The sequence below is a fragment of the Arachis hypogaea genome, chromosome 19 (assembly GCF_003086295.3).
Source record: "Arachis hypogaea cultivar Tifrunner chromosome 19, arahy.Tifrunner.gnm2.J5K5, whole genome shotgun sequence".
NCBI classification, from domain to species: domain Eukaryota; kingdom Viridiplantae; phylum Streptophyta; class Magnoliopsida; order Fabales; family Fabaceae; genus Arachis; species Arachis hypogaea.
Genome location: NC_092054.1, coordinates 4,522,037 through 4,666,215, shown reverse-complemented (window position 1 = coordinate 4,666,215; position 144,179 = coordinate 4,522,037). Strand labels below are relative to the sequence as shown.

At 30.7% G+C, this 144,179-nt stretch overlaps 14 protein-coding genes and 2 non-coding genes across 23 annotated transcripts; 8 read left to right on the top strand and 8 right to left on the bottom strand.

Moving 5' to 3' along the window:
- Positions 1 to 18,043: 18,043 nt before the first annotated feature.
- On the bottom strand, positions 18,044 to 19,136 carry LOC112777714 (dehydration-responsive element-binding protein 3). Its single transcript, XM_029295667.2, has one exon. It carries the CDS (start codon positions 19,063 to 19,065, stop codon positions 18,271 to 18,273), a length of 795 nt encoding a protein of 264 aa, XP_029151500.2. The 5' UTR covers positions 19,066 to 19,136; the 3' UTR covers positions 18,044 to 18,270.
- A 20,048-nt stretch (positions 19,137 to 39,184) lies between these two features.
- On the top strand, positions 39,185 to 42,807 carry LOC112775510 (uncharacterized). Its single transcript, XM_025819164.3, has 9 exons — positions 39,185 to 39,482; positions 40,081 to 40,157; positions 40,482 to 40,710; positions 40,821 to 40,975; positions 41,112 to 41,157; positions 41,276 to 41,367; positions 41,528 to 41,624; positions 41,862 to 41,918; positions 42,406 to 42,807. The coding sequence occupies exons 1-9, from the start codon at positions 39,336 to 39,338 to the stop codon at positions 42,574 to 42,576; spliced, it is 1,071 nt and encodes a 356-aa protein (XP_025674949.1). The 5' UTR covers positions 39,185 to 39,335; the 3' UTR covers positions 42,577 to 42,807.
- Positions 42,738 to 44,486, bottom strand: LOC112775509 (pentatricopeptide repeat-containing protein At2g13420, mitochondrial-like). The gene has a single exon (XM_025819163.3). It carries the CDS (start codon positions 44,413 to 44,415, stop codon positions 42,862 to 42,864), a length of 1,554 nt encoding a protein of 517 aa, XP_025674948.1. The 5' UTR covers positions 44,416 to 44,486; the 3' UTR covers positions 42,738 to 42,861.
- A 2,509-nt stretch (positions 44,487 to 46,995) lies between these two features.
- Positions 46,996 to 49,325, top strand: LOC112775511 (uncharacterized). The gene is made up of 4 exons (XM_025819165.3): positions 46,996 to 47,223; positions 47,444 to 47,532; positions 47,841 to 47,938; positions 48,764 to 49,325. The coding sequence occupies exons 1-4, from the start codon at positions 47,214 to 47,216 to the stop codon at positions 48,858 to 48,860; spliced, it is 294 nt and encodes a 97-aa protein (XP_025674950.1). The 5' UTR covers positions 46,996 to 47,213; the 3' UTR covers positions 48,861 to 49,325.
- A 119-nt stretch (positions 49,326 to 49,444) lies between these two features.
- On the top strand, positions 49,445 to 54,511 carry LOC112775508 (uncharacterized). Of its 4 annotated transcripts, XM_072227251.1 has the most exons (15): positions 50,018 to 50,162; positions 50,400 to 50,556; positions 50,691 to 50,802; positions 50,883 to 50,974; positions 51,053 to 51,211; positions 51,311 to 51,644; positions 52,032 to 52,150; positions 52,238 to 52,310; positions 52,385 to 52,605; positions 52,753 to 52,809; positions 52,902 to 53,076; positions 53,328 to 53,450; positions 53,527 to 53,697; positions 53,857 to 53,916; positions 54,004 to 54,511. In XM_072227251.1, the coding sequence occupies exons 3-15, from the start codon at positions 50,749 to 50,751 to the stop codon at positions 54,127 to 54,129; spliced, it is 1,764 nt and encodes a 587-aa protein (XP_072083352.1). In that variant the 5' UTR covers positions 50,018 to 50,162; positions 50,400 to 50,556; positions 50,691 to 50,748; the 3' UTR covers positions 54,130 to 54,511. The 4 variants fall into 4 exon arrangements, 3 of the variants coding, with proteins under 3 accessions (XP_072083350.1, XP_072083351.1, XP_072083352.1); XM_072227249.1 differs by having other exon boundaries at positions 49,445 to 50,162; positions 50,400 to 50,802; XR_011877322.1 differs by having other exon boundaries at positions 49,982 to 50,162; positions 50,400 to 50,802; positions 53,547 to 53,697; positions 54,004 to 54,084.
- Positions 54,512 to 56,477: 1,966 nt separating this feature from the next.
- Positions 56,478 to 61,607, bottom strand: LOC112778593 (protein MODIFIED TRANSPORT TO THE VACUOLE 1). Its single transcript, XM_025822898.3, has 5 exons — positions 60,663 to 61,607; positions 59,252 to 59,998; positions 58,860 to 59,015; positions 57,412 to 58,365; positions 56,478 to 56,914 (listed from the first exon to the last, which is right to left on the bottom strand). Exons 1-5 carry the CDS (start codon positions 60,867 to 60,869, stop codon positions 56,873 to 56,875), a joined length of 2,106 nt encoding a protein of 701 aa, XP_025678683.1. The 5' UTR covers positions 60,870 to 61,607; the 3' UTR covers positions 56,478 to 56,872.
- Positions 61,608 to 66,016: 4,409 nt separating this feature from the next.
- On the bottom strand, positions 66,017 to 68,168 carry LOC140182083 (protein MAIN-LIKE 1-like). The gene is made up of 2 exons (XM_072228186.1): positions 68,154 to 68,168; positions 66,017 to 66,565 (listed from the first exon to the last, which is right to left on the bottom strand). Exons 1-2 carry the CDS (start codon positions 68,166 to 68,168, stop codon positions 66,017 to 66,019), a joined length of 564 nt encoding a protein of 187 aa, XP_072084287.1.
- A 14,222-nt stretch (positions 68,169 to 82,390) lies between these two features.
- LOC112777713 (F-box/kelch-repeat protein At3g23880-like) lies at positions 82,391 to 83,573 on the bottom strand. The gene has a single exon (XM_025822106.3). It carries the CDS (start codon positions 83,561 to 83,563, stop codon positions 82,391 to 82,393), a length of 1,173 nt encoding a protein of 390 aa, XP_025677891.1. The 5' UTR covers positions 83,564 to 83,573.
- A 4,695-nt stretch (positions 83,574 to 88,268) lies between these two features.
- Positions 88,269 to 89,387, bottom strand: LOC112777712 (uncharacterized). The gene is made up of 3 exons (XM_025822105.1): positions 89,370 to 89,387; positions 88,678 to 89,272; positions 88,269 to 88,582 (listed from the first exon to the last, which is right to left on the bottom strand). The coding sequence occupies exons 1-3, from the start codon at positions 89,385 to 89,387 to the stop codon at positions 88,269 to 88,271; spliced, it is 927 nt and encodes a 308-aa protein (XP_025677890.1).
- Positions 89,388 to 99,037: 9,650 nt separating this feature from the next.
- LOC112777298 (aquaporin TIP2-1) lies at positions 99,038 to 101,491 on the top strand. The gene is made up of 3 exons (XM_025821637.3): positions 99,038 to 99,426; positions 99,506 to 99,756; positions 100,869 to 101,491. The coding sequence occupies exons 1-3, from the start codon at positions 99,300 to 99,302 to the stop codon at positions 101,235 to 101,237; spliced, it is 747 nt and encodes a 248-aa protein (XP_025677422.1). The 5' UTR covers positions 99,038 to 99,299; the 3' UTR covers positions 101,238 to 101,491.
- Positions 101,492 to 103,498: 2,007 nt separating this feature from the next.
- Positions 103,499 to 103,572, bottom strand: TRNAN-GUU (transfer RNA asparagine (anticodon GUU)). Its single transcript has one exon. It is a non-coding gene; the product is annotated as a tRNA-Asn (tRNA).
- Positions 103,573 to 104,038: 466 nt separating this feature from the next.
- Positions 104,039 to 105,388, top strand: LOC112777639 (protein THYLAKOID ASSEMBLY 8, chloroplastic). Its single transcript, XM_025822014.3, has one exon. The coding sequence runs from the start codon at positions 104,468 to 104,470 to the stop codon at positions 105,188 to 105,190; it is 723 nt and encodes a 240-aa protein (XP_025677799.1). The 5' UTR covers positions 104,039 to 104,467; the 3' UTR covers positions 105,191 to 105,388.
- A 717-nt stretch (positions 105,389 to 106,105) lies between these two features.
- On the bottom strand, positions 106,106 to 106,179 carry TRNAN-GUU (transfer RNA asparagine (anticodon GUU)). Its single transcript has one exon. It is a non-coding gene; the product is annotated as a tRNA-Asn (tRNA).
- Positions 106,180 to 114,669: 8,490 nt separating this feature from the next.
- Positions 114,670 to 121,232, top strand: LOC112779427 (transcription factor bHLH68). 2 transcript variants are annotated; one of them, XM_025823694.3, is made up of 10 exons: positions 114,722 to 114,852; positions 114,979 to 115,186; positions 115,627 to 116,020; positions 116,391 to 116,465; positions 116,720 to 116,785; positions 117,506 to 117,571; positions 118,447 to 118,503; positions 118,934 to 118,978; positions 119,645 to 119,689; positions 120,669 to 121,232. In XM_025823694.3, the coding sequence occupies exons 2-10, from the start codon at positions 115,020 to 115,022 to the stop codon at positions 120,798 to 120,800; spliced, it is 1,047 nt and encodes a 348-aa protein (XP_025679479.1). In that variant the 5' UTR covers positions 114,722 to 114,852; positions 114,979 to 115,019; the 3' UTR covers positions 120,801 to 121,232. The 2 variants fall into 2 exon arrangements, with proteins under 2 accessions (XP_025679478.1, XP_025679479.1); XM_025823693.3 differs by having other exon boundaries at positions 114,670 to 115,186.
- A 9,675-nt stretch (positions 121,233 to 130,907) lies between these two features.
- Positions 130,908 to 134,886, top strand: LOC112776631 (probable inactive nicotinamidase At3g16190). 4 transcript variants are annotated; one of them, XM_072228770.1, is made up of 7 exons: positions 130,908 to 131,072; positions 132,343 to 132,483; positions 132,563 to 132,722; positions 132,814 to 132,927; positions 133,422 to 133,656; positions 133,737 to 133,853; positions 134,486 to 134,886. In XM_072228770.1, exons 2-7 carry the CDS (start codon positions 132,362 to 132,364, stop codon positions 134,557 to 134,559), a joined length of 822 nt encoding a protein of 273 aa, XP_072084871.1. In that variant the 5' UTR covers positions 130,908 to 131,072; positions 132,343 to 132,361; the 3' UTR covers positions 134,560 to 134,886. The 4 variants fall into 4 exon arrangements, with proteins under 4 accessions (XP_072084871.1, XP_072084872.1, XP_025676628.1 ...); XM_072228771.1 differs by having other exon boundaries at positions 130,909 to 131,072; positions 132,343 to 132,470; positions 132,552 to 132,722; XM_025820843.2 differs by lacking the exon at positions 130,908 to 131,072 and having other exon boundaries at positions 132,323 to 132,483.
- A 478-nt stretch (positions 134,887 to 135,364) lies between these two features.
- On the top strand, positions 135,365 to 137,621 carry LOC112776630 (probable inactive nicotinamidase At3g16190). The gene is made up of 5 exons (XM_025820842.3): positions 135,365 to 135,623; positions 135,722 to 135,829; positions 136,553 to 136,787; positions 137,089 to 137,205; positions 137,317 to 137,621. Exons 1-5 carry the CDS (start codon positions 135,573 to 135,575, stop codon positions 137,388 to 137,390), a joined length of 585 nt encoding a protein of 194 aa, XP_025676627.1. The 5' UTR covers positions 135,365 to 135,572; the 3' UTR covers positions 137,391 to 137,621.
- The last annotated feature ends 6,558 nt before the right edge of the window (positions 137,622 to 144,179 follow it).

The window sequence follows — 144,179 nt, the reverse complement described above, 5'->3', positions numbered from 1 at the left end:
CATTACAGTTGGAACTTGCTGTTTTTCAGCTTTACAGAAAAGAAGCAAATCATCGGCAAACATCAAATGAGAAATTCTTGGACCCCCTCTAGAAACCGCAACTGGCTTCCACAAGCCCTTATCAACTTGCTGATTAATAGAATAGGACAATCTCTCCATACACAACACAAACAGATACGGTGATATAGGATCTCCTTGCCTAAGACCCCTGCTCGGAGTAAAACTATTTAATCTATCCCCATTCTAGAGGATAGACAGTGAGGAAGCAGTGACACAACGCATAATCAGATTGACTGTCGGAGGAGGAAAGCCAAAACTCACCAGGGTTTGTTTCAGAAATCCCCAATCCACTCTATCGTACGCTTTCTCCAAATCAATCTTAAAGGCCAGGGTGCCTTTCTTTGACTTTGTCTTCTTCATAAAATGGAGAACCTCTTGTGCTACAATGATGTTGTCAGGGGTTCCTCTCCCCGGGATAAACCCTCCTTGAAGGGGCCCAATAATCTCTTTGAGATGGGGACGAAGTCTATTGACCAGGACCTTCGTTATAACTTTGTAAACCACATTACAGAGACTAATTGGTCGGAAATCCTTCATGGAAACCGGGTTTTCTACCTTCGGAATAAGAACCACAAGAGTTTCCATCATCCTTGGATCCATATCCAAACCAGAGAACGCATGACGAACCATAGTCCAAACATCAAAACCAACAATCTTCCAGTATTCTTTAAAGAAGAAAGCCTGAAACCCATCAGGGCCCGGCGCCTTAAAAGAATGCATACTGAAAACAGCCGACTTAACTTTTTCCAGAGTAATTGGCGCTGTGAGGCTACAACAGGCTTCATCATTCAGGGAAGGCAGTGGCACATCACCAAGACAACCTAAGTCTACATCCTCCGACTGGCAGAATAGGTGTTTATAGCACTATGATTGAATTGATTTAATTAAATATACAATAAAATTATAAAAAAATTAATATATAACTAAAAATTGAATATAGCATTCAAAAATTGAACAAACAAAATTTTAACTAAATAAAGACACTAAGTGTTTTATTGTCTCCATCATAAATAGATAATTCAAATTACAAAATTGAATATAGCAATCAAAAATCCAGAATTACAGAATCATAATCAAAAATATTTTATATAAAATTCAAAATAAAAAAATTGAAAAGCAGATTTTGAGTGGTCATCGAATTGTAAAAGAGTCTTTTGTATTTTCGACAACAAACAAACCACACAAGCGGTCAGCACCTATTGAAAATAAGATCATTCATTCATAACAAAGTTCTGTTATAGGGTTTGAACCAACGATGGGTTTAAATACACTTATCTTGAATTAAAAACAAGATCATTCATTCATAACAAGATTATCCATTGAAAACTCTTCTTCCAATATCAAATCAGAGCTAGATCCAGTTGAAGAGCACAAGTATCTCAATTGCATATTGACATATTCATTCCCAGTAAAGTACCATCAACAACTCAGAATTAGAAGTGTTACCTAGATTATTTCTTTATCAATAATAGACTTACCATTGTAATTATTTTTTAGTTAGAGTACATAAAGAGTACATAGTATATAAGGTGTCATTCTCTTCAACAATGATACTCTCCCTCTCTCCCTCTCTTGAAGGCAGAAGTTGGTAGATTCTTGACTTGAATCTTGCATTCCTCACACTGAATCCATATTAAGTGGGATCCAGTGTCCAATGCTAACAGATAAGATTTGTAAGAGATATCACCCTCGATGGTACCAATACCAATCTTTACTACCAAAGGATTTACAAGGTTAAAATGATAAAATGGAGAATTTGGGGGAATGGGGTGGTGGAGGAAGGGGTGATGACATTAATGATAAAACCATGAGGAAGAGGAAGAAGGCTAAAATCATCATTTTCATTAACAGTGGCAATGCCATATATAAATTAGATATTGTTCTGCACACACATATATATATAGGCAAGCAACATCATGGTATCATATCAATTACAAGTGCTTTAATTAATGGTAAGGACTAAGGACACAAATTCAGAAACTGGTGTCACATTTAACAATTCTTTTGCTAATTATTACAAATATTTGATAACAAAAAAAATTAGCCAAAAATAGTTAGAAATTACTTTATTTGGCATTTATAAATATTAAATAAAATTAAAGTTTAGCTATTTTTTTTTACCTTTCTAACATTATGGTAATTTGTTCACCATTCACATATTCTTTTACTAGTATATAATAAAAGAAGCTACCAAATCATTAAATACTCTAATAGTGAAAGAGAGAATAATTTGTTACCATCAACAACTCAGAATTAGAAGTGTTACCTAGATTATTTCTTTATCAATAATAAGTTTACCATTATAATTATTTTTTAGTTAGAGTACATAAAGAGTACATAGTATATAAGGTGTACTCTAATGGGATTTTTCATTCTCTTCAACAATGAGACTCTCCCTCTCTTAAACAAAATTTGTTGAGTTATTACACCTTATATACTATGTACTTTTTATGTACTCTAACTAAAAAAAATTACAATGGTAAGCCTATTATTGATAAAGAAATAATCTAGGTAACAAGAAGAATTAAAAAAAATCAGGAACCAAAATCAGAATCAATATAATAAAACTCAGAAATAAAAATTAATATAACAAACCAAATTTTTAAGTTTAACTAATTTTACTCGGCAACAAGCCAACAACTAGTAAATTAACCCAGAATTAGAAAAAATAACACAAATAACTCAGAAAATTACCAATAATCAACCATAATTAACCCAGAAGTCAGAATAAAATAACAACAATGCAGCAGCTCTGTTAACAACAATGAACAACAAAAAAATTTAACTCAGAAAATAACTAATTAACCCAGAAAAAAATAATCAACAATCACAGAGAGACGGACAAAGCAAAAAAACGCTGACAAGAAACGAACGGCGTGAGCGATGGCGATGAGAGAAGTCCACGACTGAGTTGAGGCGCGCCGGTGGGAGCCATAAGAGAGCTAAACTTAACAAAAACAGAAAAATTCAGCAACTCATGTTCTGGAGCTTGAAGGTGGCTTGACCTTCGATAAGGTTTGGTTCGTTTGAGAGCGAAACTGAAGATATGGTGCTTTTTTTTTTTTTTAATATGTAGTGTAGCGATTAACCACCGATTAACCACCGATTTATCTATTTTTTTGTCAATTTTTTGCAGTTCAGTTTTCAACATCTACTAGACCGATCAGATAATTAATTCTCGATTAATCCGGTCGAATCGATTAATCTGATCTAATTTTCAGAACCTTGTTCTTAACTAAAAAAAATCATTCAATCATCATATATTTATATGTAAATATGCATTACTTAATATACTCATAATATGTATTTGGATTATAATATATATTTCATATAAATAATTAATTTTTAATATATATATATATATATATATATATATATATATATATATATATATAAAATATAGTTGTCCATATAATATAATAATTATCTAATAAAAATGAGTACATTTGAATAGTAAGTCGTCTAATATATTAAAATTTTTTAAATTAACTAATTCATTTAAAATTATAATATAAAAAATTTTAAAAATTAATATAGATATATAAAGTAGTAAAAAGAGATTTATGTGCAAACAATCTTAATATAAATATGATATATCATAGAATATAATGATGTTGTTTAATTCATTTAGCCTATCCTACTTGGTGAAATAACGTTTTATTGTTGTTGTTGTAATGTTGGGTATATGAAGATGGTAAGATGACAAAATCTTATATTTATGTAGTGGTTTCAAGGCACAATTAGATCGCTTTCTTTAGAGAGATATTTGTCCCCACACTTAGTTGCTATAGGGTTAATGACAATACTCTCCCAGGATACAATGAAACCTAAGAATTTCTTAATTAGCAATAATAAGAAATTCTCAACTCTCTTGAACAAAGAAAATCTCTTAATGGTTGAGTAATTTGTACACTTAGTACGTCATATCTGAAATAGTGAACAAGGACTTATTTATACATATTGCACATAGCAATTATGATTGGTTACGTATACAAATGGTTGTGTCTTTTCTATTGCCAATAGATACAATGTTTTGAATATACACAACTCTTAAAGAGTTGTGTCCCTTTAGCCAATAGACACAATGTTTTGAACATACACAATCCTTAAAAGGTTGTGTCCCTTCAACCAAATGGTACTAAACGGTTAGTAACCGTTTATTAATAATATTAATATTAATATCAATAATATTAATTAATCAAATTTGTAAAAGGTTGGTTTTTGATGCTTCCTTTTTCAGAAGTCTACATTCTTTGATATAGTGTCCTTTCTTGTGACAATGATAACACTCTCTTTGTCTCTTCTTATCTTGCTTTGAATCTTTAGAGAACTTTCTTTTCTTCTTATTGATGTTATTTTCATCAATATGATTCACTTTAGAACTTTGAGAAAGATACACAGCATCACGTTTTCGAGTTTCCTCCTCTATACGTATATGCCTTAGTAATTTCTCAATAGTGAAGTCCTCACCAAGATGTAAAAGTTTCTTCCTATAACCATTCCAAGATGAAGGCAATTTTGAAATAATTGCTCCAACTTGTAATGATTCAGGGATCACCACTTGTAGATCACGAAGTCTACTTACAAGGATTTGTAATTCATGAATTTGATCCATGACAGGCATAGTATCATTCATAATAAATTCAAAATATTTCATCATGATAAACTTATCTGTTCCTTGTCGTTCGGTATTGTACTTTTCTTCCAAAGACTTCCAAATCTCTAATGGTGATTGAATTGACATGAAGAGATCATAGAGTCGGTCGGATAAAGTGTTGAGGATATGACCTCGACATGCGAAAGTATCTTCATCACGTTTCTTCTTCAATTGAACGATCTTTTCTTTCTCTTCCGGTATGACGTTTTCAGCGGCATCGGCAATTGGTGTAGTCTTTGGGTCAATCACATATGCAAGATTGAGAACCGAAAGAAGAAACATCATCTTGTCTTTCCAACGGTTGAAGTTCGTTCTATCAAAGCGATCTAACTTGACAAACTCTTGATTCATGACCTTGAACGTGGTGTTTTGATCTTGTGCCATCTTCAACAAATATCTCTCTAAAATTGTTTGGTATATGAAGATGGTAAGATGACAAAATCTTATATTTATGTAATGGTTTCAAGGCACGATTAGATCGCTTTCTTTAGAGAGATATTTGTCCCCACACTTAGTTGCTATAGGGTTAATGACAATACTCTCCCAGGATACAATGAAACCTAAGAATTTCTTAATTAGCAATAGTAAGAAATTCTCAACTCTCTTGAACAAAGAAAATCTCTTAATGGTTGAGTAATTTGTACACTTAGTACGTCATATCTGAAATAGTGAACAAGGACTTATTTATACATATTGCACATAGCAATTATGATTGGTTACGTATACAAATGGTTGTGTCTTTTCTATTGCCAATAGATACAATGTTTTGAATATACACAACTCTTAAAGAGTTGTGTCCCTTTAGCCAATAGACACAATGTTTTGAACATACACAATCCTTAAAAGGTTGTGTCCCTTCAACCAAATGGTACTAAACGGTTAGTAACCGTTTATTAATAATATTAATATTAATATCAATAATATTAATAATATTAATTAATCAAATTTGTAAATACCCTTCATGTAATGTAGAGGGTAAAATACTCAAATAAACTAAAGCTATCCAAATATTACATAGATCACCCAAAGTAAAAAATCTTATGTAAATGTTTCAATTTACATAGGAATGTTGTCTTTACTGTAAATCGAATGAAGCAAACTCAAATTAGAGAAAGTCACAGTAAATCGAATCAAACATACTCGATTTATATGGTGCAAGAATAAAACAAACTATACAAATTCGATTTACATGATAAATCAAAATAGACAAATTTGATTTATAAATATTTGGTGGCAATGGTAAATTGAATCGACCATTGTTGATTTATTATGCATTGAGCTATATCTATAAATCGAATTTGACGAATTCAATTTAGTATGAGACCAACGTATATAAATAGGACCTGAACGTGAAATACTGATGATAGTGTAAGTCACAATGGCTAGTGATGATAGTTTTTAGTTTTGGTGCACTATAGAGGATCGATTAAGAAAAAAAAATGCGTTCCAGAATTAAATTTACTAATAAAGATCAACTTAGTGTTTTCCTAAAAACTTCAACGAGTTTCACCGAGTTTTAGAATACTATAATCAAAAAACTGGGGATGCAAGGCGTGAAACAGGTGGAGAAGTTATTCTACAAAATTTTAATTTCTGTGTTACAGGATGATGTGAAGTACGATTCCTTCATCATAGGCAGCAACGAAGATTTGCAAGTTCTGTTCCATTATCGTCGGCAATTTCCCAAGGTGAGGACCCCTGAGCTATTGGCCAAGCTTGTAGATGTGATCTTTAGTTTAGGAGGTTCGAACCGAAATCTTCAGCCTTCAATCACGATAGCCTGCTCTAGATCGATGCCTGTTGGTGCCTCTACATCTGTGTCCGTGATTGAGCCCGAGGCAGTTTTGGTTGCCTCCCCGTCCATCGTGATTGATCTAAACCACACTCGTGACGGAAAAGTAGGTGATACTGGACCCTTTAGTGATGTTACGATTGCGATGGCCGGTACTCCTAATGTGGTACCGGATTTCCGACAGGGTGGAGCACTAGATGGTGTGAAAGATGTACTGCAGGATGATGATGTGGAGTCCACCACGATTGCCGATGATAGCAATGAAGACATAGCGAGTAGTACTCTAGTTGGGGGTGGTAGAGCGGCTAGTTCAGGAACTCAGCAGTATTTCCCGCACTTTTCAACTATGGACTTGGATGTCATGAGACAGCAGAGGGTACCTGGCGTGCCTGTCGAATTTGGGACCAGAGACACACATGATACAAGAGGACTAGCTAAGTTCCAAGTCAGTCAGCAGTTTCAGGATAAAGAGGAGGTCGTGCTAAGCGTGAATACTTATAGCATCCGACGTGGGATTGAGTATAAAGTGTTGGAATCCAATTATCGTAAGTACCATGGGAAGTGTAAGGAATTCGACAACGGGTGCACATAGTTGATTCGTATCAGTCTCTGCTAGTGCAGAGATATTTGGGAGGTAAAACGGTACAATGGACTGCATACTTGTCTGGCCACTTCGATATCCAGTGATCACAGGAGGCTTGATTACTATGTGATCTCAGCCTTCATACTGATTAGAGCTGATATTGCCGTGTCGATCAAGGTACTGCTGAATACGACAGAGACCTATTTTGGTTTTGGACCTACTTACGGGAGGGTTTAGTTGGCTAAGCAGAAGGCCATTGTTCAGATTTACAGAGACTGGGAAGAGTCATATAATAAGTTTCCGCGATGGGTACTAGGAGTGCAGATGGCGATGTCGGGTAGTATTGCAGTGTTGAGGACGAGTTCTGTGCGAGTGGGCGGGCAAGTTGATGAGTTGCATGCTTATTTCCACCTTCTTTTTTGGACATTCCCACCGTGTATCGAGACCTGCCGACATTGCAAGCCATTGGTTAGTGTTAACGAGACCCACTTGTACAGTAAATACGGTGGTACACTGCTCATGGCGATTGCGATTGCTCAGGATGGGAATTCTAATATCATTCCCGTTGTATTCATACTTGTGGAGGGTGAGAATGCAGAGTCGTGGTCATTCTTCTTATCCCACCTTCGGCAGTATGTAAAGCCTCAATCGGGTATTCTAGTCATATCGGATAGGCACAACGGGATCAAGGCTGCACTAGAGACTCCTGATGGGTGTTGGCTTCCACCTAATGCATACCGGACATTTTATATCTGACACGTGACGACAAATTTTGCCCTGAGTTTTAAGGGCAAGGATGCCAGGAGGTTTCTAGTGAATGCTGTTTATGCGAAGACTGAGGTCGAGTTTGACTACTGGTTTGACATTCTCTTCTCTAAAAATCCTGCAATGTGTGACTGGGCTAATCGGATTGACTATGCCCAGTGGACTCAGCATCGAGATAAAGGTCGGAGGTTCGGGCATATGACTATGATAGTTGTCCGGAACATCAGGCACATGATCCATAGGTGGACCCTGTCCTGGACCTCCCTGCAACGCCTCGGCCGGGATTGCATCTGTTCTAGGGTTTTCGAAGAATAGCTCAGTCGACAAGAATCGCCTACATGCTGATGCCACCACTCTAAGTATGCATGAGAGGGACTTGGATCAGGAATAACATCAAACCGTAAGACATGCAGCGCCCTATTGGTCCAATGAGTGTGCCAACTCTATAAGGTAGTAAGAAACCACCGGTCGCCGCCTCTGCGATGTTCAGTGTGGGTTGCGGCCATTACTACACTTCTCCAAACTGTGCTAGAACTAGATCTACCTAATGCCGCTCTATGACAGCAAAGTAGATTAATGCCGTCATAGACCTCCATAACGCTGTATATCGTAGCTCTAGTATCTTGGGATGCACTACCTGTACTACATCAGGCGAGCTGTACGGCATCCAATCGAACTAAAAAGGAAAATTGGGTCTAAAATAAGGCTTCATGACTAGTAACAAAAAAAAAACTAAAGAAGAAAATGCTAAAGTGTCTGAATCTCACATCGCCAGGAAGAAGTAAATCTATTCTCAGGCTGCAGTGGGTGACTCGAGGTCCCTTCTTGCTCGACATTGGCTGATAACCTGACTACCTGCCACCCAAGATATGTTATCAACAAGTAAAAAAAAAATGGATAAATAGGAACACAGAGAACAACTAGTAATCAATTGAGTACTTCATCGCCAAGGGCCAGTGAAAGGCGTAAAACCTATCCGGCCTAAACCCGAAAACTACCAAAAGATCCATGACTAGAAGAGCTGCAGTGGACCTGCCAACTTAACCACGTGCTTGTTGGCCACACGGCATAGGCAGGAGTATAACCACGATAGAGCGACAGATCCCCAGCTATATCTGTTCATGTCCTCTAACCTCGCTACGTACGACAATCACCTGATATGCATGCAGGTACCAGACTTGTCACTGAAGAGCTAAGTCGATAATAGCATTTTGATGTACGCTTTCGCGTACCTCCTGACTGTCTCTTCGTCTACGCCCTCGGGAAGGTCACTGAATGTCTCCTGCATCCAAGCGCACTTCACAATAAACTTGTCGATGCAGTCCGGTGGTGGCAACACACCCAACAACTCCTCGAACCAAACCCATGCCGGACGACCACCATCGATGTACCGCTCGAATTTCGTCAGACATCCGCTGACATACTGTCCGTTGATCGGGAGCCCTAGTTGGTAGGCTACATCCTGTAGCTTAATCTTGCACTCACCGAATGGCAGGTAAAATGTATGCATCTTCGGACGCTATCTCTCCACAAATGCACTCACTAATGGCTCATCCAACCTAAACCAGTAGTCGTTGAGCCTCGCAAGATCAGCCAAGCCAGTCATCTGCAGGTACGACGTAATCGTATCGTTTAACGGCATGCCATGCTGCCTCCTTATGCTCGTGATATAGTGGTGGGGCTGCATGACATTGAAAAAATTCTCTTAGAATCATAACACTTTAGAAAACAACAATCACTTAAAACATATAATTTTAATCGAAAAATACTTTAACCAGAATTAAATTAAATTCTAACGGAATATAGTTAACCTACAATTTACAGCACACAGTCAAACCCTTTAGTATATAACTAATATTGTAGTGCCTCGTTAATCTACCATTTGATAATTCAAATTTTTGAATAAATTAAATCATTCTAGATCTTGATAATCTTCTGCTGCCTACATAATCCAAAGCTTGAAATCCAGATTAACTTAAATTAAGTTAAATTAAATTAAACTCCACAAAATTTCTAACCTCGTTAAACTTGTAATAATAAAAAATCACAAATCCTAACCAAACCTATTAAATCTACTCGTCAACATACTTAGTTACCCCTTATCCAATATGCATTTGTGATTTCAGTTTTCTAACACACTACTATTCCTATATCAATACTCTAACTACTACTATTTGAGGTTTAAAGATTCTAATCATTATAATATTCAAGTCCTAAACGGTTTAATATCACTACCAATCTTCTAACACACTACTGCCCCTAAATGAATAATACTTTAACTACTACTTGAAGTTTAGATATTCTAATTGTAATGTTTTGAATTTTTTTAGAACATTTTACATTTGATTTCTTTTATTACTAACCAACCATCTAATTTTATTAAAATTTCTATATTACCCTTATTCTGTCTTCCCAACCCTAACCCTAATTTTATCTATACTAACCCTATTCTAACACACACACACTTGAGAAAGAAAGAAAGAAAAAAAAAGAGGTAGAAGAGAACCAAGATGCGAGAGAGAGAAAGAGAAGGAGGCGTCTTCCAGCGTTGTCGTGCCTTGTCGCTGTCGAAGGGAGCTGTTGCTAAGCTTGAGAGAGCGAATGAGTGAGCTTCTTAGAGAGAGAAGGGGGTTCGCAGAGGAGGAAGAACCGCGACGAGGGAAAAAGAGGGGGGTTGCCTCCGTCGCGGACAAGCCATCACCGTTGAGGCCGCCACTGTCTCTGTTGGAGGCCGTCGTCATTGCTGGATGAAGAGGGAGAATTTGAGCTAGCCAGAGAAGGGGAGAAGAGAGTTGCGATGGAGGAGCCGTTCACCATCGTCGTGTCTGCTGTTGCCCTCAACGGAGCTTGTCGTCAAGGGAGCATCATCGACGTAACTGCTAATGAACCGTCTCAGTCCCTGTTTTGGTCTTGCTCAGCCCTATATCCCCTTCATTCTTCTCTCTGAATCAGCACCATTTTCTCTTGTTCTGACTCCATTTGTGAAACTGTAATGCTTCCACCTTTACTCTGCTACATTTTGTTCTTTTCTTACATGCTCTTGTTTTAATTGCGATAATATATGTCTCTGTTTTAGTACTATTACTCTACTTTTGTTGTGTTTCTGCTAGAAATTATCTTGAGTACTGGTAATGGTGCTGTCATAGAACGGTTGGAGCTGTTGATGTTATGATTACATCTGCGATGTAGCTGTGGAAGTTACTGTCACTGTTTCGGTCCAAATTCTCTGCTCTTTCATTCTATTCTTTTCCAACCTTTCTCACCTTTTAATTTGGCACTCTGGACTCGGTCTCTTCGGTCCCTTAGGACCAAGTTGTGAGTAGGCTTTATATTTATAATTATTTAGCTTTACATCTATATTTTTTTTATATATACGGCTTGAATTTATGACTATACTCACAAGTTACCAACAAAGGATTGGAATTTGATTTTAATAATGGATTTATTATAACTAAATATTTATTTCTGTGAAATTCATATTTTCAATCTGCACATGAGACTGTATACATATTTGATGAAGTTTTGTATTATTTTAGAATATTCGATTTTATTTGAATATGTATTTTTGGAACATTGAAGTATTGTTGATACTCACTTTTATACTCTGAATTTGTAAAGTATATTCGACATTTCATATAATTGAAAAGAATTTTTGATGAAAAAGTATTCTTTGATTTGATTTGATACTGTATATATTTGAAAGACCAATTGGTTATATTTGAAATTATATGTTTTGAATTGGTTTGGGAGGCTCGTATTAGAAAATCATAGTTAACGGCGGTTATGACATTAACCTAGATGCATCTGACTCAGACCTTAGCTAGCCTAATGTGTAGGCCACACGTTGGATCTGTTATTTCGTACGGAGACACGAGAAGAAAGGGCTACCCTTAGAGGTGGAGTCGCCTAAGTGCGGACTTTTAATTTAATTTTTGTATGAGAACTCCCTTATTGATTCACTTATTATTATCAACTACTATTTTTTAATTAAAATTACTTTGATAATAATGTTTATATGGTTTCATGTGGATTATAGATGTAATATTTTCCAAGAACAAATACTTGACTACGTGAGACTTTCTATTCAAGAGTCACGATTGCAATGAGTACCTATTCTTTGTTGAGTTCCTAAATGTATATGCTCTATATGTCACAGTCAGGATCCAACCATTCTTAATTATTTTAATTTTGTTAAAAATGTATAATTATTTATTTTAAAACTTGTAAAATATTTGTAACTTTCTTATTCAACTTATATAGACTTGCTAGGGAACTATTTTCTTGAGCGCCGGTCATGGTTCATTGGGTTGTGACACTAATATTTCTAATAATCAACTTCTAAGTGATTTAATATCACTAATAATTATTAATTTCTTAAAGAAAAAAAATTTAAATTTCGTTTACTAATTTCTTTATACACACTACTAGCAATATGAACAATTCTATCCAACCGATAGATTTGATTTAGGTCATCTTCTATTTCCACAATATCAACCTTGTAGTATACCTTACCTTACCTTCTCTGGATTTTCGACTTTTGTGGAGTATGGTGTGGTGAAAAGTAATTCGAATTCTATATATAGAGATTTGTGTGTAAATTGAATGAGGGTGAGTCAATTTACATTGAAGTACGTATATATATAAATAGAATTAGGACTCATAAAATTACATGGAAAGCACGTATAATGAGGGTGAGTCAATTTACATTGAAGTACGTATATATATAAATAGAATTAGGACTCATAAAATTACATGGAAAGCACGTGTGTCTATCTATCTATCTATATATATATATATATATACACCGAATTATCATGTGTCGAGTTACTATGAGTAATTCGAATTCACTCAATTTAATTTACCATGTGCAAAAATTTGTGGGCTAAATCGATATAGCGTATATCAATTTACTATAGGTGATCTCAAAATAATGTACTTCCTTAATAAATCAAAGCTACTTGCATCGATTTACCCTAAATTCTATTAAACTGATATAGATAATTCGATTTACTGTTATAATTCGTAATTTAACAATGCCTAATTCAATTTATATAATTACATAAATAGAGACATCTATATAATATTTTTTATTTTGAATAATTTATGTAATATTTATATGGCTTTGGTTTATTTGAGTATTTTATACTAATGTAAATTTTAACTATCTTTTTAGTAATACAACCTACATATAATTTAACCTATAATTTAATTTCATTAATTTGAAATACAAAAGTAGCTAGGAAAATATGTAATTGAAGGATACTAGCTAGCAATGATTGCAACAACAATTTGAAACCAATTAAAAAACCTACTTACACGAGGATGTGGACTATTTTGGCCCTCATATGAATGAGGAAAAGTTTCGATTATTTAGTACCTATATGGAGTAGGATGGGGAATGAGATCCCCACTAAATAGCCATGAAGATTAATTTACTTAATACTTAAATAATTAATTTATAATATAAGCTCGGCCACATACACACATTCTGATTTTGGCCTTTTTTTTTTTTTTCTTTTCTCATATTTATATATTTGTACGTACCATTGTGATTTATACATTTCTCAAAAATGTATTATTAAATAATATTATAATATACTATGTTATTTTTCCTTTCCTTGCACTGTTGTGTTTTTTAATAAAATCCTGTGGGCGTCCTTGTAGATTTGAAACCCTGCGGGAAATAAGGAATGTGGACCCATGATGAGAATGAAAATGTGTTTTGTGGGAAAAATTACATTTATAAATGATTTGTGAAAAACAATTTTACTGATATGTATATACTTATTTAATTAAATGTTATAATTTGTAAGATTTTTACAAATATACAATCTAATTTCTGAATTCAACCACATTATCTTTTATTTGAGATATATTTGTTAGTACTATAAATTATAGAGGGTATAAAGGAAAATCACATATAAAGTCTTATATTAAAATGAATCAAAATTATTTATATTCATGTAATTAAAAATAAGTTTAATTATTTTATCAGTCTCTATAATTTTATCGAATTTTCAGTTAAATTTTTATATTTTTTTAAATTAAATCTCTATACTATATTATATTTTGTAATTAAGTTCCTACTACTATAACAAAAATATTAAAATTAACATAATATTCTGTTAAATAAATTGAATATATTTAATTATTGATTGAATATTCTATTTTGTTTAAAAAAATATTATATTAATTTTAATTTTTTATTATGATAAAAATTTAATTATAAAATTTAATATAATATAAAAATTCAATTAAAAAATATATATAAAATTTAATTAAAAATTTAGTAAAACTATATAGATAGACAAAAATAATTAAACCTTATAAATATATGTACATATAATATGACGGCGTTACAATTAGTGTATGTGAGGACTACTTGAAGTGGTCTAGTAGGTTACTTTACCAAGCCAAAGATTGGAAAAGTATCTAAAAATTTAATATATTGAAAAGTTAATATTTTAGTGTTTTTTGTTAAGAAATATTATCTGGCGAATATATATTTTTTCGCTTGTATTTAAATTTTTTATTTGAATTAACATTAGGCAACTCTGTATTTTTTTTAACTAAAAATATTAGCTATCTAGTATTCTCTGAATTTTTTTATCAGAATATGTGACATATGTTTACTAAATTTTATAGATAAATATTTGGCAATAGAAAGAAACAATAAATAATTCTGATATTATAATTTATTCAACAAGTTATATTTTATTAAAAGCTTAGTTTTTGGTATAATTGATTAGAAAATGTATTATTTAATTTAGATATACCATTATTTGATCCCAAATGTTCGTTAAATAAAAAAGAGGTTTTGGTGACACAACTTAACTATAAATTAAAATTAATTAATCAATACAGTTGTGATATCAATTTTATGCAAAAATAGTATATTACTATGTTAAGATTACCGGCCAGGATTTATATTAATTAAGCTTCTTCAATAAAAACAAATTAAACAAAATATATAAAAGTGAAGTTAATTAGACATATAATAGGCACCAACTCTAGTGCTAATTAATGTTATAGAAAGGAGTATGTTACTGTTTTAAGATTATATGGACATATCAAATCATGCTCAACTGTAAAGACAAATGAAGAAAATATAAAGAGGGGGAACTTGTAGACAACCAACAACTATCGTACATTATTTAGAATGTCACATGAATCATGTCACGACAAACTTTATCATATTGTATGGAATGGAAAAATGTTTATATTATTAGGAATCTTCCTCAATGTACCATATACTACCCTTACCCGTTGAATGGGGTAACTCTTTCTCTTTTTTTCCTACCAAATGAAAGAAATTAATTAAAGATGTGTATACCGTGAGAAGGGGTCAATGATCCTTTGCTTTCTACGTTCTAGGACTTATTATTATTATTAAAGTAAAACTTTTGTTTATTAGTGACAATTCTTTGTTTAATTAATACTTGAATAAAAGGATTAGTTACCAATTCTCAGTACTTTAATTTATTCATTTCTTATAAATAGTCTCTTCATCAATAACACACAAAATATATCATATATGGTGAAAACTCAGGTGGAGTCGACTTTACGTGAAATTGATAGTTGTGAGTCGTTAGATGAAAATTTAGTCAAATTATCTAACAGCTCTTAGTTATCAAATTACGTAAAATTGATTGCACCTGAGTTTCTACCATATAATATTATGTGATATTTAATTTATTTTTTGTATAATCTATGATAGAAACTCAAGTGTAGTCGACTTCATGTGAAGTTGATAACTAAGAGCTATTAGATGATTTGACTGATTTGACTAAATTTTTATCTAATAATTTTTAACTATCAACTTCACGTAAAATTGAATGCATCTGAATTTTTATCAATAATTTTGTTAAAATAATAAGAGAAGGCGTACTCATAATTATTTAGTTAATTTGAGTCTTGTCTTGAGTGTAAATATTTTGAAAACGTTGTGAAAAATGAGAACTGAGTTTCTAAAAGGTATTTTTATAAGGATTTAACTAACAAAAGGATACTTGTTATAAGGTGTTAAATATAAAAAGTTTTTAATAAAAAATTGAAAATTTTAAAGTTTTCAATGTTTTTGTACATAGTGCATTTATTGAAGATAAAATTAAAAAATATGTACTCTAAGTAACTTCATCAATAAAAGCCCCTTTTATAAATACAAGGAAAAAAGTATATGGAACCAATTCTAAATCAGTCAAGAATAGAACAATTTAATTAATTATAAATATAGTAGTTAGTTTTATTTATTTATGATTTAAAATATTGGTTATTAAATGTTTCACCATATTCAAATTAGGAGGAGATACGTTCAGTATCATTGCAACGTGAATCACAGAAATTGATTCAATTAGCTTTCGTCTCTTCACCCTCCTTCCCTCTCCAAATGCCTAAACATAATAAATCAGAAAACAGATTCAAAACCATCCAATTTACAAAGAAAATGAACATTCTAATGCCTAGCATAAGTACCATCCATGTAAAAGTTTTAAATTCACCCAAAAATATTTAGCTGATTTTTTGCCGAAAGCATCTTGATTCCCTAGCATTATTGTAAATACAATAATAGATGAAATTAAAATTGTGTGTCTTGCCGTTAACTTTTTGTATACTGATCAATTTGAATTAGTTAAATACGGAAATATTTAGTAATAAAAAATAATTAAAATTTATTTTATTTAATATTTATTAATTTTAATAATAATAATTAAAAATATTAAATAAAATAAATTTTGATTATTTTTTTCTAATATTACCAAATTGAATATATATATGTCTAAAAAGACAAGTTTAAAATGATGGTGAATAAGCATTTACATCAAATTAAATTTTATACACTTAGTATGTTAGATATGTGCCATAGATATAATTATTTAATATTTTTTTATTAATTTAAATTTTTTAAAAAATAATTTTATAATATGATGTTAAAATTTTTACGATTCAAAATATCTAGAGTTTAATTTTTTTAGAAATAAAAATATTTAAATTAAGACAAATAAAAAATGTCTATTATGCAAAAATAACTCATGATGTATCTTCTTTTATTATTAGTTTAAGTTTTTAAGAAAAATAATTTCATGAGAATATGAAAGGATGGAATTCAAGTTGATTTTTTTTTTCTTTCTTAAAATTGATTTACAGATTTTAAATGCAAATCAACTTCCGATCCAAAACTGCAAAACAACTTGTTCTTAATGTCAGTTGCTAGTTTGATACACCAAAAAACTGAATCACTGGCCACCTATCCAGAATAAATATTTAATTATTTATTTTCTATTGGTGTATGTATTTCATAACTTGACATAGTCATTGTTGAATGATATTAATATTATTTTCACATTCAAGCCATGTCTACTTAAAATTAATTAGCCCAATTAATTATTTCACTAACCTTCACTTTCACAGGTAGCCATTTTTTTTTTCTTCTAACACAATAAATCTCATTAATTAATTTTGACCTAATCCCCCCTCAGGCAATTAAAACTGCAAAATCTTTAACTAAGCAAAAAAGAAGGAAGCATCAACCTCAAAATAAAATCTGTACAAATCAGTACTACCAATTGTAGTTAAAGAATAAAAAATAATAAAAAAATTAGTCAAAAATAATCAAAAATTATTTCATTTAACATTTATAAATGTTAAATAAAATAAATTTTAACTATTTTTTTTACTTTTCTAACATTATCGTAATTTGTTCACCATTCGCATCTTCTTTTACTAGTATACAATAAAAGAAGCTACCAAATAATTAAATACTCTAATAGTGAAAGAGAGAATAATAAATAATTGAATTCTTCAACATAAGTTGCTAGAGTAGTAGCTGGTAAGTTATGTGATATGAATGATAGATATATTGTAATATAGGAAACATTTCAAGTGCATCGCGAGTACCGGTGCTCCAGTTGTTTTAACCGTTGATCTAAATTATAAAAAATATATATAATATATATTAATTGAAATCAACAGTTAAAACAACTGGTGTACCGGTACTCTCTGGTGCACTTGAAATGTTTCCTGTAGTATATATATAATCACAGCCATGGAAGTGACCCTCCCATCAAATGTAGCCAAACACACCATTGAAGATACCTATCTGTTAATAATGGAACCTTTCTAATAATTTAGAAAAGAAAAGGATAAAAAAAAACCAAATATCCTAACATTAGAATAGAAGAATTAGAAATAGGCACAAAATAGTCAATTTTATTAAAAGTTTATATATAATCCAATTTACTAATATATATATATTTGTATCTATTATTTTTTTCTTCTTATCCACATGACATTATGACATGATCATGTATATCATATGGTTAAGAAAAGAAAAAACAAGAGAGGACTTACTCTATAGTACAATGACAGTGCCAAAAGTGGTGAAGCAAAGTGAATATGAAAAAAAGATCCAAATTTTCAATCATCCCAAATGGGTATCAAAGAGTTACTATCAGCAATGAAATTTGCACAGAATTCAGCACCCTCTAACCCCATTGGAGGATCATACACCCAACCATTGCAGTTATCGACCATGTCGAACCAAATGAACTCGCTCCTTGATGACTCAACCGAGTCAAACCCTTCATCATCTTCAATGTTCGGAAGCTCAACTATCTCGCTCAGTTCAGACGAATCCGTCTCTCTAGACATTGACAATGATGACGATTCCGACGACGGCGATTGTTCTGCCTCTTGCTGCTGCGAGCAAGTCTCAGCATCATCAGACGTGTCTGGGTGGAGCTGAGGCTGTTCGGCAGCAGCAATAGAGTCAAATTTGACCATGGAGGCTGCGGCTGTGGCCGCAGCTTGAATGTCACGTGGGGAACACGTGACTGGACGAGGGAGTGTCCCGGCGAGTTCGGGGAAATTGAGGATGGCGGACTGGCCTTTGATGCACAAGGCGGCGACGTCGTGTGCTCTGGCAGCCATCTCGGGCGTGGCGAAAGTTCCAAGCCAAATCCTGGATTTCTTGCGAGGCTCGCGGATTTCGGAGACCCATTTGCCCCAATTGCGCTTGCGGACGCCATGGTAGAGGGGGTGCTTGCTGCAGTCTCTTGGTCTCTTGGGGTCCTTGTTGGCATGCTCTGTTTTTTGCTTCTTGGAAGAAGAAGAAGATGAGGAGGGTGAGGGTGAGGGTGGTGGTGAAATGGTGCTGGTAGTAGATGTTTCTGAAGAAGAAGAAGAAGAAGATGATGAAGTTGTTAGTGTCATTGTGGAAGTAGAAGAAGAGAAGAGAAAGAATGTTGTGTTGAGGAGAAAACTGAAAAGAGAGAAGAAGAGAAGAAGGGTATAAGTAGTAGAAGTGAATAAAGGAAGGATACGGTATACGCTCTCTCTCTACAGTGACACTTAACCTACCAAGTACCAATAATATGTTTTTCAATTTTTACTCTTTCAAAGATAATTGTTACGGTGAAAATTCAGGTGCAGTCCACTTCACCTGAAATTGATAAATAAGAGCCGTTAGATGAAAATTTAGTCAAATCAGTCAAATTATCTAACGATTATCAGTTATCAACTTCACGTGAAGTCGATTGTACTTAAGTTTCCACTATTCGTTATACTTTTTATATTCACGAGTTTGAGTCTCACTTCTATATTTACAAAAAATAAATCAATAATTAGCTATTTTTTAATAAATACTTAATCTAACTGATGTTTATGTATACTTAAAAATTAATTATTAAATTAATTATTTATATAAAATATATATAAAAATATAAAATATATACTAAAAATTAATTAAATCATATGAATATATATAAATTTTCTTCTCTTAAAATCACTATTGTTAATAAAAAAAATTATGAATTATCCAATGCCTTAAAATTATTTTGTTAAGAAGCTTTGTTATTTATTTTTTTATAAAAAATTATGAGAATTTTTTATTTTTTACTGTATCTTTCTTTCCAATAGATTAAATATTAATTCGTTCCAAATTTAAGTTCTATTTAAAAATGTATCATTAGCCAATAAATTAAATTATAAAGACTTTAATTCAGTAAAAATAAACATGAATAATATTTTTAAGGTTAAATTTTTTTGTTAGATTTTGTGATTTGATGAAATTTATAACAAAAGTATTATTGTGTATATAAGAAATTAATTATAAAATTAATTATTATATATTTATATATAAATATATATTATTTAATTTATTTTTAATATACATTTTATACTCAATTATTTTAATAACTGATTTTTCATATAACCCTAACGTTTTTGAATTTATAAAGTGAGATTGAAATTGTGTATCTGAGTGACAAAGTCTGCAGTGGAAGTTTGTGTGCATGGACTTATGTGCAGAGTGGAAAGCGATTTTGATTGTCTCCCTCTTTTCTTTCTTTTTCTTAATTCAAATAATCATTCTTGTTTGTTACTATTTTCGTACATTTAATATATAACTTAAGTTAATTTAACAGTTGTTACTTTGCATGACGTAATTAAAAATGCTTAATTTTAACATGTTATGTTAACTATTTTTGAATGAGTGATATAAGAAAATGTGAATGATAAAAAAACAAAGCAATAAAAAAAGTGGGTGAAAGATGATATTAAATTTTGACAAGTAGTGTTTATATGAAAGGGTGTGATGAAGGAATGAGTCACTAAGAAGAAGAGGGCCCCACAAGAGAGAAAATAGCACTGACAACGTTCATTAAATGCCACCTCATCAGTTATTTGCCTAAGTCCACATCTCACCTTTCTTGTGTCCGTTGCCGTTGGCCTCAAGCCTCAAATTGTCTTTTTCTTTTGGTGAAATTCATGTGCAGTTGGCTTCACGCAAAATTAATCATTGATAGTTGTTAAATGATTCATGTAAAATTAATCATCAAGAGTCGCCAATGAGTTATAGCTCAAATGGCATAAACTCCCCATACTCAATTAAGAAGTTGCAGGTTCGAGTTACATATCTTTTTAAATTTTTTGCCAATGAGTTATAGCTCAAATAGCATAGTCTCCCCATATGATTTGACTAAATTTTTATCTAATAATTCTCTAATGTTCGACTTCATATAAAGTTATTAGTTAAATATTATTAAATAATAATTTAATCAAATATATTAAATTATTTAATAATTATTAACTAACAATTTTACATAAAAAAGTTATGTGTGAGTTTTTACTCTCATTAAATTAGTTGATATTATTTTGATATTTATATTTTTTAAAATATATTTTATGTATAAATAATGTTATTTTAGAAAATATGCCAACTAATCAGTGATTAATGAGAAATTAGTGTAGTAAGGGTCTTAATTTATGAATTAGCTAGTGGTCTTAATATTATCCATCTTCAATTTACTAATTTTTAATTGTTGAATTTAATTGATTTAAATGTAGATAATTCTATTTAAAAAATAAAAAACAACACCGGGTTAAAACTCAACATAATTATTGTAAATAATCAGACCCTTTCAAATATTTGATCAATTTTGCGATATGAAATAAAAGTAGTAGAAATAAGACTTTAGCCCCCAAAAAAATTAATTTTGGATGAAAGTTTTTTAAAAGAAATAAGTGAATTTGATTAATTTTTTTTAAATAATATGTAACTTATCTAAATGATATATTTTAGTTTTTTATTAATTAATATTTTAAAAAATATTAACAAACAAAATTTTCCCCCAAATCTTGTCCGTTCAAAAAAAAAAAAAAAAAAATCATAATATTCTTCTTTCTCTCAACATGACGGTTATCACTCTCTGTATGGATTGAATTTTTCATTTTTACTAGTATAGACCATTGTTCACCTCAACATACATATATGTCTTTTACATTTTAAACTTTCTAATGTTTTTTAGCTTCGGTATTTTCAACGGCAATCTATTTCATTCTTAAAAGAGAAAAGCCCACACAAAAAATATTATAATGTAAGTTATGGAAGAGTTAGTTGTTTTTTTTTTCATCTTTTTTTTACTACTGAAATTTATGTTTAAATCCTGATTTTGGATTCAATCTTGTTTACCACTGTAATTAATTGAATATCTATCATGCCTACGCTTTTTGTTTTGTTCGACAGAAAAAAGATTTGAAAGAGAAAATTTATTAATACTTTTGAAAATCATATAATGATATATTATAATAAATAAGGGATAAGTACTTTTTTCGTCTCTAAGATTTGAAGTTAAAATTAAAATTGTCTTCGACCTTTTTTTTTATTAAAATCACCTTCAACGTTACAAAATGTTATAAAATTATCATTTTTTATTTTATTTTACCAAATTACTCTTATTAAATAATAAAAATAATTAAAAAATTATAAAATAAAATAAAAAAAGAAAGAAAACAAAAGAGAAGGGGAAGGGGGAATCACGCAGAGGGTGGGGGCAGGGAAAAAGTAGGGGGAAGGGAAAGGGGGAGGACATGCCACCGGCCGTCGCAAACTTGCATGGAGGCACCGCCGCTACCGTCCAACTCCTGACCCTCCGCTGTTCGCTGTTCGCTGTTCGAGTTCTCCCTGCCTCTTCCCGAAGCCGCCACTTGTCCCTGCAAACCCTCGCCGCTTTGTCCTCCGTCTCGATTCCAAGGGAAGACCGCCACCAGGAGTGAGGTCCCGTTGCCATCGCTGGAGTAAGGAAATGAGGGCAGAAAATTAAGGAAAAGGAGGTTTTGGAATTGGCAGCTAGTTCTACTGTTGTTGCAGTTGCTACTGTGTCTTCTATGTTCTCCGGTGCCGGTCGCTGCTACCACTCCATCAACCCAGGGCGTCGCGAGCATCTACTCCCCCTTCACGGAGGTGCCGTCCTCGGTGCCGCTACCTGTTGTCAGATCTGCTGCTGCTTCGTCCTCGACCGGATTTGTTCCCTGCCACGGACGACCACCGGCATTCAAAGGTTGCGTTCCGGCATACAGGTAAGCTGGTCCCTGAATCAGGAAATCTGATTGCAGAATTGAAATTTGGGTTGTTTGTATGTTCAAATTGGTTGAATTTGTTCCTGCAAGAAGATATCTCTGATGCGGTTTTGTTTGGATGTGGAATTAAAAATCTGGATCTAAAATTGTTGATACATTCTGCAAATTTGTTGTGGAATTGTTTGTTGAATATGAGTTTGCATCGAGTTCTTCTTCTGCATCCATGATTTTTGAAGTTTGGCATGAATTTTGTTGTTGTTGCTGAAATTATGGCACCGCATATTTGTAACTATAACTTGACAATGAGGATTGATGAATTGTTGCTTGAACTGCCATTTCTGTTGATTTTGCTTGTTGCTGCTATGGTTGGACTAGGAAACAGAAATCTGATTCTTCTTCTGCGTCTTCTTCATCTTCTTCTTCTGTGTGAACTGAAATTTCTGTTTGTATTGCATAATCTGAGTTTGTTGTGAGATTTTCTGCTTGGATGGAGAGAGAAGAAAGGGAAGAGATAAGGGAGTGGGGGTGCAGGTGGAGGGGGGCAGAAGATAAGATGGCGGTGGCGGTGAGGGGTCCATGAGAGCAGAAATGGTTGAAAGAAGGGGATGGGGAGGGAAGACACTGAAGAGACATGGGGTGGGGTTTTATTTTTATTTTTTAATATTATTTTTATTAATTGATAAGAGTAATTTGGTAAAATAAAATAAAAAAGGACGATTTTATAACATTTTGTAACGTTGAGGATAATTTTAATAACAAAAAAAGGTCGGAGACGATTTTAATTTTGACCTCAAATCTTAGGGACGAAAAAAGTACTTATCCCATAAATTAATTACAATTAATTCTATTATAGTTAAAATATTAATTTTAGTTAAATTTAAACAACTCAAGTTATTAATATAGTTAATAATTAAATTAAAATATTAACTAATAAAAAATTGGCATATTATAAAAAATAAACTACATATTCTTTTAGAAAAGGTTGAATAGACTTTATTAAAAAATATGGTAATTCCTAAATTTTTTTTTACCAAAATGCATATTTTAGGAATCATTTTGATATATTTTATTTGAAAGTTTTTTTTTTATGATCAGACTTGATCATGTCCTAAATAACCGGATTTCGACTAAAATAAGTGAAGTTGTCTAATACGAATTTCGTTTTATTAATTTTAGTTAACTTAATAGTATTAAAATGCATTTATTTTTTATGCATTGATTTGATTTATGATATTTTTGGAGTGAAATAAATAAATCTAAAAAAAAATAGGAGTTAAATTTTATTAGTATAATAAATAAATTCTTTAGTAAATGTATGTTAAAAAGTTCAGATATTTTTTTTAGGGGGCAAAAGCATTTAATTTTCGGATGAAGCAAATTTTTGGAGATCACGATGTTATTTTATATTTTTAGACAATTATACTTTGTAAGAGTAGAAATCTAACGTTGGTTTATTTGTAAAAAAAAAAAAAAATCAAGAAAACCATATGTACTTTGATGTTCAAAAAAGTAATTACTCACTTTTGTTATTAGTTATAATAAAACATCCACAGCCAATTGGTGTTCCACAAGCATGGGCAAAGACTAATACACCATTTGTCCTTGTCTTCCTCTTAGGTTTATTTTCTTTTTATTTTTTGCATTAATGTTTTAGATAATAATGACTTGTTAGGATGATAATGAAGGAATTAGAATCTTATCCTATATTATGTCCTTTCTTATGAGTAATGAGGAATGAACATATCTTATAATAGGCCATATCTCTACCATAGGTAGCAATAATACTAGGAATGAATTTGATTGTCCAACTAGACCCATTATTATTAGGGTCTTAATTATAGTTTCTTATAAAAGATGAAGAAAATTTCTACCATTTTTCTTGCTTGCCTTGTTTAGTTGTGTCATGTGTGTATTAAGAATTAACTAACAACTCAAAATAAAGCCTAATAATATTCTTAGCTATAGGAATGTAAATGCTCTAGAGAGGCTTAGGAGTTAGGGGTGGAAAAAGGCTAGGTGACCTGTCAGGGGCCTGTAACCTGGTCTGTGTTTCGTCTGACTTGACCTGGTCTATTATAAAATAGGCATAGACTTAGACTGTTATAAAAACTTTATTATGTTAATAGGTCAGGTCCAGTTTCACTAATTAGCCTGATCTAACCTGTCAGGTCTGTCTGAACCTTTTAATATATAATTACATATATAAATAATTTTTTTATTATTAATAAAATTATGAGATATTTTAAATTTATTATATTTAATTATAAATAGTTTTGTATATTTTAAATACTTTAAAGTTTAAAAATTCTTATAAATATTAAATATAATATTTTACATACAAATATGTTTATTAAAAAATATTTTTTTAAAATAATATTTTTATTTTTGTAAAAAAAAATTAGCAGACTTTTTAACAAGCTTCAGGCCAATCCAAAATGAATAACAAATTAAATTTAGTACTTTAAAAAAAATTTATAACAAACTGCAAATCAGACTCAAGTCAATCAATTACATGATAGACCAGACCTATTAAAAATAAAGCCTGTCCTATTTTTACCCTAATTAGGAGTTAGGAGTTAAGACTTAGGAACATAGCTCTTGAAATGTATTATTAGATGTGACACTTCAACATGAATTATTGTTTTGGGATTCTTGTTTATAATGGAAGTTAAAATATCAAATTCACTATTTCAACACAAATTGAAGTATTTTATAATTACTGATTTTTATATTGTTAATTATTCCAAATACGCCACACATATGCATTACCACTTTAGTAAACACTATATATGGTACAATAATATTACAAAATAATGTTTTTTTTTTAATGCTATGATTCAACCACTGACATGAACAGTAGCATTGGCTTGTGGAATGGAAGTCTTATTTAATTGGTATTTTAATTTGGAGAAAAAAAAAAGACAAGTATTAATAATAATAACATTTTATAATGGACCCCGGGAATATAAATAATTAGTAATAGCAAGTTTTCATTATGATTAGCATTTGTCTCACATACACGTAATCATTCTCACGCCTCGAAATTACAAAAGATATAGGACAAATCAAGAAAACTAGGAAGTTGTTTAATTATGACCAAGCAGAAGATGGATATTCTTAATTAAGTTTCTAATAAAATAAAATGGGTCTAAAGAAATCATGGTGGCTAACATAAGATTCCAATTTGGAAAGACGATTTATAAATATATATTTAAAATTACTTATTGAATTTTGAGATACATCTTAATTTTGACGAATTCAATTGATGGGTACCAAATTTTCATGTACAGAAATTATTTTTAATAGGTGATGTTTTATTAGTGTATTATAGTATTGTAGAAATTATTTAACATATTTTCACGTATTAGTCAGAATATTATCACGTATTCAACACGCATAAATGTTACCATGTGAACAACATATCCTTACGTGTTGATTCTCTACCTACAAAATTTATTTAATTGTAATTCTAAATAATTTTATTTTTCACAAAAATACTAATATTTTTTTATATAAAAACAAAAATTAGCCCCACATGTAAGGGTGTTTTTTATTTTAATTTTTTCCCAATTTGTCACTACTCTTACAGTCTGACATGTTTACTTGCAAAAGAAAAATAATTGAGCTGGTTTCTTGAAAAGTCTTTTTAAAAAATAAAAATAAAGAACCCTCCTCATGTTTGGTTTCCAAACTTTCCATTATTGGCATGTCTTGAATATAAAATAGAAAGTAACCAACTAAATTGTCAAAAACAGTTTGAATTTATTTTATTTAGTATTTATTATTTATTAATTATTATAATAATTAATAAATATTAAATAAAATAATTTTTTTTTATCTTTTTAGTATTAACAAAAATGAAAATACATTTAATATATAATTTTTCAAAAAAAATATATAAAATAAATTTACATCATTTTCTATGAAAATATTATATGTATAGTATCAATAGACACTTATTAGCAAGACCATGGTACTCATAAAGAAATAATATTAAAGGTGGTTACTTGAAAAGCCTTATCTTTTTTATTTTATTTTTATTTTTAAGGGGTTGGTTTCCATAATGCATCAAACTAACGTGGACATAATTTAAGAAAAAAAATTAAATGGAAGATTCGATAGCCATAAGGCCTTTAAAAAATGAGAATCCAACACTGTCTTGATCACATGATCATTTAATTTGAGTTAGTAAATGGTTAACTTAGGCAAGGGATTTCGATATTCTAACTGTTTAGATCTTTCATATTTCACGTGGTTGATTATCTTAGATAGGTTTATTATGCACTGAGATACATACTTTTTTTTTTTTTAAATGTAAACTTGATAATTAATGGAATAATCTTTAATACCGTAATTGTTTATTTCTTGCTTATTGACTAATAATTACATCATCATAATAAATTAAAGTAGCATAGAGAAAATTAATTAACGTGACTTTTTTTTTTTTCATTCTTATTCAAGTATTTTAGCACTTGTTATTCTTATTCAAGTCCAATGGATAATCTCACCGAAAATACCCTATGGGAAAAATTATTATTATTATTATTATTAAATTAATCTTAAAAGATTACTCGTTCTTTAAACTTGTCTTTGAAAGATTTTATCAATTAGATTAGTCCTTTAAAAATTATAAATTAATTATTTTTGTCTTTCAATCACTCATCACATATAAATTTTTATCAACAGTTAATGATATAGATATACATAACACCTAGCATATCCAATTAGAGGTTGAACAAATATATTTATGAAAATATATTAATTTAGTATCGTTAGATTATATTAAGATTATGGTTTTTCAATTAAAAAATAGACTAAATTGATAAATTTTTATAAAAATATTTATTTAGCGTCCAATTCGACATGCTAGGTATCATGTATGTTATCAAATAATATTTTATATCATCAATCGTTAACGAAAATATTTAATTGACAGAAGGACAAAAATAATTAATTTATAATTTTTGAAAAACTAATTTAATTGATAAAATTTTTTAAGAATAGCATTGAAAAATAACTCATCTTTCGAAAATTAATTTTACCATTAACTCATAATTACTAAGATTAACATTAATTGTCCGTATAGATAAAAAATATTAGCAGAAATTAAGCTTAGCACATTAACCAATATAAATTGTAAGAACTTTGTAATCATTTTTATTAATTTGTAATTTTATTATGTGTCCTTGAGGCACATGTTAGCTAAACTTTAATAATAATAATAATAATAATAATAATAATAATAATAATAATAATAATATCAACCACTAAAAAGTACACTAAATTAATTAATTAATTATAGCCAATGTGATATGAAGAATGTGACGTTATAAAATTAGTAATATTGGACATATGACCTAATTAAATTAACTACTACAATAATTGTCAACTCTTCCCATAACCCTTTTGATCAATTCTCACAAGCCACATACATATGGCTTATTAATTAATCATAATCTTCCATATTCATCTCTGCTGAATTTATTCTTCCAAATTATTAACTCATAATAAGTCATATATATATATATATATATATATATATATATATATATATATATATATATATATATATATATATATATATATATATATATTAATGAGCTATATAATTATTACATTGAGTAAAGTATCATTTTTGTCCCTAACGTTTGGGGTAAGTTTTAAAGTTGTCCCTAATATTTCAATCGTCCTATTTAAGTTCCTAATGTTTTAAAATTGACTCAATGTTGTCCTGCCGTTAGGGATCCGTTAATAGAATTGACGGCGGGACAAAATTGAGACGATTTTGAAACGTTAGGGACTTAACTAGAACGAAAACGTTAGGAAAAAAAATAATATACATAAAAATAAATTTTAATTTAATTTTATCTTTCAATAATATTAATTTTTTACTGTACATAGTATTCAATTATTTTTTAATTACATCTAAATAAATTACACTTAATCACATTACTTTCATTTTAAATAAATTTCATTTTTTATAATTTTAAAGAATTATAATTCATTAGAGACATACAAAAGGTATAATTTATATTTTATTGTATATATATTAATTTTTTTCTGTAAGTTTATATACTAAGTCATTCTACAAACATTTCATGATAACTAAAAATCTTTAAGAGTAAAATTATAAAAAAATAATTTATTTAAAATAAAAGTAATATGATTAAGTGTAATTTACTTAGATGTGATTAAAAAATAATTGAATACTATGTATAGTAAAAAATTAATATTATTGAAGAATAAAATTAAAATTTATTTCTATGTATCATTTTTTTCCCAATGTTTTCGTCCTATTTAAGTCCCTAACGTTTCAAAATCGTCTCAATTTTGTCCCGCCGTCAATTCTGTTAACAAATCCCTAACGACAGGACAACATTGAGTCAGTTTTGAAACGTTTGAGACTTAAATAGAACGATTGAAATGTTAAAACAATTTTAAAACTTACTACAAACAAATATTGGAGACAAAAACGATACTTTACTCTTATTACATTCATCGTTTTCTGAATGAAAATCATTTCACCCCGTTTTGTAATCTTATAATTATTGGAGTAGTAACTAGTTGATTCAATTCATTGACACGTTTAAAATATAAGATGGAGAACGTGCAAAGAACATAGATTTTGAGCAAGTTGGAACATGAAATAAATGTTTATGTATGCGATTTCGCTACGTTACCAACAGCATATCTGCCAACTTCTGCCAACTCTTATTTATAATTATGTTTCATGGAAGTGCGTTCGTGGATGTGTCTAATAAAAATGTCTGTGTTTAATAGAAGTGTCTTTATAGATATATTTTCTGGATGTGTCTCTTTATATATGTATTTAAAATATATTAATTATTAGACACATCCACAAGCATACTTCCATAAAACACAATTATAAATAAGAGTTGGCAAAAATTGTCAGATAATATGTTGCTACCCTATACTTTTCCTTATGTATGTGATGGGTTCAATTTCGAATCAAACATCTCCGATGACTTCATCATCATCATTAGTCTTTGTCTACACTCCATGCTACAACACACACCACCGTCTTCTACTCATTCCAATATCTATTTTTTTTATATATCCATATTTAATTTTTAAATTACATATATTATATGCTTCTTTTATTCCAACATGGATTTGATTCAATCTGACCTTTAATAGAGAGGCTCTAGCCTGGATAATTATTTATATACTTTTATTATATAACAGCTTAAATATTTTAGATAACAATATATATATTTGAGTAATTTACGGTAAAGAATGTTTTTGAATGGACAATTAACGATGTTGTTTTTTTATAAAAGTAAAAATAAAAAAAAAAATTATATACAATGCACCTACTTTTATTAATTTATTGAGAATATTTATTTTTTATCTAATCATTTTCTTCTTCATCAAAGAAATTTTCGATATATTCAACATTTTGACTATTATTAATTAAGTTTTTTATTTGGCACTACAATAAAAATTAAATTTAACTCTCATGAATATTACTAGATAAAATTATTTTATATTCTTAATTCATCCATTACTAATAGTTATATACATATACATACATACATATAACTCAAATAAAAAAGGCTTTATTGAATCAAAGTTCACTACCCTGCATGCTCACTTTCGAAGGGATAACTACTCATAATGAAAATATTAGAATTTTGTGTTTAAAATTAAAATTTTAATTCAATAACATGATATTGATTATTGAGTTCTAGTCTTTCAATTTCTGTTGCAGTCTCTGCAAATAAATATAGCCTAAAAAATTATTTAAAAAAATCAAGTAATGATAGAATATAAAATATAAAAAAATTACATTTAATTTAAATTTTTAGAATATTAAATTTATGAATTTTTTATCTTATAAATTCTTCGCTTATTCTTTTTAATGTGTGATTATTTCTAGCACTTCCTATTCAACACTATGAAAAACTTTGAATCCCCTCTCACTATCTTTTAAATAACACGTAATGAATATAATACTTTGTGGATGAGTGCCAATTTTTTTTTTCCTGAAATACAAAAGCAAATAAATAATAAAATAATATCATATACAAATGTAATATATATATGTTCAAGTCACTCTCGTTTAGCATGCATGCAAATCTCATTATATCGACAAGGAAAAGGACTGAAAGCCAACGAGCTATAGCTCAGATAGCATAATCTCTTCATATTTAATTAAGAGATTGCGAGTTTGAGTGTTATATTTTTAATAAAAAAAAAATCGAAAAAAATGGATAAGCATATATATAGTAAAAAAGAATTTGATATAGGTGTAATATATATATATATATATATATATATATATATATATATGAAATCTTTTTTTTTTCTGATTTAAATGAATAAAAAATATATAAATGAAAGAATTTATTTCCAGTAAATAAAAATTAAATTTTAAATTTTTATTTTATCAAACTTTTTTTATATTAATAATTTTTTTAAATTTAAACTGATAAAATAAATACGTGAATCATTATATATCTAATAATTAATAATATAAATACTTTATTTGTAATAGATGGTTAGCTTGGTATAGATGCACATGTATAGTTTGTGGTCGTTTTATAATTGTTTACTCTCTGAATGTGTATATATATAAACAAAGACAACGTCTAATAACAAAAATCAACAAAGACAATGACTAAAACAGTATCTTGATCATTAATATATATATGTTTAATCGAATAAATAATATTATTTATAAACTACTATTAAATAATTAATTTAGGTTGGTTGAGGGTTTAATTCATTTGTTTATTTAGAACCTGTTTGAAAAGTAGTAAAAATTATTTTTTTTAGACATTTAAATTTTGAAAAGTCACATCATGAGTGTTTGGTACCATTTTTTAAAAATATTTTAAATTTTTTGAGAAGTTAATTCAAAACTTTTGAAAAAGTAAAAAATATAATTTCTCTCCTTTTCTATAAATTATTTTATTACTTCTATTAAATTTTTTACTTCAAAATAAAAGAGACCATTGTACTACTTTTATTTTTGGTTCGGTGAAAAATATTTTCTGTTTCTACTAAAAATACTTTCCATCACTATTTTTATGCAATGTTCTATCTGTTATAACTTATAAGTACTGACCTTCTACCACTTTTTTCACGCAATGTTCCATCTGTTAGAAGTATTGGTCCTCCACCACCATTTTCACATAATGTTCTATGTGTAATTTTTTTTATCATTCTATCATTCTATTTTTTTCACATGTGATTTTATTTTTATATACCTGTTATTTTTTTTATAGTTATTACAACAAGTTCTCAACCCCAGTAAAGAAAGAAAAAGTTCTAGTAGGAGTAGCAAAAATAAAAAACACCAATAAGACATATATTTTATATTTATTTTTTATTTTTACCTACCATATTATACACAATAAAATATCAAACACTAACTACACAATATTTTTTTTGGCATTGCCATCAAGATTATTGTGAATTAGAATTTTATTAAAAAGTATTTGTTATCATCGTTATTTTATATCCATTTTTTTATGTAAAAAAATTGTATTTTTTGAGTTATCTAAATGTTATAACTTTAAAACAAGTATTTCTATAACTAAAAATCTAAATATAAAATAATTTATTTATAAGCTGCTATTAATAAACTTATTTAAATTATTTACTCCATCCAACTGAACCTTAAACTATTAGCTAGTTACAAATTCATAAATAGAGCTTACATCGATAATAAATTAGTCATGAGAAAGAATAAATAAACAACGCATATAATAAACAATGAGAACAATGGAGTAAAAAAGAAAAATAAAATTAATTTTAAAATTTAAATCTTTAATTAATTAATTATTATAAGATTTTAAATTCAATTTTTAAATAAATTAAATTAAATTATCATTTTAAATGTATTTTATCCACATTATTGCTTGTTCTTAATTTACGGGACAACATGATTCATAAAGTGACTTGGGCAATGGCGGAAGCAACACAATTCTACGGCACAGACCAAAAGGCCATCCCTCACCGTGAAAAAACTCTAAAACGCCGCTGACCTCCCTCCCCGCAGTTGTGCAGCCGCATCCGCCCGTTTCCGTCACCTTCCCCGTGTTGCCTCCGTCTCTCCTATTCACGTGTATAGGAGTACCGCTGATGCAGTTATTGTCTTGCTGTTTTCACGCTAAGCCCCTCTTCCCTGGCGGCGTTGCTACGTCATCGCACCACCCTCTCGTGGAGTTGTTGCGGTGCCGCTGCTGGCTGCTGCTGCATGAGTAATGCCATTGAGTGCGTTCCCCTTGTGCCACTGCGGCTGTCTCGCATTGTCTCATCGCCGTTCTCCATTCGCCGTCGTGGTTCTCCTCCTCTTCCTCCTCCTCCTCCTTTTCTTCTTCTTCCCCTTTTTCGGATGTGGATGTTCATTTTATTAGGTATGTGGATGGTTGTTTTCATTCTAAAGTGGATGTTCATTTAATTTGGATTGGATTTAAGTAGATACAATGAAATTTGCTGGATGTTCATTTTAATAGGTATGTGGATGGTTATCAATTAAACCCTAGCCATCAACTAACCTTTCGAAGCAGTGACCAGCGACGGCACTAAGAAGCTCGGCGGCGGCCCACGAGCTTGGTGTCTAGTGAGGGAGAGAGCGACGCCGGTGGGGAGATGGTTGGCGAAGCAGCGATGGCGCCCATGAACTTAGCGGCGACGATAATGTCCGGCTGGAGAGAGAGTAACACATGTGCGGGGGCTGGTTATGGAAGCAACGGCGACACTAAGAAACTAGGGGACGACGATGATATCCGATGAGGATAGAGCAATGCCAGTGAAAGGCTGATTGGGGAGCAATGGCACTGATAGGGGTTTTTAGGGGAAGCAACAGTGGCGGATCATTAAAATTCGAAAAGGAAAAGTAAATGGATTTTTTGTTACTTGATTTGGATGAAATTTTTTTTATCTTCGGTAAACCAAAAAATCAACCCATTATTCATGTTGTTTAAATTTTCCGTTGTTTACCTAACGGAGCTCATTAGTCATTAGCAGGTTAGCTTATTCAATGGGGAGATACCATAAAAAAATCAAAATAAAAAATAAACTATTAGCAAGTAGTTTTCTAAATTCCAATGAGGGCGCTTAATTTTCTTTAATACGTATGTAGACTTATGAGAGTCAAATGGTCGTTGTTTGATGTTATTTCTCATCTTTCTAAAATTAACAAATTTGAGCAACTGTATCTTTATGGAGTGATTAGCTGTAGTTTTGTTTCAAAAGAATCTTCTCTTTTATATATGCTATAATATTATCATCTTGACAAAATCATTTTTTTAATCTGCACTTGTTCTAAATAATAATGGATCATATAATTGCAGAAGTTGGTCTAAATTAAGTGGTTTGAAAATATAATTTTCCTTTGCTACAACCATGTATATACTTCATCATCCACATTCCACTCAATATAATTTGTATAGATGCATTCATTTCATAGCAGAAAGTTTTGGCCCATTATTATGAAGCAAAGAATAAAGATGAAGGCCCATATAATAGGCCCAACATAGAGGAAGGTCTAAAAAAAAACGAAAGTTGTTTGGATAACAAGTCCATAACCAACTAGTTTCCATGTCCAAAAGAACTACTTTCAAAACTTGAAACCATTCTGGCAAAAAAATTTTTCTTCCAGCCTCCAAAATAAACAAAAATTTCTGGAAATAATGATAGGAGGAAAAAATAAGTCATTAACCTTTGTTTGGATATAGAAAAGAAAATAAAAAAAAGTAGAGTTATTTATGTATTATTTGGCTAAAAAAAAATAAATAGAAAAATTTTTTTTGTATGTTTAGATGAAAAGAAAGAAAATCATAATAGTATAAAATTACATTAATACTTTTATCATAAAATAAAATATAAATATTTTTATTTATTTATATTTTATTGTATTTTATAAATATTATAATTTTATATATTTAATTTAAATTATTTATCTAATACATATAATGTTTAAATGTGAATCTCTATTATAATAATATATTAAAACTAAATTTATATTAAAAATTATTAATAATAATATAACTAAGGATAGTATTAAAAATACAAAAAATATAGTATTTCTCTCTTATTTTTTTGCTTGTGATGGAAAATTTTTTTTTTAGTAGTATTCACATAAAAATATTCTTTCCTTTCTATTTTCTTTGATATTCATACAAAAAAAATTATTTTTCATTCATTTTTTATATTTTTTCTTTTTATTTTCTCTCCAACTAAATATAGTGTAAATGTTGTGTTCTTTGTCATTGAGAGAATGGCATGAAGAAAAAAAAAAAGGAATGAAGAAGAGAAAAGGGATGAGAATTTAATGAAAAATAGAAGAGCCAACCTAGACTCCTTATTAGAAATTAACCTTTACTCTAAATTATTACAAAATGGTAATACTTTTCACTAAGTAACTTCACTTACAAATCCCTTACTTATGGTGAAAACTCAGGTGCATTCAACTCCACGTGAAGTTGATAGTTGAGAGTCGTTAGATGAAAATTTAGTCAAATTAGTCAAATTATCTGACGACTCTCATCTATCAACTTCACGTGTAGTCGACTGCACCTGAGTTTCCACCCTTGCTTATAATAGCTCTCTCTCTTCTAATTAACTCTTACATAAATATTGCTATTGAGGACTTTTACTAACTATCAGCTAAACTCATTTAACTAGTTAATATTTTCCCTTAAATTATAGTTTGAGATAAACTGTAACTTACTACTATGATAAAATCCAAACCAAAGAACCCAGAAGAAATAAAAGGAAAAAAATATGAAAAAGAATTGTGATGACAAAATCAAGTAACAGAAGTGGTTGTGTAGGTTCTTGAATTTTCATAGTTTTATAGTCTTTATTGGATATAATTATAGGTTTAATTTATGCTTTATAATTGTCATACATGTATGACATTCATTTACTTATCTGACTAAACTTGCAAGTCTAAATTATAATAAATAAAACTATGTTTAACACAAAAAGGGGTAAAAAATTATTTTCATCGTTTTCAGTTTTTTTTTTCATAAAATTCTATAAAAACATAAAATATTAAAATGAAAACAAAAACCGATTATATCCTATTTTTCTTATTTTATTTCCAAAGTTTAAGCAATCGTCTTTCGGTTGTTTCAAGCAATCTTTAGTAGTAGTGTTCAAAATAAAGAAATATTAATGAATTGAGCTTTGAAAACATTCTTTTTTCCTTTTATCACTAACCGGATACATGAGTTGAGATCAAGAAATTAATTTTTTATGTATAACGACAAATAATATATATAAAAAAATGTTGATGCATTTGATTGGATAGGATGTAAAAGAAAGTAGTTTTGTTAGTGAGTTTGATTACCTAAAGTCCTTGTTTCCATTCTGATGACCATCTTCATCTACCATCTCAATCCTATTTTTGGTACATTCTAAATATTGCCCTTTTAAAATAAAAAAAAAAATCAATAAAAATAGTTCTTTTGACACATTAAATCAAAGTTAACATGGCATTGCATAGAATTTGCAAATTAGTTGGTCAAATGCATCACCAACATCACTTCTTAGTTGTTTTTATAATGATTTGGTGACTATTCTCCCCCAACGGCTCAATGACACCTTTTTTTTTTTTTTTTTAATTGTCACTAGTGGTATATTTTGAAAAACTTACTAATTTTAATTCAAGATAAAAGAAGGGGGCAAAGAACTTTGTTTATGGTTACATGTTTAATCAATAATATAATTGCAAGTTCCACAAAATTAGATAGAGAAGAACTTTGAAGTGTCCTTCACGTCTTCTTCAACAAAAATATTGTCAAATAATAATGCTATGAGTTATTGAACTATGACTTTATTATTCTGGATTATGAATATTTTAAAGACACGTATTAAAATTTTAAAAATAATATGTATTTGTGTAAAAATAAACTTTTTTAAGCGTGTGATATTTTTAATATATACAAAGAGGGAACAATTATACTAGATAAATGTTAAAAATTTAAGATTGTCAAATGGTCTAAGGCATTTAATTATAAAGTAATTTTTATTATTTCTAATTTCTAGTGTTTATAAATATTCTTTTATTGAGTAATTCTTTTAACAGTCTCTTCACTAGAATGATATCACCTAAAGCTAAGGGGGAAGAAGGGAGAAAAAAATCAGTAAGGAAAAATTGTAAGATTGAATGTGGATAATCTTTTGATGAGTGGGTAGTATAAATAACAAAAATATTATGTCTATTAACTTGCCTTTGTTTTTGAGGATGAGATTAAGATTGAGATTGAATATTGTATTTGGTGATTAAAAAAATTTTAGTTTCCGAATATAAAATCTTAGTAATATTTTAAAAAAGTAGGAACATAAAAGACTAAGATTTTAGAAATGATAACTAAAATTTTAATAATATTTTTTTAAAAAAAAGCTCTCATTTAACTTTTTAAATTTATCACTCAATTCTTATATTTATCTTAAACTAAATATAATATTGAGATCAACAATGCTAAGAAACCAAGAAGGTACCAACAAAAAATCAGCTAAATATCTCTGAGTGAATCCAAAACCTCTACGTAGATAGTGCTTATGCTAGGTATTAGGATGTTTCTTTTCTTTGTAAATTGGATGGTTCTGAATCTATTTTTTTATTTATCATGTTTTAGGCATTTGGAGAGAGAAAGTGGATGAAGAGACGGAAGTTAATTGAATAAGTTTCCGTGATTCACGTTGCAATGATACTGAACGTATCTCCTCCTAATTTGAATGTGGTGAAACATTTAATAACCAATATTTTAAATTATAAATAAATAAAACTAATTACTATATTTATAATTAATTAAGTTGTTCCATTTTTAACTGATTTGGAGTTAGTTCTATATACTTTTTCTATTGAGATATAATTCAATCGAATATATTTTACACCAAATATAATATAAAGACTTAATTTAATTTTTGTCTCTTTATTTTTCAATCCCTCTTTTAAATACAATTTTAAAAATTATTAGTCACCAAATAGTTAGTACAATATATATTAGGGATGTCAATGGGGCAGGGCGGGGGCGGGGGATGCCTCCCGCTCCCCATCCCCGCCCTCAGATTTGCTCCCCATCCCCGCCCCATTCCCCACCGTGGGGGAGTATTGCTCCCCATCCCCATTCCCCATCTACATAATAGTTCTAACTAATTGTTAATTTCCATATGAATAGAGCTGCAAGTATCTATCTTATACAAAAATTGTAAGATTTTATACAAAAAGTCTAAATGATACGATGGTGACTTCTCTCGAAATAACGCAATAGGGGGACGCGACGACGAGTCAAAGGACAAAGCAGTGGACGAGGTAAGAGACGTGGCAACAGAGAGGAGAATGGACACGACGGCAGAGTTATGAAAAAAACGCCGCAAATAGAAATTACGACGCGGTAAGGGTGATGGCACAGTGATGTGTGACGATTCGGTGAGAAGGGTGACGAGGGGGTGGCTGCAGAGAGGTTAGATGGAGTATGGACAGCCTTAGGAATTTCTGAATTGAAGAAGGGTTATGCAAATAAAGATTAGGAGTTTTGGATTTCTATAAATGTGTGTGTGAGAAATGACTAAAAAACATATATGAGAAATAAACTATTAAGGATAATTTAAGGAATTCATAAATTTCGGGGAATAGCGGGGACGGGGCGGGGATCCCCGCTCGGGTCCCCGTGCCTGCTTCGGGGGAATTTCGTCCCCCATCCCCATCCCCGCGGGGAAAATTCCCCACAATCGGATCCCCATTCGAGGCAGTTCCCGCAGGAATCCCCGCGTCTCGGGGAATTTTGCCATCCCTAATATATATATATGGTATAAGGATGTAATAGTAAATAGCTTTTAGTTTTTACTTGATGCATTGATTACAAAATCACGGAGTGGTTTTGGTGCATGACTCCATTTTGCACTTGAGAATTAAGATAGTTACACCCACCCACTTTCTTTCCCTAAAACCGGGCCCATCAACTTTGCATTTTAGTAATGCAAACATTTAGAGACAATAAATAACATGTGGCCAAGCTTAATTAATTAATTAAACAAAATCAACAAATCCTACCCGTTAAATTAAATTATATGGGAAGTTATCAACTTATCATGGTTTTGCACCAAAAAAGCCGGTGAGGTACCACTTTAACCACAAAATTTCTAAGTGCATTCAAAATAGTAATGATATTTGTATTCAAAAGTGAGTATTAAAGTAGACAAAATTCACTCCCTCTAAAGTTCAAGTTAAGAAAAGATCATCTACAAAATGCTAACAATAATAATATTTATTTTTTTTTACTAAAATAAATGTCAATACATATGTGTATTATACTATTATTAAAGAAATGTGAAAAAGCTAAGAGGTTGCGAGTTCGAGTCTCCTATCTTTGATAAAAAAAAAAAGAAATGTGAAAAAGAAAGTAAAAATAGTTTTGACTTTTGGCACATTTGAAATGGAAAGGTCGCAGGTCCCCACGTTTGAGACGTGTGCAACTCGCCGGCGTATAAATTGCTCGCAAAACAACTCAACAAGAAGAAGCAGCAGCTCTCAACACTTAAAAAAGTGTTTACAAGTTACAACACTCAAAACAAAACTAAACAAAAACCGAAATCGGAGAACCTTCGCCGCCGGCGGAAAAAGAAACATTTCCGGCAACGAAATGGCGAACTCCGGTGGTGGCAGTTCGGGCGTGAGATTGGACGAGTCGTTTCGTGCGGTGCCGACGGTGTACCTGACGTTCCTATCGATCTGGTTCGTCTCTGCATTCTCTTGGACAGCTTACACTTACAGGAATCGCCATTCTCAGGTTCCTCAATTTCGAACGCACCTATTCAATTCTTCCTCAATTTCATTGAATTCTATCGACGAAGATTAACGTTTAGTAGTTATGATCATATTGATGCACTTGAGTTTCCAGTTTTGGTAGCTCCGACTCTGTTTCGTTGTTCAAACTTTGATCTTGTTTTTTCTTTTTAATTAATTATTTTAGCTCGATAATATAATTATGGTTAAATTTGTCTAGGTGTGTTGAGAATTTTTGTGTCAATCAAGTATACAATTTCAATTATCTAAGTTTAGTTAAACAGAGACTGATGAGAGATAGAGACTAAAGTCTTTGTATTGGTTTAGCATAAAATGTGCAAGATTGAGTTATGTCTTAGTGTCTTGTTGAAAAAGGAAAAGTGGAGTTATATTTGGAATTTGAAAAGTTGAATAAAGGTAATTTTGAAGGGACTTGAAATATGGTTACTAAACACAATACTGAGTCTCAGTCCTGCTTTCAAACTCTACGTTATAGTTTTTAGTAATAAAATGTGCATTCTTTGAATTTGAAGAAGGTGATTTTTTTTTTCTTCAGCTGTTTGTGACTGCTTTGTTTTTATGATATTATTTTGTTAGAGCAGTGCAATAAGTTGCAGTGGACTCTTACTTCGGTTCCATTGATGAAAGCATTGCAGCTCATGCTATCCTTTCTCTTCTGGTAAATGTTGGACTAGTTATTTCTTCTCTGTTTCTTTCTTTATTATTTATTTTTCTATATGAGAGAAAAAAAAACTTATACAGCTTACGGTTTAGAATTGCTCAATCTTGCATTCAGTATAGAGTATAGACACACACATATTATCTTGGTTGATAGTTCTAGACTTCTACGGACAAATTCATGTTCCATGCCAGTGGCGTGAGTATCAAGTATCAACCAAATAAAGAGAGTAGATTCATAGAAAATTTATTATCCTGGTAATTGAACTCTGTATTTGTTGTTCTCAATGATTTAAGTAAGCTTTTTTTTATACAATTCTTGCAGGTATCCGTGCTACAATTTTCAAGCATGTTCTTTATGGATGTCATTTGGAGTGTATGTAACTGGGGTGCTATTTCAGACAGCTGCTTTTGTCTCCTTTTTGCTCATATCTCATGGTTACTGCATCATGTGTGAGCGTCTTTCTCTAAATGAACGGCGAACAACTGCGGCGCTGGCGTGTGTGTTTTACTTGACACTAGTTGGTTACAAGGCTTGTGTGCCATACTTCACTGTGAGTTTCTTACCTATTTTTACTCAATCTGCAATTTATCTTGTAAATTTATGTGTTTGTTAGTTCTAATTATGATGATTTCTGACTTTTGTAATTGACCAAATGTACAGGTACTTCTGCTACTAAATTATTTTATTTCATTCTATGTGATTTTCCACCACATCTCCCAAAACCTGCTAGTGTTGCGAGAACAATTGAGCATTATAGAAAATGAAGATGTTCATACAATGCATGATGCTGTGTATAAGAAGTACACAATGTTCAAGTAAGTGCCAAAGTATCTCAATTAAAAGTGTTTATTATGACTAATTTTTTCTCAAATATCATATCATATATATACCTTAGCCCTTTTAGAAGAAACTATGCTTAATTATAGACACGCTTTCCTTTCCTTTGTGCAGGAAATTTCAGGGTGCAATGCAGATTGTAGCTATGGCAGAAATTGTGGTATATATATATATATATATATATATATATATATATATATATATAATTATGTGTTTCACTCATAAACTTACATACATATTATGAATATAAAAGTGATTTTGACAAGGATTAATTATAGATATGCATGAATGTGGACGACTCTTCGGAGAATTACTGGATTCGCATATTAATCAGAGAATGGGTGCAACTCTGCATCTTTTTGTACATAGGGTATGCATATATATCCAAAGATACAATACTGTCAATACCACTTCAATTCTCTAAACAGTACAAAATGGATCATCATTTTACTACAAAATGCTAGAATACTATTCATGATTTATGTGTCCGTTGCTAACATAAAACTATTATTCTTTTTATTTACCTGCAGATGGATTTTCAAGTCACAAGATTTGGCACCACACTTCTCTATTATGCCTGCCACAAAATGTAAAGGCGAGACTCTGGTGCCTCCCACCTACAGTATTGTAAGTTATCTATCTTCACATTACTGAGGCCAAGAATGCCAACTAAAATGTTATTATATATAAGGAACATTTGTAAGGAACAAGTTGTAAATAGTTTAGATCTTCTATATGTTCTTCTATCATATAAGTGTAGATTAGATCACAAATTATAACCTTTAACCGATTTACTAGGCGTTCATTCCATAATGAATAGAATAATGTCATTCTTTTAACCGTACTGAGTACACTATTGTGTAGGAAATGGATGCAGCAACTTTTAAAGAATTTAGTAGTCATGAATGGCACATTGGGGTGGTAAGTGCTGCTACTTTTTTTTTGGTGTCCCTTTTTTCTTGGTGGTAAGTGTTGCTACTTGAAAACATAGAAAATTGAATAGTCTTTTTTCTTAATTTAATTTCATCAAAATAAGAATTTTATTCAACTGAAAAGAATTGCAAAGATATTCCAACAAAATTTGCCTTTAAGAGGCAATGGCTTAATCAACTAAGATATCTAAAGGAATTTATACTCCTAAACTCTTCCATCATAAAGATCAGCAAAGAGTAAATTTCTTTAGTTGAATATTGCATAGTTTACTACTTCTTGAGTAGTATCTTGTTAATTGTTAAGCAATCATTCAAAGCATGGAACTATCTAAAAGAAGAAATAATTAATCCTCCTCAACATACTTCTGACTACTAAATGAATAAAGAATTGATTGTTTCTTATAATTGAAGACATTGAAAGTATCTCTGTTTTACTTCATCCATCTTTTACTAACACAATCATTATGCTTGTGTAGCCAACTAGTTCACATTATCAAAGCTCCAAAGATGAAGTTCTAGTAATCATTCAGCACCCTGGTGCACAGAGGTCAAGTAAAAAGCTCGATTTTGGTTCTCACAACACGGAATGTTATGTTGTATCAGATCTTCATACGAATTCATATTCAAATCAAGTAGAACTACACTGATTAATTGTACTTTGCATTTCTTGCTTATGCCTTTTTCTTGCAGTTGGCAAGGGCATGAATTATAGTATATCTATATCCAAGATTATTACTTAGGATTAGGAACAGTGAGTTAAGGGTACAGCAATGAGGTTTAGCTCATTTACCAAATGTTAGAGATTAGAGGCAGCTGCAAATATGTATAAATACATTATCAAAAGCAATGATAAATGTGTATATTATTCTTGATCTCAATGTGCCTTTGTGTTTAACTTATGCAACAATCATGTTTAAGGGTTTTGCCATAGTTTATCTCCTATATGGCTTTAATTTATATTCTTCAAACTCCGAACCAAATGTTATGGATTCTTCATCAAGCTTCTTCTTCAATCTCCGCCAAGTTCTCAACATATCAGCCTGTATTAGCCCTTTGTAAAGGCTCTCGAAAGTAACTTTCTGAGGAAGAAATCCTTTCTCTATCATCTCTACAAAATAATGGCAAGCCTCCCTCCAACGCTGTTTTGCACATAGCCCATGAATTAGAATGGTATACATATCCAAATCTGGTCCTACCCCAGTCTCCTTCATATCATTCCATATCTCTTCCACAACCCCAATTTTATTCAGATCCAAAAACATCCTAATCAGAATGCCATATGTATGTGAACTTGGCAAGCATAAACCATCACTCTTCATCTTCTTAAAGAACTTCAAAGCACTACCAGCATCCTTTCTCCCTCTATATTCCTTAAAGAAGCAATTGTATGTTGCAGCATTTGGAGTCACTCCATTCTCCATCATCTCATCAATCAAAGCCTCAGCATCTTCAAGCCACCCACAAGAAGACAGACACTTTATAACCGAAGTATACGTCGCCACCGTCGGACAAATACCTTTCTCCTTCATTAACCTCAATTTATCAAGGGATAACTGCGGTTTATGTCCCCTGCTATAAACATGGAGCACAATAGAAAAACTAGTCACATCTGGCTCAATCCCTTTGCTGCGCATTTCATCGAACATCTCATCTGCTTCTCTTATCGTTCGGTCAAACCTATCTTCAGGGTGAAGACTAGCCCTTCTACAAATCCCATTCAACAACACATTATAAGTAACAAGATTAGGCTCAACTCCTTTATCTACCATCTCACTAAATAGCTCTCTAGCCTTTCGAATTCTCCCTAACTTGCACCAACCATAGATCAGAACAGTGTACATTTTCACATCGGGTCTAAACCTATGCACATTTTTATTGAAAACTTCAACAGCGACTTTTACATAACCGTACTTACAGAGCGTGTCAAGAAGGAGGCAAAATTCTTCTGAACTAACTTTGTTCTCCGCGAAGGCATCGATATCATCGAAAGCACGAATCGCCTGGCGGGTGAGGCCGGCGGCGACAAGGCGGCGGATGAGGAGCAAGAAGGTGTTAGGAGTAGGGGTGAGGCTACGGCGGTCCATGTCGACGATGAGCTGCCAGGCGACATCGAATTGGCGGACCTTGGCCATAACGTCGATGAGGAGGTTGTAAGAGGCGGTGGTGAGAGGAGGGTTAGGGAGGGTCTTGACGTAGGTGAAGAGGGAGAATGCGATCTTCGTATGGTGTCTGAGTCGGAGGAGGGTTTGAGAGAGGAGGTGAGGGGTGATGGTGACGCCGTGGAGTTGGAGGGAGGATTCCACGGCATGGAAAGGGTTGTGGTGAGTGAGGAGGATGCGGGAGAGTGAATCGGCGTCGTTTGAGGGTTGGAGAGTGGGGAGTGAGGATACGGCGTCGTTTTGGAGTGTTGACGCGAAGAAACGGCGAGAGAGGAAGTATGCATAGGTGTGAGGTGTTGATGGAGCTTTGGCAAGTGCCATGTACATGTAGCTTTCTTCTTCTTACGAGTGTTTCAGCTCGGTGAAGTGAAGCACACTTGAAGCAAAGTCTATTCACCGTGTTTATTTATTTATTTTTGAGAATAAGAAATTATTTTAGCCCATGAATGTGAAATTTAGATTTGGATTAAATTTTGAATAATTAATTTATGTAGCCACTTATAAAGATATTTATATGAGAATAATAATTAAAATATAAACACATGTAACATGTAATGGGTTATGCCAAGAAGCAATAGTTCAAATGGTATAGTCTCTTCATACTCAATTAAGAGGTTGCGGATTCGAGTCTCCATATCTTCAGTAAAAAAAAAACATGTAATATGTTATGCCAATGAGTTATAGCTCAAATGGCATAGTCTTCACATACTCAATTATTTTTATATAAATATATTTTTATTTGAGTTTTTAGCTCATGACATCATTTTTATTTTCACATGACTATAAATCAATGTTCTGAAAATCAGACCGGACCGGTCGGTCGAAACGGTCCAACCGCGAATCGGCGTACAAACGGTTCGATCAGATGTGTAAAACCGTTGAAACAAAAACCGGTAAGGAATTGGTGAACCGGCCTGTTGGATCGGACCAGGAATCGGCCGGTTTTAAGGAAACGGCGTCGTTTGCAACTTTGGCCTACTGATTACTGAACTGAACCACTCCACTTCTCAGTTCTCACTCTTCTCAGCCTATGCTCTGCTTGCCTGAATCATTCACTCTCCCTTATCCAACCCTAGCTACTCTTTTCGACCCACTGCCGCCTCTCCGTCGAGCCACTGCCGCGTCCGTCCGTCGAGCTCTGTCGTCGTCTGTCCGTGTAGCCACTGCCCCCAAGTCTCCAACTCCCCTGCTCTCTTCTTCCGCGAGCTCGCCCCATCCCCTACTCTTTGCATCTTCTTGCCGTCGGCTTCATCTTCTTGTCATCGTCTGGTCGGCGTCGTCCATCAATCAAGGGTCTGTTGGCCCCATCCCCTAGTTGTTGTTCGTTTTTTTTTTCTACTTTTTTATGCTGTTTTTGTGATTAGCTCTGGTTTTATGTGCTGCAATTTTATTGATTAATGAATATTTTGTGATTAGCTCAGGTTCTCTACTGATTATTGGTTCTTTACTGATGTGATTAAACACCCTGGCAGTTAGATTACCTCCAGAAACGGTGCCAAGAATTGGGAATCCGCAATATTATTTTTTATTTAAGATTTAGGATTCAATCAAAAATTGGCTTTGTTTACATTTGTTATAGCTGGCTTAGTTAGTTAGCACACTGTGCCAAGAATTTTGCTCTTTGTGCGTATATCTGAGTTCAAGCACCTTTGGTTACTTTGTACAACTTGAGTTACGACGTGCTGTTTGTTGGGAATAATACACCATTCCCCCTTGAGAAAACACCTTTGACAGAGAAATAAAATAGACACAATCACAACACAAGAATTTAACGTGGAAACTCCAATTACCGGAGAAAAAACCACGGCCGTTGTCAAATGACAACCAGAGAATATCACTATGTGAAAATTGTTACAACACATAGACTTCTTTCTCTCACCGGCACCCCAGTACACCCACACTCTCTCAAAGCAAATATCTAACTACACCTCACAACACTCTCTAATAAAGAGTACAAAAGAAAGGAAAAATCAGATACAAGTTTAAAGTGTTTCTGACTGGTGCAAAAACAAATAGAGAACTTAGCCTCATATTTATAGCCTAGGCCACCCACTCCATTTGCTATCCTGAGCAATGTGTGACTAATTCAACCAAATCCTAACACTGTTGTATTAGTTGGGTTCAAGAATTTTATTTTATTTTAAAGCAATTTGTTTGTATTGTGCCAATGAAGTTCATTATTTCTGCTGAATTTTTTGTTCTTGTGTTTGTATTCTGCTGATGGCTCCTAATTATTTTGTTCAAATTTGCTGATGTTTGTATTCTGCTAATGGCTTTGTTTTGTAGATGCTGTATTCTGCTAATGACTTTTAGTGTTTTGTATGCTCCTAATTATTTTTGTTCTGGTGTTTTGTATTCTGCTAATTGCTGGGTGAAGGTCTAGGGTTTTGTGATTGTTGCTGAATGTTGTAGGCTTAATTTAGATATGGTCTTGTTGATGGTTTTTTTATTTTTCATTGTGATGTGGCTGTTTTTAATTTCGTATCTGTTTTATTAATTTCAATTATGGATAATAGTATTAATCAAGAAGCAATTGCTGATAACAAGTTCTTGCTGATTTTGATGATTGATAAATCATGATGTTGGGATTTAATATTTAGATATGTTTTTTTACTATTTAACGGTTGAATTTGTATTTTGATAAGATCATATGGATTTGGTTAATGATATTTTACGTAGTGTTTTAAATTTCGAAGATATTTTAAGATTATATTAGACTATAATTATATTTTAGGATGTTTATTTATAATTTTTTTATTATTTTATTTTAAAATGGTTTTTCGGTTGAATTATCGGTTGGACCGGTTAGACCAATAAACTAATAAACCAGTAACTAGAGCAGTTTGATGACCGGTCCGATTCTAGAACCTTGCTATAAATCTTGAAAAAAAGTATTTGTGTAATTCTAGAATATATTTACTAAACTTCCAAAATTTTTTGATCCAATATATATCTTAAATAAATTTATATAATTCTTAATTTACTAAACAGTGCCTCTTCCTTCTCTTCGGACGGAGCTCCCGCGCTCAACGCTCAACACTCAACAATATTCTCCAAATTCCACCTCACTTCAAAACTCCTCTCTCTCCGATTCCGATTCTGCGAAACCTTTTCCATTCCTACAAATGAGTGCAGGTACCATTTGCTTATTCTATTCCTCACCAAATTTATTATTATTATTAGGGTTTAAGTGGTTTATATAAGCACTAGCTGGATTTAAATTGAAGCGCTTGAGGAATTTTTGCTTAAATTTATGTTTCTTCAAATACGAATTTTTTCTTCTATCGTGTGAATTTGGTGAAATAGTGAAGAAAATGATTGATAGTTGGTTTGATACATTTATTGATTATAATAGGTGGCGCATTTGGTGGCAATAGAGGGCTCCGTCCAGTGCCTCCTGAAAAGGGTATTTTCCCATTAGACCACATGCATTTATGTGACCTGGTAATGCTTTAATCTTAGTTTCTCAATCTGCAACTGAGTCTTAACCTATATTATATCTATGGTTATAGTTGAATTTCGAGGAATAAGCCGTTGCAAGTTGTGTATTTGTTTCTGGACGATTAGTCGAATCGATAATGAGTAAATGTTTCCTTAATGCTAATATTGATACAATCAATATGTTGATACAATCGATATATTAGAAAGTAATTAATTCTTCCCTTATTTGGTAATAAGGACGATATTTACAAGGAATTGTTAGGGGGATAAATCATTTCTCATCAATTTTGTGTGTGTTGCGTTTGTTTCAGGAGAAGAAAGAATATTTGGGTTGTCTGAAAACTGCGGGTCACCAGTCTGAAAAATGCAGGGATTTCTCGAAAAAGTACTTGCAGTGCCGAATGGAAAAGTGAGTCTGGCTTTTCTGTGTTATCGATATCATATTTGATTGGCTCTAGTGTTTTTCTTTGTGTAGGTTAGCATAAGTTGGAATGTTTTTACTTTTTAGTATACTGTTTCTTTTTTCTCTTCTGTCATGTTTTTAATCTTTGGAGCACAATATTGTGGTGTAACTCACTTAGTGTGTGGCATTCTAAAAAATCATATTCAGCGGATTTGGAATAATCATTCTAAAGTTTTTGTGATCTGTTTGAGTGAGCATTCAGTTTTGAGAATGGGAAAAGGAGTGACCGATGCCACTAATATTGATGTCTCATTGAGCATGTGACTAAAAAAAAGTAATAATACAGTCACACGAATTTGCTAATTACCAATCTCCTTGATGACCGTGTCCCAAAGTTAAAAGACTAGGGAGCAATTCTTGAAGAGTTTAATGTGATCAGAAAAAAAAAATGTATATTAAGGCATAAGGTTATTGTAAGATGAGAGGTAAAACAACCAATAGTTTTGAAGAAGGTTCTCTCTTCATTGGATGCAAAATTGTTTTTCAGGCTCTTAAGACTCAGTTTTAGTTGTTCTCTTTGCATAGGAGTTTCACAACATGGGAGTCATATCCACACTCTACCAATTTGTGTAATTTTCGCAGGAAATTTTACATAGGGAAGATGGAATCTAACTTCACATAATCCAAAGTATTTTTCATGTGAAATGTAATGTTTGGAAAGTTTTATTGGTCATCTTTATCTGTTTCCATGCTCAGCGTATATTATTGATACATGATTACTGTTAGCATTATTTTTGGTATACATGGTTCTTATTCATTGGCTTCTTACAGGAACCTAATGGCTAAGCAGGACTTGGCAGAACTTGGTTTTAAGGAAAGAAATGGAGAAACTCCTGAAGGGAAACCCACTGAGAGGATTGATAATTGAAAGACCAATGAACCCAAAGATTTAACAATGTATATTACTTTTGGGATAAGTTTGGCAATGCCATTTCTTTAGTTTGTCATTCGATTCCTCTCGTGAAAATTTTACAAAACCATGTCATGCTCCAATTTTCACCTTTGATAGATGGAGTCAAGTATGGGACCGATAAAAGTATCTAGTTAAGTGGTAAAAACTAACACATGATAAGGTCTTGTAAAATTTTCACACGAGAGGATAAACCTGTAAGTTAGCAATGGTATACACGAGAGTGTGGCTGGGAACAAAAAGTAAAAAATTGATGGGAAAGAGTTTATCCCATTAATGCAAAGTGGTAGTTGATTTGAGGATCTTGCTCCTGAAAATTGATGTAGTCTGGGAAAGGCAAATGATAGGTTTTTTTCTGAGTATCAATTTTGTACTTCAAGTTCAGAACAATTTTGTACTGAATAAGATGTGTTTCCAAACAAATTCTCTTGTCGTTATCCGGTCAACGTTTGTTCATAGAAGTAGTAGAATTCTTTGCACAATTGAAATCCATTATGAAATGACGTTAGCATTATTAAGTTGCTGCAATTTTATCATCATTTGAACCAAGACAATTACATGATCTGATTTAAGTTTTTTTTCTTATGGATTTTCTTTTCACTTTCTCTTTTTAGGGGATAGGAAGTGAAGCGTCAATAGAGATTATTCATATATTTGATAAAGAATTTTTTCTGATCTCATAAAGATATGAGTTTGATTCGATGTGGATTGTGGAGTAAGAAAAAGGGGAAAAAAGAATAGCATACTCTTAACATTAGACAAATAAAGAAACAAAATTTGAATGACCAAAACCATGAATACAACAAACTCACAAGAATTAGAATATTGATTGCACCAAAGTCCAAATGGGTGTTTGAATCTGGAAACATGTTCATAGTTCACACATGAATCCTATGATTATCACAAGGTTACTAAAAACCTTGGCTAAGGAAAAAGGTAAATGTCAGGAGTTAAATCCAAAGGGAATTTGTAATAACAGCATAAGGTATGTTTCAAACTCTTGTCTTTTCTTGTACTTGTAAGCAAAATGGTTATTTATTTGTACCTAACTATCTCTCTTTCTTTCTGTGCCTCGATGACATCGCTTTAATGCTTGCACTTATTTATAGTTCTCCAGAGAAGGGTGGTGTTTGTTTTCTTCCCTTATTTGTATCATTATCATTATCATTATTATTATTTATACCATTTTTCTTTGATTTTCCATTTTCTATCTTCCATGGCTACACCTTTCAATATGCAGCATCAACTGTTTCATCACTTGTAAGCTTCCTTTCTTCCTTTATGTTTTATTACCTTGTTATTATTCTTAATTGTACATTAGACACAGTGCATAATGATGTGAAGTTGAAGTGTTCCCTGAAACTGATTTTGATATTTATTGTATAATAAAAGTGTTGACCCCTTTATTTCTGATGTATATGATTTCATTTGTACAACTCTTTATGCATTTCTAACATGGCAAATCTACAAGTTCAAGAAGCTCATATCTAACTGCAGATCCTTCGGATTAGATATCAGAAAGAATTTAATTGTCTATTCCCTTCAACATGCCAAGTTGAAGAAAGTAGAGGGCTCTTTGAATAATGGCCTGTTGGTTGGGTCCTTGTCTAGATATTACACATCCTTAAGGGAATTCTCATCGCTCGCCAAATCAGTTAAGACTCATTTTTCTTGTATTGATCAAAGAAATGAAGTAGAGGAGGTTACTGATGTTCGATCAAGTAGTACTGAGGGAGTGGAGTTTAATAGAGTGGACTACATTGTTTCGGTATTGCATGAATCTGCTAGGAGCTTTTCTAAAGCTGTTGAGTCCCTTGGAGTCTCAAGATGTGGTCCAGAACTCACAATGGCTTGGATTGGAAAAGATGTTCATGAGTGGCATAGGCGAATCGCTTACCAGGTTAAGCACCAAAATTTTCTTTGATGTTGAAATTTGCAACTACTTAATTACAACAACTGACAACATGCTTGCTTACACAGGTTGCAGTTTATGTTTTGATGAAAACTGCAATTGATTTGGAGATATTGCTATCACATGAACGACACAACGAATTTTCCCCTGTTAGAGAGATGTAAGCTTTTAGATTTTTCTCTTGCATACTTTTTGGAAATGGTATGTGATTAAGAGAAGTAACAAGCTCTAGTTTCAGTTTGAACCCTTTAACAAATCAGGTGGGAGAACACATTGAGCTTCAACTCGGAATGCAGCATCCGGATTTGGTGCATTGGTTTAGAGACACTGAAATGCCACAGATAGCAGCATACTTTATTCCTCTTCTGAAACAATGGTCTGTGGAATATGCTGGAAGGTTTGCCTCAAACAACCTTGTTTTTTCAGAAAGTTATGTCCAAACCATGGATTAAAACTCTTCTAACAGGTCCAATTAGCCTGACAGAAAAGCTTTCAGCGGCATTGCAGGTATAATTGTGGCTATAACCTGCTGTACTGCAGTGGTGAAATTAGGCTGTGGCCGCATCCGTTGCCCCATACCTGTTTTGTGTTTTGAGGATGTTTTGGTCAAGCTCATGGATTTTTCACTCAATCTTGCTTCAGTGGACAAACTACACCAGTTAGCAACTGAGGCAGGATTTGAACTGAATTTCTTGTTGCATTTTGGTAAGAAGATTCTTCCAAGTGAAAAAACCGAGGAGCTTGAGTTTTGGATTGGTTTGGCACATAAGAAACTACAGAAAGCATTCTCTGAAGAAAGCATCATGTCAAACAAGAAAAGTGAACACAAGGTCAAGTTTGCAGACTCATTCAAAACTTTATGGATAATAACTTTAGTTGACTATGACATTTTCCTAAGAATTTATTCCATTCAGAGTGAATATAGTCACAGATTAAATCTACCATGTTCTCTTGATTTCCAGTTAGTTTAATTATACTTTAGTCCTTATAGTTTGACTCATTTTAAGTTAGGTTCTTACAGCATTTCAATATGTGTATATGATTAAAACTATAAAACCATAGGGAATCGTTGAAAGTTGAGTCGAACGATAAGAACATGCTTTGTCAATGTCTTTTCCAGTTTTTTAGCATGTTAATCTTTTCATTTCATAGGTGCACTGATTATTTATATTTATCACTCTTCATTGATCTAGTTTCTTGTACTGCAACTTTTACAGATTCCATCAGATACTTTGGCCATACTGGGACTTTTTGCATATCTTGGAAGAAGGACTAGAATATTTCTGTCAGCAATGGGAATTAAGGATCTTGATGAAATTGTTAAGGACTTACTTAGGTTGATCTCTTTGCTCGTCCATTTCATTTTAGTCGTATTGATCTTCAAGATATCGATACTAATCATTCATTGCCTTTTCCCTCTAAGTTACTTGGAGTGTGGGATTCTTTTCATTTATCCAGATTTTTCCTGCATACCAGTTTATCAATGCTTCATGGAGGTTAGTTTCTGTGAACTTTACCAACTGCTATTTGAGATTAAATGTTACTATTTTTAGTTTATACTATCTTTCAGGTAGTAACTGATGAGATAGGATGGCTTGATTTTTATGCTTCCTATGTCCAAATAAACTGCAAACAGAAAAGACAAAAACACAATGCTCGCCAAGCAGAGAAGGAGATCATTTTATCTGTTGTTTTTACTGTGTGCTATGATGTTTTCTCTGGCTTTGCGCACTTCAATCGCTCGACTCAACAATCGTTGGACACAGCTTCACTGTCATACTTGCTTCACTGGTAACTTTTAGTTTATGGAAAATGTTTCCTAGCCAGAAAATTTTCCAGAATCATGTGGCCAAATAAAATAGGAATACTATAAATTTGTTAATAATTCATGATTTCCATCAAAACCACTTAAAAAACTTCCCCTTATAACATTTCTAGTCAAGGATTGCTAAGCAATTGTCTGCAAGATCATTGGGCTGCTTATGATAAATCAGGGTATGCTGGTTTTGTTGGATTCTTTTACACATTCTCTTCTTTCATAGAAGACAACTTTATGTAATATGATTTAATATATGATCCATTTTCAGTGATTCACTAAATATTATGGACCATGCTGCATCTGACAATCATACATCATCATACATTGGAGGCATAAATGGAACTAAGTTAACTTTGGTGTTTGAAGGACAGCATAGGTCACACGACTTAACTACCAAAGGATTTCCAAAGATTGATTCTCACAACAGTTCTGGATTCCCCAAGGTATATTAATTATGCAATGCTACTTGTTAGATCATTAGAACAACCTCAGTTGCAAAGTTAAGGAACTCATTATCTTTCTAAACAAGAGATGCAAAATTTTATGCCTTGTTATATAAGTAGCAATTACATTACTCTTCATATATGACATAAAGTAACAGTGACAGATAGAAGAGAACAGAGTGAGTATTCGACATGGTCTCGACTTGACATGATAGTAACCACTGTATTTCTTGTCTTACTTCAAATCACAGGCTCCAATTTCGGCAACAAACAAGGAATCATCATTCGGGCAAGTTTCCGTAAATGACAAGTCAAGTCCTCTACATCAAAGTGTTATCAAGCGATACAGCACCAAGTTGGCATTGACAAGTGCGGTAAGAAAGACTTGTATGAGAATTTAAAATCCACATGCTTTTAGAAAGTGTGCTACTTACTATTACTACTCACTAGGACCTTTGGATGGGTACAAGGTTGCTCTTCATGGACATCAAGGTTGCTTTGCAATTACTTGCAATGCAAGCACATGGCTTCAAGGCTTCAAGAAGTCAAAGAAAGAGATTAGAGAGAACCTTGACTGATGTAATAGTCTTAATTCCAATGACAATCTTGATGCTACTTCCTGTAAGCAACTTATGCTTTTTGTTCTATTTTATTTGAAAAATTCTTGCATATATACAAATACGACGAGTAATTTTATCGCAAATGTATCAAAATGGATGAGTTTGATGTGTAAAATTAGAAATAGAGATACAAGTTTTGGCTTTCTCATTTTGTTAACAGGTAACAACAGTAGGCCATGCAGCTATAATAGCAGCCATCAAGAAATATATGCCATTCTTGGTAACAATTTGCTGCCTTGTCACTCATGTTTTGCTGCATTAATTGATGATGTAACAACATTGATGGAGGTTGCTTTTGCATGTGTAGATTCCTTCCTCTTATTCTCCAGAGCGTTTGGATGTTGTAAAACAACTAAAGCAAACTAGAGAGATGATGAGTAAGAGTAACCAGTCATTGCAAAATCAAGAAGATCAGCCACCAACCATTTCATGAACATGATTCTTTCTCAACTCTCAATACAATTTACATTTGGAGAAAGCAACTGTATATAGATGACAGCATTATTATTTTTATATACAATGTGAATGTGACAAACTTCCATTAGGGTACTCAATTGAATGGATCAAGATCCTCTAAAGTGAGGAAGTTGGTAAAGTGAGAAGTTAATTACTCTTAAATTAAGATAGTAGAACACATATTTTATGAAAATTATAAAATCAATGGTGATTAACCCTTCACTTTACCACTTTATCAACTTTCTTACTTTAGAGGATCCAAATTCCAATTGAATAAGGCCCTAAGCCTGTTGGATGTAATGCACATGCAGATTTATCCAAATCATTTATTAAAAGATGCTCCACTTTACAGATCTTCACTACTTGTCTGATGCTACCCTAATTTGGAACCCTCACAACTTTTTTTTTTCTATTTTGGGCACAAACCAACAAAAATGCCCTTAAAATTATCAAATCACTTACAAAAGTAAATTCCGATTTTATTTACAAAAATATTCAACCAACTTAGATTAATTTAGTGGTTAATTCACTAATCTGTTTAAACAAATATTAGCAATTTGAATATTGCCTTGTGTATATAACAATTTCTTGGCCTGTGACAAACCCTTAAATGAAGTTCAAAACCACAGTGGATTAATTCTTTACCTACCGAATTAGGACTTAGTAGATACCGTGAAAAAAAAAAAGACGACAAAAATATTCTCAAAATATTTTAAAATGCAAATTGAATTTAATTTTAGAGGTGATAAATGTAATGTGTGAAGAATCAATGAGTTTCACAATTTAATTTGATAAAAATAAAGGTTGGTATGTAATAAATCTTAATTTTATATGTAAAAAGTAACATTGTTAAAACTAATTGCACAACTATAATTTCTTAATTATTGTCAAATAATAGAAATAACTTTAAGTTAACTATATTTTTTAAGTATTTTCAAATCTGTATAACCACTATAAAATATTCATGATAATTTTTAATAAAATTATTTAAATTATATGGTGAGATATTACATGATTCGAATTACGCATAGGGAAGTTCGAATCACTCTGATTCAAATTATATGATGAGCAATTCCAATTCTATACAATACTCTTCTGCCCATTCTTGATAGCTTATGAATATTTTATTCTATTTAAAATAATTTAAAAAAATATTTTTTAATAAATTTATTTAAATTATATCACAAAAAAATATTTTATTCTATGCAAAATAATTTAAAAAATGGCTTAAAAGATGTTAGAAGTACTATAAAAATTTATAATGTCCTAATGACTTAGGACATTAAAGAAATACTCCACATAGTCACTAATAATTTAGAAATTAAAGAAAAAATATTTTTATCATGTATTTACCTAAATCACTAGAATATTACAAACTTTTATAGTACTCATAACATCTTTTAAGCCATTTTTTAAAATTATTTTGTATAGAATAAAATATATTTTTTAATTATTTTGTATGGAATAAAATATTTTCTTTCATTTCTAAATTATTATTGACTATGTAGAATATTTTATTTAAAATTTGAGTACATGCATGTATTTACCTAAGTTATTATAACATTACAAATTTTTATAGTACTCCTAACATTTTTTAAGCTATTTTTTTAAAAATTATTTTGCATAGAATAAAATATTTTTTGTAGTATAATTTAAAAAAAATTATTAAAAAAATTCATGAGCTATTAAAAATGGACAGAAAAGTATTGTATGGAATTCGAATTGATAACTCATTAATATTTTAAAGAAGTCTCGTAATTCAATATTTTGTTAGCTATTTTTTAACGTATGAAATAAAATATATATATTTTTAATTTTTAAATTATTAATTTTTTTAATAAATTTTTTTAATAAATTATTAATTTTTTAACAGTATAATTTGAATTATACCATGAATTACTGTGTATGTAATTCGAACTAAGCTGGTTCTAATTAAGCTGGTTCTAATTAGTGTGTGCTTGTGTTTGTGTGTAATTCGAACCAAGCTGGTTCGAATTAGTATGTGCGTGTATTTGTGTATAATTCGAACCAAGCTGGTTCGAATTATGTAGAAATAGATTTCGAACCAAGCTGGTTCGAATTACATATAAATGTGTATTGGTGGATTCATGAAGCAATTTTCGTTTTGGCTTATTCACGTAAATTATTTTCTCCCTTGGCTTATTTCTGTTTTTTACCCTAGAAATAACTTTAAGTTAACTATATTTTTTAAGTATTTTCAAATCTGTATAACCACGGTAACCACTATAAAATGCACCTTCTAATAATTGTTTGTTTAGGGTCTGGTATAAATTGCTGCATACCAAAATACCTCTCATAACATGGTTTTTGCATAACCTAGTAGTTTATTTGGCTGTCTAATGCATACAATTGACTAAAAATAATTTAAGGCATACTACAAACACACCTCAAATAAGAGAAGTTGTATTGCTCTTATGGCCTGAATTACAACTGCAAAATCTCAACTATTACCTACATACTCAACGGAAACAACTCCAAATAGACAAGAAAAGAAAAGTATAACACTACACAACATTCTCGTATATTCAATTCTGGTAACAATTTTGAACTTCTTCCGTGTCCAAAATGTTTTCTCTTGTTTTATTGTGTTTTTGCTAACAAGAACATGTAGAATATGACCTGACATGCTTCCATAACTGTAAGAAAATCAACCTCTTTTCTCATAGAAAGCCACACCAATCCAACACAAGATCTATATATCAAATCACTCTCCTTGAATCACGGGCAGAAGCAATGTGGTCCTACAAACATGAAACGATGTAATCAGGTTTATGCCAAGTCTCTTACTGAGAAATCATAAAATGATAATCCAGTGAAAACATCATCAATTTACAGAAAGTAGTAAACGAAAGGAGTCAATATAAGGAGGAGAATTAATTAAAAGTAATTGTGTCAATCCTTAAATTTATCAAACAATAAGATGTTTTCAATCATTCTTAGATAGTTAGATATGCCTCATTAAATTGAGGACTAAAGCGAGAAGATTTTATGTTGGCAGCACTCTTGTTTGCTCCATGTTTCAACTATGAGTTCTTGTTTCAAGCTTATCATTCATAGATGAATATCTTGTTTCGGAAGATACATCAAACTTCGTTCAAGTTGTAAAAAGTCAACACTAAACCCGATCCCATAAAGCAGTATATTCAAACAATGCTAAGATTAAATCGGCGAAATACTGTCAAATAAAGAAGAGATTAAATCGACAAAGGTACAAACAGGGATTTACATCCAGACTTACCGAGATAAAGTCAAATGCTTTAGTATCTTCTTTCTTTGAATTGTTCATCAGTGAGGTAGGAGGTTGGTTTGAGAAATTTGGTTGAAATATATCGGGAAGAGGTGTACTTCCATTGGGTCCAGTCATTTGAGCAGCACTAGCATTTTGCATGTTGGCATTATTAAGGTGTTGGAAATTAGCCATTGTTGCAAGGAGTTGCTGCTGAGCCAAGAGAGTCCCCATGGCACCATAATTAAAGGGCTGAGAAGCATACGGGTGGTTCAACATCATACCGGGTTGCACACCATAAGGCAGCTGACCCGTAGGAAACATGGGATTTACATTGAACCCAACTGTCTGAGAACCCAACATGCCACCTAAATTATTATCTGGAACCTGACTATTTAAACCCGAAAATAAAGATTCCGATTGCATTGTTGTCGCAGGGGGAGATGGTTTATGATTTGAACTTGAGGTATTTTCCTCTAATGACAAGCCACCCATTAAATCACCAACAAATTCTTTATGATTTGTTTGCTCGGGATTGGAAGCAAAGAGGTCAAAGGGTTGGGGATCACTCCTACTTGTCTGTCCACGACTTCCATGATCAACTGGTTTATCACCACCAACATCCATCCCGGAAAAGAGATCAGCTGCATGTTCTTTCTTCTCACTTGTATGAAATGATACACCAGCAAAAGGGTCGTCATCATTTTTTGGTTCATTAGTAGCTCCAACAGAACCACTAAAATCTCCAAATAAATCATCAACGAGAGGAGGTCTGGATGATGTCAAATTTTCTATATTCTGATCAAGCACATTCTTTGTAGTATTCTCCATTTCGAGATTATCATTTGAATCTCCAGTGTCAATCAAGTCAGGCAACTCAACAGCAGTAGTACTTTCTGTCTTCACGGCCTTCTCTGAATTAATACCAAAGCTATTTGAGTGGCCTACACCTAGAAGCCCAATAACCTGTCAATCAAGGGACAAAGGGCAATGTACTAAATTAAATTAGAAAGGTTGATCTTAGACTTTTCTGCTGACATTGGCTATAATCATTAGTGTTATTCAAGAGAAAATTACAAATGACACTCGGTTACCGGCATATGAGATAATTTATTTCTTGTGTAAGTGACTAAGAAAAAGAGAACTGAAATTACAAGGGTATGAAATGCATAAAACATGCGTCAAAAGTATGTCAATATCCATACTTCCATAAACAACAATAAATGAAAATATCAATTATCTAGGGTGCTTCGCAATTTAGATTCAATTTATCAACTAGCATCCTGCCATATCCTACAAATTCTGCTAGAATCTCCAGTGCCACACAAGCCAAAATTTTCAAACCTTAAGAGAGAAGGGGAGGGGGGATGAGGCTTGACCAATATTAAAATGTAATGAATAAGATGAAATTTCATGATTTCATGTGATAATTTTCTTTCAGATTTTGGTTATAAAGTTACCCTGACTGCCTTTTCCCTCAAAGAAGATTGGGGAGATTCTGAACATTTCACCACTGCATCACTATTTTCAGTGAAGTAAGAAAAAACAACTGAAAAATGATCATCATCCTTCTTTCTAAGCATGGCTTCGAGCACGCAAACAGCTTTCATGCGAACCTGAAAATAATATTCTCATAATAAGCTAAATAACATATAGGTTAATATGCAGAAAAATTTTCAAATATTTACTCCAATAAGATGACAAAAACAACAAAACCAATAAATGAATCATTAGTTTATGTGAAGCCTTTTTTAAAAAAATGTATATAATTATGTGCATTCCTTTGTAATTGATATGGACTTTTGATCAGTGACTTCATATTGTTGTAGAAACATTAACATCGAAGACATGCCTGCCACATGGGAGATTGAAGCTTTGGTTCAAGGGCATGACATAAAGCCACAGCATCCAACTTGGCAGCCTCTGTTAGAAAAACTTGAATAGCATCTCGAGTGGGTTGTAGCCGAATACCCCCTGAAGTTACAATTGTCTCCAGCAACCTATCCTCCCTTGTCTTACCTTCCGAATAACTTGCACCAGAATCACCATTTGATGTTTCCGTCTTAGTTACCCTTGAATCCTGACTCCAAGGACCACTGGACTTTGGAAGCTCAAAACTACTCTGATTTTCATTTCGGTATTTAACCGGTTCATATCTCTCACCACGTTCTTCTTCTATGGTCAATGACCTTCGAAGATTTGGACTCCTGTAGCTTCCAGTATCATTCTTCATTAGTGAATGTCCCTGTGTTAAGCTACTAAGTCCTTGCTTAATTGATGCACTTCCAATACCGACTACCTCACTAATAAAAGATTTCTTATCTTCTGATGGTGGTTCATAGTTTGTATTCCCAAACCCTTGTATTCGCCTGTTAATATCTTCAGTAGGCGCTGCCACTGGCTTATTTTCTTCTGAAAAGATGGCAGAGATAGCCTCATGAGCCGTGTCTCGCACAGCCTTATTTAGTGCATCACCTTTCAAAGGATCCAACTGTCCCTTGTAATGAAACAATTGACGAACTGCCACCGAATGTCTCTGCATTTCCCTTCTAAACTCTACACCAGATTTTCCAACACAATACTTTATCAATCTTAAAGCCTGCCAACAATAATGGAAAAGAAAATGAACTGAGTACACATAACTGACTTTATACAAATAACGAGCCTATCATCAAAGTATCTAACAACAGAAACATTATAATCCTTTCTTTCATATCCCTTAGTCAAGTTCCTGTAAACTAGAAGTTAGAACTTAGAACACATAACCACATTACAGAATAACACAATTTCAAGGACAACTAGAACAACTCATATTAGGATTTACCGTTTTAAGGATAATTTAGTATTGGAAGCAAAAGATGGACATCGCTCACCTCACAAGCACAACATATATAGATCAGTGGATTGCAGTATAGAAACCTAAAGCAGCAAAAAGCACATCCTAACAATAATGCCTAAATATTCACAATCACATTACTCAATCAGCAACAAAAATTGTACACATTCCCTAGCCAATTTAATTTAAGCTAATAAGAGATTCGTAGGCAGAGTCTATCAAGTTCATCTATTAACCTGTTAGGTACCCTAAATCATTATCTAACATGTGCAATGGCTTTGATAAAAAAAACTGCTTTTCGAAACAAAAATATTCACCCCAAACAATAAATATTCAAACTTTGAACCAGCCAGATCCACCTCGTCCAACTAAAACATAACCACGGAAAACCAGTAACAATACCAATTTTTCTTTCTTTTGTGTATACCTTCTGTTTCACAATTGGGCTCTTATGATCGAGTCTCTTCAACACAAACTCTGAAAGCTCCTTCACAATACTAACATGCGATGTCCTCAAAAGATCGCAGATTTCCTCCAATTTGTAAACCGGAGTGACCTTATCTTCATCCGAAGTAGCTGAATCGATCAACCTCGACCTCCAATATGACTCCACAGCTCTTCGACTCGATTCCATATTCCCCCAAACTCAATCAAATTAAAAACCCTAAAAGAACAAACTTTGCAAAGTGATCACAAACCCACCACGCGGAAACTTCCCCGATCAGAAACTAACCTAAGACCCAGAACCCAAAATGCCCTGAATTGGAAAACCCAACACTGTATCGAGGTTACTGTTATTTTTTTCAGGGTGATGAAGAATCCAGGAAACAGAAATGCAAGCGCGAATGATTTAAGAGTTGTGGAAAAGGGGGATAAAGAAATGGAAAACGATGTCGAAAGGGGGGTAAAGATGCGAAAAGGAAGAGATTGTATGAGAATTGGGGGGAATCTGAAACGGGTTGGGTGTCTGTGTAACTGTTTCTGTTGTGTAACTTTTGTGATTTGGGAATCGATTTAAAAAGAAAAAAAGAAAAAAGAAAAAAGAAAAAGAAACTCAGAATTGTATTGAAATTGAAGGATTAGAGAGAGAGAGAGAGAAGGTGAGAATGATTTGTGGCAGCAAAACGATGAAAAGAAGCATGGAAGGCGTGGCAGATGAGTGAATTAGAGTTGATTTGTCTCGAGTCTCAAGTCTCAACATAATTGCGAGTTCACTGCGCACGTTAGCACCCGCCGCCGCAAGCTGCCAATCCACCTCCGTAGTTATTTTTTCAAAAATACGCAAAAAAAAATTTAATATTTTTTCTTCATTTTCGATTGAATAACAAAAGTAGGAATCTTATAACAAAAAGTGAAAAATTGGAAAATTTCTTTTTATTCTCAAGAAAGAGATTTGCTATCTACACATAAATTTTAAAATTTTATAAAATATTTTTTATATAAATCATAATAATATTTTGATATTATATTAATATTAACATAAATTGATTCTTTAATTATTTTTAATGTTTTATTTTATTTATATAAAGTGTTTAAAATATTTTTTGTTTTAATAAATAATATATACTATTTCTAAATTTATTTCAAGAATATATATTAAGAATAAGACTGGATATGCTAACACGTGTCTGAAATGTGTCCGACACGTGAACACGATAACTCAACGAAGTGTTCGTGCCTCATACTCTACTACACATCCAAGCATTATTGTCATTCAAGTTCAACCAAGTAGACTCAACACTAACAAAGAGTGTGATTATACACATTCACATCATTCTTCCAACCAAGTCATTTATGTTCACGCACGGAACTTTACGTTATCGTCATCGTCTTCTTCTTCTTTTTTGCGTTCTTCCTCCTCCTTTTCCTTCTTCCTCTTCTTCGCGTTCTTTCTTCTTCGTATGTTTTTTCCTTATCGACATAGGCTGATTTCTTTCGATATGAAAAACACATTGGAGTTGTGCAATGAAATGGACATATGGACAAAATTTTCACTGATATGGTGTCAGCCCAAAACGTAGGTTACGTTTTGCTCTTGTCCCTCACTTTTTTTTTTGTTTTGGAAAATAAAGGAACGGAGCTTGCATTTTGGATTTTTGGAAGCTTTTAAAAAAAATTATTTTCGTTTAGCCCAAACGCAACCTGCGTTTTGTGATGGGCTGTTTATTTTTTTGTTTGGATTAACAAAATGCAGCTTGCGTTTTGCTTTTTATGTCAACCTTTTTTTTTTTGAGATGCAAAACACAGGCTACTTTTTTTGAGGTGTCAGATTTTTTTTTTGGAAAACCAAAAACGCAGGTTGCGTTTTGTGCAAAAAAAATATTTTAATCAGGAGGCCTGCCTATAAATAAGAAGCAAGACTCGCTCAAGTGGCTTCACTCCACTTCTACTCATCCTATTCTTCTTTCTTGTACATATGTTGTAGTTCTTAGTTTCTTTGGCAGTTAGGTGTGTCAAAAAAGTCGGATTAGGTGAGGTTGAATTTATGGAAAATATTATAAATTTGTGAGTGTATTATAACGGTGAGGTTATACCAAACACACATGAAGGTAGGGGTGCACATGGGCCGGGTGAAGCCGGGTTTGATGTGACCCAGACCCGACCCGAAATATACACCGGGTCTATTTATTAGACCCGAACCCGACCCTAGACCCGATGAAACCAATACACTTTCGGGCCACAATTATACCGGATAAAAACCGGGTGAAAACCGTGCCGTTAACATTACATTATGTTGATACCTTCTTGTAAGCTAGCATGTAAAAATATCCAAATTTCCAAGACTCCAACCATTATTTAACATGGTAAAATTCACTTAGAAAAATATAACAAGAACCAACCCTTCTTTAAAATGAAAGCATAACCACAATCAATACTAAAGCAAAACCACAATCAATACTAATATTGTCTAATAATACCAAATATTTAAATCAATATAAACAATGAAATATTATGCATTAGTCTAAAGTCTTATGCATTCTAAACATAAAACATTAACTTATAGTCTTATAATGACTAATAACACAAAATATTAAGGTTTATAATATTTAAATTCTACATAAGAATAGTCAAGATTCATCACTAATAACACAAAATATTAATTGTGTATGATGACCGGGCCACCGGGCTGACTTCGGGTGACCCGAGCTATGGCCCGGACCCGACCCGAAATAATGACCGGGTCTATTTTTGAGACCCTTACCCGACCCTAAACCCGATGAAATCACACCAAATTAGCCCCTAAAGTGTTCGGGACCGGGCCGGGCCTTCGGGCCGGGCCGGGTCTGTGCACCCCTACATGAAGGAGTGACTTTTGTTTGTGAATGTCCGTTGTCATTTGCTATTCCATGTACCATGAGTTTTGTCGAGTTGAAAAATGGATTCTGTAATAACATTCAAAACCACATTTTGAAAAGGGTGAGCAACCTTTTATACAGGAATCCTGTGCAAATATTTGGTGGGCTGATACAGTTTCAAATAATGCTCATCACTGACGATGCTAGTATGCAGCAGATGTTGTGTATTTATCAACAAACCCAATTTCACGTGCCGTTGATAGAGCTGCACGTTGAGTTCGAACAGCAGTCAGGGTTGGGCATGGTCGGCGAGGAGGTCAATGTTGATGAGCTGGGGATATAGATTGGGAAGAAGATAATAATGACAGTGAAGAGGAGTTTGAAACCAACTATGAAGTCGATGACGAAAACGATGACGGAGACTTGGCAGGCCATCCAGCGGTGCAAAATGAAGCAGATGCGATTGTAAGCCACCAACCGTTCGGTGTTCCGTCTTTTATGCGAACTCTAGATCTCGAAGCCATGCATGCCCCAGAATTTTCTGAGTATGCGAATACGGGTATGTTATGATTATTAATTCAAGTTTCCTACAGTGTTTATTTTATTTGCCTTATCTGACAGATGGTGGTGCGCATGTCGTAGGTGAAGGCAACGCTGCGGCAGAAGATGGCGAGTTTAGTGTCGGAATGGAATTTGGTTCGAGAGAGTCGGTGATATCTGCAATCAAAAGCTACACTATCTCTAGAGGAGTTGATTACACTGTGTATGAGTCTGAGCCGCAGACATTCTACGCGAAATGCAAGGGTTATGGTGCAGGGTGCGATTGGCTTATCCGAGCTAGCTTAATTCGAAAGAAAGCTTGTTGGGAAATCAAGAGATACAATGGCAAGCACACGTGCACTATGGGCACGATTTCACAAGATCATGCCAAGTTGGACTCAGACACAATTGCAGAGGCCATTAGGCCGTTGGTCGAAGCAGACCCGTCGATAAAGGTGAAGTCTGTTATTGTAGAAGTTCAATCTAGGTTCAACTACACTGTAAGTTACCATAAGGCTTGGTTGGCAAAGCAGAAAGCTGTCGCAAAGGTTTTCGGTGATTGGAAAGTTTCTTACCAGACTCTGCCAGTATGTTTGAAAGTAATGACTGTGAAGATGCCAAGGTCTCGTGTTCAAATTAAAACGCTCCCCAACGGACTAAAGTGACCCTCGGCTGGAATTACCAAATGTGGTATGTAGGGCTCAGGTGCCTGATGTGGCTGTGGTTCCGCTATATATGGTGCTTGGTTGTTGCTGTTGGCCGTAAACCGGATCCTGAAATTGATGGGCATATGCCGGATCCTGAAACTGCTGGGAATATACCGACATCTGATACTGGTGCTCATATGCCGGGACCTGATAGTGGTGCTCATATGCCGGAACCTAGTTAACAATTAATTACAATGAATAGTAATTAATGATAATAGATAAACCTAAACAATAATAATTAATTATAATTAATAGATAAACCTAACCAATAAAATAATAATAATAATAATAATAATAATACTAGTAATTAATAATAATACTTGAAACTGCTGCTCATGAGGCGGGACTTGCTACTGAGGTCCAGCTGGTTCTTCCTGTTACTGCTGTGGTTTATTGGCGCCAACCTCTTTACCTGCAACTCTATCTGACAGTCGTAGGTGAACCCCGTACTGTTGTGTGTACCACTCGTAGTACACTGGGAGAGGATGCAAGTCAATAATCTCCTTACCTAACTGCAATGTGTTATAGCGGTCAGATCTCCACCTGTTAACCCATTCACTGTAAATCTCTCTCCAGTCATGGTTTTGTGCTCCTGTCAACCGCTTGCAATAATCACGAACAAGGTCGAACACCAGGTCTGGTGGAAGCTGTTGCATCCCGAACTATCGTCTAACTCGGTTTGTCAGGTGCCATTCTATGCACTCGAATGACACTAGCGGCGACTGGATAGAGCACATAAACAAATTGGCAGCGAGGTCATTCGGAACCCCCACTCCCATATACGGCCGCCATATAAACTGCATATTAGTTACCAAGAGGCCGATTAGAAAAATTATTCTTATGAATAAAAACATTGGACATTAACGGTTACAACTTACATCGTCAACTCCCATGTCGTCGAGTCCTCGCCTAAAATGCGCAGTAGGCCTCTGTATATATCTTGTATGTCGGCGCCAATGACTCCACCTAACAAAAAACAGAATAATAATAATAATAATAATAATAATAATAATAATAATAATAATAATAATAATAATAATAATAATAATAATAAAACAATACCATCGCGCCAGTGGAATACCAACATCGCCGAGCTGATCGCGGGGTATAGGTGTCAAGAGCGGCATACGCTTCCACGCCCAAACAAAAAGCAGTATCAGTGGGCCATCCATCTCTTTACAGTTGTATCGTGATGCACGACACAACAATCTGTATAGGTGTTCCAGACTGGCTGCCCCCTAACTGTATGCTGAAATCCGGTTGAAATCCCGAAATAGCGGTAGAAACTTCGAGTTCAACGAAGTGGCTGACTTATCTGGAAACACAACTGTTCCGAGCACGCAGAAAATGTGTGCTCGGACATACCGCTCAACAGACTCCTGAGTGTCACACGGCTTGGTGTCTCTGCACCGTCGGACCCATGCAAGATTAACATTTCCCAACACGTGATATTGCGGACCAGGCTCCCGACCAAAACACGCAATGCAGTTCTCCACCAAAAACTGGTGACTGCTGTCTGATCTACCCGTAACAGCCTCCCCATTAATCGGGAGACCAAGAATATAGCTCACATCTTTCAGCGTCACCGTCACTTTCCCGACCGGAAGATGAAACGTGTAAGTTTTGGGCCTCCACCGTTCCTCCAATGCACTTAACAGTGCAGATTGGCATCTTATTTCGCCTACTCGTGAAACGTGTTGAAACCTAGTCAATGCCAGTGCCACTGCAGCTACCTCGTTAAAGGTATCTGGCGGATCAAGTTTTCTGAGCAACAAATTCCTGATAGTCTGCAAAAAGAAAAATGATAATTATTTAAATTCTAAATAATGTCAGTTAATAATTTATTCAAAAAATAATAGCAACAGTAATTAAACATTATTATTATTATTATTATTATTATTATTATTATTATTATTATTATTATCTTAAATAAAAGATAATAAATTTTTATTTATTAAACAGTATTATTTATTTATTTGTATATTATTAGAAAATAATATAATTATTATACAGTGTTCTATAATAACTAACAATTATAATAATAATGTCAATAATAATAATAATAATAATAATAATAATAATAATAATAATAATAATAAAGACGGTAACTAAACAGTATTATTACTATTATTATCTTAAAAAATAATAATAAATTATTAAAAAATAATAAAAAATTGTTAAATATTATTTATTTATTATTAAAAAATAATAATTTATTATTACTATTCTAAACGATATTCTATTATTAAACATAGAAAATGTTACTAAATTATTAAAAAATAATATACATTTGTTTGTTAAACAGTATTAATTATTAATTATTAGAAAATATTAATAATTTATTATTATTATTCTACACAGTATATTATTATTACACTACTCATGATAACAATTTATTTTCAAAAGACTTAAGCATAGTAAAAATAATAAACCGTAATGAGAAATAAATAATAATATAATAATAGTAATAATAATATTAATAATGATAATAGTAATAAAATTACTAATTACAACACAAATAAATAAAATTCGAATAAATATATATATCCTTCATTAAATATTGAAAAAAATTACTTACTCATTGAGAATGATCCAAATATTCAATAATATGTTCTTCCAGTTTGGTAAAATCACGAACCATTTTTTCTTTCTGCACCGTATACTTCTTCTCCCACACTTTACTTTTTCACTCTTAACTCTCTTCACTCTTGCTTCCTCATTCTTGTTTCACTCTTCTTCAGATTCAGTAACGTTACTTCATTTTTACTTGGCCTCCCCTATATGCGTTTTGGCTTTTAAAGACTGAAGTGACCACCCTCCATGACACGTGTTGCGCATGCAGCTAGGAAGGTTACAAAACGCAACTTGCGCTTCAGGGGCGGAACTACATTGTAGCAAAGGGGGACAATGGCCCCCCTAATTTTAATTTTTTACATGTAAATTATATGTAAATTTTAGTTTAGCCCCCTTAAAATTTTATTTTAGTTTTATTTTATTATATAAATATTTTTGGCCCCCTCTAATCTTTCATCTAGCTTCGCCCCTGCTGCGCTTTGCTCTGCAAGGCTGACAAATGCAACCTGCGTTTTGCCTAACCCAATGCTGGTCAACACCTGCTCCTGTCAGCATGCAGGAGACACCGGGGCACGTTTCGCAACTTGGTTCCCTTCCCAGCCCAATCGCAGACTACGTTTTGCAGCAGCTGCACATTTTTTGTTTCATCGCCTGCAAAACGTTACTTGCGTTTTGCAGTTAACTGAGCAATGCAGGTCCACATTTGTGGACAACTCACCATGCATCCATATTCATGTTTATTACCATTATTTTATCCATAACTAAATTAATTTCTGTACTTATGAGGGGGGAGGTATTTACCATCTTCCCTCCCATCATTTTCCCATTTGATTGTGACGACTTTATGATTGCTTACTAAACATGTTTGGGCTCATTTTTTTTTTGTTATAGAACAAATATTGGTGTTGTCCAATATAATGGACATATGGACAAATTTTTTCTGCTATGGTGTCAGGCTTAAAACGTACGATACGTTTTATTTTCGGCTGATTTTTTTTGTTTTTTTGTTCAGAAAACAAAACAAACGCAGCCTGCATTTTGTTTTTTGCATGGTTTCCAATTTTTTTTATTTTGTTTTAGCCCAAACACAGCTTGCGTTTAGTGATGGACAGTATTTTAATTTTTTTAAACCACAAAATGCAGCTTGCGTTTTACTTTTTTTTTGTCAGATGTTTTTTGGAAGATGCAAAATGCAAGTTGCGTTTTATAAACTATCAGATTTTTTTTTTTGAAAACTGAAAACGCAGGTTGCGTTTTGTTTAAAAAATATATTTTAATCAAGAGTTCCGCCTATAAATACGAAGCAAGACTCTTATTCAACTTGCCTCGTTCCACTTCCACTCATTCTATTCTTCTTTTTTGCACATATGTCATAGTTCTTAATTTTTTTGGCAGTTAGATATGTCAAAAAAGTCAGATTAGGTGAGGTTGAAGTTATGAAAAATATTGCAAATTTGCGAGTGTATTATAACGGTGAGGTTATACCAAACACACATGAAGGAGTGATTTTTGTTTGTGAATGTCTGTTGTCATTTGCTATTCCATGTACCATGAGTTTTGTGGAGTTACAAAATAGTCTTTGTAATAACATTGATAGCCACGTTTCAAAAAGGGTGAGCAACATTTTATACAGAAATCATGTACAAGTATTTGGTGGGTTGATACACTTTTGAATGATGTCCATCACTGACGATGCCAGTATGCAGCAGATGTTATGTATTTATCAACAAATCTAATTTCACGTGCCAATGATAGAGCTGTATGTTGAGTTCGAACAGCAGTCGGGGTTGGACGCGGTGGGCGAGGAGGTCAATGTTGATGAGCTCGGGGATATAGATTGAGAAAAAGATAATAATGACAGTGAAGAGGAGTTCGAAGCCAACTATGAAGTCGATGACGAAAACGATGACGGAGACTTGGCAGGCAATCCGGTGGTGCAAAATGAAGCGGATGCGATTGTAAGCCAGCACCCGTTCAGTGTTCCGTCTTTTATGCGGACTCTAGATCTCGAAGCCATGCATGCCCAGGAATTTCCTGAGTACGCGAACATGGGTATGTTATGATTATTAATTCAAGTTATGCGTAGTGTATATTTTATTTGCCTTGTCTGACTGATGGTGGTGCGCATGTCGTAGGTGAAGGCAACATTGCGGCGGAAGATGGTGAATTTAGTGTCGGAATAGAATTTAGTTCGAGAGAGTCGATTATATCTACAATCAAAAGCTACACTATCACTAGAGGAGTTGATTACACTGTGTATGAGTCTGAGCCGCAGACATTCTATGCGAAATGCAACGGTCACGGTGTAGGGTGCGATTTGCTTATCCGAGCTAGCTTGATTCGAAAGAAAGCTTGTTGGAAGATCAGAAGATACAATGGCAAACACACGTGCACCATGGGCACGATTTCACAAGATCATGCCAAGTTGGACTCAAACACAATTGCAGAGGCTATTAGGCCGTTAGTCGAAGCAGACCCGTCGATAAAGGTGAAGTCTATTATTGCAGAAGTTCAATCCAGGTTCAACTACACTGTAAGTTACCGCAAGGCTTGTTGGCAAAGCAGAAATCTGTTGCAAAAGTTTTCAGTGATTAGGAAGTTTCTTACCAGACTCTGCTAGTATAGTTGAAAGCAATGACTGTGAAGATGCCAAGGTCTCGTGTGCAAATTAAAATGCTCCTCATTTACTGTGAGAGTGAGGAGGTTCAAGGTATAAGAGTACTGCACCGCGTTTTTTGGAGCTTCTATCCGTGTATTGTAGCATTCAAGCATTGCAAGCCACTGGTGCAGGTTGATGGTATGCACTTGTACGTTAAATATAAAAGTGCACTTTTGGTTGCGGTTGCACAAGATGGGAACCAAAACATTGTGCCCATTACACTTGCGATAGTCGAGGGTGAGACGGCAGACGCGTGGGAGTTTTTCCTGACCAATTTGTGGAGATATGTTGTTACCATTAAAGTCATGGGCATTATTTCTGACCGCCATACCTCTATTGACGCTGCAGTAGCTCGCAGTAACGGTGCATGGTCACCACCAAAAGCGTGGCACATGTACTGCATTAGGCACATCAGGTCCAACTTCTTAAGGAGGTTCAAGGCTCCGTATTTGCATAAACTGATGGTTAACATAGGTATTTCATTTCACTGTTATGGTCCTATTCATAGTAATTTTGTGGTCAATCCTTACGATTAACTGAATTGTTGAATAGGCTATTCTAGGACGGAACAAGAGTACCAAAAAAAAAAACTACTAGAGGCTTAAAAAGCGGGGTGAGGCATATACTCAATAGTGCGATGACATCGGTGTTGAGAGATGGGTGTTGGCATTCGATGGGGTCATCGTTGGGAACATATGACGACAAACTTGGTAGAGTGCATAAATTCTGTCCTAAAGGGTGCACGCAACCTTCCTGTGACTGTCATTGTTAGGTCTACTTTCTATCGGCTGAATGAACTGTTTACTCGGAAGAGCGCCGAGGCTCATGAGCGTCTCTGCAACGGATTCATGTATTCATAGGTTGCAATGAAGAGAGTTGAAGAAAGCTTTCGACGTGCAGGAAACATTGTGGTCAATCGGTTCGACAAGCGGAATGAGATGTTTGAGGTTCGCGAGATGCAATATGGTTCCGTTTACACGGTTAACCTTACGCAACAACACTGCGACTGTGGCCATTTCTAGGTCAAGCGACTCCCATGTCGCCACGTTCTTGCATGTTGCGCTAACCAGCGTCTTGATTGGCAATTATATGTGCACGACGTGTACAAGATGTTTGAAATTTGCAAGGTGTACAGAGACGAGTTTGTTCCGATGGGTGACCCATCTATGTGGGATAGATATAAAGAAGCGAAGGTGATCGCCAACTGGACATTGAGACACGCGACGAAAGGAAGACCGAAGTCAACCCGCTACTTGAATGAGATGGATTCGCAGGATATGCGTGGTCCTCGCCGGTGCACTATATGTGGACGCGAGGGACATAGCCGCAGCCGATGTCCTCAGCGCGCAGGTCCAAGCACCGCTGGAGGTCATTAGTGGTTAACATTTTCAATGTAACCTTGATATGACCTACTTCACAATTATATGTAACTTTTTATGTAATCTCGTCATTTTTGTTAACCTAGTTAACAATTTGTAATAAATAAAGTTTTTAATAAATAAATATTTCGTTACAAAAGTGCAATATGATAATCTCAAACAGAGTTATACGAGACCAAAGCTAAATATATAATGATAATAATACTAAACTGAATACAACACTGAATACAAGATCAACTGCAATAGACTACTTCCTTGGCGCCTTTTTCAAATACAAGGATGGGGTGTATTTGTCCGGAGGCAATCTGTGTCCGTAAGTTATACGGATGACCCTGAAACACACCGGCATTCAGCCAACTGCCAATGTCAAGACCACCGAAATCTGTCATGCTCGCACCACCAGTGTCATACAAACCGGAACCACTCATCTCCGGAGCACTCACTTCACCAAGATCATACCAGTGCTGCAAGTCATGTCCCAAATCTCCCTCTTCCTGCTGCGGGTACTCATTCGAATCAAACAATTGGGTACGCGGTGGTGCGGAAGGACCGGGCGGATCTCCTCACCTAACTGCAATGTGTTATAGCGGTCAGATCTCCACCTGTTAACCCATTCACTGTAATTCTCTCTCCAGTCATGGTTCTGTGCTCCTGTCAACTGCTTGCAATGATCACGACCAAGGTCGAACGCCGGGCCTGATGGAAGCTGTTGCATCCCGAACTGTCATCTAACTCGGTCTGTCAGGGGCCATTCTATGCACTCGAATGACACTAGCAGCGACTGAATGGAGCACATAAACAAATGGGCAGCGAGGACATCCGGAACCCCTACTCCCATATACGGCCGCCATATAAACTGCACATTAGTTATTAGGAGGCCGATTAAAAAAATTATTCTTCTGAATAAAAACATTGGACATTAAATGGTTACAACTTACATCGTCAACTCCCATGTCGTCGAGTCCTCGCCTAAAATGCGCAGTAGGCCTCCGTATATATCTTGTATGTCGGCGCCAATGACTCCACCTAACAAAAAACAGAATAATAGTATTAATAAGAATAACAAATTAATAACAACAACAACAACAACAACAACAACAACAACAACAACAAGAATAAAAAACAATACCGTCGCGCAAGTGGAATACCAACATCGCCGAGCTGATCGCGGGATATAGGTACCAGGAGCGGCATACGCTCCCACGCCCAAACAAAATGCAATATCAGTGGGCCATCAATCTCTTTACAGTTATATCGTGATGCATGACACAACGATCTGTATAGGTGTGCTAGACTGGCTGCCCCCAACTGTATGCTAAAATCCGGTGGAAATCCCGAAGTAGCGGTAGAAACTTCGAGTTCAACGAAGTGTTCGACTTATCCGAAAACACAACTGTTCCGAGCACGCAGAAAATGTGCGTCCGGACGTACCGCTCAACAGACTTCTGAGTGTCACACGGCTCGGTGTCTCTGCACCGCCAGATCCACGCAAGATTAACCTTCCCCAACACGTGATCTTGCGGACCGGGCTCACGACCAAAACACGCAATGCAGTTCATTACCAAAAACTGGTGATTGCTGTCTGATCTACTCGTAACGGCCTCTCCATTAATCGGGAGACCAAGAATATAACTCACATCTTTCACCGTCACCGTCACTTCACCGAACGGAAGATGAAATGTGTGAGTCTCCGGCCTCCAGCGTTCCACCAAGGCACTCAGTAGTACAGAATGACCTCTCATTTCGTCTACTCGCGAAACGTGTTGAAACCCAGTAAATACCAGTGCCACTGCAGCTACCTCCTTAAAGGTATCTGGCGAATCGAGTTTTTTGGACAACAAATTTCTGATAGCTTATAAAAAAAATATAATAATCATAATAATTAATCACAACAACGTTACTCATAATAGTAATTATTATAACAAAATTACTAATAATAACAATAATATTAACATTATAATAATGATATAATAAAAATAATAACAATAATGCAAATAATAATAATAATAATAATAATAATAATAATAATAATAATAATAATAATAATGAGGACGATGACATACTCTACTCATAATAACAATAATCATAATAAAAAAAATATTTAATTAACTAAAATTAATAAAAAAACTTCTACACAGTTTTATTTATTATACTTTATTACACAACTGTATCATAAAAATTAATAATAAATTATTTAAAAATAATAAAAAACTTATAATTTATTACACATTGCGGTTAGTATCATAAAAATTAATAATAAATTATTAAAAAGTAATAAAATCTCATTAAAACTAATACAAAATTTATTAAACAGTATTTTTTATTATTAAATAATAATAATAATAAAATTAATAATAACAATATCAAAATAAAAAAATATTTACCCATTGAGGATAATCCAAATATTCAATAATGTGTTCTTTCGATTTGGTAAAATTACGAACCATTTTTTCTTCCTTCACCCTATACTTCTTTTTCTCCCACACTTCTTTTTCACTTTTGCTTCTTTAGTTTTTTCACTCTTCTTTTCTTATTCTCGTTTCACTTTTGGTTCATCACTGCTTCTCCTATCTGCGTTTGATTTTGGCTTTTATAAACAAATTTACCACCCTTCATGACACGTGTCGCGCATGCAGCTAAGGTGGCTGCCAAACGCAACCTCCGCTTTGTCCTGGAAGGCTGACAAATGCAACCTGCGTTTTGCCTTCTCCAACGCTGGTCAAAAGTGCTCCGGTTTGCATGCAGGGGACACAGGACCACGTTTCATCATTTGGTTGCCCTGGCCTGCCAAACGCAGGCTGCATTTTGCAGCTTGCTACACTTCCTTTTTTTCGTCCCAGCCAAAATGTAATCTGCGTTTTGTGTTCTCTGACAATACCAGCTCCACATTTGTGAATAACACACCATGCATCCATTTTTTACCAATTCACCATTTTTTTATCCATTTACGAATTAATTTCTGTCATTTTTTGCTGCTGTATTTTTCTTTTCTTTTCCTCCTACTCTCTTTGGTGATTTTGTAACATTATGTATTTCTTCTTCTTCTTCTTTGTTTGGTTTTTCTTCTCTTTTTCTTGGTTTTATTTCTCTCAACAGAGTGAAATAAGAAGAATTATAACAAAATGAAATAAGAAGAAGATGAAGAAGAAAAAAATGAAAAAAAAAAAAGAAAAAGAAGCAGTAGAAGATGAGGAGGAAGAGTTTTGAATTGTGCAGAACAACGAGACCAAATACACTTTAATTCACTCATAAATGTAGGAGTGAGTACGGGTCGGGTTGGTTCGGATTTAAGGTGAAATTAGAACCAGACCAATTGAATTGTAATTGGTTCGGTTTGGTTCGGATTTGCATTTTTTTATGTGTGTACCCGAACCAAACCAAACCGATTAAAAACGGATTGATTCGGTTCGGGTAATTAGGTACCCAATGAAACAGAAATTCATAAAAAAAAAATAAAAAAACAAAATTTTTATCTTAAAGATTTTGTAAGTACAATAAACATGTAACATTAATAGAAATAATCCAAACATGTTAAACGCCAAATACATTAAAAATTAAACACATTAAAATCTAAATATATTAAACACTAAAGACATTAAAATCCAAACATATTCAAAGGCATAAATATATTTTAAATTTTTATTTTTTTATTTAATTAATATATAGTCGGGTCTACGGGTTGGTTCGGGTTCTGCACCCCAAAACTGTTATCCGAACCAATTATTAGAGAGAGTCATTGGTTTGGTTCAGGTTGGACCCGATTACCCGTTGATTCCAGAACCAATTTAATTAGTTTGGTTCAGATTCGGACGAGTAATCGGGTACCCGCGACCCGTGCTCACCCTTACATAAATGAACCAAAATTAAATTGGAAAATGAACCGAAATTAGTTCAAACTTGAACAAAAACTAACTAAACAACCACACATGAACAAGTTCAGCAAATTCAAGTGAAACGAAACTAAATGAACCAAAATAAAACTAAGAAATTAACCGAAATTTCTTAAGAAAAAAAATTGGTAAATACTTAACAGCAGCATCAAGTGAACCTCAGTTAATTCACAAATGAATCAAAAAATAAATTCTGAATGAACCGAAATTATTTAATGATGACGATACACAAACAAGCTCGTTTCAAAACAAGCACAGACCAAGTCAATTTTAAACAAAAATCCATCCAAATCAATTTTAGATCAGACAATATCATCAATATGGCAAAAATTCAATGATAACGATAACAATAACGGCGATACGTATTAGAAGAAGACAATGACGATAACGATGATGACCATGATGATGATGATGATGATAAAGAAGGAGAAGGATGAAAAGAAAAGAGGAGAAGAAATTTCAATAAGAAATGAATAAGGAGAAGGAGGAGGAAGAGAAGGAGGAGGAGGAGGTGTCGTTGGTGGTGACGACAGTAATAAAATTGGAAAATAATGAAAAATGAGGAAAAGAAGAAGAAGATGTAGTATCAAGGGTGAAGAAGAAGAAGACATAAAAAAGAAGCGTGTAAATTTAAAAGACTTAATTGAAACTGGTTGATTAAATTACTTGAATGGGAAATTTTATTGTTCAAAAAAATTATTCTCTAATGGATTAAGATACTTGTTGCTTTAACTTAAGATCTCGATATCAATGAGTTATTGGTTAAAAATGTATTAATGAACTTTTTGTTTACTAAAAAATTCAGAATTTATTTATTGGTTGTTATAAAATAAGAATGAAAGTGAGTTGAATTGAGTTGAATTAAATTAGAGTAAACTCAAATTTTATTTATAAAAATTGAATTTAACTTGTGATTCAACTCATTAATAATCGAAATTATTAATAGAATTCAAATTCAATGTAATTAGTATAATTAGATTTAGTCTCAATTAATATAAATAAGTTTGAAGCTCAATGTAATGACATAAAAATTATTTTATTTGTAATGAATATAATATATATTTTAAAAAATGATGTTTTTTTATTAGGAGTATTCATAGATTAGATTCTATCGGTAAATCTACAATATTTATCTATATCCAATTTATAATTTGTGGATATGATCTGATTCGCAAGATGATTGGATCGAATCGCACATGTCATATTTATATCTACTGATCTGCACCAATAATAAATATATATGTTGTATTTATATTTTATTTCAATTAATAATTATTGTTCATATACATGTTATATTTTTGTTATATAAAAAAATTGGTTTAATAATATTTTAAAAATAAACATATTTAAAACCATAAAAAAGGGTCGAATTTGTCATTAATTAGTTCACTTAAATAAATATTGGAATTCGAATCCACCTTATACATCGAGTGATCTATTGACCAACAACAAATTCTTAAATAAATCTCCACATAAGACTATATGATAGATATTCTACGATCAGTTGCTTATTTTTTTTGCATATGACTCGATTTTTTCTGTAAAACTAATAGATAGAAAAGTCAGTGTCGTCTACTAAAAGTGTTAGAAGATTGTAGGTTGTGTTTGTTTACAGGGATGAGACACAAAGATACAAAATTCAAAAATTGTGTTTGACATATGAGATATGGATAAAGACATTGTGTTTAGAGACACTGACTTAGTATATTTTGTGTTCATCCTGACAAAAAAGACACAAAAATATTAACAAATGATATAACTTATTTTTCATTTTTTCTTTTATTATTCTTGTTAATTTTTTATAATTATATTTTTTTATTATTATATTTTTCTTTTAAAATTTTTTAAATAAAAAAAATAAAAAAAATAAATTTTTATAATTTATTTTACTTTATTATTAAATAAAATACAAAAACATTAAATTCTATATTTATATTATTTATGTCTTATTCTCAGTATCTTATCTTATCCTATTTTCAAAAACAAAAGCATAACATAAACAAGTTGTAAACTTAAACAAATCTTTTATATTCTTACGCAAAAATACCTCCCGCTAACTTAAACTAGGAAAAATTTAATCAGCTACAGTTATAAAGAACTGATATCGGTGCATAAATCCTTCACTTGCCACTCACGTTCAACTTTAATCCCAATACCAAAAAGAAAAAAGAAAGATCCAATTCACCAAGTCATCATAAACTCTTGATAAATCACAAACAAGAAAAAGAAAACAGCTATTGCATTAGCTGATGAGTTTTCTTTACTAGTTATTAAGAGGAACAAACTTAGATCTTCTAAAATTAAATAAAATAACATAAAAAAATTAATTATTATTAATTTTATAAGTTTTATAAAACAGTCTCATTATATATTTAAATTTTTTTAATAATTAAGTCTAAATAATTTTATTCAAATTTAATAAAATCTACTCATACAACATATGTATAAAATTATATCGTTTTTTTTTTTTTGTATTTTTTCGTGCACCTCTTACTTCTTCTATTGGTGTTATTATTACTGCGTTTTATCTTCTCCTCTTATTTCTTATGTGATATTGCAGTTATTTTTTTCTTTAATTTTTTTTGTTTTATTCTTTTTAAAAGAGTGAAACAAAAATAATTGTGAGAAAATAAAATAAAAAAAAAATAAAAAAATAAAAAAGGAGAAGAAGCATTATCAAAAGATGATGATGAAAAAGATACAGAATTTGTTGGAAAAATAACATCGAAATTTTTTAACAATAACAGATAAATTTTTTTGTTTTTGCACTAAAATTTTGTTACAAAACACAAAAATGTCATCTTTAAAGTTATATTTTTTCTTCATTTTATTATTTTTTTTCTTTTTTTTTTCTGTTGTTCTTATTTCTTTTTCTATGAGCATTGCTTCTCATATTAGACTTAAATATAATGAGCATGTTTGAAATATATTACAATCTTATTTAGTTGAATGAATGTATATTTCTCTTTTTTCTTATGATTTTGCAGCATTATATATTTCTTCTTCTTTGTTTATTTTTATTCTTGTTAAAAAAAGTAAAACAAGAAGAATTATGAGAATGTAAGATGGCAAAAGATTTGATGGTCCTATAACAAAACATGTTTTTTAAGTTTTTCAATAACTGCTAAATAGTCCGTTTCTAATTTTAATTACAAATTAACCCCATATATTTTATTTAATCATAAAAACTATTTTTTATTTTATAAATTATTATTTTATCATTCATCTATGTTTATTAATAATAAAAAACAAAAGCAATAACGAATTAGATCTTCCATTGATCATAATAACTTTTTGGCAATCCCAATCGATTAAAAATTTATCTTTGATCTATTACATCCGTCGAGGAGTTTGAAATCATGTTTATTAGAAAATCAATCGATTGGATTAACAAAACAATCGATTGAATTTCAGGTTTCTCATAACTCAATCGATTGGACTTTAGGTTACCAAAAAACAATAGATTGAAAGTTACAAGGCAATATGGTTTTCGCAAAAATAATCGATTGGTCATATTACCTAATCGATTGAACGATGACTAGAATGTAGGTTTTTTATAATTCAATCGATTGTTTATATTACCCAATCGATTGAAGGCCGCTATTAAAATATATATGAAGGTTTAATCGATTGATATGATAATACAATCGATTAAATTTTGTACGTGACTAATGGTATATTCCAATTCAATCGATTGGTATGATCATTCTATCGATTGAAATGTGACGTAAATAAGTTTTTTCTGCATTCAATCGATTGGTAGGATAATCCAATCGATTGAATTTTGAATCGTGCCATTCTCAATTTTCATATCTTTTTATAAAATTTGAATCGCGCTGTGACTAATGGTTTATAAATTTTCATATTACCCAATCGATTGAGTTATGGGAAACCTGAAATTCAATCGATTGTTTTGTTAATCCAATCGATTGATTTTCTAAGAAACACGATTTCAAAATTCTCGACGGATGTAATGGATCAAAGATAAACTTTTAATCGATTGGAATCACCAAAAAGTTATTACGATCTAATTCGTTATTATTTTTATTTTTTATTATTAATAAACATAATAGATGAATGATAAAATAATAATTTATAAAATAAAAAATAATTTTTATAATTAAATAAAATATATGGGGTTAATTTGTAATTAAAATTAGAAACAGACTATTTAGCAGTTATTGAAAAACTTAAAAAACATGTTTTGTTATGGGACCATTTAATGGTCCAAACGTTCTGAGACTATTGAATCCGGTGCCAGCAAAGCGTATAATCATTTTTAAATTAAGAATTTTTTTGGAAGGTTAGGAATTAGAATTTATTTAAAAATTATTCTTTTTATTTTCGAACAACTAAAAATAAATAATTTAAATTTCAGAATTCTAATTTTCAGTTTTTTTTAATTATAAATCAAAATAAAAAATATCTAATTTCCAAATCAACTCTCATACTCTTTAAACTTAAATTCTATTATATTAATATATTATAGTCGTTTTAATTTTTAAATCATAAAATTAAGTTTTAAATTGAAATGAATTCTTTTTTTAAAAGAAATAAATTTTTTTCTCATGTTAAATAATTTTTAAACAAACTCTAAGATTTTAAAAAAAAAATTAATAAAATAATAAAATAAAAAATTAATCAAACAAAATATTTAACCTAAATCTAATCAAGTTATTATAACTATATTCAACATCACGCACATCACGTGCTTCTTCTACAAATGATAACAAAATAAAGAGCGTGAATATTCAATTGAATGAATGTACGTAGAATTGAGCATTGCAAATGACGGTAACCGTAGAAAAAGAAAGTAGTTACGTGGAATGGAACCCTAAGAAAAAAGAGAGCTGCAAGATGAAGAAGAATTGAAGAGGATGGTGTGATATGTATGCAGAGAAAGAGAATAGGATTCGTATGAAGTATGAATGTGATTTCGTTGTCACCGTCATCACGTACTATTTCTATTTCCTCCTTTTTTTTTTTTTTTTCTTTTTCTTTTTATTTGAATTTTTTTATTTTTTTTCTTTTTTTTTATTTTAATTTTTTTCTTCTTTTTTTTTTCTCTTCCTCCACTATCATTGTTTTCATCGTTATTGTTAATATAATTATTATCATCTTCATTTTTTTTTATATGTATAACAATTTAAAACAAGTTTAAACTAAAATGCACCTTATTAAAATTCAAAACGCACTTAAATTAAATCCAAAATGCACCGAAATTATTTATTGATGACAACACACAAACAAACTTAGTTCATAACAAGCACAAACCAAAAGTACACCTTATTTAAATCTGGAATAAAAAACAAAAATAATAATAAATTAGATATTCCATTAATCGTAATAATTTTTTGGCAATCTTAATCGATTAAAATTTTATCTTTGATCCGTTACATTCGTATAAGGTTGTGAAATCGTGTTTCTTATAAAATCAATCGATTGGATTAATAAAACAATCGATTGAATTTCAGATTTCCCATAATTCAATCGATTAGTATTCATGTTTCCACAAAACAATCAATTGAATGATGATTAGAATGTGAGTTTTTTCTAATTCAATCAATTGTTATCCAATCGATTGAATTGTGCACTACGTTATATGTTACGCCGTTCTCAATTTTCTTACTCGTGTTTATAAATTATTATTTTATTATCCATCTATTTTATTTTTAAAATTCTATCTTCAATTTTTAAGGTTTTTTTTTATTTAAATACTCTAATCTTATCTCTTCTTTAATATTAAGGTTATAAATTGGTGAATATAGAACTTTCACCCTCAACTCTAACTCTTCTTGTGTTTTTAGTAGCGCATATCAAAATTCAATCGATTGTATTAAGGAAAAAACCTTATTTACGTCAAGACTTCGGGAAGGAATCAAGCGAGAGAACATAAGATGAGATGACACCACCTCCAACTCAAAACCTTAAGGTAGTAAGTTAATGGGTCTCTCATCTTATAAACTCCTCACTCTTCCTTGCTTTCTTTGATGTGGGACTAACTTCAATACTTTTCTTTGATGTGGGACTAACTTCAATACTTCTCACACTTGCAACATTAACAATCTACCTCTCAAGTGTGAGCCTCCACATCAACCCTCATCAACTCCCCCTCTTTCTAGCTCATACCGCCGCAAAACACCGCGGGACACACCGCCCGGACCACCTTTGTCGGGAAGACTTTCGATGCTTCACCTTGAATACTCCTTAAAACCAGACCGATTAAACCATCGGCTCTGATACCATTTTGTTGGATCAACCGTGGGAAGCTTTCGACAATCAGGGAGACTTCGGGGAGGAATCAAGCGAGAGAACATAAGATGAGATGACACCACCTCCAATTCAAAACCTTAAGATAGTAAGTTAATGGGTCTCTCATCTTATAAACTCCTCACTCTTCCTTGCTTTCTTTGATGTGGGACTAACTTCAACACTCCTCACACTTGCAACATTAACAGTATTATCATATCAATGGATGAAACTTTCATATATCATTCTAATAGCGTAAGTCAATCGATTGGGTAATAGAACCAATCGATTGAATTAACTAAACCCAGATTGATTTGATGATCAATTGGGTAATATTACCAATTGATTGAATAAGAAAAACCCCACATGCTTTGCAAAATTCAATCGATTGTATATCAATTCCAATCGATTGAATTTCTAACAAACACGATTTTTTCAATCTAATACGTATATAACGGATCAATGATAAAATTATGATCGATTAAGAATGCAAAATATTTATTACGATTAACGAAAGATCTAATTTATTATTGTTTTAGTTTTTTATTATTAATAAACATGATAGATGAATGATAAAATGATGATTTATAAAATAAAAAATAAATTTTATAATTAAATAATATATAAAAGACTAATTTATATTTAACAGTTTTTAAAAAACTTTAAAAATATGTTTTATTATGAAACCATTTAATAATCTAAAAATTTTGGTACAATCGAATTTAGTGCCGGTAAGCAGTAATAAAAACTCATATGCAATTTCATGTAAAGTTTATAATTAAAAATGGTTAACTTCCTATGAAAAGAACTACATGTTACTTTGTACCTAGTGTTTAAGAGGCAACGGGTTTGATGAAGCGGCTAGCTACTTGCAATAGCATAGTGTGACGGCGAAACTAAACTTTCATGATAAACATAGAAGCACCTTGCATATGTACACTGAGAGAGTAGATAATAATGATCAAAATAATCATCAACAAATTGGTCAACAATAATGGGAACTAAGACGTGTTTCTCCTTTAAATCACACAAAACAATTCTGAAAGACGGAGTAATGGCGAGAAGAGCATCATTATCCGAGATGTACAGGGGTCGCAAACAACGAACATCATTAGGCTTAACCACTTGCCGTGGAATCAAAGCCAATCTACTCCAAGATTCAGTTACTCCATACTCCTCCATCACCCACACAGCCCAATCACTTCTCTTATGCTCAAAACAAACTGCTAGACGGTTCCTCAACACCGATAATTCCACGCTAACTCTCACATCATCTTTCGGATCTCTTTCAGGGAGAGGAAAATAACTGTAAGTCTCGTTCCCTAAGTCAAGGGAAAGAATCACGTCATTCATCCCTACCCAATTAAGAGTGTTATTGTTACTGGAGCTAACAAATTCTCCGTCTCTGTTATTCACGTCGATCGGACCAAGTAGGTCCAAATCCACATCCTGAATCGTTCTCCATGACGAATTAGGGGCAAATGTGTAAATTACAGTCCTGCGTTCATATGATGCCAAATCTGTTAGCATCCCGAAGAGCTTGTAACTGTCACTGACGCGATCGTAACCGAAGCCGCAAACAACGAAGAAACCACCGATTTCTGGCGTCGGTTCGGATGTGAATCCGGTACAGGGGTTCCACAAGATGGCATTCACGGTGTTAGGAGCAGTTTCATCAACCAAACAGAGCAATCCATTGCAAGAGCCAATGACTCTGAAGTAGCGTTGTGTCTGGTGCTCGTAGCGCGCGACTTGAGTAGGCTCACGAAAAGTGCTCTCGAAGACGGATCGTATTGAGAAGATTCCGATTCCTCGGTATTTGTAGTCAACGCCGTAATAAGCAATTTGTGGATGTGTCAAGGTTGGATCCACCAAGATTGAACGTCGGGCATGGTCATGGGCGAATTTGGAGCTCGAAATTAGGGTTCTCCATGAGCGGCAGACGGTTCTTAAAGGAAGAAGCGAACTCACGGGAAGCCTGAGTAGAATCTCCTCCACGATTTCGTCGGGAAGCTCAAAGATTTGCAGCGACATGACAGTAAAGAGAATGCAGAATTGAATCACACCATGCAAAGGGTTTGGTAAATATTGATTCAATCTAACTAACTTCAAATTTTAAATTTGAGTTTATATAACCTGTGCCCAAGATATATAAGATTGATAAATTAAGATTTTTTTTTAAATACAAAAAATTTAAATTTTTAACATATTTATTTTTTATTTATTAAATAAAAGGGTAAAGTATATTTTTTGTCCCTGAAGTTTGGCAAAAGTTTCAAAAATACCTTAAGTTTTATTTTATTTCAATTTTGTCCCAAAAGTTTTCGATTTGCATCAAATATACCCCCGACGGTTAAATTTTCAAAAAATTTAAAACTAATCTAACAATGATGCTTAATTTACCTGTGTTAAGGGTTGTTCTTACGAAATTATTGTTGAATTGGTCTTAAATTTTTTGAAAAATTAGCCGCCAAGGGTATATTTGATGCAAATCGAAAACTTTTGGGACAAAATTGAAACAAAATAAAACTTAGGAATATTTTTAAAACTTTTGTCAAACTTCAGGGATAAAAAGTATACTTTACCCTAAATAAAATATTTTATTAATAATAATTTTATCATGTATTTTTAAGATATAAGTTAGATAAATTTTTTAAATTTTATTTTAATTTAATTTAATTCCATTATTATGATAACCAAATGCTGGTTTTGATTTAAATTCGGGTCAAAAAGGACGCTTTTATCATGATGAGGAGGGGTCAACTATTGCCTTTGCATCACTATAGAGCATCCAAAGATGTTTTCTCAAGTTGGATTGCTATTTACATGTCAAAAAATAATTACTTATCAAGATATTGATTTTAAATTGTTAAAATTATGTCTATATTAATATTATCTTCTTTTGCTTCTTTTATTTATTTTTACATATGATGTGTAATATTGCATAAATTTAAGAAAAAGTTAGAAAAAAAAAAGTCATATCCTATGTCTTATGAAAGACAATGATGTTAATTGTTAAGTATAAGTATAGAGTATACGATTTCTATTTTCTAGTGAGTTATTATTAGGTGCTGTAAATTATTATTCTTGCCCTCGTCAACTAATTATTTTCGACATTACTATAAAAAATAAAAATATTAATAAAATAAAAACTATCAATAATATAACAAATAATAAAGAATAAAAGCATTTATTTGTTCTAACTATAGATATATGAGATATTGACATGTGGAAGGGAGTAGTACTATTGACCCGGAAGACGTTATAACTTCTCTAAGTACGCACGTTAAGCATTTTAGTTTGGTTAATTAAGAAAACAGAGAAAGAGAAATAAAGAAAATGAAAAAATAAAACAAAAACAAAAGTAAGGGTAACATATATTTTTGCCCATAGGAAACCCTCGGTCACTTCTTGTTTAGTGCAATAACTTTTTTGCTTTAGCTGGCCCAACAAAAAACCAAAAAAGCCAATTTGTCCTAGACATAGACATTTGCACACTGTTACATATGTTCATCTCCAATTTTGGGAGGCTCTTAGACTAATGACAAATATCTAAGCCTCCTAAACCACATTTTTAGGTTCGACTCTTGATAGAAACAGTAGATTAAGAACCCTTAAATAGAGAGCGTCTGAGAGTTATATGACCAAAAAAAGAACTACTCTCATCTAAACTCCTGCATCCAGGTTCTCCTTTACTTCAACACCATGAAATTTGGGATTAACAATGACACCTTAAACAACCATTTACAATAGGGTATTTTTGGAGACAATATTAATCCTAACACGTGTACTTCCTAACTGTTAATGTATGAGTAACTAATACATGCATGATATATGAAAGTGGCGGTGATAGATAGTGGCTATTAATGCATGAATTATATAAAGCTGATAGATGATAATGATATTGTGTGATACTAGTAGATGATGCTTTAGATTGTTAGTGAGAGAAAAAGAATAATGTGGAGATAACAAATATAACAAGTGTATATATTATATGAGTAAATACCCTTTTCGACCCCTTTTCATTTTAAAAATTGACAACACGCTCCCTAACGATTGTAAATTATCATATCGGCCCTTATCGATATACTCTGTGATACCAATTAGCCCTTGAGTTGGTTTCTCCGTTCAAAGTCGACGGAAAATGCTGAGGTGTAACGTGCAGCCTGTGACGTGGCGTTGGATCATCAAACGTGGATTGCTCTGTGGGCATGTGGACAAATAAGCCCCTGCACACTCAGCAAAGCGATGTCGTTTTAAAAAGAAGGCCTCTGGCTCGTTTAGGGTGAAATCTCATTCTCTCCATTTCTGAACCCTAACACTAGTGCCCGAAACATGAGCGATCCAGAGCAATCTTCAACCTCTAACACACGCCGTGTCTGGAGGAAGAATATGGTGGGTTCGAGTAGCAATGCAAGTGAGGATAAGAAGGCCAAGTTCCAGCACCCTAAATGCAAGTGTGGCACCTATGCAGTCATGCAACAGTCTGGGACAGCCAAGAACCCAGACAGAATCTTCCTGGGTTGTTCTTACTATGGCGTAAGTGTGCATCCATCTTGAGTTTATGTAATCAACTTCCTATGTTGTTTAACAAGTTGTATTCACTATAATGGCGATTGTAGATGGAGCAACGTCACTGCAACTTTTTTGTCTGGCTGGACGAACTGATTGCTAAACATTTTGAGTATGAAGATGACAATGATGTTCAATAAATAATGATGATGTTGGAGAATAGATTGGAGCAACTGGAATTCAAGATTGAGGATGAATATGAAGGAAAATCCAAAAAATGTAGTAATACCCATGGTGTATTTGTTACGCTGGCAATGTTAATTCTGTTAACAGTAATTGTGTTTGTAGTGTTTTAGGTTATATTGTGTTGCTGTAAGTGATGCATGGACAAGGTTAAGAGTTGGGTTAATTTTCTCTGTAATTGTAGATTCTAAATGAATTGAATGTGAATTTTTTTTGTAATAATGTAAAGGCTGAACCCATGATAACTCTGCACAATGTTGTATAAGCTAAAAGCACAATGTTTATATCATACTGCTAAGCACAAAGGCTATTACATATTGAGCCAAAATCATCAGCACATGTCTGAATTCACAAAACAAAAAATATGTTCCAGTAGTGTTAAGTGTATTGCTCCTTATAACTTGACAACCAAAAAACTTCACACCAAAATATTCATAACTATAACCACAATTATGTCATTTCTGAATTCTTGGTGGCCTAAACCCCATATGTTGGCTTGAATCTATGGGGTGCATTTAGGCCTGGTGTGGGGATAAACGTGAAAGGAGTTGTGGCAGTCCCTGAGCCAGTTGCTCCTTCAGTTGGAAGTTGCTGCTGAGTTGATGGTTGTGATATTGGGGTTGTTGCTTACTGTAGAGGTGGCTGAATTATTGGGGCTGTGTCCTGCTGCATAGGTTGCTGAACTGTTGGGGTTGTAGCCTGCTGTTGAGGGTGGTGAACTGTAGGTGCTAGAGGTATAGTTATTGCTTGCTTGGGTCTGAGATTTGGCCCGTGATTGGGTGTAGTTGGGGTAGCAGGGTTTGAGGGCTCAGTGTTGTAGTCCACACCCTAAACCACATAAAAACAATTCAATTTAGTGTATATGCTCTAGGGCCAACTAATTTTATAGTTAAAGGACATGAATCTGTAAAATAACATTACCTCTACTGGTGGTTGGGCAGAGTGTGAAGATTGAGTGTCAACCCTTAGGGGTGTCCGCGGATCGGATATGGCCAAAATTTCGATCCGATCCGCACTACAATCATCGGATCGGATCGGATCCAATATCCACAGTTTTTAGGGTTGGATCCGATCCGCACATTTGCGGATCGGATCAGATCGGATATTGGATATATCCGCAAAATACAAAAATATTTTTAAAAGCTTATTTTTATTAAAAAAATATCAATAAAAATTTATTTTTTCTATTCTTTTAAATATGTTTACTCTTAAAATAATATTAAACATACTTTTCTTGAATAATAAATTAAAATAATTTAACATATATGATAATTATTAGTTAAAATAAAACATAAAAAGAATATTTTATTTATTTATTTCTTTATTTTTGCGGATACGCGGATATGCGGATACCAACACAAAATCCGCAATCCGATCCGATTAGTGTGTGGATCCGATCCGATCCGATCCGATCCGATCCGATCCGAAAGCCTTGCGGATCGGATCCATATCCGCAATTTTCAGATCAAATTCGGATAAACACCGCGGATATGCGGATCGGATCCGATCCATGGACACCCCTATCAACCCTTGTCTCTTGTTGGACTGAATTCGGGTTGGAGGTCTTCGGGACTTTTTTCTTTTGCCTTTTTGCTTTACCCTGTGAAAGACACATGAGAAGCAAAGTAAGCACAGCCATGATATGAAAAAAAACTTAAGTTTAGGATCTCAGACAATGGACTACCACTGGATCAATAGATGTGGCAGTAACATTTTGGGGAACATTGGTTCCAACTCCGTCCCCGGCCTGTTCAAATCCAAAAATAATATCTCAACTACTATAATTCTCAATTGAACAGAGGAAATAACAACTACTACAATGAAAAAGAAAAACATGAAGAACTCCTTTAACCTGTGCTTCCTGCCGATCTGGAGGTAGCTGTGATGATTGGTTTTCAGTTTGTTGTTGCTTTGCCTTCTTTCGTTTTGGCTGCCAATTCGGATTTGAAGGAGGGCCTTTGCAAGTCATGTGGTAGTGTCCCTTTTACCCACATTTACTGCACGTGACTTGGAATGACTTCCTCACCTTGTGACCTTGCTGCTGCATTTGTGACTCAGCCACCACATCAATAGCCCTTTTTTTGGTTGGTCTCCCAGGGGGTCTCCTAATGATTGGTGCCTCTGGACGCAGCCTGTTGGTTTCTTCCCAAAACTCCTCAGAATTCATTGGTTTAATGGAGTCCCCATAAGTAGCCCGGACAGCTTCCATTGTAAGCCATTTGTGTGCAAAATTCTCTGGCCTCAGCCCTTCTTTCCTTAACCTTGAGATAGCAGCCACTGCATGCTTGCATGGCAACCCTGGTAGGATAGATACATAAATCCGACTTTTACTCAATCAATATTTACCTAAATCACATAAGTATTATTGCCAAGAAATCAGTTGATGATTAAACCTGTTAGTTGCCAAACGTTGCAAGCACATGTTTGTCTTTGCAAATTAACAGCCACTCTGATCTGGTACCTCTGGACTTCAAACAATACCCTTGCTTCATCCCTAGCCCACTTTGCTGTCCACTTGTTGCTGTCAGGAATGATGTACTCATCCAACCTTAGTTGTTGAACTGGAGCCAATTTGCCCTTGCATTTGCTTATTCTGTGCTTGTGTCCTGTCATCTTTCGCATAATGTAACTTCGAAGCTCCTCGCACATAGTTAAAATCGGTTTCTCTCTATACTCCACGATCTTCGCATTCCAAACTTCGCACATGTTATTGGTGATATTGTCACACTTCGGGCCATGGCTAAAGTAAGCCTTCGTCCATGCACCAGGATCAAACTTCCGTAGATATTCCCAAGCAGCCTTGTTCACCTTCTTCACAAGTTTCATTGAGTCTTTGAATTCCCTCATTGTTGTGCTCTTAGCAGCCTTCCAAACTAGCCCTTTTGTGTGCTTGTCCTTAAAGTGCTTGATGAAGTTTTTCCACATATGTAAGACGCAATTCCTATGATGGGCTTGTGGCATTACCTCATGCAATGCCTTAGCCAACCCCTGCAATAACAATTCAGCCAACAGTTGAATTAACAAGTAAGCACAGAACACAAACCATATAACAAAAAAAAAAACACAAAGAAGGAAGTAATGTAACCTTCTGCTGGTCGGACATGAAGTTCCACCCATTGGCAGCCACAGGACCAAGATCATCGTGCAGGATTGAAAGAAACCATTTTCAGAAATCAGTGTTCTCATCTTCAACTACAGCAAACGCAATTACAAAGAAACTATTATTGGCATCCTGCCCCACAGCTGACAAAAGATGACCACCAAAGTACCCTTTTAAGAAGCATCCATCCAATCCGATCAGAGGACGACAACCCGCCTTGAAGCCTTTCTTGCAAGCATCCAGTGAAATGTACAACCTATTGAACAGTGGGCGACCTTCCAGTTGAGGAATTACATCAATCATGCCAATGGATCCAGGATTGCTTCTGTGAATTTCATTTAAGTAGTCATGTAGCTTTCCATATTGTTCTCGCTCCTTTTCAATTACTTGCTCTCTAGCAGCTTTCAAGGCTCTGTATATCATCCTATAGTTTATATGGACATTATAGTCCTGTTTCATGTGCTCTAGTGCCTCTTTCGGAGTCATTAGAGGTTGAGTTACCAACCTTTTTACCAATTTACTTGTCACCCAAGCTCTATCAGCCATGTTACTGCTCAAATTCCTACCACAGTTGTGCTCTCCAATGAATGTCTTTATTTGAAAACTTAGACTCTGACTATTATGAGAGCAAAACACCAGCCATGGACAACCCTCCTTAGCACACCTTGCTCTAATCCTCTTTGGCTCATTCTTCAAATACATAAGCTCTTTTCCCTCATATACAAAGTAGTCTTTAAGTGCTTGCTTGAACATTGACATGGTCTCAAAGTGTTGTCCAACCTGAAACTGAACCTCACCATACTCTGCATCCTCATTGAAGTCAGGATATCTTGCCTTATGCTCCTCATCTGAGTCAGAAATTGGGGAGTTAAATGCCTCTGACTCATATTCATATGGCTTATCTTGGTCTGAGTCCAATTCCTCATCCACTGGATCTGAATTGAGCTTATCCCTTGCCTCATCATTTGAGTTTTCCTCACCTGGCCCATTACCTTGATCTCCACTAGGCCCACTGTTTGGCTCATTGTCTGCTTCTTGTTGGGATAGAACATGTTTTCTTTTTCTTCCAACATACCTTTTTGCCTTCTTCTTTTTAGTCCTAGGAGACATGTCCTTATCAGCAAAACTACCAGGTGGCACATTCTTCTTCTTTTTAGGTGTCTGTTGTCTAACACACCTCTTCTTTCTAGCACCCTTCTGTCCAGCATCCATTGCCTCTTTCATCCTCACACTAGGCTGCTTCTTCCTCACACTCTTCCTCTATACATTAACATCCTCATCACTACTACTACTATCAGATTCGAATCCAGGTGGAGGGGGTTTGTAGGGTTCATCTTCAGTTGTCTCATATCCGTCATGGGAAGAAGGTGAATCTACCTCAACAACATCAGGCCCATATACTGGTTGACTAACATCATGCTCAAAGTAAATAACCAGCAAATCTGACTCCACATTCTCCATCTTTTTATCACACATTTCATTGATTTCCTTATCTCCTTTAAGAACATGCAACACAGACTCTAAATCAAGGACACTGCCATCATACCAATACATCTGTTTGTAACTTGTATACCCTAAACCCTTGAACATTTCCTCCAAATCCTTGAAATTAACATAATCTATGTCTAATGGAGAAAATGTCTCAACACTTCCGTCGCGGTAGTGCAGTGCACCATCTTCATCCCGTTCAAACCAACCCCCATTATAAAAAACAGGGACTATTTCATATGACATCTATTAGAATAACAATGTGCAATAATTAACAAAAACATGCATGGGGTGATCACTGATCCAAATCATCATTAACAAAAACCAAGTTCAGTAAAAAAAATGGAGCAACACAAGCTAACGATGCTTCAAGCTCAGATAGCGACACTATCCTTAGTAGCGCCGTCAGTTCCTCCGTCTGCAGCACCGTCAACACCTCCCTGTTGGAAGTCTCTGTCAGCTTGCTTGGAGGGAAACGTTTCATTCTCTTAGGGTTTCTTCGTAATTTTGAGGAGAGAACGAGGGTGATGTATGGTAATTGAGGTGTGTACAAGGGGGAGAATGGGATTTCACCCCAAACGAGCAAAAGGATGCCAAACAAAACGACGTCGTTTTGCTGAGTGTGCAGGGGCTTATTTGTCCACATGCCCACAGAGCAATCCACGTTTGATGATCCAACGCCACGTCACAGGCTGCACGTTACACCTCAGCGTTGTCCGTCGACTTTGAACGGAGAAACCAACTCAAGGGCTAATTGGTATCACGGAGTATATGGATAAGGGCCGATATGGTAATTTATAAACGTTAGGGGACGTGTTGTTAATTTTCAAAATGGACAGGAGTCGAAAAGGGTATTTACTCAAAAATATAATTTTAAAAGGATTAAATAAATAGTATATCTTGTAAAGGATTGACAGTACACATCACAAAAGAACGAAAATGCAAAATTGAATCAAATTGATTCAATTTAACCAACTTCAAATTTTTTAATTTTACTTTAATTTAATTCCATTATTATGTTAACGAAATGCTGATTTTAATTTAGATTCAGGTGAAAAACAATGTTAATTTCTATCATGAGAAAAGTTAACTATTGCATTTGCATCACTATAAAAAAAAACTAATTAAAAATTGAATGAAATTATAAAGATTAACAAAATAATTAATTAAACTTATTAAGTACAAGATGCGATTTCTAGTTTTTAGTGAGTTATTATTGGGTGATTTAACTACAAGTTATTATTCTTGCTCTCATCAATTAATTATTTTTCACATCAATATTATAAGAAAAATAAAAATATTAATAAAAATAAAAACTAACATAAAAATAATACAATAAATGATAATGAATATAAGAGCATCTAGCAATGATACCTTAAACAAACATTTACAATAGGGTATTTTTGGAGACAATCCCAACACGTGTACTTGCTAACTCCAACCATCATATACCCATGTTAAGGAAGAAGGAACTTGTTCTCATTGAAACATTCAGAAAATAAAATTACGTTTACACCATGCGGTTATTTTTTAATTTCCACAAATATCGTTGCGGTAAAAATCTTTGGTTTACGTCCAAGGGGTTAATTAAGCAGCGTTTAGTATGTAACCACAGAGTTAATTGGACATTCAATTTTGACAAGCGTCAACAATTTATTAGAAGATTAGCACTTAGCCACTTATAGCCACCTTTAACTTAGCTACCATAATCGTCGCCTAAGTATACCGTCACCAAATTCAAAAGATAATGTCACATTTTATAAATTAACTAATATTATGTTTAATATTGGTTAATTTCAATTAACTGAGTATACGTTATACCCAAATATCATTTTGATTTTGATGTCTCCTATATATATAATATTCGGCTCCAAAATATCAGGCTGGCAATACAGAAGCAAGGCAATTTGGAAATAAAAGAAATGATCCATGCTATGTTCATATTGCATATTCTATAGTCTGACAAGTTTATAGTATCTTCTAATATAGTTGGCAGATAAGGATTCTAACTAATTAGTGGCTTATATATACAACCAACCATTGAGACAAATCATGTGCTGCTGAAATGAAATTATATGGTTTAAGACCTTATCTTCACATAAAAATACAGAGTGTACAAATTACTTCGATTAGCTGGTTATTTATATAAATAATTTTGGTATTAGTTTTTTAACAATAAAACTTTACATCTAAATCATAACCCGAATTAAATTCAATTAAATATTTTAAATTCACGCACACATATTTTAAATCAACTTCAACGATTTTAAATTGAATAGAATAAAATAGAATGAAATCTAATGCACAGGGGAGGCAAGTATTGCACAAGAAGGGCAATGGTCTCCCAAATTAAAAATTTTAATGTATAGAAGTCATTAATTTTTATATAACCTCCCTTAATTTTATTTTTTTTCTTCTAGAATTATACTTTTATGTTGGTCCTAAGAATTATTCTAGCTCTGCTCCTGCTAATGCAATTGAATAAAGTGATAATAAATAATTTTATTATTGTTGTTTATGAATTTGAATTTGGATAGAATATATGAGTTTCTGAATTTATAGAATGCACAATTTTCGGTTCATTTATTATTACACAATGGTGTTGTTATAATAATATTTCGGTTCATTTGCTGTCTAGGTATATTGTGAATGAACAATTTACTCTAAAGATTGAGATGACTTTTAAGACAAATTGAATGGTGGGGTGTTCACGGGTATCGGGTATCCGATTACCCGTGAGAATTCGAACTGAACCAATTAAATTAGTTCTGAAATTAATGGGTAATCGACTACAACCCGAACTGATGACACTCTCTGTTAATTAGTTCAGGTAATGATTTTTGAGATGCAAAACCAAACTAATCCGTAGACCCAAATCCTTTATTAATTAAATTAAAAAATATATAAGTTTATATATATATATATATATAAAACTTTTACTGATTATTTACGACAATGACTTAAGTATTTGGCTATAATTATGGATTATTATAGATATTTTGTTATTATTAGCATATTATTGATTTGTTTATTGATTTTACATGTTTATTAATTATTATATTTATAAGAATTTTAAAATAAAATTTTTGTTTTCTTATTTTTTATTTTTATAAATTTCTATTTTATCGGGTACCCAATTATCCGAACCGAACCAATCCATTTTTAATCAGTTTCATTTGCTTCGGGTACACACAAAAAAATGTAAATTCGAACCAATTACAAATTCAATTGGTTCGGTCCTAATTTTACCCAAAATCCGAACCAAACAGACCCATGAACACCCATATTGAATGGAATAGAATAGAATCTAATGCAATTGAATAAAGTGATAATGAATAATTTCATTCTTCTTTACAAAAAAATTTGGTCAATACTAACTTCAATTAACACACAAATGAACCGAAATTAGTTCATATTTGAACCAACAGTCAAAAGGACTCAATCATTAACAAAAAGCGCATCGAATTCATTTCTAGATCCAAACTCTCAATTAAACTAATAAATGAACCGAAATTACTTAAGGAATAAAAAAATTGATAAATATTTATCAGCAACATCAAGTAAACCTCAATTAACACATAAATGAACCGAAATTAGTTCAGATTTGAACAAGCAGTTAAAAAGACTCAATCATCGACAAAAATACATCGAATTCATTTCTGGATCCAAATGAATCTCAAATAAACTAAGAAATAAACTGAAATTATTTAATGATGTCACCAGATAAAATCATAACCAATAATGATATTAGCAAAATGTTGGTGTTGTTGGTGATGACGATAACGAAAGAGAAAGATAACGAAGAACGGTTTTTCATATTAGAGCGCGAAGAGTAATATTTGTTTGGGAGGTTTCGAATGCGTCTTTTAATGAGAGTAGTTTTTGTTCGTGTTGGATCTGCTTAGTTGAACTTAAATGACAATATCATTTGAATGTGTAGATCTAATTTTCTTAATTAGTGGTATTGAGTTCAAATTTTGAGAATGAAAATAATTTTTTGGTAAACCTCTATTTTCTATACTAGTGAGCGCGGATCGTGTACCAAGACTTTATTTTAAAGAGGAGTGCTAGGGGGCAGTACTTTTGTTAAATTTTGGTCAGTACTTAACCATTAAAAGAATACCCCATCCGACCCCTGACAATTATCTCGAAAGGACAACGAGGCCCCCAAGAAAAAAAAACACCCAATCCGGCTCCTGATAAATTTTTTTTGGGACAGATTAGCCCCTGTGCTAAAAAAAATAACATTGATTTTTTTTTGGCACAGGGGCCTCGTTGTCCTTTCGAAGTAATTGTCAGGGGCCGGGTTGGGTTTATTTTTTTTGTCAGGGGCCGGGTTGGGGTTTTTTTTTTGTTAGGGGCCTCGTTGTCTTTCGAGGTAATTGTTAGGGGCTGATTTGGGTTTTTCTCTTAAAAGAAAATTGAATGATTCTATACTATTAGATGCAAATTTCACACCATTAAAAACATCATTAATGACTAAAAACTACAAAATCTATTGGTCCCTAAACTTTTTCTATTTTAAATTGATAATATAAATAGTTTAACAACATAATTGGATAATTATGCATTTAAGTATTATTGTGGACTGCTTATACTACACACTTATTGATGGTAAAAAATAGCATGAAGTAGTTTAGAAATATGTTAATTCATTTAATATAGTCGTTTAAGCTAGAATAGGAATGGAAAAAATATATAAAAAAAAATTGTGTAAAGTATTCTTTATTTGGATATATGTTTGACTTGTGATTTTGAAATAAATATTCCGTATGCAAAATCTAAAATTAATTTTTATCACTATATATATAAAGGCTACGCTCATGTGAAATCCCTTCCATTATTTATAAATGGAACTTTTTTTAAAATATGAATACAGATTATTAGCTTCATGTGATATTGTACTTAAATAACTTTCAAAGCCACCTACCTAATAAGTTACCCATATTAAATATTGAGGTGGCAAAATTAACTGTTGAAGTAAGATAAGTCACCTACTTCTTCCACCAATTAAATGGCATGGAAATCTTGAAAAAGGAAATCTTACCGATTTAAAAATATATATAAAATACTTCACAAAATATAATTAGAAGACGAATGTTGACAGTTCAAGCGGGACAAAAAAAAACTTAGATACTTACATGTTTAATCCGTAGTTAGAATCGAAAAGTTGATCAAACCCATTAAGATATTGGTTTATTAGTTTATTGATTTAATTGATAAATTATTAGTTGAATCGATAAAATTAATCTCACGTAAATAAAAAATAAAAAATAGTAAAAAACTTAAAACTAAAATTTAAAATATATATCTTTATTAACATTCTACGAAGAATTAAGTCTTAAATTTTAAAAATAACTAATATAAAAAATATAAAAAATTTTAGTATTACTACAATAGTATTTTAATTTGATACAATAAGAGTAACAGTTAATTCATAAAGTCTATCATCTAATTATAATATAAGTAGATTTTAATATTAGTATCAAAACAAATAATTTTAATCACAATACTAACAATAAAATAGATCAAACAGATTAATAAATTTGTAATAAAAATTATATTTATATTACTAATGATACATAATTAAAATATAATTAATTCGAAACATGAAGAATACAAAATTAAATTAAATTAAATATCTATAAAATATGTAATTGAATATATACTATATAATTACTATTTGTCAAACATAAACATGATAATGAGAAGCATGATCCCTGAGTGGCGAGGGAAAGATGTTTTAACATTAAAGTTCTTAGTTCGAATCGATTTAAAATTTGATTCACTGATTTTTCGATTAAATCGTTCGCTCCGGTTCGATTTTATAATTATTGTTTAATCTAAATCAATGAATTTTCTACATAATTAATCAAATATAATTAGAATTTTTGCTAGAAATAATGATGATGGTTAAAATAAACAGTCATGGTATTTTTTTAATTTAATTTTAATGCATTATCAGTATAAAGTAGTTATATATATATATATATATATATATTAATAAAATAATTATTTTTTATATTAACAATATAAATAATTATCAAAAAAATGAATATAATTATACAACTGTATAAATGATCTACAATTTCAATGCATCAAAATTAAATTTTTTTTTTTTCATCCAAAAAGGATAATGCTAACTCATTTTGACAACAAAATTCTAGTAAAACATCCCGTTTCTTAGTAGTATTGGATATTTCCCAAATCAAATTTTTCTAAAATTTAATACAGAGAACTGGTTCAGTGCATGGATCCTTCACTAGCCACTCACGTTCAACCTTAATCCATATACAAAAAGAACAAAATAAACACACAAGTGGACAGGTGTATAACAATGCTCTGTTTCATTTTAAATACTTTTGGATAACATAAATTAAAAATAGTTAATGATGGGTTTGTTGGTGATTAAGTGATTAATGATGACATTATCATAATTGATCGAATCTGTCTCTTCCTTTCATAAACAGAAGCGCCAAAAAGTCTATGCATATTTCTTTAACTAGTACTAGTTAACCGACCAATATAAAATTTAATTTTGATATACTTTCATAATAAAATCGTTTTACACATACATCTAATCACATAACCTGACATTAACAAGAAATTTAGAGTTGTACATGGTTTAGTTAATCCAAAAATCAAATCTATTTTTGAATTAGCCAAAAATATAATTTGGTTAATTAACCAAATTGATTTTATATATAAAACTGGTTATTAATCGATTAGAAAATTTAAAAACCAATTTTTAACCGACTATAAAAATAAAAAACAATTTTAAAAAATAGTCGGTTCTTTTTTTAAAAAATTGCATAGAAAAATTAAATTTTTTAAAAATCAAAATTAAAAACCGGTTTTTATTAACCGGTTAAAAACTATTTTTAATCAGTTAACCAATTTGATCACAAGAGTTGCATAAAATTTGGTTTTAGTTTTGGTTAACCGATTAAAAATTGGTTTTTAAAATTTAGTTTTGATTAACTACTTTTTAACAATATGGATATAATTTTTTAAAATTGTTTTATTAAATTGGTTAACTAAAATGTAGTTATGGTTTTTTAATCGGTTAACCACAATTTAGTTATTTTTTGTACATTCCTAACAAGAATAACTATCTTTTATATTGACCGTGTAAATAATTATCTAAAAAAATAGTTATAATTACACGACTGTTTAATACATTTTACACTATTAGTGTATGAAAATTAAACTCTTATTAATATATACTTTAAACTATAAACACTAATGAATTTGTACTCACTCATGGTTCGAATTCCATGATGCCTTTGCAATTTTTATAAGAGTATGGCCGGTGCTATTTGTGGCCCAAACTTGGTCATGTTCTCCACTTCTTTGCAAATTTGGTCATGATGATTATTTCATTCACAATTTTCTACCCTACCAAACACTACCTCTAATCTCTATTCCTCACATGGAGGAATCATTCATTCGCTTCCAGACATTTCTAATAAAGCAGGCCAATGACAGCTAATTAAAATTGGCAAAAATAACACCTCATTGTGATTGGACATGCATGCATGATGTGTTATAACTTATAACTTTTAGATCAAGAAGAAAAGTGATTTTCTTCATTTATTTACTTTTTTTTAAAAAATTAAATAAAATTTACAGACCATCACTATTTATTACTACTATTCTTTTTGTGATGGTATACTTTACTTTATCTATTAACATGTGAAGTTACAAATAGTATGCAACTATATATATATTTTGTATTTGAAATATATGTATAGTAGTGATATTTAAATAAACTAAAATTTGATATTTTTTGGAAATTTAACAAAATCTAAACATACAAAAACAAAAGTTTTAGATATTAAAAATAAAAAATTAAGTCTGGTGCATTCTCTAAATGTAAAAGAATTTAACATTGATATTTAATTAATTATGTATTATTATATCAGTAAAAAAAACATACGCATGCGCGCAGCGCACATGCAAATAATCAAATTCATGAAATAAAAAACTAAATAAATTAAATGTTTAATTATTCTACTGGTCTCTATAGTTTCGCAAAATTTTCAATTAGGTCCCTATATTTTTTTTTTCTTTTAATTAAGTCCTTGCACCAAATTTTTTTTTTAATTGAGTCCTTACACTTTTTTTTCCTTATATTTAGGTTAATAAGAGGGACTTAATTGAAAAAAAAAATTTGGTGCAAGACCCAAATAAAAAGAAAAAAAGTATAAGGACCTAATTGAAAATTTCACGAAACTATAGGACCAATAGAGTAATTAAACTTAAATTAAATAATCCTGAATACATACACTATTTGAAAAACTAATAATTTTGTGCTATATATATAACGTTCCAGAGAAGCCTTTTGTGCTACATTTCTAAAGCATTTTCCTTCTTTTCATCTTATCCTTAATATCTGCTTCTTCAACTCACTAGAAACCTCTGAAGATGCCTGCCATAGCATTCGGGCGTTTTGATGATTCTTTCAGCTTTGGCTCCATCAAAGCTTACATTGCTGAGTTCATCTCAACATTGATCTTTGTTTTTGCTGGTGTTGGTTCAGCAATAGCCTATGGTAATTACTGATTTAATTAGTTTTGAGTTATTAGAAGATGTTGAACAAATTTGTTCATGTTTGATTTAAATTTGTGTAGGAAAGCTGACATCAGATGCAGCACTTGACCCTGCTGGATTGGTAGCAGTAGCTGTGTGCCATGGATTTGCTCTCTTTGTGGCGGTTTCTGTTGGAGCCAACATCTCTGGTGGCCATGTCAACCCTGCTGTCACTTTTGGTTTGGCACTTGGAGGCCAAATCACACTACTTTCTGGAATCTTCTACTGGATTGCTCAGCTTCTTGGTTCCATTGTTTCATGTTTCCTCCTTTCTTATGTCACCGGTGGATTGGTAAGTTTATAACCATAGATAAGTTTACATTAAAGTCTAGGAATTCAGCACTTTTGTTAAAATATAACCATTACTTAACCATTAAAAGAAAAATGATTAATCTTACACTATTAAATTTATCTCACACCATTGAAAATATTAATGATGGCTAATTGATAGTTAAACATCACAAATTCTACTAGTCCCTAACACTCCTCTTATCTATAAATGCACATAAATAATTTTTTGTCTAATAGAATCAATCTTATAAGACAATATTTTTGTATCTTCTAAAAAGATATATTACTTTTTTCTATATTATTTTCTATTTTATTATACAATAATTCATAAAAAAACTTAGAGTAATTATCCAAATCAGTCTCCAAAGATTTTAAAATCGGACATTTTAGTCCTCAAGAAAAATTAATACACAAATCAATCCCCAAGGTTTTACTCCAACAGACAAATCAGTCCCAATTCTTTTTCTGACAAACTAATTACCCAGATCAGTCCCCAAAGATTTTAAAAATGGACATTTTAGTCTCTAAGAAAAATTAATGTACAAATCAATCTCCAACGTTTCTCTCTATTAGACATAACAGTCCTCCGTACAAAAATAAAATAAAATAAAATAATAATAATAATAATAATAATAATTATTATTATTATTATTATTATTATTATTATTATTATTATTATTATTATTAATTGTATAATAATGCTATACTATATTTTTTGGACAAAAATAATATATATATATATATATATATAAAATAAATAAATTTCTGATTTTTTATCGTGAAAATAAACAAATCTCTCGTCAAATTAAAATTTAGGTAAATTTTTTATCTTTGTAAATGGAAAACACATAGATCCTTTTAACAATGGTTTGAATCCGACACAAAAAATTTTATACTTTTGCTATTTATATATCTTCAAAATAAAAATTCAGAAACCTATTTGTAATTTCCTCATAATATTAATAAGAGAACATATGTTGGGTCCCAAAATGAAAATGCACCTATGCCAAAGTATTCTATGTAGAGAAGCATTTCTCAAATTAAATCCAATAAGGATAAAAACAAAAAGAATGTGACATTGTTACAAGATTTTGTTGAATTATTTGGATGCAGACAACTCCAATCCACAGTGTGGCAGAAGGAGTAGGAGCATTTGAAGGAGTAGTGACTGAAATCATAATCACATTTGGATTGGTGTACACTGTGTATGCCACAGCAGCTGACCCCAAGAAGGGCTCACTAGGCACCATTGCACCCATTGCAATTGGTTTCATTGTTGGTGCCAACATCTTGGCCGCCGGTCCCTTCTCCGGCGGCTCCATGAACCCGGCTCGCTCCTTCGGCCCTGCCGTCGTCAGCGGCAACTTCCATGACAACTGGATCTACTGGGTTGGACCCCTCATTGGTGGTGGCCTTGCTGGCCTTATCTATGCCAATGTCTTCTTGCCCTCTGACCATGCACCTCTTTCAAGTGAATTTTGATTTCATTAATTATTTGAGACTTATTAAGACTTGAGAGTTGCAATTTGTAATTTCATCTTTTAATTTCTCCACAATAAAAGGAGGAAAATCAAGAATTATTTTCTTGCTTTTCTTTCTTTTATCTCTTTCTCTCTTGCTTTTGCTTTGATTGTAAAGGGTCTGTTTGGTGATGTGCATTATTAATTAGTCCTTTTCAAATTATGATCCCTGTAAGATTTACTTTTAATTTTGGATTCCTTTTATCTTGGATGCTATGAGGACTAGTGTATGTGCTACAACATTTACAGTTATTATATGTCATTATCTTTAATTAGATATAATAAGTTGACATAAGTAGCAAGAAGATGGGATAAGAACTTCTGTTTTTTCTTTTTTTTTTTTTTTAAATTATTGTCCATGGGAAGAATTAGATAATGAAATGGTGCAACTGAAAATAATATCCAGTTGGTATTTGCAAATTAAAACAGGCATGAATTGCTAATAAATTATTAATTCTTAATAACTAAGAACAAATTATAATAGAGATAAAAAATAGAGAAAAGGATAAATAGGTCCTTGACCTTTTGCCCTGCGAACATTTTCGTCCCTGACCATTAAAAAATACTTTTAAGTCTCTTCACAAAACTTAGACGGATCAGTCCCTGACGGAGGCATTTGGACGGATCAGTCCTTGACAGAGGCATTTGGACGGAGGGACTGATCCGTCCAAATTTTGTGACTTAAAAATATTTTTCATTGGTCAGGAATAAAAATGTCTGCAAGACAAAAAATTAGGAACCTATTTGTCCTTTTTTCTATTTAAAAGTCTAACTTTACTACTTGATAAATATGCCAACTTGTCATACTACTAGATAAGCACGCTTACATAATTATGATAAATTTTAGTCATAAATTTTAACTATTTTTTTTATAATTTGATTAATTTTGACTTGTGAAACTCGATACAATTTCTATAATCTTTTATAATTTGTTCTTATCAAAACATTAATAAATTTAATTTTTACTTCTCGTAAACACTTGGATATGAGTTGTTATATTAAAACTTTTATAATTTTCTAAAATTATAATTTAACTTGAATTTTTTAATTTAGTTATTGATAATTGATAAACTTAATTTAATTTTCAACAATAAAAGGGTACAAAAACAGGAATCCAATGAACAAAGAAACATTATTCCATTACATGAAATGCATAATGTCAACAACAAATGTGCTATGGCCTATGACTTTATGTTTGTCCAATATAATCATATAAAGTTGTTGATGTGGTCCGAACCATCAAGTGCTAATAATAATAATAATTGATATCTAAGATGGATAAGTCCAAGCCATACAAGCCAGAAAAAAAAAATTAAGAGTGGCATCTTTTCAAACATGGTTTGTACTTTGTAGGAATGGGTCCATGCTTGTTTGGAAGAATCTTTCCCTGGCAGATTTGAACATACCTACAAAAAGTAGAGTGATTGTGAAAGTGTTCTAATAAATAAGTCTTGGAAATCAATTGCAATAGGTGTTCTGAATTAATCAAGGTTCAACTCCTGGAAGAGTTCTGGTCATCTGGTCATGGTAGCAAAGGGAAGCTGCCGCATTGAAGAGGGTCTCAAGAACAGCATGAAGAGGGAATTGATTGTTTGAATTGAGGGTTGGGTTGGGGGTTTGGTTTTCTATCTTGGGTCTGGGCCAGTTTTGGCCTGGATACCTGACCAAAAAAAAAAACTCCTGGAAGAGTTTTATAACTGCAGAAGCAATAGAAATTTAATTATAAGAATCTATATACTGGGTTTATTGACCAAAAAAGGAAGAGTTTCCCAAGTTGACCATTCATAAAAAACCTTAGGCATTCCTATTCAAAATCAAGGGGTGTTTGATATCTAGGAAATTTATGAAGAACTGAAGATAAAATTGATGTATGGAAGCAAGGGCATGCCATACTAATTATTAAAGATCTTTGGTAGGGGTGTGCATGGGTCGGGAAAAATCGGGTTTGATGTGATTCAGATCCGACTCGAAATATATACCGGGCCTATTTATTAGACCCGAACCCGGTCCTAAACTCGATAAAACCTATATACACTTTCGGGCCACAATTATACCGGGTGAAAACTAGACCGTTAATATTACATTACCCTTACCCGACCCTAGACCCGGTGAAATCACACCATTAGCCCCTAAAGTGTTCGGGACCGGGTCGGGTCAGGCCATGCACACCCCTAGTCTTTAGAGGTCAACATGGAAACAAGAATAAATAAATAAATGAAAAAACGCTAGAAGAAGGGCTTGAACCTTCGACCTTGTGATTAACAGCCACACGCTCTAACCATCTGAGCTACTCCAGCTAATGTTGTAAGATTTCAGTTAATAACTATGTATAGAAAATCAGGCGTGGACCTTTAGCATGACTCTTCAGTATAGTATGTGCATATTAGTGTTATTTAGATTATTTTTTTATTAGTTTAAAGTTGATAGTAATTAATTATAACAGAAGTTTATAAGGAGAACATAATGTTAATCACAAAATATTAAATTAATAAAAAAATAATTAGTGTATAATTTTTTTTTCCAAATTCAACTTTCATGACTCATTTTACCTCTATTTTTTTTTTTTAATTTGATGATTACAGATTGGCAATAAAATATTAATGAGTTTAACTTTAATGCACTAACAGTATAAATATTTTACATAGTGGTATAATTATATATTTTTTTTGAGATAATCATTCACATAGTCAATGTAAAAAAAAATTATTTTTGTCAATGTAGTGTTATATAAGTAGATGTATATAAGTATATTTAAAACTATTTTTAAACAAATATATATTTTATTCCTTATGTTATATAGACTATAACTTATGGCCAGTAAGTATCGATTTTATGATCCAAACAGTATAACATCACTGCCAAAAGCCATACAATGTACTCATATAAAGCACCTTTTACATCTCAATTAAGAATTTAATTTGAAATTAGCACTTTCACTTTTGTTATTAACTCTCAAAAAGAATTCGAATGATGAACTCCGTCTCCAATAAATTACATCCCATAGATATAGTTTTCAGCCCAAAGCGATGTCCAAATACTTTCATAAACAAAAATACTTTTTTTTCCTATAAAAACCTTCAATCCGCACTCTTACTCATTTATATACAAGGGCAAGACCGTCATTGTGTACTGTAGATAACCCTCACTGCTATTCTTCCCTTCTTCCATGCCACTCGCAAGTCGCAACAACCCATGGCTTCCTCTCTCCGTCTCCAAAACCCCACTTTCCACAAACCCCACGCTCCACCACCAACATGTACTCCCACGCGCCACCGCATCAATTACGTTCCCGTGCGGTGCGGCGGCCCGCGGTCACAGCGCGGACCCTTACTCAAAGGTCGAATCCTAAGCATCGAAGCAATCCAAGCCATACAAACCATAAAACGAATCCACCGAACCAACCCTCCTAACCACCAAACCCTAATATCCAACACCCTCACGCGCCTCATCAAAAACGACCTACTCGCCACTCTACGTGAGCTTCTACGCCAGCAACAGTGCACTCTCGCGCTCCGCGTGTTCTCCGCCGTTAGATCAGAGTACGGCGCCGATCTCACGCTCTACGCCGAGATGGTCAACGCGCTCGCAAGTAAAAGTATGGGTGACGACGTGGACCGTCTGATTTTGGAGTTGGATGGGATTGAGTTCGCTGACGTGGCGGATCAGAAGGGGATGGTGAGTTTGATCAAGGCCGTTGTTGGTGCTGGGAGGAGGGAATCAACGGTCAGGATTTACGAGATGATGAAGAAGGGTGGGTGGTGTGAGAATGTTGAACCCGATGAGTATTTGGTTAATGTTTTGGTTAATGGGCTCAAGGGTTTTGGTGAAATGGAACTTGCTAAGCAGGTTCAGAATGAGGCTAATAGGGCTTTTGCTAGGTTCTCTAGGCCCAATTTGGAGTCATTGAGATTGTAGTAAGATTTATAAGATTCTTATGTGTTTGTATGCTGGTTCTTATAAATCTTATGTGAAGTTTTTTTGATAAAAAATCTTGTATATTATCTAGGTATCTGTTATATTGTTTTTGAGTTTATACTTTATAGTCTATCCTTTTTTTATTTACTCATTAGTATCGTATATAAAAAAAAGGCAAGAATAGGATCATTTTAAAAATGTTATGCTATTTTGATTATCTGCTAAGAATTAGAGGATAATAGAATAATAATAAGTCCATTGCTTGAGGTTTATGCTTCACGTGTAGGTTGGAACTTGGAAGAAGACAAGACAAAAAATATAGTAAATTCTTGATGGTTCAAAATTTTAGAATAATAATCTTGGTGGAATCGAATAGGAAAATTAAACCCTCTGCCTGAATTTGTTGCTGGAAACTCGGAACTTGCTTTAGTGGCAGTATCACTGTTCCATTTATGTATAGATGTTTTTTTGCCTTTGTATGAACCCTAAACCACACTCAGAAAAAGTGTGTTAATGATTAATACAATGTAGATTGAGTATCATCTATAACAATTACCCCCATAATCCATGACTATTAATAAAGGGGAATGGAGCTTTTGGTGCACAAGTTTTGCATGCATAACTCTTAAGTCTTAAGCAATACCTACTCTCCCAATGCTATATCTCCATTTTTTTATCACCGAGTAAAAGTACTCATTATTTTTGTGCAACTTAATTTTTATTTTACACAAATATTTATTTTCTTATAAACGAACATAATTCATATTATAAAACTTTACTGGGTTTAATTAGATTGTATTAAAATAACAATAAAATAAAAGATTTATTATGTTGTAAACAAGTTAGTTGAGCCCCACTTTTGTGCATATTTTTTGAAGTTATATACATAACTAGAATATAAAATAATATATACAGCGCTAGAAGAAGGGCTTGAACCTTCGACCTTGTGGTTAACAGCCACACGCTCTAACCATCTGAGCTATTCCAGCTATACTTTCATGATTTTCCTTATTACTTTATTTCAAGATGAAACTGTTGATAACCATATTTATGTCTTGATTAAATTAAATCTGAGATTAAAGCCTAAGGAGTATATGCCGGCATGCTGCCTAGTGCCTTTCATCACATTATTATCTCTTAATGAATTTCCTGATATTACTAAACAAAAAGAATATATAATATCATGAAGCAATAAAAAGTAATAATTCAAAAGACTTATTTGAATTCTGTCAAAAAGTTCAAGGATTGATCTTATCTATTTTATCTTCTTCTTTGTATATGTTATGAACTTGTTGGATATATATATATCACCAAAGAGGTACAAGAGACACTTTTGATTTTTCAGAATTTGAAATAAATTGATCATCAATATTATATTAAATAATTTGTTATTTTAAAATTTGAAAAATTAGAATAATTTGTTATTTAAAGGAAAAAAGTTTAGATAACTTCAAAACTAAAAGGTTAGGGAAGAAAACATAAATGATGTCATATAATTTTACATATGTCAAAATAGTGAGTGGGAGGAAAGCAAAGGAAATTGAAAGTGAAAGAAAATGAGACAAAAGATATGATATCTCTTGCCACCAAGAAAATAGACTTTACATACATTATGAAATAAAAGTGATGGTTGAGCTGATGAGTTCCATATGTATAGGGACAACCCAATTTCTTAGTGGAACTTACGTGTGAGGAATCTTTTGAACATGAAAAAGACTCTAGTTGCAATGGGCTTCATAAAGTATTATGTTCATTCATGCAAAATATCATTTCAAATTTTAAGCATATCCTTGATGTAAAAGTATATAAATGGTTTTAAATTTAACATATATCTTTTGAAAAAAAAAATGTTAGGCACATATAAAAAATAAGTCAACATACATGCATTTATATATAAATCAATATATTGTTTAATTTATTTTTAATGTATATTTATATTTAAAAAACATGTATTAATTTAACATATATCTTTTGAAACAAAAAATGTTAGGTACATATAAAAATAAGTAAATATGTATTTATATATAAATAAATATATTGTTTAATTTATTTTTAATATATATTTATATTTAAACATGTATTTTATATAAATAATTAATTTATTAATTTATTTTTTATATGTACATGTAGCATAGTTGTATGTTCTTTTGATATAAAATTCTTTTTGATGAATTTGGTAGGTAAATAATGTATATATAGATTTATTTTGTCTCGAACTAAAAATTTATTTATATTTTAGAAGAAAGAACCAATAAGAGTTAAATTATAGACCTTATATATAATTATATAAATTTTGATGATAACATGTGATGAAATTATTTATTCTAAAAATTTAGATTGTTATGCAATATACATAAATAATTATATATCTAATAATACATATGCATCAAATATATGCAAACAAACTCGTTAAAATTATTTTGTAATAATATAGAAATTAAAATATACTCAAATAGAGAATAAAAAATAACTCGTCGGATTAAAAAAAAAAAAAGAAGACATTTCATAATTTATATATTATCTTCATTGGAATTAGTTTACTGTTACAAATACCTTTTTGATTATTATATATTTTATTTTTCTTCTACTTAAATTAATTAAGATTTAAATCCACAAATCATATTTAATTAAAGGAAAACCTAAATGTTATACATAGTTTCTCTTTTTCTTTTTCTGACAAATAAATCTTAACTTATAGTTTCTAAACATGGCATCTTTTTTGGGCACTAATAACACAGAAATGGTATTTTGCATTAGACATTTTCCAAAAATGAAAAAACAACCTTATGGAATATACAAATATAGTGCTTTTGCTTTCAAATCTTGAGTCTCAGCTTAAAATTTGTTGGCATCACATTGTCAACAACGAAAAGAAAAAATAAAAAATAAAAAATAAAAAGGAGAAACTTAAAACAAGAAACAAAATAAACATCCAGTCAAAATCAGTCAAAAACACTTTATCCTATTTTTTTCTTCATGCATGCATGATTAAGTAAAAGTGCATAATAATTGATGAATTAAAAGGGATTGGTAGATATCACTTAACTAGCTTCAATTCGAGCCTGTCGGAGAGAATTTTTTAACTTTCTAATTATTGTTTTGGATATTTTTTTAGTGGAAGACCAATGGTCAAAAGAAATATATATCTTTTACAAAATCCTTGTATATCATCACGTCTCATCTTCTATTGATTTAGGTCATACACAACATGTGGCATGTAGAATTAATTCCTTTTATTTTTTATTTAAAAAAGGTATTAATGAAATTTGAGATAATATACCACCTTTATTTTTTATTTTTTCTTTTTTCTTTTTCTTTTTCCTTTTACTTTTGTTTTCTTTTTTTATTTTCCTCCATATATTACGTTATCAACTTATCATCTTTCATTTTCGTTGATTTTATTGTGACGGAAAAAAACGTTCACTCATAGAAAAAGGGCTCCTTTTAGAAAAGAGAAGTGATAGGGGCACTAATTTTTGTGATTTATAGCCATCACATAATTATTAATAATATTTTAATAATGTGAGATTGGTGTAAGATTTCATCAAATGACTCACTTTTTTTTACTGGTTACATGCTTGCCAGAATTTGAAAAAATTGTTAGCCCTAGACTTTTTCTTTTGAAAATTCGACTATTCAAAAAATTAAAGCTATATACAATTATGCATGCTTGAGCTAACAACTTCCGTGTGCAAATATATTTTGAGATTTGAACAAGTAATTATTTATTTTAAAATATTATTTATACACTAAAATCAATCATTATATATTTATACCAAAAAATTATAAATATATGTGTTATTTAATTTATTTTAAATGTATATTTTATATTTTAATATATATTTTATACTAATAACTGATTTTAATATACATATAATATAGTTATTATTTACCTATTTTGTTTATTTTGAAGGATTGCTTTATCAAATTAAATGCGTTTTGGTGAACAACTTGCATTGGAAATTTTTTTAGATTTAATTATTTATTTGATCTTTATAGTTTCATCAAATTTTTAATTAAAATTTTATTTTATTTTTTTAATTGGATCTTTACACTATTTTTAATTTTATAATTAATTTTTTTTTATGTCAAATATGTTAAAATTAACAGAATATTTCTTCTAAAATACATGCGGTCAAAAATCTAATTAAGTTTTTAATTATGAATACCTTTAATTTATAAAAAAATATTCAAATATATTAAGAAGGACCTAATTATAAAATTAAAAGTAGTATAGAAATTCAATTAAAAGAAAAAAAATATAAGACTTTAATTAAAAATTTAATAAAATTATAGAGACTAATAAAATAATTAAATTATTTTTTATTAATTATATATAGAATTTAATTTTAATTTATATAACTTTTAAAATTTATGAATTTAAATGAAATTTTAAATAATATATTTAAATATTAATTATTTTTACTAATGTAATGATACAAAATTAGATTTTGATCAAAACTTCTATAAACTAAATCATGATTATAAAGACACCAAAAAAAAAAAATTCATGATTATAAGGTTTCAACGCAAATATATACACATATTAGACATATACATACACAGCATGGACATAAAATTACAGAATTTAACTCCAAAAATATACGTGCTAGCAGAACGTACAATACCATCATCATCATCACGAGTAGTTATCAAATTGAAAACTAGCTATTTGGCGTTTGGGGAATGTAATTTTCTTCTTGTTGCATTTCGTTCTTTTTGTTGTTTTTGGATCATAGTGCACAGTGTGTGATATTTTTGGTCGGTACTCGGTGATGATGTTTGTCTACAATTATACCAATTATCCAATATATGTTACAAAGTTTTTCTTTCTTGAAATAAATTTTAAGCTGAAATTCAATATTTATTAACATATTATACTATTTTTTATTTGGACGTGGAAACATAAGAAGGTTTATTTAATCCAAATAAATGAGGATCATCAATTTCTTTTAGGAAAAGTATATGAACCAAGAGGTGATCAGTCAAAAAATAAATAATTTAATTAATTTATAATTATATTTAATTAATTTTATTTGTTTTTAATTTATAATATTTGATATTAATTGCTTCTCACCCTAAATTAAAATTATGAATGATACGTTGAAAAAATAGGGGCGGGGATAATGAAACTTCCAACAATCCTGATTCTTAATATATAAAAAAATTTATAAAATATATAAAAGAACATCCATTTAGTATGAAAAAGAAACATTCTGATACATAGTAGAAGAAACATCCTAATATCTAGCATAAATACCACATAGAGATTTTGGATTCACCCAAAAGCATTTAGCTAATTTTTGGCTGATATCCTTGGTTTCTAGCATTGTTGTTTTAGTTAACATTAGGGAAATTTTGTTCTTAATTAAGTCAATGAGACTTTTAAAGACAAAGTTATTATTGTAAAAAGTAAAATAATATATTTATGTGTATTTCATGTTTATACATAAACCAAGCTCCTAAGTCAAAATTACACACACTGTTTTACTCTCTACTAGATATATTTATAAAAAGTACACTAGATATATTTTTTTTAGGGAAAAGTATTATTATTTTAGTTTTTAACGTTTGGACTAAGTTTTATTTTGGTCTCTAATGTTTCAAATATTTTATTTTTAGTTTTAAAAAAATTTTAAACGTTCTATTTTAATTTAAAATAGTTTTGAATGGATTTAATGTTGTCTAACTGTTAAATTTGATACGAACAATTCACATATTAAAGAATCAATAATGTTCGATGATTGATTCTGAAGCACTGATGATGATGGTTAGAATTTGGAGTTTTGTACAATAAAAAAATGTTATAAAAAGATTTTGATTATATTTTGGTGATATGACTTAACCAATAACATTGTGATATCTACGTCACTCGCTCCGTTAATAATTCGTGTCAAATTTAACGATAACACAATATTAAACTAATTTAAAATTTTTTAAACAAAAACAAAATATTAAAAATATTAAAAATAAAATTTAAACGTTAAGACAAAAAGAATACTTTACCCTTTTTTCGTAGTTAACCCGCCTCCCAAAGAGTCAACAAGGCAGTGAGTTCAGTTACAATAGTACATACACTAGATATTTATCTGATTGTTCGCATTGTTAGTAGCCAAATTAGTTATATTAGTTATGTAAAGTTAGTTAGAATTCTGTTTTCTGTTTGTGATGAATTGGCAAGTTAGTTACAGCTCCTTGCCTGTGAGTATAAGCTGAACTTCAGTTATCAATGAATCATAATTCATAATTCTCATTCCTCTCATAACTTTGTTACAAACTTACAACACACTATCATAACCCTCATGACCACTCATTATGCTTTTATAGGTAGCATTTTTTTTCCCCTTCAAACAACCATGCATATATAGGATTGCGAATTGGACTTGGCTATTGCACATGCTATCCTGCATCTTAAGCTGAAAATTACATTATTATTATTATTATTATTATTATTATTATTATTATTATTATTATTATTATTATTATTATTATTATTTTGAAGGTGATGACTTAGTTAATATTTTTGCTTGAATTTTTGCATTAAATTTTTTTATTTACTTTATACTAATTTTTTTTTATCTTTTGAGATTGATTAAAAATTAAATTTTAAATATTTATTTTAAACATAAAATTTTTAATACTATATTATGATATTATTTTTTTAAAAAAATTTAAAATTAATAAAATAAAATATATAAATAATTATATCTCTAATAAATAATTAATTAGTTGATGATATTGTTTACATAATTGACTAAAACTTTCAACAATTTGACCACATAATGATTAGATTTCTTTCCATAATTATTATGGATAATACTAGAAAGACAAAAAAAAATCAGAATTTATCTTATTTAATATTTATTAATTATTATAATAAGGTAAGTAGTTCTGTTTGTTTTTGTCTAACTTTTTTTTGTTATCAAATATTTCGAATGAAGAGTGTTAGGAGGTCAGTAAATTTTGTGATTTATAGTTATCAATTAGTCATTATTAATATTTTTAATGATGTAAAATTATATCTAATAATGTATAGAATTATTCACTTTATTTACTATTAAATACCGACTAAATTTTAATAGAAGTGTTGGCACTCTAGACTTTCTCATTTCGAATTATTATTTATGTACCTCTAATCTCTATGATAGAGTTATATATGGATATAGTAGACTATAATAAAAATTGTAATTATCAAAAAAATTTAGACCCATATTCTGTTTTAATAATGGATCACTTACTTACCAACTACCACTGCACTCAATTCTTTTTGTTGACTGTATAAGTATGTTTGTGCGTATTTAATAATTGTGCAAAATAAACATTATTTATCCAAGCAATGGTTCTGTGGAAAGTGGAAACTGCTCTTAATTATTATATAATAATATGTAGATGAAAAATTATATTTAATATATTTTTTAATTTACGTAAATTTTATAAAGATCTTTTTTTATATTTTATTATGAATCACTTTACACAAAAAATTAAATTTAATAGATAAAAATATAATATGAATAATTATATCTAACAATTTAAATCAATTGAAATATTAAATGTTCCTAACTTTTAGTTAAAGTTCAATTTTGTTCTCAATAATATTTAAAATAGTTTAATTTTATTCGTAATATTTTTAAAGTGTTTCAATTATATATTTATATTTTTATTGTTAAATTATTAATAGTGTTGTCACTTTTTTTTCTCAATTTTTTCTTGTATCCTCCACGCACCATTTCCAGTGCCATTGTCCCTGCTACCATTGTTGTTACCACTATTTTTTAATATAAAAATGAGAAATAGAAAAAAAAAAAAAACGCATAAGATAAGAAACAAAAAAAAATTAAGAAAAAGGAGAAGAAATAGAAAAAAAAATGTGTTTTCTTTAAAGATTTTGTATTTGGTTTTATACAATTTTTATATTATTCTAAAACAAACTAGTAATAGTTTAATAATAAAAATTTAATTACAAAAATACCCCGTTCATTATTCAATATTATTTATCGTGTATATTTAAAAATAATATATTATATATCATTGTGCAAATAAAGAAAAATATATACTATAGTGCATTATTACTGTTCTAGAAAGAATTATGAATATATTAAGCTAATGAGTATTTGTTTCCTTTGTATGAATTCATGGTTTGGTGTTATTATTTTAATGAGGCACTTAGATTCTGTTGTTTTGTTTGTTAAGCGAATTATTGGTGAAGGGAATAAATAAAGCATCTGACATTGATCTCCATACTTGTATGCCGTACCCCTAACCCTAGGTATAGTCCCAACAATCCCAATAAGCTCCGAACCCAAATTGAGGAACTAAGTCTCTCATATTAATTTATTTTATTTATTTATACCCTCAAAAAACCAAAGGCCACCACCACGCCAGCTTTTGCGTTTCCACACTTTAATTAATTTATTCATTAAAAAGGAATACTAAGCTATCATGGGTTGTTAATGTAGCAATAAAAGTTTGTCACATATTTTATAAAGGCGTGTATAGATTTTGTTTTTTTACTAGGCAATTACTTTGATTGTTTTAAGAGAGAATGAATTAGAGGATAAATTGTTTTTTATTGTTAATTATTGTATAATAGGTTTAATTTAATTATATATACATTTAATGTATAATAATGATGATACTTTTAATCAATTAATTAAACTCATTAAATTTGGAAAAGACTTAAATTATCTTAGAGCAGCTAGCTACCCGTTAAATATATCTTAAAATTGCATAAATATTTTTTAAATTTCATATTATAGAAGTATTTTAGTTATTTTTTATAATAGGGTAGTGTAGTCATTTTTTATAAAAAATAATATTAATTTAGATTAATTCAAGATTTGATTCACCATTTTTCGGTCAAATTAATTTGTCTAGTCTAATTTTGATAAAAATAACACGATTTAATTGATTATATGTGTTAAATTTTAATTATTAAAAAACATCTTTATAAAAAGACGTTTTCAACGTCTTTATCTGAATGGCTCCCTTTAATCAATTAAACTCATTAAATTTGAAAAAAACTTTAATTATTTTAGAGCACCTAGCTACCCGTTAAGTATATCATAAAATTGCATAAATATTTTTTTAAATTTTATACTATTAAACTACCAATGATGTAATAAATTAATTAATTAACACTTAATTTAAATATTATACTTTATTGGATTATTCAAATGAAAATATATAATAAGATTTATTTCATGTATTAAATGTATGCATAATTAGACATATGATATAATAATACATGATAAAATTTTATAATTATCCAAAATTTATTTGACAAATGATATATAAGTCTTTCTATAAATAAATATATACACTGATTATTAAATCTTAAATAAAAAAGTATTTTAATTTGATATATGTTGTTGGTGAATTTTACAAATAATGAAGTCATGTAAACTTTTGTTAATGAAAAGATATAAAAATAAAAAAGATGAAAGGGAATGGTGATGAGTCAATGAAAGTAAAGGAGAAAAGAAAAAGCAAGTTGTGCAAAGTTTCAGAGTCTATAAAATACATGAGAGCCTCAAAACTTTAGGTTCTTCATTGAATAGAGGGAGGGAGGTAGTAGCTACTAAGAAAGCAAAAAAACACAACCTCTCAAAGCTTTATTAGGCAAAGCCCTTGTTTGGGTGCACATACAAGGAAATAGCACAAAGGTGTGTCAAGAAAGATAACAAGAAAGTAGAGAAGAAAAATTAAAGGAGAATAATATTATTATTATCAAAGATTTTTAAAAATAGTTCATTATTTTCTTCTTTGTATATGTTTTATGTTTTTTGAAGGCTTATATCATCATCACATAGAAGAGTGAGAAGTGAAGCAAATGATGGCTGGGAACCCTAATAATTGGTGGAGCATGAATCCATCTTCTTTGATCCCTTATACTCAATATGTGCTTGGATCTTCTTCTTCTTCTTCTTCAATTCCTTTCAATCCTTTGGTGGCTGAAATTCCAGAACCTTCTCCTCAGTCTTGGAGCCAACTTCTTTTGTAAGATCTTTCTTTCAATCCTTTGTATTATTATTATTATTATTATTATTCATAACATCCATTGTTATTATATAGTTTGTATTATGGATTAGTCCAATGAATAGGCCTTTCTTTACTTGAAAAAATTACAAGATAATATTTTCAGATTCGAAAATGTTTGGTAAACAAAGAAAATCAACCAAAAACTGTCGTAACTTAGCTTATTTAGCATTTATTAATTGTTACGACAATTAATTAATGTTAAATAAGGTAAGGTCTCGCTGTTCTTTGAGATTAAAGATTATGTTAAAATATGTTAATAAACATGACTTTATTATCTTGATATTTTGAAATAAAATGAAGCTCAATCTTCACCTTTTTTTCTTTGTTTTCTTTTTAAAGCAACATGAACATTTAATAATTATCAAAGGGCCCTTTTATATTTCCTTTGATTTTTGCAGCACTGGGTTACCAGGAGAAGAAGAGAGACTTGGATTCAATCATTTTCATCAATCAAAAAAGTTAGAAAACTGGGATGACCATAACATCCTCCTCAACAACAACAATAATCAACACAACACAAGAGTTGGTCCAAATAATAATAATAATAATAATAATATGATTGTTGATGGAATAATAAAGCAAGAGGTTTCCCAAAGTGGCAACTTGTACGGCCAAGAGGAGTTTCATGCTTCTAATGGGTCAACTTGGTCAACACATATGGTTCCCATTAATTCTTCATCACCTAGGTCAAGTGTCACTACCAATAATAATAACAATAATAATTTATTGGATTTCTCTTATAACAAGGTTGATCATAGCAAGAACAACCAACTACCTTATGCCACACCTCAGGTATATATAGATAAAAAGATTAGCTAGCACTAATAATTATTATTACTATTATTTTGCTAATAATTAGCATCTTAGTATATATATTCTTTCTTTTTCCTTTCATGTATGTATATGTACTTTAATTAAGTGTTGAATTTCTAATTTAGTCATGCATGTACTGATTTTTATCTTTTATGTATAATAAATATTGTGAAAACTTACGTATAATTGTCTTTATATAAAGTTAAAAATTAAGAATTGTTAGATCATAATATAGTCAAATCTGTCAAATTATCTAACAGTTTTTAATTATCAATTTTACGTGAAGATAACTGCAGGTGAGTTTCTTTAAATTAATTAATTTCTTTAATTTCCTCTTGTGCCCTAATAGTGTAATAGCACATCAAGTGCTGGAATTTGCAAGAAAGCTAAGGGTCAATCAACTTCAAGCTTACCACCATTGAAGGTCCTCTCTCTCTCTTTCCTTCTCTCTCTAAAACACAAACATACATAGTTGGTGTATTGTTGTGTGTTGTCTTTTTTTGGTTTGTTTGTCTCTCTAAGACTGTAATATTCTTTCTGCTCAGCTGAAAACACATATCATTGTTAACAGGGAGCAAAAAAAAAAAAAAGAAGCATATATATAAAAATTATGAATGAATTCATTTATGTCCTCATTCACTTCCATTTATGAAATCTGAAATTTGTACTCATCATCAGGTGAGAAAGGAGAAGCTTGGTGATAGAATAACAGCACTTCACCAGCTAGTTTCCCCATTTGGAAAGGTATCAATAATAATATTAATAATTAATTCAATTATTGTTATCACACTCCATTAGCCACAAATGATAATGTCACACAATATCAAGTTTAATTATTTACTTATATATTCATTATAAAAAACATAATAAAATATAAATTTAATTTTAATGTATTATCAGTGTAAAAATAATTACCTTTAACATTGATGACATAAATGATGATTTAAAAAAACGAATATAATTAAATAATTATATAAAATATTTTATATCATCAAAGTATCAAGATTAAACTGATAAAATATATACTTAAATATTTATATTAATTCATACATTGAAATTAATTAAAGAACCATTACAATACAAGTAGTGATATTATTGTATAAAAAAGTTTTTAAATGAAACATTGATGTTTCACTAATTTTAATCGTTAATTTTAATTAATAAATATTATATATATTTTTTATAATTAAAATTAACGGTTAAAATTATTAGAATATCGATCGGTGTATCTTGTACATTTAAACTATTGTATGTATTTGGTTACAGTGTTTACTAGTCCATTCCCATGAATAGTTATTTTCCAGCTTTGTATGATCCAATATCCAATAATCTAGACTTTAGGTCTTTATTAATATGATCTTTTTGTGATTGATTTTAAGCAAAAAAGAGAAAATAAAAAGAGAAAGAAAAGAAAGGTGAAAAGAAAGATGACCGGGCCTTGTGGTATGTGTTTAACTTTTGCAGACTGACACAGCTTCTGTGTTGTTAGAAGCCATTGGATATATTAGATTCCTTCAGAGTCAAATTGAGGTGATGTTTCTCTCTACACACTCACTCACTCTCTCATCTGCAACTGCAAGCTATTCATCAGTGTCAGTAGTGTTAATTAGAGCATGCACTTAAAGTACTGTTACCACCCATATCATCTTTCTCCATCTCACAATTCAAAAACATTCTTTAGCCATGGAAGTTATCAATTTTTAATTTATACACACATGTTATAGTTTTAATTTTAAATTGGTTTAATTATTTTGTTAATATTTATAGTTTTATCAAATTTTTAATTAGGTTATTATATTTTTTTATTTTAAATTAGATACCTACACTGCTTTTAATTTTGTAATTACGTCATTTTTATATTAAAAATGTTAAAATTAACATAATATTTTTACCAAAATACATGCGGTCAAAGATTTAATTAAGTTTTTAATTATAAATACTTTTAATTTGTAAAAAAATATTCAGTTAACTCTGATATTTTTTACACTATAAAAGGCTTAATTACAAAATTAAAACAATGCAGGAATCTAATTAAAAAAAAATATAAGAACTTAATTAAAAATTTAATAAAACTATAAAGACCAACAAAGTAATTAAACCTTTAAAATTTTATTTGTAACGTTCTTATATGAGTTAATTATAAATTAGGAAGAATTTTAAATATTTTTAAAATATCGGTGTTTTGATAATTTTAATTATAAATATATATAAAATTAATAATTAAAATTACTGAAATATTAATATTTCAAGAACATTTAATTTTTTTATAAGTTATATAATATTTCAAGATTAAACGAATTTTTGAACATAATGCCACTCATTAGAAAGTTTTATTAATTATTATTATTTGTAATAATGATGTGATTTATTAATTTTTAATTTATTTTTTCACTCACTTGGTGCAGGCACTTAGTTCTCCTTACTTAGGCAATGGATCAAAAAACATGAGGAGTCAGCAGTATGTAAGTACCAATTTTCCAATTCAATATAACAAATTATACATGTGTTAAACATATAATAAATATAGTAAGGGAGAGCTATATACTAATGTGAATCTTTTTTTTTTAATCTTGATTTGATAATGTATGTCAATTTGAATTATTAGATGATAAAAAGGGGAGAAAGTATATGAACATTAAAAGTATGGTTGTAGTAAAATAAGATTATATATATATATAATGTCCAAATAATTTATAAACACTAACTTTTTCCAAAGCCTCTTTTTCTCTTCAAACTCTCACGCGTTTGAGAGAAGGACAAAAATATCCATATTGTATGTTATGTAACTATAACAGGGACAGTTCCATATAATTGAAGGAAAAGTTCCCACTTTTTAATTTTTTTATTTTTTTAATTTTTTAATTTTTAATTTTTATTTTATCAAACAAACAGGTACATGGAGAAAGAAATTCTGTATTTCCTGAGGACCCCGGTCAGGTATACATGCTTTATTGGATCCATCAACTTTTTCATTATAATTAAATTAATTATTAGGAGGCTCATAATGCAATATTCTAATTAATTATTTAATTAATTAAACCCTAGAGAAAGAAGAAAGGATAGAATTGAAAAATGACATGGTTTCTCAGCTTTTTAAAACACCCTTTTAAAGCCACTTTTTAATTTAGATGTGGTTGGAGAAATGGTATAGGATGTAGTTATGGAGTGTATAAGTGCTTTACGTAACTGTGGTGTCAAAAATAAAAATCGGATCTTGCGATTTGTGTATCCCAAATTTTTTTAACGTTTTAAACATAAATCGGAGGATCCGATTACTTTTGCCAAAATTAAAATTTTTTCTTTCACACTAATCGGACTGTTTGATTAGTAGGCTTAACTTTTTTTTAAAAAAAATCGAATGGTCCAATTTTTTCATCTTTTATTTTAAAAAAAACTGTCTCACATCCATATCTAATACCCACATTCTTTACAATAACGCATAACACACACATACTTCTCATATTAAAAAAAATGAGCCTTTTAAAGCTACTAGTGAAAAGCATAATGTGAGGCTACAATGCTATTAAGTCAAAAAGTGAAATTACTAATTAAACTTTTTTAAATATATATATTTTTTTAATATAATTTTTTATTCCTATCTAGCTGTTGAATGATACTGGCCTGAAAAGAAAGGCAGCTTCAAGCCAGGTATTCTTTCTTTCTTTTCATACAAAGCTGTCCCATGATAAGTTTAGTATATTCTCCCTTCATTGACTCAATGTTATTTTTGGGTGTTTTATAAGTGTGAATTCAACCTAATCATTATTTTCTTTTGATAAACTCTGCCTAATCATTATCATTGTGTATCAAGTTATGAAGCATTTTAAGCTTTTTTCATTACTTAATGATGAAGATAACATATTAAATTCAAGTACATGCATGTTATTTCTTTCTTCAATCCCGGGGAAAAACCAATGGCTATGAGCATCTTATTCATTCTAAAGTTATAAAAAAAATCTTATAAATTAAATGCTACAAAATTTTGTTTTGGTCTTTGTGAATTTTTTATGACAATGTTAGTCCACACATTTTCGAAAACATGTTATTTAAAAAAAAATAGTTTTATAGTAGTTGGGAAACCAGATTATCATTACTACTCTTTAGGAATTAAATTAAAATATTTTTAAATTAGATTTAATTACTCTATTAGTCTCTATAATTTCATCAAATTTATAATTAGACCTCTGTAATACTATTTTTAATTTTGTAATTAGTTTATTTTCATATAAAAAATATTAAAATTAATAAAATATTTTTCCTAAAATATGTGTGATAAAAAATTTAGTTAGATTCTTAATTAATTATAGATACCTTTAATTTGTGAAAAAAATATCCAATTAATTCTAATATTTTTTACACTAAAAAGAATCTCATTATAAAATTGAAAGTAATATAGGAACTCAATTAAAAAGAAAAAAATATAGGGACCTAATTGAAAATTCGGTGAAATTATAGAGACCAATAGAGTAATTAAACCTTTAAACAATAAACTTAATTATTTCAAAAATAAAATTATTTTAGAAATAGTTGAAATGTTTGGACTAAAAAAAATTGGAATTCTTTAATGTAAGGAAAAAATTATTTAAACCTATTAATTAATTAATTTTATTTATGAAAAAAAATTCAGGATTCAAAAGATAATAAGGCAAAGGATTTGAGGAGTAGAGGATTGTGCTTGGTACCTGTATCCTTCACCCAACATGTTGGAAATGAAAATGGAGCTGATTTCTGGGCACCTGCATATGGTAGTGGATTCTAATTAACATGTATGAGTATGAATCCTTTTTTGGTAAACAAATTAAAATGTGACAATATATAACATCTTGAGCAGTCAATCTGTAACAATGAGAGAAGGAGAAGGTTGATTCCTCACGATGCTATATGGCATTAATTATTTATGATAATGAAAAAAAAAAGTGTCCATAGTGTATTGTCACTAATCTAATTATTAGGATATATTAATTATTAAGTTGTTTGAGACGTCAAAACTATTTTAGCTATTGTAATTTAATTTTAATTATATATTCTTAATTACTATGCATTTTCTACTGATGAGGTAGTATAATAGTATACCTTCTTTAATTTATTCGGAATTGAAGGAGGATTATGTTTGTATGTACGATGCAAGATTATAATTAATATTGATATTTAATAAAATTAAGAAAAGAAAAGATGAATAATTTTTATTGTACGTTATTGTTGTTAGTTGTATATGAGAAAACAATGTTGTTTATTTATACTAATTATTAAATTTATTTTAAATTTTAAAATAAGCTAAAATAACCAAAATCTTTAAATGATTCTATCATAGAAAGATAAGTATAACTAACTTAAAAAAAGATAAACATAATAAATTGGGAGTCACTCAGATAAAGACGCTTAAAACGTCTTTTTTTTTTAAAAATATTTTTCAGTAATTAAAATTTAACCTATAATCAATTAAATCATGTTATTTTTGTCAAAATTAGGCTAGACAAATTGATTTAACAAAAAAAATGGTGAATCAAATCAAATCTTGCACTGATCTAAATTAATATTATGTTTTTATAAAAAATGACTACAATATTCTTATTATAGAAAAATATTAAAATATTCTTATTATATATATATATATATATATATATATATATATATATATTAATTTTAAAAATTCTAAACCCTAATCCTATAATAGAAAAATAAAAGACTAAAATTTAGGATTCTCAAAATTAATATATATAATAGAAGTATTTTAGTCATTTTCTATAATAACGTATTGTAGTCATTTTCTATAAAAAATAATATTAATTTAGACTAGTTCAAGATTTCATTTACCATTTTTCGGTCAAATCAATTTGTCTAGCCTAATTTTGACAAAAACAACATGATTTAATCGATTATATATGTTAAATTTTAATTATTAAAAAACATCTTTATAAAAAGACGTTTTCAGCATCTTTATTTGAGTGGCTCCCTAACATATTTTATTTCTAAAAGAGAAAGATAAGATAACAAATAAAAATAACACAAGAATTTAATAATATTTGTGAAAAGAATTTTTATACTACTAGTACTACTACTATTCATAATTATATTTAAATTTGATCTAATCAGGTCGTTATAAAATTTATGAACAATTTGTCAGTGAGTGAGTGACTGGTGTAGAAGCGTTTCTTTTAAAGCAAGTTACTAAGATACAAAATTCAAACTAAATCAAGATATATTTTGATATTATAAATAAATTTATGTTCTACGATAGAGATAGAGAGATATAGATAACCTTAATATCGAATTACAATCTCAATATTTGTACCGTTTTAAACAACTTTATATAACAATTAATTTTGTATTTTTAAGGAATTAAAATTAAATTTGGTTATTTAAATTTGATTTGAAATTGTTTCTATTTCTTTATAAGTTGATTCTTTTGGTAATTTTCTCTTAATTAATTATCTTAATCTATCTTATTTTTTTTTTTACTAAAGATAGAAGATTTGAACCCACAACCTCTTAATTGAGTATGAAAAAATTATGCCATTTGAGGTATAACTCATTGGCCTTAATCTATCTTATCTTCTTTGGTATCTAAATATCTATTTCATAATCGGTTATAAACACATGATATATATATATATATATATACGACATAATCTTAAAAAAACTCATCACCCCATAACTAAAATCTATTACTCCATATATCAAATATTCTGAAAGGTCTTCTTTGCTGCTGCTGCTGCCAAGAACACCTGCCTTCTCCATCATGGATGATCAACGTAGCCTCTTCCGTATTTTGTTCTCACTCTTGAGATTTTGTATCGTAGCTTTTGGAATTTTTTCTTGTTATGTCTTCCTTTGTTTTTCTTTTCAAATTTTGTCAATTCTTAGGGGTGTAATTTTACTTCTATTTCGTTATCTTATAGAGGGCAATTAATTTTATTTTTTAATTCATGACATGGTTCTCGGTTCTCTTTTCCTAGTGAGGGTACGAAGAATGCACGAATTTATAAAATAAGAGAAGTGCTAGGTGGCCAGTAACTTTTGGTATTTGTAGCCATCAAATAGTCATTAATAATGATTTTAATCGTGTGAGATTGATGTGAGATTTCATCCAATGGCTCACTTTTTTTTACTGATTACATGCTGGCCAGAATTTGAAAAAGTTGCTGACTCCTAGACTTTTCCATAAAATAATTAGATAAAGACTATGCCATTTAAACTATAACTCATTGGCATTATATTTTAATCGTTTACACCCGCTATATTTTGTCTATTTTATTACGATTTATATTCAATTAGATCATTTTTATGTGTTTAAAAAAGTTTGACTAACGAAGCTCTAATTATAAATTTTTTATCTACTTTTTTTTATACAATTTTGTTTTTTGTCGCATTTATTACTTTATTTTGTTTGTTTATAAACCGCCACACTCTATAATAATTCATGCTACCATTCTGTTAAAACCTAAATTGGGATAGTGATGTTAACAATTTATATTTTGTGTGAGTTTGAATATAAGTCACCATATAGTATAATAATTTCGTGTAAATGGTTAAAACACGATAGGAAATTGCGGTCTATGTAAAAAAAATAAAAAATGTAAGCAGTTTCATAATGTTGTAATTTATGTAAATTTTTTCTCTAATTATTTTATATATGTAATTTGTCGAATTTATTATATTTGATTAAAAAAGAGGAAGCGAATATATATTGATGTTTCAACAAATTTTGCTTAATCAAATTTTTTCTTGAATCTTATAAAAGAGAAAAAAAAAAAAAAAGGAACAATGTCTCGGATAGTAAAAAAAAATAAGGACAAATTTATGCCGAGTATTCATATACATGCAGATTCTGCAAAAATAAATTGGTTGGTTTTGAAAGGGAGGCTAATTGTTATACTTGCACATAAACGAATAAATGGCATGCAATGCAATACGATGATCATGAATGATAATATATTATACATCATTACAGTCACTAATATTTTATACCTTTTTTTTTTCCCTTAAGTTAATTGAGGCTTCTAATCTCATTCCAAATTCTGGTTATTTTGTAGGAATATTTATACTACTAATATTATTCTGATAGAAATAAATGAGTGTGTCTTTTATTTATCACAAAACATTATTATAGTGGTTAAAATTTAACTTTATACCATAAATAATATTTTTGGTAGTTATATTTTTTGTTAATATGCTATGACTATTCTGTCTTAAATAAATTTATTAATGTATAGTATTTTTTTAAAATTTTCAGGTAAAAATATTTACAAAATGTACCTAATATATAATTTTTATTATATTGTTTCATGTATAATGAGTAAATAATTAAATGATAATACATTGTTTAAATCTTCAACTATCAACGATATGAAATGAGAGATTGTGATGGTTATATATTTATTAAAGGGTAAAAAACCTTAATAAGCCAAGTCAAGAATCATGTAACGTAAATACGCCAAAGTGAAAATCGTTTCAGCAATAAGCCCAATCATATTTTTATATAATTCGAACCATGCTTGTTCGAATTCCATTTCTACATAATTCGAACCAGCTTGGTTCGAATTATACACAAACACATGCATACACGTAATTCGAACCAGCTTGGTTCGAATTACACACAAACACACGCACACACGCAATTCGAACCAGCTTGGTTCGAATTACACACAAACACACGCACACACTAATTCGAACCAGGTTGGTTCGAATTACACACAGTAATTCATGGTATAATTCGAATTATGCTGTTAAAAAATTAATAATTTATTTTAAAAAATTTATTAAAAAAATTAATAATTTAAAAATTAAAAAATATATATTTTTATTTCATACGTTAAAAAAAGCTAACAAAATATTTAATTACGAGACTTCTTTAAAATATTAAGGAGCTATCAATTCGAATTCCATACAATACTTTTCTGTCCATTTTTAATAGTTCATGAATATTTTTTAATAAATTTTTTTAATAAATTTTTTTAAATTATAGTACAAAAAATATTTTATCCTATGCAAAACAATTTAAAAAAAATGGTTTAAAAAATGTTAGGAGTACTATAAAAATTTGTAATGTTATAATAACTTAGGTAAATACATGCATGTACTCAAATTTTAAATAAAATACTCTACATAGTCAATAATAATTTAGAAATGAAAGAAAATATTTTATTCTATACAAAATAATTAAAAAATATATTTTATTCTATACAAAATAATTTTAAAAAATGGCTTAAAAGATGTTATGAGTACTATAAAAGTTTGTAATATTCTAGTGATTTAGGTAAATACATGATAAAAATATTTTTTCTTTAATTTCTAAATTATTAGTGACTATGTGGAGTATTTCTTTAATGTCTTTAAGTCATTAGGACATTACAAATTTTTATAGTACTTCTAACATCTTTTAAGCCATTTTTTAAATTATTTTGCATAGAATAAAATATTTTTTTATGATATAATTTAAATAAATTTATTAAAAAATATTCATGATAATTTTTTAATAAAATTATTTAAATTATATGGTGAGATATTACATGATTCGAATTACGCATAGGGAAGTTCGAATTACTCTGATTCAAATGATATGGTGAGCAATTCGAATTCTATACAATACTCTTCTGTCCATTCTTGATAGCTCATGAATATTTTTTAATAAATTTATTTAAATTATACCACAAAAAAATATTTTATTCTATACAAAATAATTTAAAAAATGGCTTAAAAGATGTTAGAAGTACTATAAAAATTTGTAATGTCCTAATGACTTAGGACATTAAAGAAATACTCCACATAGTCACTAATAATTTAGAAATTAAAGAAAAAATATTTTTATCATGTATTTACCTAAATCACTAGAATATTACAAACTTTTATAGTACTCATAACATCTTTTAAGCCATTTTTTAAAATTATTTTGTATAGAATAAAATATATTTTTTATTTATTTTGTATGGAATAAAATATTTTCTTTCATTTCTAAATTATTATTGACTATGTAGAGTATTTTATTTAAAATTTGAGTACATGCATGTATTTACCTAAGTTATTATAACATTACAAATTTTTATAGTACTCCTAACATTTTTTAAGCCATTTTTTTTAAATTGTTTTACATAGGATAAAATATTTTTTGTACTATAATTTAAAAAAATTTATTAAAAAAATTTATTAAAAAATATTCATGAACTATTAAAAATGGACAGAAAAGTATTGTATGGAATTCGAATTGATAGCTCATTAATATTTTAAAGAAGTCTCGTAATTAAATATTTTGTTAGCTTTTTTTAACGTATGAAATAAAAATATATTTTTTTAATTTTTAAATTATTAATTTTTTAATAAATTTTTTTAAATAAATTATTAATTTTTTAACTGCATAATTCGAATTATACCATGAATTACTGTGTGTAATTCGAACCAAGTTGGTTCGAATTAGTGTGTGCGTATATTTGTGTGTAATTCGAACCAAGCTGGTTCGAATTATGTGTGTGTTTGTGTGTAATTCGAACTTACGTGTATGCATGTGTTTGTGTATAATTCGAACCAAGCTAGTTCGAATTATGTAGAAATGGAATTCGAACCAGCATGGTTCGAATTATATAAAAATATAATTTGGCTTATTGCTGAAACGATTTTCGCTTTGGCGTATTTACGTTACATGATTCTTGATTTGGCTTATTAAGGTTTTTTACCCTTTATTAAAGTAGTTTTTTGGTTATTTATTATTATAATAAAAATTAAAGATAAAAATACTACAGACTCAAAATTTAAATTTAAATTGAAATTTTTAATCATATTTGACCATTAAAAAATAAATAAATAACTATTGTATTAAAAATAAAATAATTTAAAGTATATTTAGTAGATAATAAATAGTGAAATAGAAAAAAATATTCTTAAGATTAAAGAAAGTTAAAAGACTATCTAAACAACAATGACCAAGCTGAATTTTTAAGATTTAAAATTTTAATATGCGCTTAATTTCTGAGTTAGCTTTTCGCGGAAAGTCAAAGTAATCAGGACAAATTTCAATATAACTTCCCATTATTCACGTTGTCTTTTAATTTCTACTTTTCTGCAGCACCTGAAAGCACTTTTCTTAACCACATTATATGAATCCTATCATATGATAGGTATCCTCTGAACTTAAAATAACTATTTTTTCTTTCTTCGTTTTGGTGTTATTTGTTGGTCTTTTTAGCAGATTCTTTCGTGAAGAAAAATGTGATAATTTAAGAGAGGCACTTTTAGCAGAACTACGATCATCACATAATATCAACAACAATAAAGAATTTACAGAAAGTTTGGACGAAATAAGTCTCAACCAACTGTACCTACCAGAAAATATTAGAATGACCCTTTAGTTGTGAATGTCAAAGGTAAATGAAATTTCAAATTTTTACGTGATTTTTTGAGTTCTAATATTTAGTTTATTTCTTTTATTCAATTTTGTATTCAGTTGTAGACACTTCTGCGGGAGAAATCACAACTGTCAAAAGGACGACAATTCAAGTTTGGCATTTGAAAAATGATGAAAAAGACATTATGAAACTTGATGAGCATGGACAAAGTCAAGATAATGACGCAAATTTATTAATACGATTTCTGAGTGTAATGACCCGTAGAGCAATGCCGTAAATTGAAAAGGTCTTAGGTGCTGAAAATTTAGAACGTGTGATAAATTTAGAGAAATGGTTGAAATTTTAGAGAAAAAACTATGAATATGAAGAAACCAAAATTCAGTTGGCAGTTTTGTACAAATTTTTGTTATCAAAATATAATGATAAAGTACTTAACATTTAATTAGTGTATTTCATAAGTAATAATTAAAATTTAAATATATTTATTCTAGAAGGAATTAAGATTTATTTTATTTATGTTACAATTTTTCTTATTTCTTATTATATATAAGTTTAGACTTGTATTATTATTATTATTCTTATTATCATTACACTGAATCTTTATTAGTATTTTCTTATAAAAAATGTTAGATATTATATATTTAAAACGGTTGATTTTTGTTATTAATGTTATATATATAAATATAATTTAAATTTAATAAAATTGTTCGATTAGAGCAAATTAATACAAATTAGCCACGAATTGTACGTGAAAAATAGAGTGGGTTAGCTACGAAAATAGTGTGATTAAATAACCCAACGTTAACCATAAAAAAAATTGTGGCTGAAAAATTCGACCTACACAAATTAAGCTCCGGATGAAGTGTGGTAGCATTATATTTTTCGATTTGATTATTCTTATTTAGCCACGACATTATGTGTGGACAATGATATACAAATTGTGGCTCCTTGAAGGTCTCCATGATGTTTAAACTGTAGCTAATAACTCTAGAATCGTGGCAAATTGAAAATGCAACCTCTGATTAACCATAAATATTCTTTCGTGGCCAATGTATGGTTGCTACGGTTATCTTAGAGTTTAGCCACGATTTTTTTTGTGGCTAAACCCCTTATTTCTTGTAGTGTTATTAGACACTAATAAACTACGAAGTACGGACACTTTGTTGAGTTGTCGTGTTTGTGTATCAGACACATTTTGAACACGACACTCACCGACACTCGTCTGATACGCGTGTCTGCTGTGTCCAACCATGTCTTAATAAAAAATAAAAAAATTCTTCTTCGGACACACCTAAATACCATTACTTGTCAGCATGTCCAATCTTATTCTTAACGTATATTTTTGAAATGAATTTAGATATAGTATATATTATTATTTATTAAAATAAAAAATATTTTAAATACTTGATATAATTAAAATAAAATATTAAAAATAATTTTAAAAAATAATTTATATATAAATATCAATAAAATATCATTAAGATTTATCTAAAAAATACTTTATATTTTATATGTATCCGTGTCTCCGTATCTTATAAAATTTTAAAATTTACGTGTCGACGTGTCCCATGTCATATCCCATATTCATATCAATATCCGTGCATCATTGCATAATAATCATGAATATCACGCACGTGATATAAATGTTTACAAAATGTTTATCTTTTACTGTTATTTTTTATCATTAAATTTGTTTTCTCTTAAATTATAGGATGTCCAGAAGTCTAAAAATTGATGGTATATAAAATCACTATCATTGTTTCACAAATTTATTAGGAACAAAATCATTTTACATGTGTATGATGGTTTGCCTAGAGCTACTAAAAAAAATAAAAAATAAAAATTCACTTCAATTTACCGTCAATTTTTTTCTTCAAATCCAATATATTACCATTCGTCAATAATTTATTATTGTCAAATTTTAAAATTCCATGTAATATTATTAACCTTAACATGAGAAAATTTGACTATAAATTTAATATTTGAGAAAAAATAAATAGATCTTAAATTTTTTAACTCAAAAATAAATAAATCTCTAACAAATTAAAATACAAAAATATGTTTTATTTTTTAAAATACGAGATATTTAAATCTTTTTGTCTAAAATTTACGAGAACAAATATATCTTTAAAAAAATTTAGATGTCTTACATTTTTAAAAATTAAAGATATTTTTTATATTTTTAATTAATTAAAAATTTATTTATCTTTAAATTAAAATTAAAGGTCAATGACTTATTTAATGTTTTTTCGTTGTATTTTTATGGACCTTCCAACAACAAAGTATGAGTAACTTGCCAAGAGTTTATGGCTATGAAATTCATGTAAGTGGCTTGTGGATAGATCTAGCTATAGCTAGGGTTGGTATATATATATATACCCCATTTATTTTATTTACTTTCGGTCACATTTTACAGAAACCTTTTGGCTGTTTATAAAACAAAATATGATGAGTATAATTACATTATATTTTCAATACACATGCATAATGCTCCAAAATCTCCTAATAAAAAATGTTCACATTAATTATGGACCACATAGATTTTAGAATAAACAATACTCAAGTGCTCCATGCCCCATTCCTTCCACGCTCCCTTCAAATTCCTCAAGTGGCGCTTTCATCATACCTACGCTTCATATTGCATCATCCAAACACTAAAAAGCTTCTTCTCTTCCTTTAATCAATTTTTGTCTTTGCCTTCAATCTTGTCTTAATCAATTTCCACTTTCAAATGAAAATTCCAATGGGGTAATGACTTGTGATCACCTTTTATCCACTCGAATAATTAATTAAATTCACATTAGAATAATATGATCACGTTAATTAGTATATGTAATTAATATTTAAATGAATTAGTTAGATGATGATTAGTCCATTACGTAACGTGGCTCTCATCAATTTAATTATTGGCCTAAACATTTCATGTTTTGTTTTAGAATGACGTACTCCTGTGGAAGGTTATAGATTAGAATTGTTTTTATACATAAAAAAAGATAAATATGAGGAAAAAGTAGATAAAGTTAAAAAGTTTGAATGTGATTGTATCATTTGTTTTCTAGCATGGTGTTTTTATCGCTTTTGTTTGCTTCAGCAGTCAATATATAATTATATATATATATAATTTATTATTAGATTAAGATATTAAAATTATTATTTCAGATTATATAATAAGTAGAATTTATTTAATCTCATTTTAATAAATCGTAGTTTATACGTATATATTTTAATTTATACGACACAATAAACATGTAACAATAATTTAGTAGTTAAAGAATATGTATAAGAAGTATAATGAAATAATATTTTTTTTTCTAAAAAGTTGAAAATAGAAGAGTTTTTTTTTTTTTGGTGACTAAATAGAAGAGTTTATGACGGTTAAAAATTTATGTCTTTAAAAGATATTAAAAGAATTATTTATCTTTATCCCTTAATTAATTTATTTAATCCTTAGGCACGTGTATGTGCACACGTACTATAGATGATGATGATGATAATAGTACTATTAATAAGACGAAGGAACAGGAATGATATGGGCTAAAGAATAAAGAACAAAAAGAAGTGGTTAGGAATTAAAAGACTCAATTTTCAAAGTAATTAAGTTGTTTATTCTTGGGTCATGTTCCTTTATCTTTATATGTTGCCAACTATGGGAATACAAGTGTATATGATAGCTTAGGTTAGGTTAAAAAGTAGAAGTAAAAAATGAAATTCAAGAAATATTTTAAGAGTAATCTTATCTTGCAAATAAATATTATCATTTTTTTTATCGATATTTAGTTAATAATAATTTGTATTTATATTTATAAAAATTTTATACATAATAAATGTATAATTTAAATTTATATTTATCAAAATTTTATACACATAAATTAATACCGTTTATATTTATATTTTTTCAAAATTTATGTACTTAAATTAATAAAATTTATTTATTAAAAGAATATTTATATTAATCAAATAATAACTAAAAGTACTAAAAATCATCATTCCTAAGAATTTCTCTTTGTAATATATGTTCCAAACGAATTCATTAACACAAAATAAAAAAATTTCATTACATCAAATAGATTATGTAATTGAAGAACTAAAATTTTGTAGTTTACCTCTACTATCTGTTTTTTTTAAATAATTATTATTATGCCAGTCTATTGGATCATATTGGCTTGATATTTAATTTTATTGCCACACTAACAATGCTAAAAGAGGCCATCTTTTTTTTATATAATCCACAGAGATAGCATTTTTTTATCATTATATAAGAAATGAAAATTGATAATAAAAAAAATTGAATTTTAACAATTGTAATTATAAATAATATAAATTAACTTTGTTAGAAATGTAATTAACTTCAAAAAATAAATGAATTTAAATTTTATGCATATTGACAGTGCAACCGAATTTTATATATACATCAAATTATATATTATCTCATCATTAAAAGGCAATTAATTATTAAATTTATTATTTAAAAATTATCTAAATGTACATATTTAAACTCGAATTAAATATAAACCAGTGTTAAATAATTTTTTCTAACATTTTAGTAATTTTGTCAAATTAAATAAAAAAAAGTTTTGATTATATTATAATAATACTGTATTTTAAATATAGTCAAAACTCGAGTGCAGTTCATGTAAAATTAATAACTAAAAATCGTTACATAATAATTTAATCAAATTTATTAAATTATTTAACAAATTTTTAACTATTAACTTCACGTGAAATTAATCACACGAGTTTTCACCTTCAATTATTTTTGGATAAAAATTCAGGTGAAGTCGACTTCACGTGAAGTGAAGTTGATACTTGAGAGCCGTTAGATAAAAATTTAGTTAAATCAGTCAACTCATTTAACGACTCTCAAGTCAACTCATTTAACGACTCTCAGTATCAACTTCACGTGAAGTCGACTCCACCTGAGTTTTCACGTTGTTATTGATATTAGTATTATTTTTGAGGTTGCAGCATATGAAACAAAGAACTCATGGCCAAAACTGTGGCTTTTACTAATGCAAAGCCACCGTCTAATCTCCATAGCCATAGAACCACATCACAAACTCACACCGTCTCCTTTCTCAATCTCAACAACCTCAGTTTCGTATCTTGGTACTTCCCTTTTCTTTGTTTTTCTTTTCTTTTCTTTTTTCACTAATTTGTGGTTTTCATGTTGCAAGCTTCTGTGCAGTGCTCTGACTCTGAGACACAAGAATAAGCAACCCAATTGGTCCAAACCTTCGTTGGTACGCTCAAAATCTGGGCTTGGGCTTGGGCTTGGGCCTGTTGACCCATTGGAAATGGCAGCAGGGGCTTGGAATCGCACTGCTCTTCTTGTAATTGACATGCAGGTCTGTTCCTAAATCCTAGCTGTGTTTTGTTGTTTTTGTAGGATGTGTTGGGAGAAATTAAGGATTTTGTTGTGTGTTTTGATGGTTTCAGAGAGATTTTATAGAAAATCAGGGTCCTATGCTGGTAAAAGGAGGGAAAGAAATTGTCCCAAATGTGATCAAAGCTGTGGAAGTTGCAAGGCAACGTGGAATTCTCATAGTTTGGGTAATCATTTACTTCATCACTTCATATGTGGTGGATAGTTAATTTAATTTCGATATTATTGTTGGGTATTAGGCAAATCATTTGAAAGTGTATAGTAGTATTAAGATTGTTGGATATTAGATAAACACATGTGTTTTTCTTTGGCTTGTGAAGTTATGGATACAACTTTTCTTTAGCATTTCTGTTGTAGGCATTGACATTAGGAAATGGGATAAGAAAGATGTGTTTTTTATAATTATTGCTGGTGAAAACATAAATATGGAAAATGAAAACTTATCATCAAATGTTGTTTTCCTTGAATTATCCCCCCTATATTGTTATGCTGTAAAAAATGAGGACACTAAAAGATAGCTTTGTGATAAGCATTTGAATTGTTTGCAATTATAACAAGTTGAACAAATATCTCAGTTGGGTGCTTCTTGGTCATGCATTTAGTAGTCAAGAAAACAATTCAATATATACTAGTTGAATTGTGACTCTCAAAATGTTTTCAGGTTGTCCGCGAACATGATCCTTTAGGAAGAGATGTTGAACTCTTTCGCCGGCATCTATACGCGACAGGTGAAGTTGGTCCAACCTCTAAGGGAAGCCCAGGTGCGGAGTTAGTTGACGGGCTAGAAATCAGAGAAGGGGATTATAAACTCGTCAAGACTCGGTTCAGTGCATTCTTTGCTACACATCTTCACTCAGTTCTTCAAGGAGCAGGAATTAACAATCTGGTTATCACTGGTGAGTATATAGTAATTGTTCTATTACACAAAGTTAACTACTTTACATTTCTTATGTTTACTAATTCATTTTGTTTGCAGGGGTTCAAACTCCAAATTGTATAAGGCAAACTGTCTATGATGCCGTAGCATTAGACTATCAACCTGTAACTGTTGTTGTTGATGCCACAGCCGCTGCCACGCCTGATATTCATCTTGGTAGGTATTTTTTCAGTTTCTTGGTAGCATTACAATATCCTATAATTCTAAATATTTGATCAGCTTTACAATATTGTATTTTCGTTTAAACTTTCAATGTTTTGTTCTTGAATCCTTGCTTGAATATGTTGAGTAGTGTCTCTGGAATAGTATCTGCTATTAGTTGCACACATATTTTGCACAATCGAGAACTATGATCGAATTCGGTTTGAACTTGTGCTGAAGTTGGTTAGATCATGTATTTTTTCTGGTTTAGTTGCTTAGTTATCTAACTCTGCAGATGCCTAATTTAGTTAGCAGCAGCTTTGTTAGAGTGTGTGCTTATCTGATATGAAATCTATAACTAAAGGAATTCTTCATGCTAGTTTCAGACAAAAATTATTTTTTGAGAGGAACTAAAATACATGTATGTACCATACTGTTGAATGGTGGCATGTATGAGGAACTTCTTGGTGAATTATTACCTTTTCCTCTGTAATCTTGTGGTATAAGTATAACACATACACGAGTGTATTTCTTTTGTGGCTCCATTATGGTGTTATGGATTCCTTCAAGGCATGTTCATTATGTTATTCTTCTCCAAAATAACTCTATGATGATCAAATTTCATATCTGATGATGTGTGGTTTCAGCCAATGTGTTTGACATGAAAAACATTGGAGTCGCAACCCCAACGCTACAAGAATGGACCAACTTCAAAGCTTGACGTCGAGGGACAGTGGAGCAGACAACTTGGTGTGCCTTGATGATGTTCAATTCAAGACTCAAAAAGTTGCTTATGTCTCTGTCAAGTTAAAATGTAGAGAGTGAAAAAAAAATGAGAAAAATGTATGATGTTTTGCTTTGCTGCTGCCCATATGTATATACGCATAGTGGCTAAAATTTCGATTTAACTTTCAAAATCCTCAGACATTACAGTTTTTAATGAGTCAACTAATTTTATAAAATTTGTACTAAATTTGACGATTTTACAGTTTAAATCTTGTTATAATTTTATGTTCTATGTAATTAATTTACTTTTCAAGTTTCCAAAGCTACTTGTCCTTGTGTTGTATAGTACATTCTAACAGAGAAAATCACAAGTTGCTAATTTCAACTCAAATCTATTCTTCAAATGCACTTCTAAATTGACTTTTGGAAATATTGGTCAATTTTTTTATAATATTTATTTTTAAATTTTTTTCGAACTATTATAATTCTTAAAAAACTAAAAAAGCACTATAAGCAACTATAACAAATTATTTACCTCATAATACTCATCTAAAAATTTCTTTATAAAGAATACATTATTGTCGATGTTACAAAATTTTTCACTCATTACAAATTATAATCAAACTTAAACCATCTATCTAGAAGTGACTCAAGATATTATAACATATAATTAACCATGACTAATAAAAACAAGTTTTTTCAATCATAGTCAAAGCCTTGATGAAAACTGATCTTGACTTTTATAAAGTGAGAACCAATTATCACGTGCATTTTAAATGGAGCAATCTCAAGTAAGCCAAATGCTCATCATAAGAACGCGTGTCCAAAACTGCCCCTCTCACTAAAGCATCCTCATCTTTTGCAAACCCACCGACTAATCCATTCTCACTTTAAAAAACCTCATTTTCTCTGACTCTCAGACACAAGCATAAGCAACCCAATTGGGCGAAACCTCCGTTGCTACGCTCAAAATCTGGGCTTGGGCTTGGGCCAGTTGAGCCATTGGAAATGGCAGCACAAGGATGGAATGGCACTGCTCTACTTGTACTTGACATGCAGGCCTGTTCCCAAATCCTAGATATGTTATGTTGTGTGTTGTGGGATGTGTTGGGAATAAAATAATTAAGGGTTTTATTGTGTGTTTTTGATGGTTTCAGAAAGATTTTATAGAGGGTCCTATAGCTGTAAAAGGAGGGAAAGAAATTGTCCCAAACGTGATCAAAGCTGTGCAAGTTGCCAGGGAACGTGGAATTCTCATAGTTTGGGTAATCATTTACTTCTTCATTTTATTGCCAATAAAGACGCTTAAAATCTTTTTTTTTAAAATGTATTTTAGTAATTAAAATTTAATACATATAATTAATTAAATCGATTTATTTTTGTTAAAATTATATCAAATAAATTAATTTTGACCAAAAAATTGATGAAGTATATTTTTAATCGATTTAAATTAATATTTTTTATAAATAAATGACTATAATATTTTTATTATAAAAATAACTAAAATAATCTTATTATTATTATTATATAAATTTTGAGAATCGAAAATCCTAACCCTTCTCTTATTTCTGTGTCAGATTTATGATTTTTAAATTTTAAATATATATATAATATGAATATTTTAATCATTTTTTATAATAAAATTATTGTAGTTATTTTTTTATAAAAAAAATATTAATTTAGTCAATTCAAAATTTAGTTTACTAATTTTTTGACTAAATTAATTTGTCTGATCTAATTTTAATAAAAATAATATAATTTAATTAATTATATATATTAAATTTTAATTATTAAAAATTGTTTTTAAAATAAATACGTTTTAAATATCTTTATATGAGTGGTTCCGAAATTATTTGAAAGTGTAGAGTAGTATTAAGAAAGTTCTTGGTCATGCACATAAGTTTTGAATTTTAAACTTTTTCATGAGCTCCTAAGGTGGTTAATTCAATAATATACTAGCTAAATTGTGTGCCCCAAAATGCTTTCAGGTTGTCCGAGAAAACGATCCTTTAGGAAGAGATGTTGAACTCTTTCGTCGACATTATTATGCTGGAGGTCAAGTTGGTCCAGCCTCTAAGGGAAGCCCAGGTGCAGAGTTAGTTGAGGGGCTAGTAATCAGAGAAGGGGACTATAAACTCGTCAAGACTCGCTTCAGTGCATTCTTTGCTACACACCTTCACTCACTTCTTCAAGGAGCAGGAATTAACAATCTGGTCATCACTGGTGAGTAAATAGTAATTGTTCTATTCTATGAAACATGAATATTTTACTAAGTTATGGTTTTTTGCGTGTCAGACACATTTTATATACGAAACTAATGCAACACTTATTTGACAAATCGACACATATCTAAAAAATTTTTTATATTATATATATAGTGTGTCTCCATATTTTATAAAAAATTAAAATTCGTATGTATGCTTGTGTCATCTTTTTATAAGTTTTAACGAATATATAAAGTTAACTACATTAGTACATTACATTTCTTGTGATTACTAATTTACTTAATATATTTGATTTGTAGGAGTTCAAACTCCAAATTGTGTTAGGCAAACTGTCTTTGATGCCGTAGCATTAGACTACCAACCTGTAACTGTTATTGTGGATGCCACAGCCGCTGCCACGCCTGAAATTCATCTTGGTATGTGTTCTTTCAATTTCTTGGTAGCGTTACAATATCATATAATTTCTATTGATCACTTGATCAGCTTTACAAGTCAAATGGTTATGGTGATATGTGGTTTAATTTCAGCTAATGTGTTTGACATGAAAAACATTGGAGTCGCAACCCCAACGCTACAAGAATGGATCGACTTCAAAGCTTGATGTCAAGGTGGAGCAGACAAGTTGGTGTGCCTTGATGATGTTCAATTCAAGATTCAAAAACTTGTTTAAGAATCTGTTTATATCTTATAAAACTAAGAATAATTTATATTGCCGTAGTAAACATCACAACTTATTTAGATGAAAGAGAGATTGAAAAAAAAAAGTAGGATTCACACTTTAAATAATAATAAAATAATAAAAAATAACTATAAAAGAATTTTATTTTCTCTCTCTATACCACTTCAATCTATATATATAGTAGAGTGCCCCTTATTTTAATCATCTATTAATCTCACTGGTAAGTTGTAAGCCATGACTTATTGTTATGTATATCACAACTAATAAAACTAGGTATCTATGCATTTTTTAAAAGTTAAATTACACAGTTGGTCCCTACACTTTCAGTGAAATTGTAAATTGTTCCTTTCACTTTAAAAGTTTGTAATTAGTCCTTAAAGAGAATTAAAATTTGCAATTTAGTCTCCATCGTTCAAAAATTGTTTGATTTAACAGAATATTCTCAGCATATTCTCTATTTTAACAGAATATTCTTAGTATATTCTGAGAATATTCTGTTAAATCAACACTTTTTGACCGACGGGAACTAAATTACAAATTTTAATTCTTTTTAGGGACCAAATTATAAATTTTTAAAGTGTAGGAATCAATTAACAATTTCACTAAAAGTGTAGGGATCAACTGTGTAATTTAACCTTTTTTAAACTAAATCTCCATATAAGTGGTCGCTGTCATTTTTTTTATATATATGTGTAGTTGCTATTTTTTCTTTTTCTTTTTCTTTTTTATTCTCCTCTTTCATTGTCTTTTCTTTTTTTGCGTGCTTTTTTCTTCAACAACGCCATTATCATTGTCACTATCTTCTTCTTTTTTTTTACTATATGTCCAACAAAGGTATTGAGTATAAAAATTTTGACAGTATACAAAAATTTTGATGTATAACACAACAAAATTTCTATGTTATTTGTATAAATTTATGGGTCCATCTAGTGTACAAATGTATTTTGGTACAGATTTACAGATTTTTGTTTTTATTTGGTTGTTTATTGATTTAAAAGCGTATCACTAAAAGTGTTGCTTAAAGAGAAAGTGTTACCCTTAATTGTTAACTTGGCTCTGATACCAATTTTTAAAGTCGACTTTTCTTTTAATTTCTTTTTCGAAATTTCTATTAACTCTTCATATTTTACTTCGAATAAGTTTATAATTTGTATAGAATAATTTGCAAATTCATAATCAAAAGTGTTGTCCATTTCTATTATTACTAGTATTTATAATTCTGATTCCATTTTTATAATTTTTCAATCTTGTTTTAGTTTATAATATTCTTTTTTGCATGGATTATTGTATATAAAATCTTTTATCTGTTTGTCTTTTTCTTTAATATAATTTCTCAAATCTTCAATAACTTTTTTTATTTCTACACTTTCTGTTGTTTCTAAATATCTTTTTAATTTTTCAACTTCATTCTCCATTTTTTCTTTCAACAGCTTTAATTCTTTTAAGTCATAATATGGTTTTCCAGGCATTTATAAATTTTTTAAGTTTAACTCCAATTTGTTTATATTTATTCTTATTTCTATCCTTTTTATTATAAGGTCATCAATTTCGATCTGAAGATTATCTAATTCCCTTTTATACTCTTTTATTTTACTTTTTAATTTTTTCGCCCTTTTTCTTTTTATTTTATTTTCTGGTCTTTTCAATCTTTGTATGCTTCATTATTTATTTTAGAATTTCTGCAAATTCTATCATCGATTCATCACTATTTTCTAGAGATTCTATTAATTTTTCTAGCTCTTCAACTTCTCTTTTCAACTTGTCATAGATTATTTTTAGAGCTTCAAATGCTCTTTGATTTATTTCAGAAAACTGTAAATAATTCAACCGATTTTCTCTTTCAAAGAGCTCTTGTTTCTTGTCTTGATAAGTTACATATATTTTTTCTTTATTTATTGTCATAATTTAGTGTTTAGGGTTTCATTTAGTTTTTCGACCTTTTTTGTTAATTCTTTTATTTCAGAGTTTTCTTCTTTAATATTTAACTTAGATAAACTTAAAGGGCTATTAATTTTAGATTCTCTTATTTGAAAATTCGATGAAATTAATTTTCCTGATGGTTCTTTTAATAATAGAACTGGGTTTTCAATAGCTTTATATTTTGGTATTTCTGTTTTTACAATTTTCTGAAATAATTCATCGACATAAATTCTTTCTCTGTTTTTAAATATTATACTATGATGGCTATTTGTTAAAGCATAATTTATTGCATATGTAATCGAAAATGGTCATCGTCTTGTTCCATTAGATTCTTTCTGTGAAATTTATAAGCCAAACTTATAGATCTTCCAAGATTTTCAGTTGATAAAGGTATAGCATATCCAAGATGGGCATTGAATTTAACATTTACGTTTGCCAAGTTTCCATGAACAATTCCAATTATTTGATCTATTGGGTCATCAGTAATTCTTTTGTCACAGATTGCTAAGCTTATTGGTGAATTAATTCCTTTCATATATGTAGATTTGATTAAGACTTGTATAGTACTAATATGAATCCATCCAATTTTAGATCTTTTTTGTTGATCCTTAATTTTCTCAATTCGTTTACTCAATTCTTCATCATTTATCAAAGCTATTTCAAGTTCTCCATTGGCGGATTTTATCTTTATAGGGGCTTCAAGTTGAATTTTTCCATAGTATATTATATTTTTTCTATTAAAAACTTCTTTTAAAAGATTTTGTTTATTAAAATTTTCATTTGATTTGAGATTTAATTCTGTTTTTAGAACAGCCTATTTTTCATTATCTAATAAAGCAGTTAATCTATAATAATCAGATTCTTTTGTTAATTCTAAACTTTCTAAATAATTCATAATTGAAAGACTAGGATAAAGATGTACCTTTCTAGAGAAAAACTTCCTTTATTTAGTATATTTTACATAAGGTGTTTTTATCTCCAGAGGGGAGATTGTAGATACTAACTCCAAAGGGGAGTTTAGAATTTTTTCCTAAGGGAATTCTTCCTCAGACTATAGAATCGCCTCGGCAGCTTCCTCCTTGCTCTCCTAGCATATGAGTACTCTTAGCCTCCTGCTTCCTATTGTCTGCTGCTTCTACAATTGCCTAAGCAACCTATTTATAATAGTTGGGTTTGATGGACAATTCCCATCCTTACCCTTCTTATGACGTCATTGCTTACGTCATTGTTTGTTCTCTTTCACCAGCTACATTGTTGGTGCTCTATGACCTAAATGCTTACGTCACTATGCAATAATGTTGAGAGATGCTTCAGATGCACTGTCCTCCTCTTTTATCATGTGACCCTCAGATGCATTGTCTTCTTCCTTCATCATGTGAGTTGATTCCGTTTCATTATTGCTTTCTTCAAATATCTCTGAGGCACATAGCTGGCACTTGTGGTCTTCTCTGTCTTTTATCAAATAGCAGAGATTTCTCTTTATCCTTTCAGGGAGCTTTTCTAAAAGTCCAGATAAATTGTAGAATGCTGATTCAAATTCCACCAAGAGTCTCATCTCTCTTTCTTCAATTTCATTTCTTTTACTGGACACAAGCAGAGTATTTCTACTTTTATAATTAATCCTTGTGTGAGATTCCTTCGTTATTTTTTGAGTTCTTTCAAAGACCCTTGCTAATGTGCTGGCTAGCCTTCCTTCATGACTGTAAATTGTTAAATCTTGAATCTGATCAATTGGTTGAAAATTTCCTGGGAAGACGGACATGAATATTACTTGGTGTGCTGGAACCAAGCATTCTTCTTCTTCATTAAAAAAAGGTTGACTGTTTGTAAATTTTAGGGATATATCCCTTGGATTTACATTGTCAATCATATTTTTAAATCTCTTTACTGCATCAACGAATCCTGCAGGAAACTCACTAATAATTTTTAGATCATTAAAAATTAAAATTGTATCAATTAATCCATACTAGAAAAACTGATAGGTGTCAGATGGGGAAGCATATGGAAATATAACCAGCTTTGTTAGCTGTTCTTTGGCAATAGGATAATATTCCAAAATTGCCCTTTTTTCTTCAGTCCAATTTAGGACTATGTTAAGGGTTTCTCTGAGATTAGATCTACAGACCCTTTTCTTTTCTTTAATTTCAGCCCTTGTAGGAATGTTTCTTATTATCCCTATTCTCTGGGTTTGAATTGGAGCTTTATCTGCTCTTTTTAGGATTTGCTCTGGATGGAGAGCTTCATATTCCCTGAAGGATTCATTTGCCTCTTTCAGTGTTAGAAACCCTCCTTTATGAATTATCCTTGATTGATGTGTGAATTGTGCTGCTTTTTCCCAGGCATCATATACTCCTTTCATGGGCCATTATAAATTACATAATATTTTTTATCTTGAGTGGATTTTTTAATGATTTCAGCAATTGTTTTATTTTCTGAAATTTTTTCTTCACCTGATTTGTCCACCATGCTTAGCTGGCTGAACTCTGATGGTTTTGTTTGTTGTGTTGATTTCATTACTTCAATGGCCTTCTTGAGGGATTGGATCAGTGTCCTTATTTGCTGACAATGCTTGCATCTTTCGAGTTCTTGCTCATATTTTTGAATTTCTTGATCTAATGCGTTGTAGACGAACTCCATTCTCTTGTTAATGTATCTGCAATAACATTTTTGTCACCCTTAATATATTCAATTCTTATTGGATATTGTAACAAAAATATTTGCCATCTTACCAATCGTCCATGATTATAATCAACTTTTAAATTATATCGTATGAAACCTGTTAGGTAACTTGAATCTGTCCTTAATGTAAATTCTCTGGGTAGTAAATCAATTTTCCATTTCTTAAGAGATTTAATTGCTGCTAGAGTTTCTTTTTCATGAGTGGTATATCTCTGTTCTGTTGGAGTAAAAGTCCCTGAAATATACCTGCAAAGTAATTCCTTTGAGGAATATTTAGAATCTAGTGATTCTTTTTCTTGTTCCAAACTTTTTATAGCTTTCTTAGCTTTTAGACATCCTGACCAGGTTATGTCTGAAGCATCTGTTTCTACTATTAAGTAGTCATTTTCTTTTGAAATATAAAGTTCTGGAAGTTTTTCACATAATTTTTTAATTCTTTGAATTTGCATACTATCTTTTTCATCCCATTTCCATTCTTTTTTAGTACTTATTTTTGGAAATAAGCTTTTAGTGTATTCTGTTATATTTTTTAAAAATCCTTGATCAGAAATATAATTTATACACCCTAAAAATCTTTGTAATTGTTTTCTATCTTCTATTTTATTAGGAAATAAATTTACCTTTTCTAGAACATTTGGTTGAAGTTTTAGCTTTCCTTGAGTGGATAGAATCAATTCAAGAAACTCTATTTCTTGTTTTGCTATTCTTGCTTTCTTTTTGCTAAGAACTAATCCTTTTTCTTTACATCTTTCTAAAACTATTAATAATTTTTGAAGATGATCTTATTTATCCTGTTTTGTAAAAATTAGTATATCATCAATGTACACTAAAACAAATTCATTTAACTCTTTTAGATTTTCTTCCATAAATCTTTGATAAATACCTGGGGCTTGTTTTAATCCGAATGGTAATACATTCCATTCATAGAGCAACACACTTGTTGATTCTTTTGTTGGACAAGTAAAAGCAGTTAATTTCTTTGTTTCTTCGTCTAAACGAAGTTGCTAATATCCTGATTTTGCATCAAGAGATGAAAACCAAGTTGCTCCTTTGATTTTTTCTAAAATAGAATCTTTTTTTGGAAGTTTATGAGCATCACCAATAGTTGCTTCATTCATCTTCTTATAGTTAATAACCATTCTTCGTTTTTCCCTTTTAATTTCATTATTGTTTTCGATATAAAAGGCTGGAGCCGCATGAGGGCTTTTACTTAATCTTATAAATCCTTTTTTCAAAAGATCTCTACATTCTAATGAGAACTCTTCTCTATCTCTTGCGGAATAAGGAATTTTATTTGGAACATTTATCTCTTTTGTAGGATCTTTTAATTTAATGCTTACTAATTCGTTATTTGTATTTTTAATATCTAAAGGATTTTCAGCACAAATTTCATCCAAAAGTTCTTCTATCTTTATTTCAAGATTATTTTTTGGGATATTTATCTGAAAGTATAAATTTAAATAACATGTCTCTAATATAGAAAATATTTTAAATTTTAAGATCTTATCTATAGTAGTAGTTGGTATTTTTATACGTTTTGATTTTTGATTTATTGAAGAATCATGTGGAGCTTTTAAAACTATATATGTTAATTCTTGAATGAATGGATGATATAGCTTTAAAAAGTTATTTCCTATGATAAAATCCATTCCAGAATCTAACATATATATAGATGGAACAATGAACCTATAATTTTGAATAAAAATTTCAACCATCTCTGCTTTTTGGTCAATTTTATGTATTGATTTGTCAGCTATTCTAACTCTTAATGGTTTCTTTAATTTTTTCCAATCAAGTTTTATATTTGAACTAGCAAAGCATTGTGTTGCTCCAGAATCTATGAAAGCATTTATAAACTTTTTTGTTATTTTTATAGTAATAAATGTGGCATTATTACTCAGTCTCTGAGTCTGTTTCTGAGACATATTCAAAAATATAGTCTAAGTTATCATCAGATTCTTCTAATGGTTCCATGAAACAAGACTTAGCAATTTCTATTTGTTTGGTAAGATCCTTTTTATCCTTCTTTTTTGGACATTCATTTGCATAGTGTCCTTCTTCTTGGCAATACCAACACTTACAATTTTCTTTTTTATTTGGGCAATAGTCATT

What these genes read in the sequence shown, in the direction of transcription:
- LOC112777714 (XM_029295667.2), bottom strand. Translation starts at nt 19,065, where the DNA reads ATGACACTAACAACTTCATCATCTTCTTCTTCTTCTTCTTCAGAAACA.
- LOC112775510 (XM_025819164.3), top strand. Translation starts at nt 39,336, where the DNA reads ATGGCGAACTCCGGTGGTGGCAGTTCGGGCGTGAGATTGGACGAGTCG. An exon ending in AAGAAGTACACAATGTTCAA is followed by an intron (nt 40,976 to 41,111) that starts GTAAGTGCCAAA and finishes TCCTTTGTGCAG; the next exon opens with GAAATTTCAGGGTGCAATGC. An exon ending in TAGCTATGGCAGAAATTGTG is followed by an intron (nt 41,158 to 41,275) that starts GTATATATATAT and finishes GATTAATTATAG; the next exon opens with ATATGCATGAATGTGGACGA.
- LOC112775509 (XM_025819163.3), bottom strand. Translation starts at nt 44,415, where the DNA reads ATGTACATGGCACTTGCCAAAGCTCCATCAACACCTCACACCTATGCA.
- LOC112775511 (XM_025819165.3), top strand. An exon ending in ACATGCATTTATGTGACCTG is followed by an intron (nt 47,533 to 47,840) that starts GTAATGCTTTAA and finishes CGTTTGTTTCAG; the next exon opens with GAGAAGAAAGAATATTTGGG. An exon ending in TTGCAGTGCCGAATGGAAAA is followed by an intron (nt 47,939 to 48,763) that starts GTGAGTCTGGCT and finishes GGCTTCTTACAG; the next exon opens with GAACCTAATGGCTAAGCAGG.
- LOC112775508 (XM_072227249.1), top strand. Translation starts at nt 50,119, where the DNA reads ATGGCTACACCTTTCAATATGCAGCATCAACTGTTTCATCACTT. An exon ending in CTGTCATACTTGCTTCACTG is followed by an intron (nt 52,606 to 52,752) that starts GTAACTTTTAGT and finishes TAACATTTCTAG; the next exon opens with TCAAGGATTGCTAAGCAATT. An exon ending in ACAGTTCTGGATTCCCCAAG is followed by an intron (nt 53,077 to 53,327) that starts GTATATTAATTA and finishes TTCAAATCACAG; the next exon opens with GCTCCAATTTCGGCAACAAA.
- LOC112778593 (XM_025822898.3), bottom strand. Translation starts at nt 60,869, where the DNA reads ATGGAATCGAGTCGAAGAGCTGTGGAGTCATATTGGAGGTCGAGGTTG. An exon ending in GCCCAATTGTGAAACAGAAG is followed by an intron (nt 59,999 to 60,662) that starts GTATACACAAAA and finishes TATTGTTGGCAG; the next exon opens with GCTTTAAGATTGATAAAGTA. An exon ending in TGAGGGAAAAGGCAGTCAGG is followed by an intron (nt 58,366 to 58,859) that starts GTAACTTTATAA and finishes CTTGATTGACAG; the next exon opens with GTTATTGGGCTTCTAGGTGT.
- LOC112777713 (XM_025822106.3), bottom strand. Translation starts at nt 83,563, where the DNA reads ATGTCGCTGCAAATCTTTGAGCTTCCCGACGAAATCGTGGAGGAGATT.
- LOC112777712 (XM_025822105.1), bottom strand. An exon ending in CAACGTTTGGCAACTAACAG is followed by an intron (nt 88,583 to 88,677) that starts GTTTAATCATCA and finishes CTATCCTACCAG; the next exon opens with GGTTGCCATGCAAGCATGCA.
- LOC112777298 (XM_025821637.3), top strand. Translation starts at nt 99,300, where the DNA reads ATGCCTGCCATAGCATTCGGGCGTTTTGATGATTCTTTCAGCTTTGGC. An exon ending in TGGTTCAGCAATAGCCTATG is followed by an intron (nt 99,427 to 99,505) that starts GTAATTACTGAT and finishes AAATTTGTGTAG; the next exon opens with GAAAGCTGACATCAGATGCA. An exon ending in CTTATGTCACCGGTGGATTG is followed by an intron (nt 99,757 to 100,868) that starts GTAAGTTTATAA and finishes ATTTGGATGCAG; the next exon opens with ACAACTCCAATCCACAGTGT.
- LOC112777639 (XM_025822014.3), top strand. Translation starts at nt 104,468, where the DNA reads ATGGCTTCCTCTCTCCGTCTCCAAAACCCCACTTTCCACAAACCCCAC.
- LOC112779427 (XM_025823693.3), top strand. Translation starts at nt 115,020, where the DNA reads ATGATGGCTGGGAACCCTAATAATTGGTGGAGCATGAATCCATCTTCT. An exon ending in TCCTTCAGAGTCAAATTGAG is followed by an intron (nt 117,572 to 118,446) that starts GTGATGTTTCTC and finishes CACTTGGTGCAG; the next exon opens with GCACTTAGTTCTCCTTACTT. An exon ending in ACATGAGGAGTCAGCAGTAT is followed by an intron (nt 118,504 to 118,933) that starts GTAAGTACCAAT and finishes TCAAACAAACAG; the next exon opens with GTACATGGAGAAAGAAATTC.
- LOC112776631 (XM_072228770.1), top strand. Translation starts at nt 132,362, where the DNA reads ATGGCCAAAACTGTGGCTTTTACTAATGCAAAGCCACCGTCTAATCTC. An exon ending in TTCTTGTAATTGACATGCAG is followed by an intron (nt 132,723 to 132,813) that starts GTCTGTTCCTAA and finishes TGATGGTTTCAG; the next exon opens with AGAGATTTTATAGAAAATCA. An exon ending in CACGCCTGATATTCATCTTG is followed by an intron (nt 133,854 to 134,485) that starts GTAGGTATTTTT and finishes GTGTGGTTTCAG; the next exon opens with CCAATGTGTTTGACATGAAA.
- LOC112776630 (XM_025820842.3), top strand. Translation starts at nt 135,573, where the DNA reads ATGGCAGCACAAGGATGGAATGGCACTGCTCTACTTGTACTTGACATG. An exon ending in TACTTGTACTTGACATGCAG is followed by an intron (nt 135,624 to 135,721) that starts GCCTGTTCCCAA and finishes TGATGGTTTCAG; the next exon opens with AAAGATTTTATAGAGGGTCC. An exon ending in TAACAATCTGGTCATCACTG is followed by an intron (nt 136,788 to 137,088) that starts GTGAGTAAATAG and finishes TTTGATTTGTAG; the next exon opens with GAGTTCAAACTCCAAATTGT.